The sequence below is a fragment of the Pelodiscus sinensis genome, chromosome 19 (assembly GCF_049634645.1).
Source record: "Pelodiscus sinensis isolate JC-2024 chromosome 19, ASM4963464v1, whole genome shotgun sequence".
Taxonomy (NCBI): Eukaryota; Metazoa; Chordata; order Testudines; family Trionychidae; genus Pelodiscus; species Pelodiscus sinensis.
The window spans coordinates 10,572,018-10,711,188 of NC_134729.1; the positions used below are offsets into that span (position 1 = coordinate 10,572,018).

Below are 139,171 nucleotides of genomic sequence, written 5' to 3' on the forward strand. Positions count from 1 at the left end.
GTCCATCAATGGCTATTAGCCAGGATAGGTAGGAGTGGTGTCCCTAGCCTCTGTCTGTCAGAAGCTGGGAATGGGTGACAGGAGAGGGATCACTTGATGATGCCCTGTTCTGTTCATTCTCTCTGGCACTGGTCACTATCGGGAGACAGGACACTGGGCTAGACGGACACTGGTCTGACCCAATCTGATGTTCTTATGTAATAGCAGAGACCTACTGTTCTGCGAGAAGGGAAACAAAAAAGCCCCTTTGCCCCCCTCCATTTTCACAAATAGCAAGAGGCTCATCCCATTGGAGCCCTCCTCTGCTTAACCCCGGGTCCTTCCCTGTCCCTGATGGAGCCCTCAGCATCTCTCCTGCCCCTGACTCCATCGTGACTTGAGGTAGCCCTCGGAAAGTGCACTGCCCATTTCCATCCCTGCCCGAACTGTAATGGATAAATGTCCCCTCCTCCTGCAGGCAGCAGTTGCCTATACCGGCCTCCAGCTGTTTGATCCCCATGCACAGACTCTGCCCTGCACTTTAGCCCCGGAGAACTGCAGGCAGCAGGTTATAATCCCAAGTGAGGGCAGAGCAAGGGCAGTGGCTTCAACAGATGTTACTGAGCATGCTCAGTGCCAGTCTGGCAAAGCCTGCCAGGCAGCGGTTTTGGACTGTGCACCTGAAGGAGAGGGCCAGGGCAGAGTCACATCAAAGAGAAGCTGGAAGAGCAATGCATGCTGGGAAAGCAGGCCAGAGGAGGGGGGCTGGGGAGTCCCGCATAGCCCCCGGCCCATGACTGCCCTATAGCGAGCTACAGGGCAAAAGTGGGCAGCAGTACTGACCTGGGCACCAGTGCCAAGGCACATCTGGACTTCGGTGCCTCCCAGCTGGGTCAATCTGCACCCCCCAACAGGGCACATCTGGGCACCGGGGCCCCCCGTGGAGTCCTCGGGTTACTCTGTGAGCCCTGGGGCGGGATTGTGGCACCACTGTGCCGATGATGGGGAGCCGTTCCCGTGCTCCCCTCCCCCCACTCCCAGCCAACTTGAAGAACAAAACCAGACACAAGGCTGCTGTGGTTCCATGTAAACAGGAGGGGACAGGATATGCGGGAGGGGGAAGACGCTGGTGCTTAAAACTCTCCTGAGGCAGGGAGCGGAGTGCTGCCTAGCAACAGCCACGCCCAGCCCGCACACGCGTGCCTTATACAACACACTTACACAACTGCACTGCGGGCCAGCGCACACCCATTACAACCCCTCAACCCCCCACCACACGCACCCCTGCTGCGCTGCTAACCCACACACGCGTGTGCTGCTGTGCGACACCCCCGGTGCACGGCTCCACGCGTGTGTAGTGTGTTACTGCCTGACATTCCCCCACAGCACGGCTCCACACCCACACACGCAATAAGGGTCTGGGTTGTGTGTCTGAATCTGATGGTGAGGCAGCACACGTGTGCGTGTGGTAGAGTGGGCTGGTGACGGTGAAAGGTGACAGTGCATGGGGGTGCACACGCCTTTCAGGGTGACAGTGAAAAGAGTGTGCATGGGGGTGCACGTGCCTGTGGGTATAGCTCTGTGTGCGTGGGCAAGCACGAGCGCCTGTGGATGCGGTGACACCCGCTTGTTACATCCCCGGTGCTGCGGTTGCACTTGCCTGTGAATGTTGCAGATTTCCTGGCTCCCTGTTACTCAACACCCCCAGCTCAGTTTGCAGTGTCAGACAGGCGGGGTGGGCACAGCCTCATGGCTCCTGTCGGGCGGTGCCGCCCTCGGTTGCAAACGCCTGCCCTGGCTTGTTTCCTTCCCCACAAGCGAGCAGCCTGCTTGGGGGTCCATGGGTCTCTGGAAGGAGCTCAGATGGGGTTGTGGCCGAGGTGTGGGTGGGCTGGAAGGAGGCACGGGGTGCCGGGCAGACCCAGGCGGAGGGGGCCATGAATTAAGGCCGTAGTGTCATGTGGGGATCGGAACGGGGCTAAAACGCCTCCTGTGCTAGGGACAGGCGATCCAGGCCCCACTCTCCAGGCCCAGCCCCCCCGCCCGCAGCGACTGACCCCCAAACCTCCCAGTGGGCACAGGGCACGGCTGCCACCCTCACCTCGGGAGCAGGGACGCCAACTCTGACAAGCTGTTCCAGGAGACTGTCCCCCCTTGGCGGGGGCGTTTGAGGGGCCCAGGGGAGTGGGTGGATCAGGGGCTGCGGTGCCCGTCCTCACTAGCCTGGAGACAGTGCGACTGGCCCGGAGTGGGGGCAGGTGGGGGCCGGTGTGCCATGGGAGGGGGTGTGGAAAGGGGAGGTTGTGCACATGGGGGGGGGCTGGGGGCGGCTGTACTGGATCCTCTCTGTCCACAGGGCCCCCAACAACCTCCTCACTGTGCAATCCCCAAATACACACCCACCAAAAATCTGGTCTCACACACATGCCCCCTCTTGGCCACCAAACAAACTCCACACAGAGCTCCCAGGCTGGCTTGGGGTCGGGAGTCCAAGCCACAGGACAGGCCCCCAGACTTCAGCTGCTCACTCCAGAAACTTCCCCAGGCACCGAGGCTGCAAGAACCCATGAGCTTCGAGGGCCTTGTTCCCGTCACAGGCCTGGCCCCTGTAAGGAGAGAGCTCCCCACATGGGTGTGGAGATGCAGCCACCTCTGGGGTGAAGCACAGGGGGGTGTTAAGCCAAGGAGCCCTCACCCGGTGTGGAGATGCAGCTGCCTCTGGGGTGGAGCTGGGGGCAGTTTACCAGCCTTGCAGCAGAGAGGGCAGGAGAATCCTGGGATGCCCTGGTTATGGCTGGGGCTACAGGCTCTGCTATGGGCACCTGGGAGAGGGCAGCCAATCAGAGACGCTGCCTGTGAGCAAGTAGACACCTGGTCCAGGCAATGACATCGCCTCCCGCTGGGGACTGATCAGGCCAGTCCCCTCCACAGGCACTTGCTGCTTCCCTCAGCCCTGCCCTTAAGTCAGACGCTGCCCCTCAGCCGGGGGGAAGGAGGCCTGGAGCCTCCTCGCGGCCCCTCACATGGCCCAGGCATTGCCCCATGAGCCTGGTGGGTGAGACCCTTGTTCAGTGCTGAGACTGGGGCCGGCCAAGCAGGGCACAGAGGCTCCTCGCTCCAGCCAGGGCTCCCGAGTTGCCTCTGCTTCCCGGCGCTTGTCCCGTTTCCTGGCCCCAGCTGCCCTTGGCAGGCTGGGATGTTTGTTCCTGCTGCCACAGACCTTGTCGTCCTTGTCCATCCCACCCCCCACCCTCTGGGTGGCTGCCTCTCTCACAGGGATATTGCTGGGGAGGGAGTGGGGTGAAGTGGTTAGAGCCAGGGCTGGGAGCCGGGACCCCTGAATTCGTGACTGGCTCTGGGAGCGGAGGGGGATCCGGGCCGGACTCCTGGGTCCTATTCTGTCCCCTCTGGGACCTAGGGGTGAGGACGAAGCCTGAGGCAACACAAGTGGATTTGCTGATGCTGCCCAAGGCTTGTGGGATCCAAGGTGCTCGGGTAAAGCCTCCCCCCAGCCGCTCTGGAGCAGCCAGCACCCGGGGCTGGGCCTAGAGTCCCCATTCAAAGCCCAACACTCGGCCTCTGGTTCCATTTCACACTCGCTGCGGCAGCAGGGCCCCTCGGAGCCTGATACTTGGGCCCGGGGTCCTGCCCGGATCCCTTTGGAGCACTAACCCCCGCTCTGTCCGTGCGCACCAGGGCTAGCCATGGAGGGCAGGCGGTGGCCACCCTCTGACCTCACTTGGTGGATGTTTCCGCTGAGGTAAGTGGCCAAAGCGCCCATGGCCTGGCCGAGTGACCCTTCGCGGGGTGTGGCTCGCACCTCCCTCGGACGGACGGCACCCTCGGAGAGCAGCCCCGGCCGCTGCCAGGGCGTGAGCACGGAGAGGAGCTAGCTCAGATCTGGCTACGCAGACGCAGCTGGCTGCTGGCGCCGGCTTGCTCTCGTTGCCTCTGCACACAGGGAGGGGCCTGCAGCAGCTCGGGGGTCAGCCCCACGTGCCAGACACCGTGTCGCAGGGAGCCAACTTTCTCGTCCTTCTTACAGAGCTGGCAGCTCACAGGCTCTATGCTGAGGCCTTCTAGCTGAGCCACCTGGCCAACCAGTCCCCCCAAACTGTGCTGACAGGGGTCCAGTCCCAGTCCAGGGGTAGACAATTTTTGATGGGGGGGGGGAAACGCCAATTTAGTAAGTGGGCACGAGCCGTATGTTTTTATGGACGGGGTGCAGGGTCTGGGACAGGTTGGGAGCAGAAGAGAAGTCGAGGCAGGGGGAGGGGGTTCAGGAGAGGGCGTGGGGTCTGAGAGGGAGTTTGGGGGGGGTTACAGTGCATGGAGCTTCCCCCTACTCCCAGCGCAGAGAGGCAGATGGAGCAGCCAGCTGCTCGGAGCCTGGGGCTGCTCCCTGCCTGTGGATCCAGTGGGGTGGGCCGCAGGCCAGACTGAAAGGCTTGGTGGGCCGGCTCTGGCCCCCAGCCGTATCTTGCCCACCAGAGCCAGGGTCACTCAGAGTTCTCACGTATCAGCCCATCCCACCGCCTCCCACATCACCTTGATCCAGAATCCAGCGGGCGCCTCCTTGTGAGCATGGGCTGATGTGTTATGAATTTCTGTCCCGGCTCCCCCCGGCCAACATGGGGACAGAAGTGGAGGCTTCAGAGTGGAACTGAGGCACCTGTGCTGTGAGGGCTTGTCCCAGCTGCTTGTTAGCATGGATTGACGTGTTGGCTCACACGCCGCCCCCCACCTCTACGTGCTGCCGTCACCTGCAGCGCATGGAGGGCCACGACAGAGGCAGCCTGCCAGGCAAGGCTGACAAAGGGTCCCCCAGGACACTTAAGTGACGCACGCTTCCCATCTGAGCTGCCGCCTCCAGAAGAAAACGTGGCTGCCTGCAGGTCCGGCTGACGTGCCAGGGCTGTCCTGGTGACATCCTTTTCCTGGCCCTGCGCTCACCTCCAACGCGGCCGGCGCAGCACCAGTCTCCGAGGAATCTCGGCACAGGGGGGTCGCCAGCCCCAGCAGTCGGTGATGGAAACAAACGGAGCAAGTGAAGTGCCCCCCCCGGCCTGCGCGCCATGACGCAGCGTAACAACCACCAGCCGCTTGTGACGCGCAGCAGCGACTCCACGGCTGCCCCCCAATCCTGCCCCAGCGATCCCAGCCCTGGGCTCCCCCCCCCCGCCAGCTCTGCTGGTGCCCCCAATCCTGCCCCACTGCCCCAGTGATCCCAGCCCTGGGCTCCTCTGCCCGTCAGCTCTGCTGGTGCCCCCAATCCTGCCCCACTGCCCCAGTGATCCCAGCCCTGGGCTCCTCTGCCCGTCAGCTCTGCTGGTGCCCCCAATCCTGCCCCACTGCCCCAGTGATCCCAGCCCAATGAGGGGAGCCCTTTGTGCCAGTGAAAAGCACAGAATGGAACCCCCCCCTCAGCCCCAAGCAGAAGCAGCCATAGCTGCCTGTCCAGCAGGAGCCTGGCTGAGCCCCATATCCAGCCCCTGCCATCCTGGGGAGAGCGCCCCCTGCTGAGCCCCCCCCCCCCCCCGCCTGCAACCCAGCACCCTCTCCCAGCCTGAGCTCAGCACTGTGGGGACAGCGCCCCCTGCTGCCACCATCGGGGGCCCTGGCCTGGCCTGCTGTCCTGAGCCGGGAAGGCCAGTGCCCCAGAGCGCAGCAGGGAGGCCACGTGTCCAACCTCCCGTACCAGAAAGCCAGGGCCAGGCAGCTCGGGGCTCGGCTCCATTGCACGCAGCAGGCCCCAGCATGGCGGCAGGGCAGGGAGGCAGGCGCCTGGAGCAGGAAGAGCCCCCGCCAGCGGGGAAGGACACGCAGCCTTGGAGCCTGAGGCAGGGGCGTGTGTGATGGCTGCATGGCCCCTGGGCAGGATGCTCTGACGTGACCCGTTCAGAGGGAGCCGCCCGCAGGGGGATGGGCCCTTTGGCACTGCCCCCTGCCCAGCCTCACAGCACGGACCCGGCTCCTAGGCACCCACCCCCGGCCTGCAGCTCTAGGCGAGTTCCCCAGCGCCCTGGCAGCCCAGGCCTGCGACCCTCCCTCCCGCACAGACACGCGGCTGGCTGGAGTCAATAGAGTTTTATGGTAAAGATGCTTTACAGGTAAAATACAAAAATAGGCCCTGGGAGGAGGGGACAACGGGGGGGGGGTTGCCCCTTGCCAGCAGCTCCCCCAGGAGTGGGGATGGGCACAGCTCACTTCCAACACAGCCTCCAGCCCCAAGCCCTGCTCAGGGGCGGGTCACTCCCCCCCCCCCCAGGGGCCTGGAGCCCCTTGCTACAGACACGCCCTCTCTGAGCTCCCTGCATTTCCCACTCCCCAGGGCGGGCTTAGTGTGATGGACACACGAGGTGCCCGAGGGCTGGAGAACGGCTGAAGGGGGTGGGGGCAGGGAGCAATCCGGGGCTCCCCGCCAGGCGGGGATATAAATATTGCAGCACGTGGAGCTTTACGCCCTGCGAGGTAGGTCAGTCTGATCCAGGGTGAACGGCTAAGACAAGCCAAGCGAGGGAAGGGGACATGCTCGAGTGTAAACAGGGAGGGAGCGGCCGGGCTGAGCACGGAGCCAGCAGTCATGTGCGGTCACATCCCTGCTTTAATCCACAGACCCCCCCACTCCTCCTCAGAGCTGGGAATAGACCCCAGGAGTCCTGATCCAGCCACCAGACCAGAGGCCAAGCCAGCCCAAGGGGACTCAAGCCATTCAGCAGCGTGTCATTGCCCCCGCGCTCCAGGGGCAGTGGGGGAAGGGCTGAGAGGGAGGGGGAGGTGCACCCCCCATGGGGCAGTGCAGGGGAACAGTGTTACGACAGGCTCAGACTGGCGAGGGAAACCCTCCTAAAGGCACCCGGGGCAATCGATCCTCCCGGAGTGTAAATGCAGCAGATCCTCAGCCCAGCCCAGGAGAGAGGCAGAGCTTGGGCCTCCAGCACTCTGGGGGGGAGGGGGAGGGCACACCCCACAACAGAAGGGGGCACCATCTCCTGGCACAGGAACTCAGCAGCGGGAAGTGGGCAGGGGAGCCTGGCTGAGGTGGGAAAGCCCCGGGGTGGGGCAGGGGCGAGTGTCAGTTCCGAGCCTGGCCCAGAGCGGGGTCAGGCAGTCACAGCGAGGCCGGGGCTGCGCTGGGAGGGGAAGGGAAGGGAAGGGCAGGGGGTCTGCGAGCAGGACAGGCCCGGGGCTGGCACAGGCCTGCTGTGCTGAGGGGCTTTGGCAGGAAGCAGGTAAGTTTAACCCCCGAGCGCTGTGGTGCCCCAGGAGCCACCTGCAAATTCAGGGGTGCTCCCCTCCCCCCCACCTCTGAACCGGGAGCAGAGCCAGCTGCTGCCAATGTGAGGTGAGACGGGGACAGTGACGGGGACAGTGCGGGGCTCCAGCTCGGGTCTGAGCTGCGCCGGGGGAGGCTGCCACCCTACGTGGGCCCATAGCCAGAGCGGGGTCCTACTCCCTGCATCCTGTGTGGGGGAGCAGGGCCCAGCCCCGGCCATGGGGCTGTTCCACTGCATAGGTGGGGCCTGGCCCCCTAGGGAGCATTTCTGGCAGCAGGCAAACGGAGGAGGGGCCCAGGGCCCTGCCTGGCTGTGAGCGGCTCAGAGCTCAGCTCCAGCTTCTACCACCAGGAGACACAGTTCGGGGCAGAAGCTTTGGCCATGGGGGGCTCCCAGCTGCCCCAGGGCAGACCTCTGCCAGTAGGGGGCACTGCAGGCTGCTGACTCCTTTGGGGCGGGTGGGGCCAGGAGGGTAACCCCGGGGGAGCTGGCTGCCAAGCGGCGTTACCAGCCTCACGCTGCCTTGGAGGGGAACCAGGGATGGCAGCATGGCTGGGGCTGTAGACCCGGGCAAGGGACCAGACTGGGCTCTGTGTAGTGAGCCCATCCACAGCCCGTCCCATGGCAGGGAGCCATCGCATGGACACAGCTGCTGCCAGCCCCGCACGGCCCAGGATTAAAGCACATGAAAGGAGAGAGCAGCACGGCACCGGGGCCCTCTTGTACCGACAGGGCAAGGGGCTGGAGTGGGCGGAGGGGCGGGAACTCTGCCACCCCCGGCCTGCGCGGAGCCTCGCGCCAGGCAGCGGGGTGGGTACACACGGGCATGGGGGGCAAACACCCCCGTGGAACAGAGGCACGTTTCAAGGCGGGCAGGAGGCCTGGCCAGGCAGCGGTACAGCTGAGCAGGGTACCCCGGTGACTGAAGAAGGGTTGGTGACGGGTGCCAGCCCCTGTCCTGCCCTCCCCAGGGAGCACTGCAGGAGCTGGGGATCTGCGCAAGGGCTGGGCCAGTCTCCCCCAACCCTGAAGCCTTCCTCGGGGAAGTCCCATGGCTCAGCTTAGTATTGTTGCTCCATAATGCCCAGCAGCCGTGACCTCCGCCGACGCTAGCCCTAGAGGCGGGGAGGGGGAGAGGGAGGCCTTGGGGCCAGAGCCCAGCCACGGAGAGGGGCGCACACGCCTGGTGGAGTGGAGGGGCGAGGAGCCGGAGTGCTGCCGGAACTGGGCCCGTGGCGTATCCCCTACTCCCTGGTCCACACAAGGGCAATGGCCCAGCCCCCCGCGGCCCAAGGACGCAGCAGCTCCAGTGTGGGCAGGGCAGAGCAGGCACGCAGAGTCCTAGTAGCGCCCAACCTTGGCGTCCCCGATGGCGCCCCACACGTCGAAGACGAACTCGTCGGGGAAGGCAAAGTCACCCAGCCGCTCATCCAGCGCTTCAGCAAACTCGTCCGGGTTCCGCTTGTCCTTGCCCAGCTCCACCATGGTGGCAGCTACAGAGAGGAGAGACGGGGGAGGGGGACAGGAGGAGCATTCACTGCCACAGCGTGGCCCTAGCGCTATCCCACCGCTGACACCAACAGTGCCAATGCTTTGTGCGTCGCCACAGCCCTGCCAGGCCACCGCCACAAGCAACAGCCCCATGAGCCCAGCACTGCCAGCACCAACACGCGGCTCTTGCCTCAGCCCTGGCTGACAGAAGTGGCCGAGAAGGCCCGGCGCCTGAGACAGCCTGCGCCCACCGCTGCTTCCCAGAGCCCACTGATGAGTCTGTTCCCGTTGCCACTTCCACAGCAGCCCTGAGAGGCTGCTCCATGCCCCCGGGCACCAAAGGGCCCCTGGAGAGCCCTGCTCACCTCTCGGGGGAGACGTCTCTCACGCTGAATGCTGAGCCAGGGACAGCAGGACGTGCACTCGACTGCTGGGGACCGGCCAGCAACTCTAGTCCCAGCTCCGCCCAGCAGGGGGTACTGTGGGGGGCAGGGCAGGAGCTCCAGCTATGGGGGAGCTCCCAGTTACTCCAGTCTGGGCCCCTCCCAGAAGGGGGCGCTGTCGGGTTGGGGGAGGCTCCAGGTGACTCCAGCCCAGGGAGCGCCCAGTCGGCCCAGCAAGGGTCCCTGTGCCAGCTCTCCCCGACGCAGCCCTTCCCCCGACACCCGGCTGCTCTGGGCGCCCAGATCTGGGGTGACTTGGCGGCTGCCCAGCAGGAGACTCACCCAGCTCGGTGTCGCGGATGCCCATGTAGCTCTCCAGCAGGTCGTCCACCTTCTCAATGGCCCTCTCCTCAAACACAGACAGCTGGGGGGGAGGGGCGGGAGAGCTGCTCAGTAAGAGACCGAGGCAAAGCCAGAGCCCCCCGCCCCCGGCTAAGAACCCAGAGAAAAGAGGGGTCCTCTAAAGCCCCCCAACCCTCCCCATTCCTTGGTGGGTGGGTGTGTGACACAGCAGGGGTGGGCCTGAGGAGCAGCACAGAGCTGGCGGGGGTGGGGGGGAAGCCCAGGGCAGGGAGAGCCGGGGCTGGGGGGCTGGACCGAGGGGGGCACCACAGAGCTGGGGGGGGGGGGGGAAGAGGAGGGAAGACTGGATGCAGGTGCAGGGCAAGGACTGCAGTGGAGGGTGTGGCCCTATGTGGCAGCTGGGACCTCAGCTCCTTTCCCCTGCTCTCTGGCTCCCCGCCCCCAGCTCTCCAGGCAGAGGTCAGGGCCCAGGGGAATATTCAAAGGCTCCTGAGGGCCTGGCACCCACCTGCTCTTCCACGGTGGCCGGCCCCTTGGCCCGCAGCCGCAGGGTCCCTCTGCCAGTGCCCAGCTGGGAGCTGCTGCTGTGCTTGCCCCCTGCGGCCCGCTGGCTGATCATATCTGGAACACAGCAAGGGGACGGCCCACTGAGCCCATGGGGGGGCAGTCAGCACGCCGGCCTCGCAGCCCAGAATCCCAGCAGCCAGCCGGCCAACTGGGGCTGCGGGGTGGAGTATCACACACCGCCCCATGGCGCAATGGCAGCACGTGGGCGGGGGAGTGGGTGTGGTGCTGTGTGGGGTGCCCAGGGCTGGACTGGCCAGGGCTGGGGGGCAGCAGCGAGGCCAAGGGAGCCCTGGGCTGGGATGCAAGGCAAAGATGCTGCATGTTGGGATTCAGGGCTCCTTGCAGCCACATCTGCTCCCCCCTCCCCTCACTTGCTCTACCACTGCCCGCCCGGTGGGGCTCGCACTGCGTCAGTTTGACCCGCTGGGCCAACTGAGGCACATTGGGATCAGCAGGTGGGGCCAGAGATGGCCGGTGCCGGGGCACAAGGTAGCGGGCGCAGTAAGAGACCCTCCATTCGACGAGGCCGAGCAGCCCCTGGTGGGTCAGGGCTCCATATGCCACAGCACAGGGATGGGCCCGGCTCTAGTAGGACTGAGCAGCTGGGGTCCTGCCAGCCTGCTCCTCTGCAAGGCTCTTCCCTACTTCCCCCTGCACATGCCGGCTGCGCTCAGAGAGCCCTCCGGCCAAGGGACGGGCAGAGATCCGGGACTGCTCGGCCTCAGAGCTCCCTCTGGAGCGCGTGGCCCGGCTCTGACAGCCCCAGCTGGTTCCCCCCCGTGGTTGGGATTTAGCAGGCAGGCAGGTTTCATAGCATGTTAGCCCAGTTGGGGGGGGGGGAGAAGAGTGTTGCACCTGTGCCTTAGAAAAGCCAGGTGCCCCCAACACGGAGGCATGTGAATTCCTGCAGAGGGCAGCTTCCAAACCCAGCTGCTATGGCCCTGCCAGGGGAGGAAACGGCAAGCGTTTGGGAGCAGCAGGCAGGACTCCGGGGCTGTCTACACTGGCGGCTTCTTGCGCAAGACCACGTCCCCACTGCCCCGCGCGCTGTGCTTTTGCGCAAGAGCATCCATGGCAGGGTGGACGCTCTCTTGCGCAAGCGAGCTCTGACGGCCATGTTAGCCAGCGGGCTCTCTCGCGCAGGAAACCCCTGCCGAGCATCCACACTGCCCTCCCGCGCAAGGGGGCTTACACCCGGTAAAAAGAGCACGGTGCAGACGCTCTCTTCCCACCCCGTCCTGGAAATGTCCTTGCGCAAGCGCTGGCGGGCCGTGTGGGCGCTCTGCGGATTCTGCTGTACTTGTGCAAGAAGCTGCAAGTGTAGACACAGGCGGGGGGTTCGCCCTTGCTCTGGGAAGGGAGTGGAGTTTAATGGGGAGAGCAGGGGCTGAGACTCTGCCAGTTCTCCAAGAAAATCATCCCCCCCCCTCCGCCAGTGACGGAGCAGGCGGCTAGCAGGCTGGCCAGACACTGGCCCTCGCCCCTCTTACACATCAGCCCTGCGCTTTGCACCCTCCCCTGGCTCCAGCCCCCTGCACAGCCCGGCCAGCTGGAGAGACCTCGCTTCTCCGGGAAAGCGGCAGGGGTTTGCTAGGGCAAGAGAAGGAAGCTCACAGAGCAGGGTCCAGGCAGGGACAGGAGCTGAGCGCCCGGGCTCCTTGGCCAGAGGGAGCAACTCGGCCTGGGAAAAGCTCCTGGACTCGGAGGAGCGGAGGCCCCGACGCCCTTCCTGGGTCGGGTCCTCGGATGCTCCAGCAGTGGGCTCCCTGGAGATACCAGCAAAGCGACCCCGTGGTGCTGACCCCTTCTGGACACCCAGGCTGAAGAGAGGCAGCGCTCCCAGCTGTTCAGCAGCTGCTGTGCTGTGGCCCGGGGCGGCTGCACGTGGGGATCCCTTCGGCACAGAAGGGGCTGGCCAAGGGTGAACCCTGCACCCAAGGCAAAGAGCCTTTCCCCAGGACGCCCAACACTTGCTACACTGGGGGCTGGGATCCTCACGTCACAGGTAGGAAACGGAGGCACAGGGCTAAGCAGCCACAGCACCAGCGTGGGGGGAGTCCCAGGCCTCCCTAACTCTTCAAGCCCCGTGCTCAACCCAGGCCTCTCTGTCCCACGGGGGAGGCCAGTTCTTGCCCGTGGCGACGGGGCTCTCCCCAGCACCTCTTTCCTCCAGCCCACGATGGGTTTCCTCCCGCGCTTGGGCCGGCTGGAATTCCCCCGGGCTGCAGCCTGCAGCAGCTCCCACGCCGGCCGGAACCTCTGTTCCCAGCGCCCTGCCAGCTATTTCCTGGACAGCCCCGTCCCCTTGCGCAGATACAGGGCACCGGTCACGCCGTTTCCTCTCCCCACGGGCCCGGGCAGCTTCGGCAGCAGCCCTTTAAGACCCTCCTGCGGTCACTGGCCCTGCGGAGGCGTTTCTGGGAGACGCTCCCTGCTCAGGCCAGATAGAAGAGCAGCTGCTGGGCCCAGGGGACCTTCCGCCTGCCAAGGGGGTAAGAGCCGGAGGCGCATCTCCAACCTCAGCAACTCCCGTGTGGCGGGGACACGCGGCCCTGGAGACCCAGCCTCACTGACATTCCCACAGTCCAACCGAGTCAAAATACTCTGGGAAGATGCCATCTGATGCCCTGGCGTAGGGGCAGGGTCCACTCCGTAACACCCCCGCTGGACAGCAGGGCTGTGGGACAAAGGCCGAGGCACAGAGCTGGGCATGCTCAGACCCTGGCGCAGGGGGCAATGGAGAGCAGCCCACCAGGAGCCTACGAGCCCCCTGCTAGCCAGGGTCTCCTCTCCACCCCTCTGTGACACCCCCCGGCCCTGTGCCCAGACACAAGGGGAAAGCCAGAGGGCCCCTTTCTTGTGAGAGCTGGGCAGAGGGGGAAGGCCGGGCACCTGGGACACTGGCCACGGGAGCAGAGATCCTGCCCGTGGACCACGGCTGCTGGGGCCGGCCCAGGGCATGAGATATGCAAGAGGCTCCACGCACGGGCCAGAGGCAGCTCCTCATTCTAGGCTCCTCGGGCTGCTTCACATGCCCAGGAGGAAATGCCTGGGACGTGTTGAGCGGGGGGGGACGGAGGATGGGGACCCAGTGCCTGGGGTAGCGCTGGGCCCAGGCCTGCCGGGCTGCACGGCCCTTGCAGTCACGCAGGTCTCCCCCACACGGACGGCTCCATCCCAATCCAGCAGGCGCTGCAGGAGGCCCTATTTATTTCTGCATTAAACGACAGGCCGCTGCGCCTGCCAAAGCGAGCAGAGGGAGCCTGGAAGCAATTAGCGGCCTTGCTAAATGGCGGCAGCGCACGAGCCCCTGCCTGAGGCGGCCTGCAGGCTCAGGCAGACGGCCCTGCGGGGGGGCAGGCTCGACAGTTGGAGCGGTGAAGAAACACTTCAACTCCCCCCCCCCCATCTTTTTTTAAAGACAAGATTCGACAGCAGATCTGAGCCCAGACGACTCTGCGGGTGCCCTGCTGCCAGGACGAGGGGGCGGGGGAGGAGGGGAGAGGCTTGTGCTTCCCCCCCCCACACCCGAGGGAGGGGGGCAAAAAGAGACCGACATGCCCCTGCTCCAGGGGCTGACGGCTCCCCCGCTCAGCACGGAAGGCAGAAGGCCACGCTTGGTGCCGGTCCAGGGCTCTTGTTCTGGAGTCACGGCTTCCCTCGAGCTCCAGCCCTCGCTCTGGCGCCACTGGCAGAGGCAGGAACTTTGGCCTCTGTGGCAGCTGCGCTGCCGGGCACCGTGCAAACAGGAGGCTCTCTCCATGGTCAGTGAGAAACTCTCTGCACTCCCACGCCAGCCAGCCCCTTGCGTCTCTCCTGTCCCCGGCCGCGGCTTCTCCTCCTCTGCTGCCCCTGCATCAGCTCCCCATTCCCACCCCAGCCTCCTCCCGCCTCCTACGCTGCAACCGCTGAAGGTTGGCGCTGAGACAGGAATGCCAGCCCTGGTGGGTGTGACCCGAGAAGTCAGCCAGCAGCCACTGCCTGGACCTCATGAGACCTGGAAGTGCCCCCTGGGGGGTTTGGGGTGATTTTAGGCCAAGGGAAGCAGAGACTGGACAGTCTGTGTCCAAGGGCCACAAGTCCCTCAAGGTGGCCCGATAAAGCCTGTGGGCCGCATGCAGCCACCCCTAAGAGGACAGTACCTCCAAGAGCAGGTCCCGTGGCCCTGCATGGGCCCCCTAATGCCAGGCACACTGGAGGGGAGGGACGGTCCTGCCAGCCCACAAGGTTGGGGCACGCCCGTCTCGTGCTGGCACTCCAGTGGGGACACGCTTGGTCATACAGTCCACGTGCGCCTGCTCCCAGCCCCCCGCCCCTCCAAGCATGCACCAGCCTCCGTCGCCCATGGAAAACGCTGCTTCCCTCGCCAGGTTCCCAGCAGGCCTTTGGAGCAGCAGTAGCCGCCGCCCGCTGGCAAGGGCTGGGCAGAGGAGCCTGCCCGCGCCCCCACCCGCTCCCCGTGTGGTTAGCACCGAACGGGCTGCAGGGCAGGGAGAGGCCCTGAACTCAGACTCAAATATCCGCCAGACGGCAACATGTTTAGGCTGCAGCTGCGCTCAGAGGCTGGCGTGCCAGGCAGGCACCCTGCCCTGCGGCGTGTGCGTGTCTGGCACAGACGCCAGGCCAAAGCTCAGGGAGCCAGCCCGCGCCTGCGCAGAAAAGGTGGCTCCAGACACTGCCGTGCCGGGGGCTCCGCGGCCCAGAGGAGCGTGCGCCACGCAGGCAGGCTCCGAACAGACCACAAACCAAGAGGCCTCCAGCCCCCGTCTCCACTAGGACCAGAGACGAGGCAAAAGGCCCTTGGGTCCCTGCCCAGCCCCTGTCCCAACACCCCCAGCCCTGGTTCTGCTGGGTGGATGCTGAGTCCATTAACCGCCGAGGGAGGCCGGGCGACAGGGAGGGGCCATTCCGAACCCTCCCCCCATTCCATCCCCGGCAGAGGAGTCACTGGTCCAAGAGCCAAAGGAGGAGGCTCGCTGGCCATGGTGCTGCTGTAGCCCTCCCGGGCCAGGCAAGTCGAACCAGACTGGCCTGACACCAGCACAGAAGCCCAGTTGTTCTGCCTCTGCTGCCGGGAATGGGGGGCTTGGCTGGAAGCGGGGACAGAGCTCTAGGTGTTCCTGGCATCCCCCCGCTGCCCCCAAAGCGGGGGGGCGGCCGTGTGGAACTGCAATGCAGAGGCACGCCCCTGCCTTTCCCAGCAAGGCGGCTCCTTGGAGCCAGGCAGGAGCCGGGCTCTGGCCTCTGCGGCCAAGGGAGAGAACAGCCGCTCCATTCACGCGGCCGCAGGGCCTGCCGGGGGGGGAGGGCGCGTCTGCACCCAGGCTCCTGCGCTGGCAAAGCACGGAGACCACAGGAGCGGCAGGTGGTCACATGACCAACATCGTCCAATACGTGCGCAGGCCCAGCCACAGCTGTGCGGTGGGGGAGCCCGGGGGTGGAGGTCGAGAAGCCCCAGAAGGGCTGGGGTGGAAGTTTCCAGTGCTGGGAAAGCAGGGGGTCCGTGGGTGGGCAGCAGCCACACTAGGGGAGGTGTTCAGGGTTTGTAGGGGGGCGTGGGGCTGGAGAAACAGGGGGCCCGCAGCTGGGGACTGAGGGCAGCAGCAGGAGAGCCGTGGGGATGGGCATAGGCACAGCTGTGCCACCAGTACATCAGGAGCCCTGAGCCAATGCTGTGATTCGTGTGTCTGCCACTGGGCGGGGGCCCCTCCCAGATCACGGGGAAGGGCCGAGGGCGGGCTGCGGGCGAAGGGGCAGCCACACCCACTTAGCCTGGGGAGCTAGAAACAGCCAGCGCCAGGGTAACAGGAGAGCTACCCCAGGCTGCCCACAGAGAAGAACAAATGTGGGGAGCTGGCCCCGGGCTAGAGGCCAGGGCTTTGCTTAACGGCCCCTCTCCCTGCGGGGCCAGCGGGTGGATGCTTCTCCACGGTTCCTCCCTTCCTGCTTCGAACAGAGGGCAAGAGGCAGCTTGTGTGTGAGCGGCGGGGGAGCTGGATCCACAAGCTGAGCCCGGGGCCCTGCAGCAGAAGAGGTGCCAAAAGCAGCAATGGGGACAGGGCGGGGCCGAAGGGTGCACCAGGCACAGGAAGATCTGCAATGGACACGGCTCTCCCCCTCGGGCCGGGGGGACGGAGCACAGAGGATCCCTGCTCCCTCCCGGAACCAAGCAGGCTACAGCCTGCCCTTCCAGACCCGCCTGCCCTTCCAGACCCGCCTGCCCTTCCAGGCGAGTCTCAGACGGCTCCAGGGAGGGAGAGCCCTTCTGCTTCTGGCAGCAAGCAGAGCTCTCCAGCCCCCCTGCTGCTGGCATCCTGGGAGAGCGGCAGGGAGATTTTCCTCCAGTCCCTGGGCTGCAGAGTCCCGTTCCCACCAGAAGGCAGGGCAGGTTATGAGGCTGGATCAGATGCCCTGTGAGTGGTGGGTCTGGGCAGCTGAGCGCCGGGCTGGCGGGAGGGAGTTTAGCTTCGCAGTCTAGGTTGCCTGCCACCCACCCGGGGCATCGGCCCCTGGTCTCCCTCCGGAGTGGCCGACACCTGACGCCTGCACACTCGGCCAGCACCACACCGTTGTCACTCATCAGCATGGAAGCAACCGGCTGAGGCTCCCAAAGTGCCCGAGAGGAACCGACGCCGCTGGTGCCCGGACGAGGGAAGGGAAGGGAAGGGAAGAGCCGGATCGCCACTGCGCTGCTGCCAGATTCCAGGAACCCGGCATTCGCGTGCAGGTTACGCAGCGGGAGCCAAGGAGGAAATCGCTTCAAGTGGAAAATGACCAGATCAAAGGCCAGTGAGTCACTCAGGGAGGAAGGATTCGTGGTGGCAGGCTGGCCTTGAGCTGAGACATCAACAGGGAACATGTGACTGGGGGTCTGGACGAGGGACGTTAAGTTTAGTTTAATCAACTAGGGATTTCCATCAACTAGTCGGTAAGCGGGGGAGCTGCATCAGGGTTAGTCCTGGCCCCAGGAGCTAGCCCCGCTGTGGCTCTGCCTTTTAGAAAACAGAAGCGCAGCCGGGGGACCCAGGGTGAGCTGGGACAGCTGATTCCTGGCTCGTACCTGGTCCCCGCTACCCCCTGCAGAGACGGTGCTGGGGGGAACCGGCTTTTAAGCTGGTTCCCCCAGCACTGGCTCCTGCTCCCCCCCCCTTGCTGCCTCTGATAGAGGCAGCAAGAGGTGGGGAGCAACTATAAAATAAATAAATGAATGGAGATTGCCTATCTCCTAGAGCTGGAAGGGACCTTGGGTCATCGAGTGCAGTCCCCTGCCTTCACAGCAGGACCAGGTACCATCCCTGACGAATGTTTTGCCCCAAAAACTAGGCTGACGCTTATTAGATAGTCAGCCAGGTGCTTACATCCCTAGCCTAGACTCCTGGGTACTACCCCTGCCCCAGCAAGGCAGCGCCACCTAGTGGTTAAGGCTGGCAAACGGGGACTCCTGGGCTCTACTTCCACAATGCCAGTGCTTCACTGATCTGCGGGGACAGGAGGGTGGCAGCGTTCACCCCGCCCGGGGCTCGGTGCCGAGTTCGAAGAGCGCCTGGAGGGCCTCAGGTGGAAGGTGCCACCAACAGCCAAAGAAGCTGGGTCCGAGGCCCCGAGAAGGGCGCCGAGGCGGCGGAGGGCACGTCGCACTGATCAGGGGACTGCCCAGAACAAGGACAGCGATTCCAGTACTGGGGTCTGTCTGGGGGCCCAATAAGGCCAGCGCTGGGTAACGAGCAGAGGGGTTAGGCCGGTGCAACCCAAAACCAAGGGGCTGCCCCTGCCCCCCTGGAACCCTGGCCTCCCCCCAGGTGTCACTCCAAGCCCTGCCGAGAGTCCTACGCTTTCAGGGAGCGGCAGGGAGCTAAGCAGGGCTCCCTGCTCGTTAGGGAGAGCTCCTCCCCCTCGCCCACTGCTGGGCTTGAACAGCCGGTCTGCACAGGGCAGCAAACACCGACCCCTCCCCTCAAGCGACCCCAGACACACTGGGGGTGGGGTGGGGACCTGCAAGGCAGAGCCAGCCCCTCCCGCTTGGCCGGTGAGCTGCTCCTGGCTACACAGCCTCCTCTCGTCTGAGCCCCGGGAGCCATGCGCAGATCCCCCCGCAGCCAAGCGGAGAGGGGCAGCTTCACGGGCTGGCTGCCTGGAGGCCCACGGGCGGGTTCGGCAGCTACAGGAATCTCCAGATCCCACCTGCCTTGCACCACAGTAACTTCCTCTTCCCTCCCGCAGTAGGAGGAAGACTTCTCGGCAGTCACCTGGCCCAACCCCCAGCTGGCAAGAAGCGGATGAAGCCCTACCCTGAAACTAAGCGACAGACCGGCCCCACCTCTCTGCCAAACCTGTGCTTACACCCCACCGGCCATGTGGCTAGAAGCTGCGGTGAGGTGACACTGCCACCTGCCGGCTACTATGCAGAAGGACACGTTATTCAAACCCCAAGCTCAGCACCGCCAGCCGTGGGTCTCATGCTCTTTGGGTTCAGGAGCAGAATTCCCTCTGATCTTTTCCATCCATGTGCGGAATAATTATGTGCACCGAGGCAGGTGCACGTGCACCACCAAGAGAAACAAACCTCGCTGTGAGCTCTCTGCTAATCAGCAGGGCAGCATTTGGACTATTCCCGAGCAGCCGCACAAGCGCTCAGCTGACAGGGAACAGCTCAGGACCCATTTGTAACCGTCGATGGCCTCTCGCGACTCAGATCGGGCAGGGTGGCCCGGGTGAACGTGGCAGAGTCCCCCTTGCAGCGGCAACTCCCAGGAGACAAGCCCAGATGCACCCGTGGGACCAGAGGCACTTCGCAGCTCTGGGAAACATTCCGGCGACATGGGCTGGGCAGTTCTGACACCAAGCCCCGTCCGGCCCGGCTCCCATTTAACGGTGGAGGGGAGAAGGTCCATGCGGTGCTGGACTGATAGCCTTGGTGGCTGAAGGTCTCCACATAGAGCGGCCGACCAACGGCAAACAAGCCGTCCCCTGCTGCCATGCCTCCCCCCGCATGGGAACAAGCTCCTCTAGGGCAGCGAGGTGGGTGGGCTAGTGGGTGGCCCCCCTCCATCGCAGTGGGCCACAAGACTGGCATAACCAAGATGGCCTCCCGGGACAGGGGAGTTTTGCTAACTGCGCTTGCCTACTTAGAACGTGTGGGGGGCTGACTGAACCGGGGCAGCGCTGTGATTGGCTGCAGAGGGAGCGCCCGGCTCGCAGTCAGTGCTGCGTGCCATCGCCCCCACCTCACTTCACGAGCCCTGGCTTTACCAGCGTGTCACTAGCAACAGCAGGAAAAACAAGGACGTGGCTGGAAGCCAGTGGAACCTGGCAACTCTGCATGGGCAACAAAACGTCTTGTGCAGGCCACTGAGCTGCACGTAGATGCCCACCACTGCTCTAGAGGGGTGCAGCTTCGTGGCATGTTTGATCCGCTCGGGTGTGGCTGCCCACAAGGGGAGCCCGTTCCCTCGCCCGGCCAGGGACGCTGCCCCCCTAGGGCCTGGACTGACGCCCACCGTGCTCGGTACACACACCAGGTGGAACCAACTTGACGACTGGTGACAGTCCTCAGGCTCCAACCATCCTAAGCCTGCCGGTGGCCAGCCCTGCCTCCTCCCTGCCCCTTTGCAGCTACCCAGGCCCTCACTCACCGAATGCCTTGCGGGGCTCTGTGAGCTTCAGCGTGAAAGTGCGGCCTTTGGGCAGGTCCTTGAGCATCTTGGCAACCTCGTAGTGCCGGCAGCCAACGAGGCTCTGCCCGTTGATGGACTCGATCATGTCGCCCACGTTGATGACCTGGATCCGGTCTATGACGCTCCCTTCCTTGATCCTCTGCAAGCGAGAGAGAGGAGGGTTGGCTCACAGCACAGAGAGCAGAGCCTGGGGCCGTTTCCTCCCCCCAGCTTCCAGGAGGGGAAGAGACGCTCAAACAAGAGAGCCTGAGCAGCAGCACTCGCTGCTCTCTCGCCATTCAGCTGGGGGGTGGGGAGCGGCCCTTTGTATTCAGCCCAATTGAGCCTAAAGCGCTGAGACTTCTCCCAGGTCACAGAGCGAGTCAGCAGCGCAGCAGGGAACAGAAGCCATGAATCCGGGCTCTCACTAGGCCCCCAAGACCTTCCCTGCGTAGGGAGTCTCATGCCCAAGAGAAGTGTGGTCCCTTCCTTGGGACGTTCATGGGATCTTAGGAACAAGGCATCAGGACTTGCCGTATTTGTAAGATACAAACCAAATGAAACCCAGACTAATCGTCCTATACAGGTTAGAAACGTGTCTGTCTCTCTGTTCGTTCAAGAACTCCAACCCAATGGTAAGAACTAGGAACACCACACTTTCCATATGCAGCTTCCTCTTACAGCTTAAAAGAAGGTCAGGGTTTGATTGTGCCAGGATATTGGGACTTGCCTGGATTTCCATTGTTTCTCATAACACGGAAAGGGAAGGGGTCTGGCAGGAGGGACAGTTATACTGCAGAATGATCATAGGAGGCAGTAATGAGACAGACATAGGGACCAGGACAGTTCTAATCCCATTGGGGCCAGCAGGGAGTGGGGTGGAGAAAGGGACAGCGATTTCAGACAGTGTGCCTGTTTGTCTTCATGAGCCAGGGGACATGCATCCCTGGTACAGCAGCCATGCACGGGCGCTTCTCACCTGGCCCCAAGCTACTGCAGTGAGAGAGGGCTGGGGTCGTCCTCTCTCTCCTGAGCAGCCTACATACCGAACCCCTCATCCCAGGAAAAACAAAACCTATTTGAGGTAAGGACCCAAGCAATGCTGAGTAAATCTTCTAGTGATATATACATACACCATGCTTTAGAAGGCCCAGTTTCACAAAGCTGAAGACATATTAGCTGAGAAGAAGACTGGGAATGTTTAAGAGCATTACTAAGCATCCAAAAAACCACAAATCAAGGAAGACGACTGTATTGGTTAGAAAATGACCAATATTTGAAAAGGAAGGCAGCTACAAAAAAACGTAATAAAGGGAAGAAAGGGGATACAAGTCAGACAATAGGAACTTGTAGAAAATTGAAAAAGGAAGCAAAAAGACTCAAGGAGATTCTATCAGCAGCAGAGTTAAGGACAATAAGTATATTAGGAACACAAATAATTCTAACCATTATATTTGTCTACTGGTAGATGGAAATGATAGAATTATCAACAACAACAGAAAAGGTATAAGAACATAAATATTTATTTTCTATATTTGAAAGAACAGAGGATATATTCATATCATATCCTATCCTCTTTCCATTCCACTAGTCTCTCAGGAGAAAAACAGAAGCCACTAATGTCAGACATTTTTAAATCAGCAGGTCAGATAACTGGTATTCAAGCGTTTTAAAAGAGCTGCTAAGATGCTCACTGCACTGTTAATGTTGATTTTCAATACATTTTGGAATCCCAGCAAAATTTCAGAAAACAGGGTAAAGATGGCTATCATGTGCCCATCTGTCTGACATTGATCACAGGCAAGATAATGGAGCAGCTTATATGGGATTTGCTTAAGAAAGACAGACAGACGATATAATTAATGCCAATCAACATAGTTTGACAGGATCTATTTTCCATAAACCTATTTTGATTTTTCTTTCTTAATGAGATTACAAATTTGGTTGATTAAGGCAACAGTGTTAACACGATATAATGAAACATCCAAGGTATCTGACCTGGACAACTAGAATGACAAAATTAATACAGCACAGACTAAATGGACTAAAAGCTGGCTAATTGATAGGTCTCAAAACGTAAGTGTAAATGGGAATCCATCTAGTAGGAGGCGTTTGTAGTATGGTCCCACAGATACACTCTTTATATTCTTATAGGTTAAATTTGTAACTGAAGGTATTTAACCTTTGGAACAATTTGCTAAGGATCCTGGTGGAACATTTTAAATCAATCCTGGTTGTATCTCTAAGAGATCTGCTCTGGGGATTATTTCAGGGCAGTTCTCTGGCCCATGTTATGCAGGAGGACAGACTGGATCACATCAATCTCTTCTGGTGCTGGAATCTAGGAATCCCAAATCTTTTCACGAGGGCCTAGAAATCCGAGGCCTCCCACTAACATAATGGTACCAAGAGACAAGATCATGCATTAGGAGCATGATGACTGACAGCCCCTCTGGATTTACCCACTGAAGTTGCTGTAGAGCCTACGCATCTCATGTCTTGATTCAGTCATCACTGGTGATCCCTCTTGGGGAATTAATGAGGCTCCCTTGTATCTGTCACTCTGAAGGATCTTTGCGCACTTGACTCATGTATAAACACTCTCAATTCATCCCCATCCACGGATAGGGTGGAACATTGCAGCTGCACAGTGATTTAGACTCCAGAATCGGTGCTTCTTATGGAACGGCATTAGCTGAGAATTAGCAACAGCACCACGGCAACAGTGGCTCTTTTGTAAGATTGCAAAGAAGGATTTGTGCTCTAATAGCACAACCCTACTCTGTTGGCATGGCTTTGTTCTTCACTCAGATCCATTAGTTCGGGCCTCTCATCTATTTGGGGGTTTAGGGTCTGATCAGGGGTGTCCCTATCACTTTGCTGGGGGAGCACAAAGGGCTTTCTTCACCCTACACCTCTGAGGGAACCACTGCAGCTCCTAGCACCTGGAAAAACCATGTGGCACACAGAGCATGTGAGAAAGCGGCAAGGCAGGAGAAAGGCCCAGGGCAACCTCAAGTAGGAACTGGAATTTTTAAAAAATTAAACATTTTAAAAAATTTAAAAAAATTAAAAAACTGGAAATTAAATGTTACCAAAAAAAACAAAAGCAAAACTTTACTAGGTCAAGTGTAAAAGTAGAATTAGGCAGGCCAAAAATGAATTTGAAGAGCAACTAGCAAAATGACAAAAAAGCAACAGCAACCATTGTTTTAAGTACAGGCAGTCCCCGGGTTACGTACAAGATAGGGACTGTAGGTTTGTTCTTAAGTTGAACTTGTATGTAAGTCGGAACTGGTACATATTGTAGGGGAAACTCTAGCCAAACATTTCTCCAGAGCTCAGTTTTATTCTCCCACACCTCACTTCCCTCAGTCCTTTATTCTCAAGCTGAGGTGTCTGCTGAGAAAAGCTGCTCCGCGTCTCCCTGGTCTGCTGGGCGGGGGGGGGGGGGGGGGGGGGGGGGGCGCTAGCTTCGCGTCTCCCTGGTCTGCTGGGGGGAAGCAGCTAGTGCGGGGTTGCCTCACCCCGTTTGTAAGTAGGGATCCGATGTAAGTCGGATCCATGTAACCCGGGGACTGCCTGTACATCAGAAGCAGGAAGGCTGCCAAACAACCAACTGGAAACTTGAGGAATTCTAATGGAACTCAAATATGAAGTGGTAGAACTAACTGTAATATGTAATCAGACACTTAAATCAGCCTTTGGACCAGATACAATGACTATTTTTTTAAAAAGCTCCAGTGACGATCCTGGCAATTACAGACCAGTAAGCCTGACTTTACTGCCAGGCAAACCAGTTGAAAACAGAGTAATTAAAAAAATGACCAGACATGTAGATGAACAAGATACCGGGGGGGGGGGGGGGGGGAGAGAGAAGAGTCAACACAACTTCTGTAAAGGAAATTCATGACTCACCAATCTATTAGCATGTCTTGAGGGGGTCAATAAACATATGGACCACAGTGAACTAGTTGATATAGTACAGGAGGCCTTTTCTTTGACAAAGTCTGTACCAAAGGCTCTTAAGGACAGTAAGTAGTCATAAGGTAAGAGGGAAAATGCTCTCATGGATCAGTAACTGGTTAAAAGACAGGAAACAAAGGATAGGAATAAATGGTAATTGTTGACAATGGAGAGAGATACACAGAGTTCCCCAAGGATCTGAACTGTACAACATAGCCAAATGATCTAGAAAAAGGACTGAACAGTGAGGTGGCAAAATTTGCAGATGATCACTATCGTAAGTGTTTTTGTAAGTACAAAGTTCACTGCAAAGAGATCTCACAAAACTCGGGCAAAAAAAAGGCAGACGAAATTTAACATTGACAAATGCAAAGTAATGCACATTTCAAAACATAATTCCAACTATACAGACAAAATGATGGGGTCTAAATTAGCTGTTACTGCACACGAAAGAGGTCTTGGCATCATTGTGGCAAGAGGTCTTGGCATAGTTCTCTGAAAACCATCTGCTCAATGTACAGCAGCAGTTAAAAAAGCTAAAAAGAATGTTAGGAGCTATTGGAAAAGGGACAGGAAATAAGACAGGAAATGTCATAATGCAACTATATAAATCTACAGAACGCCCACACTTTGAATACTGGGTACAGCTCTGGTCAACCGTCTCAAAGAAGATATATTAAAATTGGAAAAGGCACAGAAAAACAGCAGCAAAAATTATTACAGGGATAGAACAGCTTCCATATGACAAGAGATTAAAAAGACTAGGACTGTTCAGAAGAGAGACAATTAAGGGAGGATATTAGAGGTCTATGAAATCATGAATGATGTGGAGAAAGTGAATAGGGAAATGTCATTTACCCCTTCTCATAATACAAGAGCTGGATGTCACCTAATGAAATTAATAGGCAGCAGGTTTAACACACAGACAACCTGTGGAACTCATTGTCGAGAGATGCTGTGAAGGCCAAAACTATAGAAGATTTAAAAAAAAGAGAGAACTAGGTAAGTTCATGGAGAATAGGCCCATCTACGGCTATTAGCCAAGATGTCAGGGATGCAACTGCATTCTCTGCGTGTCCCTAAACCTCTGACGGCCAGCCGTGGGGGCTGGACAACAGGATGGATCACTTGAAATTGCCCTGTTCTATTTGTTCCCTCTGAAGCATCTGGCACTGGCCACAGCTGGAAGCCAGCACTAGATGGACCAGTGGTTTGATCCAGTATGACTGTTTGCATGGCTCAGAGACACCCAGGGTCTGGGAGCTCCATGGGATCAAGGTCACTGCTGGGGTTTCTCTACTCTCCCCTAGGGAGACCGATAGCATGGTGGGTGCCAGGGGGCTCACGCTGCAGTTCTCTGGGAATGGACAGATGGGAAGGAACAAGGCAAGTTAGTACAGTGTGTATCTGGAAAGAGTCTCTCTGGTCTCAGACTGTGCTCCCCACCCACAGCCCAACCAGCCAGTGGCAGGGCCTCCTGGGCACTGGGATGCTGTTAGCGGAGCTCAGTCATCTACCTTAATAAACGCGTAGCCGGCTCCATTGTCCGTGATGGTCAGGCCCAGGGCCTCCTCGGACTTGAAGACCTCCACCTCCTTCCTCTGGCCCTTCGTGTGGGCAAAGATGAAGTCCTCCAGACCGATCTGGCCACCCAGCAGCTTGTCCATGTCCACTTTGTGGGTGTTTAAAGTGCAGAACATCACCTAGGAGGTGGGAAGAGATACAGCGTGAGGGACCCTGGGACCACCAGCGGAGACGCTGAGTGGGAAAAGCTGGAGGGCCTCAGACCCCCAAGGTTACGTCTGCATTCAAGCACCAGCCCCTTCCGGGTTCAGCCCACTTGGGTGCAGCCCTCAGGGGCACACAGCCCAGACTCATTGACCTGCAAAAAGCCAAGGGTGCGGCACAACCCCACACAGGGCGATGGTCCACAAGGCCAGAGAAGTCAATCCACAGAGTCCCCTCCACCCCCCTCCTGGCAGTTCCTAGCCAAAAAGCAGGGGATTCCCCACCCGGCAGCCCAGACAGCACCTACCTCAGCGGGCGGGATCTTGAAAGCCTCTGCGATTTTGCTGTACAGCTCCTTGACATTGGTGAAGCCCTCGATCCTGCCAGTGGGGCTGCCGTGGGCCAGCTGAGTGTGGAACACCAGTCGAGGGCGGAGGCTGGCAGGCGGCGGCGGCAGGCCAGGCTGCAGGGAAGCCACGCTGCCACCACTGCCCACCTCCATCCCACCCAAGCTCCCACGAATAGGCTCCGCCTCCTCATTCTCCACCAGCGGAGGGGCCTTCTTCCGGCGGCCTAGCCCGAGTGGCATGAGGGAGGAGTGGCCAGACAGCAGAGTATCGGTCACCACCAGGAGGGACCTGCAGGAGACCAAGGGGAATCAGCTACAAACCCCGAGTGGTACTGGGGTGTCAGAATGGGACATGGGCTCTCCCCCTCTAGGGTACCAGCTCCAACCCAGCCTCAGGGCAGTGGGAGCGGGGCTGGGGAACAGGGATGTCAAATATCGGTCAACCGAATAGTCCGTTAACCTCAGGAATTCTTATCGGGTGGTCGACTGTTCTATAGTCCCTGCGGCTGGGGCCGGCAGCCTGTGCACTCCAGTCCGACTCCTGAGAAGCCCCCAGACACCCGCCCGCTGCCTCTGTATCTGAGATAGCAGCATGGGGTGCCAGGTGGGAGCTGGTCCACGAGGGGAGCCAGTTTAAAAAGCAGCTCCCCTCATGAACTGGCTGCCTGTCGCCCTGCGCTCTTGCCTCTGATACAGAGGCAGCAGTGCAGGGGGACAAACCGGCACGAGCCGGAACTGAGCCCGGTTGCCTGTCCACCAGGCTCTCAATACACTTTCAATGCAGAGCTGCAGCGGGGGTAGATCCTGCACCCGGCACAAGCCAGAACTGACCCGGGCTGCTGGCCAGCCTGCTAATAAATGTACTGGCGGGGGGAGGGGATGCGTGTCATCTACAGCATTAACCTATAAGCTTTTGTGTATTAGTTAATCGACTCCACTACTACATCCCCACTGGGGAAGGGGACCTGCAGCATCCCTCTTCTAGGGAATCAGCCCCAGACCAGGGAGCCGGAACAACCAGGCTTAATTCAGATTCACCTGCTCAGCTTTAGTCACCTTGAAAACTGACCAGAATAATATAAAAAAAGATGAGTGACAGCTTTGGAAGCTCCCTGCCCTTGTCTGCCTTCCCTAAGTCCTATACTCTGCTGCTGGGAGCCAGCAGTCAAGTGGCAGCGCCTGCCAGACCCCCATGCCCAGCTCTAAACGATGGAGAGAGAAACAGCCATGGGCATTTCTAGCCTGCTTGGAAAATACATTCAGTACAAAACTCTCTAATGAGGAAACACCCAGTGATTTCAGGGCTCAACAGTGGCCCTGCACCTCCCCTCCACTAGTCAATGCAGGGGAAGTAGCATTTTGGATACCAATGCCCTCCAGTGGCACTGGGCGCTTCACAGGACTGCTACTGCGGGTGAAGCCGGAGGGGGAGGGGAGCGAATAAGAAGTACAACCCCTGAGTCCTCCCCCAAGGGGAAGGGGGTACTTCTCTGTTTATTCCATAGGAAAAAATACATTAAGGAAACACAGCCAGGACTTCAGAAAGCCCAAGACCAAAGTTAAGGTTGTCTGTGTCACCATAACCCTGTCCATTTGTAACTGTGCATTGCAATACAACCTGCAATTACAAGATCATACACTTGTTCTTTAAATATATAAAGCCACGCTGCACTGTAATAACACAGCATCCGTATGTTAAACCCCTTTGCAAAGACAGATCAGTAATATGCCCATCTCCATATTACAGTTCGGAAGAGATCTGCCTAAAGTCAGAGGACAAGCTGGAAATATAGAATCCAGCAGTCCTAGTTCAAGACAAAATACCAGACGTTTCTTGCCCTAAAACTTTAGCTACACCCAGGAACATTTCTCCACGTGTAAATGGAGCTATGAATTCGGCCCTGTTCTAGAGGACAGGTTATTGCTTCATAGACAGTATTGAGACTCCCAAAAAGCAGACTCCCTCATATCCTATGATGCAGCATCATCTGCGTGTGCTGGTATTTCATTGTGGTATGCTTGAGAGGAACAGCTAAGCCTGCGAAGCTGCTGGGGAGGCAGGAAACCCCCACCGGGCTTGCCACCTGGAAACAAAGTAAACCCACAGGCCTTGCTGGGGAGCCGAGACTCCGACACAGGACTGCGGAGCGCGCCAGCCACAGGGAAATGCCAGCCCTAGTGTGGCTCAGACAAAGGAAAATCCCAGCCAGGCCCATAGAACTCTCCTTGCTACCACAGCAGAACACGCATACTGACCCTCACGCTCCAAACGCACTCCCAGGGGAGCGGACTCCAGAGGGGCTCGGCAGGACCGAGGATCCCGGCGCTGCCGCCTAGGAATGCCTTGACCCTTGAAGCAAGGATACGGAGGAGGAAGGGGCAGCCTCGGCGGGAGTCCTTCCAGCCCGGGAGCCTCAGACGTCTCTGTTCTGGAATGAGGGTGGAGCGCACCCTGGCAGGCTGATTCAGAGCAGAGAAACCGGCTACAGGGCGTTTCTCAGAGGGTGTAATGGCAGAGGAACTCAGCCAAGCCTCGTCAGTAACTACTCCACAGTGGGAACCGGCTCAGTCAATGGAGCCCCAGCACCACCCAGGGCAGAAAGGCACCTCCAGAACCACCCCCCCGCATCCAGCACAGACCCACATGCTCCTCGCAGCGCTCCCCAAGAGCGGCTTCAGCTCAGGCTGCAGAATTTCTCCACATCTGTGTTCTCACCCTAGCTGCCCAGCTCACTCTGGATTCTCCTTACACCCTGTTCTGTGCCCATATCTGTCTTTCCCCCACCCTCTTCTTCCCTATGCTGACTAGTGTCACCTCTAGCTCCCTGCTTCCTGTCTCACTGCATCTACCATTCACAGGAGGCCAGAACTCACCCTGTCCCTCTGCCCATTTTAAGTGGCAGTTTCATGGGACACGGCTCTTCACTTCCTGGTGCTAAACAGTCATTTGGAGCCACACACATTTCGGTATCTCGGCTACAGGGGAGCGGTCCGGCGCAGCAAGATGGTATTGGCCGGCAGGAGCCTGATGTGACCAAAAAGCCTAACCTGTGGTTTTTAAAGGGGAAGCATTTTTTTTTGGCTCAACAATTCTGGTGAGTCTCTTCGCATTTTTTCTGCCACTGTTTCGGGTCTCTTTGTTTAATGGGTTGGCCACCCCTGAGTTAATCGATTAAAAAGAGGGCGGGGCAAGAGGCACTCCAGCCCTTACCATTCAGGGTCAGGCTTACTAGAAAAGGTTAGACATTAATATCCTTAGTATCTGGAGATCTAGCGGAGACCTGCTTCCAGAGATTCATACTCAGCACTGAACACGTCTTACTATGGCTAGGCCTATCATAACTCATTCATACTGTTCTAGAGAGCAGCAAACAGAACAACTAGGGCTGTCAATTGACCTGCGTTAACGCCTGTGATTAACGCAGGACAGGACTAACGCATGAATTTTTTTAACGTGTTAATTGCCAGCGTTAATGCTGCGCTGCCCCTTTGAAGTGCCGCTCTGGTGTTTCCAAGGGGCAGCACATTAGGAGCTTGGGATCAGCCGGGGACTCCAGCTGATCCCTGGCTCCGCTGTTGCAAAGCCCCTTTGAAGCACCAGAGCAGCACTGCAAAGGGGCTTGGCAACGCTGAGCTGGGGAGCTGATCCCAAGCTCCGAATGCACTGCTCCTTTAAAGTGCCAAAACAGCACTTCAAAGGGGCAGTGCTGCATGGAGCCAGGGGGATCAGCCGGAGTCCCCAGCTGTTCCCAGGCTCCTAACGTGCTGCCCCTTGGAAATGCCACCTTTTGGAAATACCACTGTGGCGCTTCCAAGGGGCAGCGCTGCATGGAGCCTGGGGTCAGCTGGGGACTCCAGCTGATTCCGGGCTCCATGCAGCACTGCCCCGTTGAAACGCCACCACAGCATTTCAAAGGGGAGGCACACACGATTAATTGCGATTAAATTTTTAAATTTCTTGACAGCCCTAATAAACCACGGGAGGCCAAGTTCTTACAGGACCCAAGTGGCCAGACAGACTCCCTAATTTAAAGTTTTAACTTCAGAGTATTGCACACATCAATCAGTTTGGGGCTGCTACTTCTTTACACTTAACTTCTGCACCTGCCAGAACTGGCAGATCACTTATTTGTCTAAGACCTACCCATAGTTGCAGTGCAGCTCCATATGTACTCCACAACTTCCTGGTACAGCAATTCATAGTCCTGCCTTTGCTTTTAGGGAGGAACTAGAGCTCTGTTTGCAGATCTCCTGAACCGTATTTGAAATGCTAATACCATAAAGACGGGATATAGACATTTGTTGGGTGGTGTGCAGATAGAGTGAGCAGCTTCAGTTATTGTGCTCCACAGCAGAGGGGGCTGCATGTTCAGCAGAGGGTGAAGCTACCCCCTTCTAGAGTGCACAACTATTTGCCAAGTCAACACAGAATTACTAGGGAGTATTTGGAACTTTAGGGCCAAGTGGTTACAAAAATCATTCACAATTCAAATGAATCAAGATGGCTGGAAATGCTTGGGGGTGAGGGGAGGGGCTTTCCTCAGCAGCTGGGTCTGGGGCCAGAGGCTGTCAAGTGGAAAGAGATAACAAATGGCAGTGCCCATTAAAGTGGCATATCTCTCCTGCCCCAGGAACTTGTGACCCTCACTGTGGAGACAGAGCTGGGGGGCCAGCCTGATGGGAATAGAAAAAAAAACCAACAAAAAAAAACAAGGTTTCTCAAATTGCCCAGTAAAAGTAGACATTTTTTTCCATGTGGGCATGCGTCAATATCATGACTGATCTAGTGGCTAAAGCATAAACATGGGACTGAGGAGCTCTCAGTTCAGATTTTCATTTCCACCCTAGCAGGCTAAGATGCTGGGCAAGTCACTTTCCTTTAACGTACATCCCCCAAGAGGTGCCTCAGTTTCCCCCTTTGAAATGTGGAGAGTGATGCTTCTCAAGTGAGGTTCATTTAGCACAACCTGAAAATTCTGGGATTTGAAGGGCAGAGTGAAATACAAGTTTGTTTATGGCCAGAGAAGAAATCAGCAACTGGGCAGTTCAGTCATGCATCTCAAACTTTTACTAGCCTCTTTTCCCCAAGGCTAAACTGAAAGTGCTGCAAACACCAGCAGTCCCTAATGCCTTCTTGTTGAAGTGAAAGAAAGCTAATCCCCATCGGGGCTGACAAGGGATTAGAACATGAGCAGGCAGAGAGAGGGAAGGAGCAGCACCTGCTGCTCTCAGGGAGCAAACCTGCCCCAAGCATTCCCCACCATTCCCTGGGAGCCTGAAGGCCAATGGAGCAGGATTGAATTTGGGGGATAATTTGAGCCATTTACCACACACAGCTGAGAAGCTCCTCTGCGTCTCCCCAACTCCCTGGCAGCAGAGTGTGTTGACCTCATTTGAGGCATGATCAACATGGGGACTGATTATCTCATTTGCTTTGTAGCACATGTGTGTGTTCACTGTGTTGCCCTCATGCCCCATGTCACACTTAGAGGGGAAACAAACATCTAAAAGGGAAACAATAATTCCTGTTAATGTGCCAGAGACAACTCCTGCAAAACCCTTACCATCTGCCTTTATTAGATGGGAAAAGGGAAAGGAGAGGAATAGGCTAAAAGATACTAAATAGACAAGCAACAAAGGAGAATTTCTAGTTGATTTTGCACAGCAAACTTTGAATTGTAGAATCCTAGGGTTGGAAGATACCTCAGTAGTCATCGAGTCCACCCCCCTGCTTAAAGGACAACTAATCCCAACCAAATCATCCCAGCCAGGGCTTTGTCAGGACTTAAAAATCTCTAGGGATGGAGATTCCACCACCTCCTTAGGTAACCCATCCCAGGGCTTCACCACTCTCCTAATGAAATACAGGCAGTCCCCGGGTTACATGGATCTGACTTACATCGGATCCCTACTTACAAACGGGGTGAGGCAACCCCGCACTAGCTGCTTCCCCCCAGCAGACCAGGGAGATGCGAAGCTAGCGCCCCCCCGCAGCAGACCAGGGAGACACGGAGCAGCTTTTCTCAGCAGACACCTCAGCTTGAGAATAAAGGTCTGAGGGAAGTGAGGTGTGGGAGAATAGAACTGAGCTCTGGAGAAATGTTTGGCTAGAGTTTCCCCTACAATATGTACCAGTTCCGACTTACATACAAGTTCAACTTAAGAACAAACCTACAGTCCCTATCTTGTACGTAACCCGGGGACTGCCTGTAGTTTTTTCTAATATCCAACCTAGACCTCCCCCGCTGCAGTTTGAGACCATTGCTCCTTGTTCTGTCATGTCACCACTGAGAACAGCCTCTCTCCATCCAGTTGAAGATTGCTATCAAATCCCTCCTCGCTCTTCTCTTCTGTAAACTAAATAAGCCCAAATCCCTCAGCCTCTCCTCAAGTGTCATGTGATTTAGCTCCCCAATAATTTTCACTGCTCTCCACTGGACTTTCTCCAATGCATCCGCACCCTTTCTGTATTCGGTGCCGAATAAAGGGGAATAATCACTTCTCTAGATCTGCTAGCAATGCTCCTCCTAACGCACCCCAATATGCTGTTATCCTTCTTGGCTACAAGGGCGCACTGTTGACTCATATCCAGTTTCTCATCCACTGTAATCCCCTGATCCTTTTCTGCAGAACTGCTGCTTAGCTAGTAAAGATAGGATAGTGTAAACCAGGGTTTCCCAATCTATGGGTCCCCATTACATTTCAAAAGGGTCACCAAGTGTCTCCCCAGGTGACTCTGCCCTCCCTCCTCCCCCCATTTTTGAATTGCCTTGGGTCACCAAGTCTTCCTGAATTGTCAAAATGGGTCCCCATCTGGAAACGTTTGGGAACCGCTGTTGTAAACAGCGGCAGCAACACTGAAAGCGGGGACAGGCAGAAGCTGGTGCTCACAGGGAGTCAGCTTTTAAGCTGGCTCCCCATGAACACCAACTCCCACAGAGCTGCCTGTCCCTTCCTGAGCCCTGCTGGCTCCTCGCAAGCACTGACTCCTAGCTGTTCCCCATGCCCCACACTGCTGCCTCTGAGGGGGGCAGCTCTGAGGGAGCCACCTCCCCCCTCATATGTAAACATGAAAAATTCAGTGGTAACAAATGTTTACAAAGATAAATGCATTTTAACATCCCTATTAGCCAGTTGGTCCCCAGCCTGTAACAGTGCTTGGGATTCTTCCTTCCGAAGTACAGAACTCTGCACTTGTCCTTGATGAACCTCATTAGATTTTTTGGCCCAATCCTCCAATTTGTCTAGATCACTCTGGACCCCATTCCTACCCTCCAATGTATCTACCTCTCCCCCTAGCTTACGGCAATCCATCCCCTTATCCAGGTCATTAATAAAAAAGTTGAACAAAATCAACCCAAGGACTTTGGGCACTTTGCTTCATACCAACCACCAAACAGATATTGGGCTCAACGGGTAGTAATCAACAGCTCGACAATCTAGCCAGCTTTCTATCCACCTTACAGTCCATTTATCCAAGCCATACTTCTTTAACTTGCGGGCAAGAATACCGTGGAAGACTGGATCAAAAGTTTTGCTAAAGTTAAGGCATATCACGTCCACCACCTTCTCCATACCTACAGAGCCAGTTACTTGGACACAGAAGGCAGTCAAGTTTGTCAAGTATGACTTGCCCTTGGTGAATTCATGTTAAACTTAAGTTAAAACCTTTTTGATCTTTCATATAGGCAGAAAAACCCCAAACCAAACCCAAGCCAACTTACAGGATGCTGCCCCTTCTTCTGCATATGCATTTGGAGATTCCATGCTGCCCATTTCTATTTTAGGACTTTTGAGTGGCAAAACTTAAAGTGCTTCCAATATACATCAACTAATCTTTGTTTACCCCCATGAGGCAGGTGGGTCTTACTTTCCAGATAGCTAAGTGGAGTACAAAGTAGGGATGCTAATTTTGATTAATCAGCTAATCAAGTAGCTGATAAGGGGAGAGTGTAGTGCTTGCTATCCCCGTTGCACCTCTGCCTTTTAATGGTAGACAGAGCTGCTCCAAGGCTCTTACTACATTTAAAAGGCAGAGGCACAGCAGTCGGGACCTGGTGCGAGTGGAGACTGCTTCAGTACCCCACTCGTGCTGTTTGCCCTGCTGCACCTCTGCCTCCCCTGCCCCCTGCGGAGCTAGTGCTCGGGGGAGGGGGGAAAATCGGCTTTTAAACTAGCTCCCCCCAGCACTGTCTCATGCTCCCCCTCCCTTTGCTGCTTCTGATACAGAGGCAGCAAGAGGAGGGGGAAGTGACTAGTGAGTCAACTATCCAGTAAGCCTAGGCTAATTGGGTAGTCGACTAGTCGCTTATGTCCCTAGTATAAACAAGACTTCTTGGTCACAGAGGGAATTAATAATGGCACTGGGAATGTAACCTGCTTTAACTGTAAGGCGGTACTTGGACACAGGGGCAGCACCTCAATCATGCCGTTTATCCTACACAAGCTTGCAGATGCATTTGCATAAAGGAGGGAGCTTTCTAGGGTGATTACAGGAGGGACCTGAGATCCAGGATTTCGTGGGTACAATTCCCAGTTCCCCCACTTTATAGCCTTCAGTTAATCCCTCAGGTACCATGAGCCTCCACTCCTCAAGGCCCTCTGAGGCACAACCCGCACAGGCCATCCTTCTGTGCCAATGCACCATACACACCCCGTCAAGGGCACATCAATCACATCCTGCGCAGAGCCTGACCCCCCCTCCACACACTCCAGCTGGAATCCCATCCCTGCCACAGCATCCTCTTCTGGGGGGCTCCTGCCCAACTTAGGGGTGAACAACCCCTCCCCCCCAGCCAGCTGTCCCCCCCCGGAACTGATCCCCCCTTCTGACCCTCTGCTCCCCTCCCCGCAGCCGAGGGCACCTCCCCCCACGCCCATCCCCCCTCTGCTCCTATCCCCCCCCAGAACAGTCCCCCTCCCCCCCACTGCCAGGCTCCCACGAGCTGCTCCCACCCCCCCTCGGATCCGCCCTTGGGCACCTCCCGCCGACTCACCCCGTCCGCCTCCCCGCAGGGCTAGTTCCGCCAAACTCCGGCCGGGCACAGCTGGGGCCTGTCGCTCGGGGACGGGAGGGAGGGCTCCGGGCGGGAGAGGCTCCGCGCCCGCCATCCAATCACAGCACACCTCGCGCACCCTTTGGCCAATCCAAGCTGGGCAGGGCGGTGAACTGGGCGGTCACATTCTGGATCCATCCCCTCCATTTCCTCTCCCCCTTCGGGGCGCAATGGAAGCGTCCAATCTAAGAGAGTGTACGAATATGGGGGAGGAGCAGGCAGATACCATCCCAGGAGAGCGCGGAGCCCGAAAAGGAGCGAGAGTGGGAGCTACCATTCAGAGGTGGAGTTGCAAGATACTATTGAAGAAGGAGGGGGGACCCCCAGGAATTGTCATTGTTGACGTTGGCTACAGGAAACACCTACCAACCAATTCTGCCTCGGCAGCTTTTCCTGGCCAATCACAAGCAAGAACATAGAAAATAGCCAATCAGAAACTGGTAGGTGGAAGAGTTGGTAGAGTACCTAGACCAGGTGCATTACCCATCCTCCCCCTCCCCCTGCCTAAAACAGGGCTGTAGAGGAAAGGCTACAAATGATGCAGACCCAGCGGCCTGGTACGCGGATCAATACCTTCTCGTTGGTTCCTTATTGAGAGACGAGGTGAATGAACGAATATTGTTATTGGCTCAACTTCCGTTTTTAAAAGCAATGAAGGGAGGCATGCATTTGACATTCTCTCAAATCGGTATCCAGTACCAATTCCAGCTGACGTGAGAAACAGATGGGACAGTTATTCAAGGTTGAGACGTTTAGTATTGCATTTCTGAGCTTCCCGTGAGTACTTGTAACTAACAGGTGCTTTTTAAGGTGAACCTTTAATGATGTTTAGCTTTTAGCAGATTCTCTGCTTGAGTGGGTAATGGTTAATTGGTACCCGGGAGCAGCCTCCTCAAGCGGAGGGCTGCTTCAGACCTGCCGGCTCCGCCTACAGCCGCTGAAAGCTAGCAGCCCCATGCAGGACCAGGAGCTGTAGCTTTGCTTAGGCTGGGAGCCAGCAACTCCTGCCTGTGGCACTCCAGCCCAACCATGGTGGGGAGGGGCCCCCTTTAACTGATTAAACAGGATAATACATCCCTAGTTCCAACATTACTTTCCATCCCCGTTTCTTCATCTTAGCTTTACTTCACACCTACACCTCTTCTCTGCTGCCCCCACTCTTGCTTCCTTTCCCATTCAGCTGACCTGCTCCTGGCTAAACCCATCCAAAAGAAAAACTGTTAATGGAACTGGTATTTGCTGGTCTCACATAGTTCACTTTGCTTATTGTATTTCTTCCTCCATCCACTCTGATTTTGTTTTATTTAGAGCAGAAACTCTGCAGGATATCTACTGTTTGCACAGAGCCTAACCTAGTGGGACCCTATCTCAATTGGCCTTTATGCAGCAAGCAAATTGTATCATCCGCTGGCTGAGCTAGGAAGTTGCTGGGGGCCTGAAGACCACATCACAGCCACTAATTATAATACAGGTGCAATCCACTGCAATACCCTTTATGATACTGAGTGCATCGTGTGCTGGTTCAGGTAGTTTCATGGGTATGCAGGCCTGGTAGCTGCATGTGCGCCTTAACAGAATTTTCAAGGGTCAGAATGATCATGAAATGCTTTGGGTGAGCTAGACAGCAGCAAATTACATCTGCTTTCTGATCCTTCATCCAACAACCCTATACCAGAATCCCCCTTGAATATACAGCACGAAACATTTACCTGTATAAGAAAAGTGGAGTCTGACAGGAGTTGGATTTGTACAATTTCATTGTGTAAAGTTTCCACTCATGAAGACAGAAGGAGGTAGGCGCAAGAAACCTGGCTCAATACAGGGTTTTGATTGACTAAGCTTGAGGAACATCCTTAACAGTTATATAGAAGCGTGGAACATGGGATAAGGACATCAGATTTCATGTAGCAGTCTCACACAGAAACTGTGCCCTGGTGTGGTGTGAACTAGATCTAAAAACTGCTGCCCCTAACTTCCCAGTCTCTCCCCGATTTGTTACCCTGACGGGAGTAAGCTTTCATTTCCCAGCTATACACATAAATATGAGGTAATAATTGCTGTGCTACAGCAAATTCTCAAACTTATTAATGGATGTCACACAGTAGATATCTATCCTGCAGAGCTTCTGCTCTGTGAGACATCCATTAATGTAATGTCAGTCACTTCTATATAAGGAACTTGCTGACACAAGAGGTCAGTCTAGTCTACATCCGGTAGATGTAACCACATGGTAGAAGGAAACATGAGCAACTACTCTGCTCACAACCAAACAGGAGGACCAGAACTAGCATGAGGTAGTATCATTGAGTACCCAGTGAAGAAGACATGATTACAGAGCAAGGAAGCAAAGTGGAAGTAAAACCCACAGAGAAATTAATACAAGCAGCTGCTCTTGACAAAAACAAGGAAGAAACTGCTAGCTGAGATACAGCACTGGAAAAGAAAGAATAGAGAACTTTTTAGGTAAGAGACACAGCATATTGTCTATTGCAAACAGGAATCGGAGAGAAATTTATACATAAGACTAGCTCTAGTAAAATGTCAGAAGTACAACCAATTCCCCTTCCACACTTTATTTTATATCTTGAGGCTATGATGTAGATTTAACTGTTCTCCTACATCATACAGGCAAGGTCAGTAACAGTTAGGACTGTACATTCCAGTTAATCAGCTAAATGTTAGGTTGATGTAATATTTAGTCACTTAACTGAGCAGGAGCTGGGCTAGGGCCTGCTCCAGCCTGTGCCTAGGCTCCCCAACCCCCTGAACAGAGGCTATTGCGGATGCTGGAGCAGCCTGTCTGCAGGGTGCCAAGGCTGCCACTGACTGCTCTGCACAAGTGCAGCCCCTGCCTGCAGTGGCCAGGGAGCTGCTCCAGCCCCCACCAATCAACCAGAACTCATAAGCATTACCTATTTAAGCTTTCACATGAGGTAAGTAGTTTTAGAAGGGCAGTATCTTTGTTATGGAGCAAAGCCACCGCAGCTATGCATGCACTTTGAAATGGCATCTGCTGGGGGGAGAAAGAGATGGGAGCTAGCTTGGCTCAACTCAGACAAATGAAAGCAGTATAGTGCGAGTGGCCTGGAAGCTCTCCTATAAGAAAGAGGTATAGAACATCACCTTAAAGATGTTTTGTGACGCAAAACAAAGGAGGGCTAGAATAGCCTGAGTAGAGAAGCCCTAGCTTCCTGGTCCCTGCTTGCTCTAAGCTTTATTGTAAAAGTTGTGCACCACAGTTTTACAGCAGTGTTTCAGGACTAGTGCAGCTGTTCCAGCAAGGATCATGCTGAAAGCAGGGTAAAGAAAACATTCAGCACTTGAGGGTAAAGACCTATGTTCCAACCCTCTGAACTGTGACTGTCTGTGCCACTAATTCCGTTAGACACCACAGTCCATCAATGAAAAGTGCTAATACATTTTTAAAAAAGTGTTAATCACTCAGCCAGTATTCAACAAGAATAAATTCTAGCAGTGTTTTCCCATCTCTCTGAATTTTTAATGACATGTGTAGGTAAGTCCTTTATTCCAGACATCTAATCCTACCTGACATGCTTAGACTTTGAGTAGATTTTAATTGTGACAGATTAATGTCAAAGAGCTATCAGCTTGGCCATCCCATTACAAGATCACGGCCCAGGCAGTGTAGGATCATGCTCTGCCATTGGTTTGAGTAAGCATGTCATCACACCCTCTTTATCAGTGTAATCAATCCTGTAAAACAGCAGCTACCATAGTTTGTATTACACACAAAGTATACACATGAAGTGCCATAGTGCTCCTGTATCAGGAGAAAACCCTTTTTATCAAAAAAGGATAACTTGGGGGTAGTGCTACCAGTTCACAGTCCTGGTTTGGGGGGGGGGGGGGGGGGGGAAGAATCCAGAGTCCATTAGCGTACTGAATAAGTCTTTAACATGAAATTTGATATTCATCCTGCATGCAGGGTTAGTAAGACTCAGCATCTTCCTTAGGTACTATGTACCTGAAATGAAAAAAGGCAGCCCTGTATTTGTTCACCACATGACCAGGATCCAGACTAAGAGACCTTAAAATGTCTGGGGGACGGGGGAGAGAAGACTTTCATAGAGGGAAAACTTCAAAACGCATTACACTTGAAATGTAAAAAAAATATGTTTTCCCCCTAGACTAGACCTTGTTAACTTTGGTAGTTAGCCAATGTGTGAGGAATTTAAATTTAAAGGCTTACATTCTGAAAGACATTTAGGACTTCTCTAAGCTGTGACTCTCTGGAAACATTAAGGTGAAACACAAATTGTCTTCCAACACAATTGACAAAGAAAAAACTGATACAAAAAGCTTTTAAGCATGACAATGACAACTTACAGAACTAAAAATACCAGTTAACATTTAGTGTGTCCCTGTATGAAAAGCCTTCAGTATAGGAAGCGACAAGGGACACAGCATAGTACAACACCAAGGCAAGATGGAGAGTCTTTTACTTGCAAGTCCAGTTTTAGATTTGTTTCACCCTTTCCAATGGGGAAACTACAGCTCTGCACGAGAGATGAGGTGAAACAGATGCTCAGTCTATGGTTAGTCAGTTAAGTGAAGGCAGCACATGGAGCAGTTGGGTGGAAACTAGTCACCAGAAGAAAGGTTTGACCAGGAGATACAGATTCCTCCCACAAGCAGCTGCTCATTGATGTAAATACTTCAAGTGATGATCTGGGACTAAAGTCACTGAAAAGCGAATACACAATTTTCAAGATGGTACTCTTGGGGAAGAGTTTCAAAGTCCACACCCTCCACTGAAGAGAAACCCTGAAGTCCTGGTTATGGTCCAGTAACCTTTTGCTTTGGAAGTGTCCTTGTTTCAGTTCTCCATAAGCAGCCTTGCTATATTGGCAGGATCTGCTCTAGGACACTTTTGGAGGCCTGTGGAATTCTGTCTGGAAATTTTACTTCAAATTCTATAAAAAGGTCCCCTCGCTGGTCTGGATTCTTGGGATATGGGAGACCCTCTCCAGGGATTCGCCGCTTTATCCCAGGTTTAATGACATCCTTAAATACCATTGGGATGGTCCTGCCATCCAGCGTTGGCACATTCACTGTGCAACCACACAGGGCCTAAATATAAAAACAGGGAAATTAGAACAGTGTCAACATATACAATCTCTAGCAGATTTCCCAAACAACCAAATAGAAAAATGTTTCATTGCAATGGCCTGTTTATTCCAATTTGTTTCTTCTGAGTTACTGATGCAGGCACAGAGTAACAGTACCAGAAATTGTACAACTATGTTATATATTTGTACAACTGCTTGACCCACATTGAACTTTCAGTATCCAAACTGACCCACATCATTTTCAAAGTAGTTGCCAGTGATCTGCCATCTCTAATGGTGGTTTATACCCTTTGATTGTTCCACAAGGAAGTATCCTGAAGCTACCATCTTATTTTAGGCAGACCACAGAAGAGTTAGGCAGGTATCCTATTATGGATTAAAGCCAGATACGAAACAGGGTGCAGATAGATCTCAACACTTGTCACTTCCACTAGCCAAAACCCAACCCAATCCACCCACTAATCCCATACTGAATCTGGAACCTTTGCTTACCTCACGGAGGCTGATCTTAGCTGGGAAAATAATGTCAGATCCATCTCTCTTAAAGACATTGTGTGGCTTGTCTTTTAAAACAAAGACAATGTCAGCTGGAATGTTGTTTGCTGTTTGGTCCCCCTCTTTTGGAAAAGTAATCTTTGTTCCTTCTTTCCACCCTCGTTTGACTTCAATGGTCAGAATCTTGTCCTCATTCCGTGTGGTCTTCCCATCTGTATTAAGTCGTTTGTGAGATATTTTCATTTTCTTGGTGCAACCAGTATATATTTCCTCCAAGGAAACCCTCAGTTCATGAATGACAGGAGGGTCTTGTTTTTTGCGCATACTTTCATGGCCCGAGCGGGAACGAGGGAAACCCATATTACTAAAGCCCCCCATTTGAAATGTGGAGAAAGGGTCATCAACATCCATGTCTTCATCTCCATTCCTTTGTACAAAAAAGGTATCAAATGGGTTCCTGCCACCAAAGAACTCTGCAAACATAGCATGAGGATCTCCATGAAACGTGTAGCTGAATGAGGTACCATTGGAACTTCCGCCACTGCTGGGACCACCTCCCTTTAGTCCTGAAAAAACAGAATGAATATAATCCAGTGATTACTCATAAGAATTTATTAAACTCAAGATTTACCAAATGTCTCCTATATCTTTCTTAATTTCAAGACTCTCCTCATTCTTAGATCCTGGGAATGTCATTATTTAGAACTTTAGGTTTGATGTGCATCACCAAAGAGGCCTGCTGTCATCTTAAAATGGTGTCAAGATTCAGACCTCCCTAGTCAAAAAAGAAATTAGAGCCAAGTTGAAGAGCTCTTCTCTCTCAATTACTGAGTTTCCTAACATAATAATTTATAATCAACTGTATTCCTTTAATTGGCATTAAACCTAGCTCATCTATATAGAGCCATTGTAGCAAAAATAATTTAATCTGAGTGCCTGGAGACTACAACTATATTCTTCCTGCTTCAATAAAACACTGTTACGGAGCAAGTTTCATAATTTAACATACACAGGCAAACAAATACAGTATATTAGAATCTTCTAGTGACAAGCAAAACCATTCTGTAGTCAGCTCCGCCTCTTCTGGAAAAGTGGCCTATCAGCTCATATGGGGAAATCATTAAGTATTTACAGGAAAGGCAATGTAGAGAAACAAACATGGGAAGTCAGCAACTGAAAAGCAATTCAAAACACAAATTTTGGAAAATAATTTAAGGGAAATTATCTACAATTCTATTAGCTGGAAAAAGCAACTATTTTTAAAAAATATTAAAAATCATACTCTTTCAGCATCAGATGTTAACAGTTGAGTTGGCCAACCTAGCTGTTTAAATACAGAGAAATCTAGCTCCCTTGTTTGAGTAATCTAAATGGATGAGACTACACCCTAAAAAAAAAAAAAATCTGTACTAATGTTAAATTAGAGATTTGATGCAGACTTTTAATGCCTTAATTTGGAGGAAGTCAGGCAGGCTTTGCACATGGACTTCACAATAAGTCTCCCAAAGAGACTATTTTCCTTCCACTATTTGATCTGAGGAAGTGGGTCTGGGCCACGAAAACTCATTATCTAATAAACCATCTTGTTAGTCTTTAAAGTGCTACATAGTCCTGTATTTTGTTCAAAAGAGTCTGACACTTGTGTTTTATTAATAGTTTTAACAGGCTATGTTATTAATGCAACAGGACGCTCTGAGATAAAAGAAACTGGCTAATTCCTAAATTCACTAATAGGACTAGTTCTACTTCCTTTCACAATTAGCTCTGTACACATCTCCCTGTTACTATGAGTCTTATTTTTCTGACAGCCACTTCGCTATCCCATGCTACTGACAGTATCTACAGGCTACACGGGAAAGCTGAATCCCTTTACTGTACATGCCCATTCAGGGTTCAGTACTGTTCCCTGAAAACCAACTAGATGCACTCCTTTCCAGACAAAAATGAATGAATTTCAGAAGCAAAGGATTAAAGAGAGACTAGCCACTAGTAAATACTTTGCTTCTCTGTCACTCCCTGGATTGCATCAAGAAAGAAAACCACTCCATCTTGTGTGTAAGAGATACACAGTTCCCTCTCCACAAAGTTTGGGAGTGCCCCATTAGGACATATGTTCCTCTTCCCCAATCTTAGTGCTACCCCTCACTTCATGGAAAGTACTTCCAGAATACCCAGCAGCATGACATTCAGCTATTTCTAACCACCTCCTTCCTACCTATCACCAGGTACTAAGCTGCATCAGAATGTCCTTCCCACGGGTATGCGGTCTTCCCCGGAACAGGGCCTCCTCGCACAGAGGCTCTGCACCCCAAACCTTAGCGCACCATCCCCCTGCTTACCAGCCCCCCCCAGCGCTGCACCGCTGAAAGACAGCCCCCCCCCCCGCCTTCTTCCCCAGAGCCCCAGTGTATAGGGCGTCCCCCTCCCCCCATCACGTCAGCGCCCTTCGCCACACCACGGGGGCAGCCCCCCAATTCCTGCTGCGCAGCCCCCCCATCCACAGCGAGCGACACACGCCCCCTGCCCCATCTCCCCCACCAAGCTCTGCCGGACCCCCCCGCGGCCCGCGCCCACACGCCGCCCCTCACCTTCCTCGCCGAACTTGTCGAAGATCTCCCGCTTCTTGGGGTCGCTGAGCACGTCGTAGGCCTCGGCGATCTCCTTGAAGCGCTCCTCGGCGCTCGGGTCCTTGTTCTTGTCGGGGTGGTAGCGCAGCGCCTGCTTGCGGTAGGCCCGCTTAATGTCGTCGTCCGAGGCGCCCCGGGACAAGCCCAGCGTCCGGTAATAGTCCTTGCCCATGGCTCCCAGCTGCGCGTCTCACACCCCGTCAGCGGTTCCCGTCACTCCAGCGCGGCGCCCGCCGCCACCCCCCATTTATATGACGGGTGGCGGAACCTTCCAGAGCTCGCCACAGCTCTCCAGAACCTTCCCCGCCCGGACCCCGCCTCCCGCCCGCCTCCCCCAATCACAGCGCGGGGCCTGCCGCTCTCCGCCAGTGGGGACAGAGCCTGCGTCACGTGACCGCACACTTACCCCCCCCCCAGAGCTTAACCGTCGCTGAGACCACGCCCCTCACTCGTCATCAAGTGAGGGGTGGGAAGGGGACAGAAGCGCGCGCTGTGAGACCAACGGTCGTTGCCGGTCACTGTCCCGACTCCCCCCACTCTCTCAGGCCGCGAGCCTGGTGGGACCAGTTGCCGACTCTCCGAGCGTTCTCGCCCCGCCCCCAGGGGGGGCGGGGCCGAGCTGAAACCCTAAACATCAATTCTGCCTCGGCTTTCTTTTGCATCCTAGGCACTGACCACGCCCACCGGCAAAAGCCACGCCCCGGGGTGGGCCTTTAGCAAGGAAAGGAGCAGTCTGGAGCCACGCCCCCGCCCAGTGCATCCCTCATCCCATGTCCCACAGCCCCCACCAGCATCCCTCACCTAAGGTCAACCCCCCCCCCCCCCCCCCCCCCGGCTAGTGGCACCCACCCCATCAGGTCTCACAGGCTCGCCTTCCCCTCCAAAGGCGCCGGTCATTAGGGATGTTAAAATACGTGTCATTTGGTAAACGTTCGGTTACACGCCGGGCACAGCCAGCTCCCAGGTGCAGGTGTGTGCTGGGAACTGAGTACAGGCTCCTGTCTGTTGCCCCCCTCTGCTGCCTTCACCAGAGTGCAGGGCAGCAGGAGGGTCCCTGAGACCTGTGTGTAACTGTTTGGGTAACCAATAACTTACGCTTACGCTTGCAACCCTACTCATCCGGATTCCAAACCTGTCACCTCCTCACCAGGGACATCCAGCCCTGGATTCTGTTTGTTCAAGTTTATTAAAGGACTCCCAGAGGGGAGATAGCACAGGATGTTTGGGAAGGGGAAGGCAAAGGTCAGAGTACCCGAGCTTGCAGAAAGCTGGAGCTTATATTATGCAAGTCAGAATGGCCATAGAGTACCGCACACAGGACTCTGAACCCAGCCCAAAGGGTGCTGCAGAGCGATGAGGAAAGAGAGGCAGGGAAATGCATGTAGGCAGGGCCGGATTAAGGTAATGAGGGGCTTAAGGCTAGTGGGAGGGAAGGGCCTAAGTATGAATTATATATTGCAAAAAAATTATGAAGTCATCAAACATTTATCTTTATACATATTTACATAAAACTAAACATTTATTCTACTCCCTACACTCAAACCATTTCTTCCCACTTTAGCTGTGGAAAAATCTGAATTATGTCATCATAGTTCTCAATGCTCCAGAAGCACAAAGCACTGAGATGCTCTTGAGTCACAGTGGATCAGAGGACATTTTTCACCCTTGTTAGAAAAGAAAAGGAACATTCTCCACTATAAAAGCTTAAAAAACCTCAACAATGGTCCTGTAACACCTTAGAGACTAACCAAAACAACTCACTTCTTCAGATGACAAAAAAATGGAGAAAGGCACAGAGCTTCAAATACAGTAAAAACTGTGTTATCCAGCATGCTCGGGGATTAACGCGTTCCGGTTATCTAAAAATTCCAGTTGTCTGAGGGTCCCATCAACCTAGGAAAAACCAATGGACAATAATAGTAAAACTCAAGTTTTTAATATTGGTAGTTTTGTAGTGTGAGGCAGTTGGTCTCACATTTCTATTTTGAGTTAAAGATTAGTACTTAAATAAAAAATTGTTAAGGCAATCAGTAAACTAAACCAGGCCTGTGTGCCTGAATGTGTGACAGTATTGTGGCTGGGGGCAATGCCAGTTAAAGTTTTCTAGTTATCCATCACTCTGTTAACAAAGGTTTCACTGTAAAAAGCAGAAAAAGAAAGAAAAAGACGGAAAAAAAAAGTCAAAGCATCTCTCCTAAATGAGGCTGAGTGGGTGGGATTATGATGGGCCAATGGTTAGAACAGAAGAGTGGGAACAAGGACATATAGGTTTTATCTGATTTGGGGAGTATGCTTTGTGATTAGACCAGCGCACTGGGAACCAAGACTATGACTCATTGTATGACCTAGGGCAGACCACGCCATCTCTGCCTCAGTTTGCATATCTGGAAAATGGGTACAATTGTGGTAAGGGTGAGGTTTCTGTAGTGTGACAAGCACTCGGTGAACTTCTGATACAGACCATCTGTCATTGCCTAGTTGCATGCTGTCTGACTGGCTGGACGTGTGGGGTAAAATAGGTGTTAGCCCACTTCACTAATGGTAACACTGGAAATTCTTTGCTCTTACTGAGCTTCTCATCAGCAGAAATCAAAGCATTTGCCAAAGGAAGTCAGTATTACAAAGGGGCAGTGCAAGATGCTGCCCCTCTGGTTCGGGCAGATTTTGACAAGCTTTTGAGAATGCAAGCTCTTTGGATCAGAGAGCATGGCCAAGAATCTGAGCTGAGTTACACCAGTGCAAACTAGGGACACAGATCTTGCTGGGTGGAAGGGCAGACATGGGGGGGGGGTGTTTCTGAGCAAAGCACCTCCCGGTTGCTGTTTGTTCCATGGTATCCAGGCACACAAGACACTTAACTAACCAAGGTCACATGGTTAAAAGCTGCTTCCTCCCAGATCCATGGTAGGGAGCAGGGCTGCCTATTTTGAAATGTACAAGAGTCCCCAGTGGGGACTCCTATGCATTTCAAAGGGAAAGTGCTGCATGGAGCCTGGGATCAGCCCCACTGGGTACTCTTGTACATTTCAAAGGTGGAAATCCCATTGACTATTCTATTAGTTAATCAAAATTTAACACCCCAAGTGTAGAGCAATTCATTTGAGCCCCTTATTTTCCTATTTAAGTGGCTACCATATCATTGGTCCTGTGATGTAGAACATGATTTGCCTAACAGCGGGGAAGGTGAATTGTCACAGGAAAATGGAAAAGGAGAGGCTGCTGGTTGGAAGAAAACATGTAGAAATACAGGTTCTGCTGCTGAAGATAATGCTCAGGGATTGCATCCCCAGCTTTCCAGGATGGAGAAAGCCTGCCAGGAAAGAGATGGGTTGGTCTCAGCAGCTAAGGCAGGAAGAGTTGGAGGAGTGGCAGACAGGGAAACAGACCATCGGGGCTAAATAGAAGATGTCAGGTTTACGAAGCATACACAGAGTCCAGATGGAGGCTAAGAAGCAAATCTGTAGGGACAATGTGTGGTCACAGAGTTATGCTCTCCTGTAAGAGGAGGTGGGGCAGGCCACATCTGTACCATAATTAGCTGCTTTTCAGCCCAAGAGGGTAGGAATAAAAGGATCCAAAGACGGTTAATGGACACCTGCCTCTTAGTAAAGGGCTGAAACACATCAGTCACATCCAAGTAGCATCTTATCATGGGGGGATAGCTACCCCATAGTTCCTCCTGGAGGCCTCCAACACAACCTTCCTCATTGTCCTTTCCCCAGGTGGGGCTCCTCAGCTTTGCAGACACCAATCTATGCTGGAGATGTGGCTCAACTCTCCACTCCCATAGGAACAACCCGGCAGGACCCCAGAGGGTGGTTGACAGCTCTGGCCAAAGAGGGGCAACTCATGCATGAGCAGTCTGGTTATTGTGCGCTGTGAATCATTCACATGTGCCCTGGCCTAGGGAAGCACTGACTGATCACCAGGACAGCAGGTGAGGGAAAGGGGCAGTACAGATGCTTGCTGTAAGAGATTAACCCATTCCAAGCCCATAAAGGACCATTGTAGTCATTTAGGCTGACCTCCAGTATTATACAGGCCAGAGAACGTCTCTGGGCTTATTCCTCTTTGAACTAGAGCAGACATTGGAGAAAAACATTGTGTCTGGTTTTAAAAGTTGCCAGTGATAAAAATCCATGGCAACCAGTGGTTAATTACCCACGAGCTAAAAATGTGAGTAACTTCCAGCTGAATGGCTGTGTCTAGACTGGCCCGTTTTTCCAGAAAATCAGCCGCTTTTCCGGAAAAACTTGCCAGCTGTCTACACTGGCCGCTTGAATTTCCGCAAAAGCACTGACTTCCTACTGTAAGAAATCAGTGCTTCTTGCGGAAATACTATTCTGCTCCCATTCAGGCAAAAGTCCCTTTTGCGCAAAGCCTTTGCGCAAAAAGGCCAGTGTAGACAGCTCAGATTTGTTTTCCGCAAAAAAGCCCCGATCGCAAAAATGGCAATTGGGGCTTTTTTGCGGAAAAGTGTGTCTAGATTGGCATGGACGCTTTTCCGTAAAAAGTGCTTTTGCAGAAAAGCGTCCGTGCCAGTCTAGACGCTCTGTTCCGAAAATGCTTTTAACGGAAAACTTTTCCGCTAAAAGCATTTCCGGAAAATCAGGCCAATCTAGATGCAGCCCTCATGTCTAGCTTCAACTTATAGGATAATGTTAGACCTGTTTCTACTGGATGGAAGAGCCTGTTATTGAATACTTGTTTCCGATATCAGTATTTACTGCCCATAATCATGTTACCGTTTAACCTTCTCTTAGTTAAGCTAAATAAATTGAGCTCCCTGAGTCTATCCTTTAAGGCAGGTTTTCTAATCCTTTGATCATTCCTATCCCTCTTCTCTGAACCCCTCCAATTTATCCTTTTGAATTGTGGGCACTAGAACTGGACACAATATTTCAGTAGTGGTCAAACCAGTGCCGGGGTCAGAGATGCAATGAACTAGAGGATGGAAGCCAGAAATCAGCATTCCTCAGTTGGGTTCTATACCTGATTCTGGTTAGAGCAGGAAGGGCTGGAAATCAGGACTTACATAGGAACAGCTACATTGGATCAGATTAATACAGGCAGTCCCCGGGTTACGTACAAGATAGGGACTGTAGGTTTGTTCTTAAGTTGAATCTGTATGTAAGTCGGAACTGGCGTCCAGATTCAGCTGCTGCTGAAACTGACCGCCAGTTCTGACTTACATACAGATTCAACTTAAGAACCCCAAGTCAGCTGCTGCTGAAACTGATCAGCAGCTGATTCCAGGAAGCCCGGGGCTTCCTGTAGTCAGCGCTGGTCAGTTTCAGCAACGGCTGACTTGGGGACGTCTGGGGCAGAGCAGCTGGGGTGCTGCTGGGTTGCTCCAGTAGCACCGCTCCTCGGCGCTACTGGACCAACCCAGCAGCACCCCAGCTGCTCTGCCCCAGGAGTCCTGATTCAGCAGCTGCTGAAACTGACCAGCAGCGGCTGAATCAGGACGCCTGGGGCAGAGCAGTTGGAGTGCTGCCGGGTTGGTCCAGTAGTGCCCAGAGCGGCGCTGCGGGACCAACCGGCAGTGCCCCAGCTGCTCTGCCCCATGGTCCACAACAAAAGCCTGGTCTGCTGGGGGGGCACACTAGCTGCGCCCACCCCCCAGCAGACCAGGGACACAGGGAGCAAAGCGGCGGGGGGGGGGGGGCTGCCTCGCCTCTGAGGCTTTGTTCTGGCGCCGGACCGCTTTGCTCCCGGTGCCCCTGGTTTGCTGGAGATGGTCCCCAGCAGACCAGGGGCACCGGGAGCAGCTTTTCTCGCCCCGGAGCTCCAGATGGCTGACCGCTGCCTGTGAGCTCCGGGGCGAGAAAGCCCCGTTCGTAAGTGCGGATCCAACATAAGTCGGATCCGCGTAAATCGGGGACTGCCTGTAGTTTAATTAGTCCAGTCTCCTATCTGAGGGCATGTCTACACTGGGGAGTTATTTTGAAATAAGGCAAGCGTCCATACTACCAAGCCAGTTATTTCAAAATAACTCCTGCTTGTGAAGAGGAATAAGCTTATTTTAAAATAGTTGTTTTAGGAGTTATTAGTTCAAAACTTATTTTGAAATAACCTGGTAATGTAGACATAGCCTAACAGTGGCCAGTTCTAGAAGCTTCTGAGATTTAGGGACAGATCTAGCATGGAGTTGCATACCTGACTACCTGGGCTAGTAGCCATTTATGGACCTAGCAGCAGGAAATTCTCTTTCTTTTTTGAACCCAGTTATACTCTGACATCCCCTGGCAGTGAGTTTCCCAGGCTAACTGCTTGAGTAGTGCAATATTTCCTTATGTTTGTTTAAATCAGCTCTCTGGTAAGACTGTTCTGAGTTCTCTACCTGGCTCTAGGAGAGAGGTGGGTCTACTGAACAGAGCATGGAGGGCCCACGTGTCAGGATGACTGGGTTCTACCCTTAGCACTAGAAGGGAGGACAAAAAGTGCTGCTCTCTGCAGCTTAACTTAAAGAGATCATGGACCATAATGATGGGCATGGTATAAAAACTAAAGAGACCTGCAAGGGTTCAGGGAGGTAACAAATAGGTGAGTGACGTGATGAGCTGGGTAATTTTGACCTCGTTTCTCAGATAGCTAGAAGACACAAAGGGGATCTTTGGGTTGCACGAATTCTGTCAGCAGACCCAGACACCCTGCCTTTCCAGGGTGACCCTTGCAGAAGGCTATAGGTTTCCCCCTTCTCTCTGCAATGCACAAGTAAAGCTGAAGTTTTCACCATCTCGAATGTAAATGCAGAGCTACTGGCTGCATCTCCCAGCTGGGGCTTGGAATCTTTCACTTGTTTCAAGTCACTTTGAGCAGAACATGACCAAGGGAGCAAAATGCAGCTGGAGAGGGAAGGTGAAGCAGCAGTAGCTTGATTAAACATAGGATGCAGAGCAGATTCTGTCCACAGGGAGCTTGGACCCCACAGACAGGGGCTACTGTCACAGACAGAGGCTGCTTCATGGCAGCCTCCCTGGCCCCCACCCCTGCACTGCTTTAGAGACAACAGCATCGGGGGGAGGGGGGAACAGGCAGCACAGCAGAGCTAGTGCTGAGGGGGAACTGTCTTTTAAGCTGCCTTCCCCCACCCCCACTGCCTCTATAGGAGGCAGCAAGGGGGGAAAGGTAGATCTGCAAAGCCAACGCATGCAGGGAACCTGCTTGAAAGCTGTCTTCCCATGAGTATTGGCTCCAGCCTGCCCTCCTCACCCTCCATGCTACTGCCTCTCTATCAAAGGCAGCAGCACAGGGGTGGGGAGGCAGATGAATCCAGCGCTTGTGGGGAGCCTGCTTAAAGCCTCACAGGCACTGGCTGCCCCCCACCACTTGCTGCCTCTGATACAGTTAATAGGGATGTCAGCAGTTAGTTGATTACACTAACAGAGATACTGTTGTCCCCCCACATCCTCTCCCCTGCAGAAGAGAGGCTGCCTCAGGCTATTTCTCCCGTTGTGGAATCCTTTCATTGGAAGATCTGCAATAACAAGCAGGGCAGATTACTTAGGTAACACACAAAGGTCTCTGCACTTCCCTTTCAGGTTTGCTAGGCTCTGACTGCTCCTATGGTCAGAGTTCCCTGTAAGCGGAGCACTTGGCCCTCCACCCAGGAGAGATTCAAATGCTGCCCAGCTGATCAGCAGAGCGCCCACAGCCGGCAACATGTTTCAACTGGTGGGCTGCGTCTAGACTGGAAAGATTTTGTGCAAAAACTTGCTAGCTGTCTATACTGGCTGCTTGAATTTGCACAAGAGCACTGACGTTCTAATATAAGAATTCAGTGCTTCTTGCGCAAATAGTTTGACGCTCCCGCTCAGGGATAAGCCCTCTTGCGCAATAATACTTGCACAAGAAGGCCAGTGTAGACAGGCACCTTCATTTTTTGTGCAAGAAAGCCATTTTAGCCATCGGGCTATCGGAGCTTTCTTGCGCAAAGGCACGTCTATACTGGGCACGGATGCTTTTGGGTAAAAGCACTTTTTGCGCAAAAGCATCTGTGCCAATCTAGATGCTCTTTTGCGGAAATACTTTTAATGGAAAAACTTTTCCGTTAAAAGTATTTCCGCAAAATCATGCCAGTCTAGATGCAGCCAAGTTATTTTTAAAAGTGAAAGTGAAACTGAAACAGAGACTAGAGGTCATGGAGGGAAACCATAATACTGTCAGCAAACCATAATACTATCAGGCTACGTCTACATTGGCCCCTTTTCCGGAAGGGGCATGTTAATTTCACGAGTCGCAATAGGGAAATGCGCGGGGGATTTAAATATCCCCCGCGGCATTTAAATAAAAATGTCCGCCGCTTTTTTCCGGCTTTTAGAAAAGCCGGAAAAGAGCGTCTACACTGGCCCCGATCCTCTGGAAAAAGCGCCCTTTTCCGGAGGATCATATTCCTACTTTGAAGTAGGAATAAGATCCTCCGGAAAAGGGCTTTTTTTCCAGAGGATCGGGGCCAGTGTAGACGCTCTTTTCCGGCTTTTCTAAAAGCCGGAAAAAAGCGGCGGACATTTTTATTTAAATGCCGCGGGGGATATTTAAATCCCCCGCGCATTTCCCTATTGCGACTCGTGAAATTAACATGCCCCTTCCGGAAAAGGGGCCAATGTAGACGTAGCCTCAGCGTGTCATTCCAAGCAGTCTCTCCTCCTTGGTCACTGTATGTGACTGACTCTGCTTGTCTAGGCCGTAGACATCACTCCTCTCCCAGCTGGAAATGAAATCCAGAAGTCCTGACTTCCAGCCATCTGCTCTAACTGGAGCCCCTGCTTTACTATTAAGATGAAGATTCCAGCTGGATTATCTGTTTGCTGTAACATTTGTATCAAACCATGCTGAAATTCTGCTCTTAAAAGTAACTGTAAATTTGGCCCATAGATCTACTCCTCTAGCATTCACCAGTCAGAGCTTCTGATGCTAGGGTCTTGCTGGATTTTTCCTGTTAGGGGGAGGAATTGCTGCTCTGAGGCATAGCTATTTTCGAAGTGGTGTGTGTGCCTGGACACCATGGAACAAACAGCAAAAGGGAGGTGCCTTGCTCAGAAACCTCCTCCCCCCATGTCTGCCCTTCCATCCAGCAAGATCTGTGCCCAGGAAGCACCACCTTTCTGCTTCCTCCCATGATCACACCCAAAACTCTTTGCCTCCTTTCCCCCCAACACTGCTGGCCCCCCATCTCCTAGCACCTGCATTGTAGTCAGGAGTTCCTTTAATTCACATGATTCAACTCTGACCTGCCACATGGTCTGCGGCGTCTTGGGCAGTCACCTCTATTGTCTCTAGCAGTTTCACACGTAAAGGGGCTTGATCGCTCCTTCTGTTGAGCATTACTAAACTTGACTACCCATTGACTTCAAGGAGATGAGACAGTCTTTGGATCCCAGGCCCATCCTAATGGTTAGTATTAGCACTATGCACTGTAATAAAGCCACTCGGTTCTTGCTCCTGTTAGCCTTGTGAAGTCAGCACAGCTGGGTGTGTGAGAGACGAATTCTACACCCACGGAACAGGTTTGTTTGCCAAGGCCTAGACCTTCAATAGGATTTGGGCCCATAAATCCCTCTGGGAATCTGGGCCTCAGGACTTGTCTGCATGGAGGATTTATTTCGGAGTAAGTTAGGACGTCTATAGAAATCAGTATCCCACAAAAGCTGGCCACGTGGACACTCGGATTCTGCGATAGCTTTTCCTGTCCATTTCCCTACGCAGACAAGCCCTTAGCTGCAATCTTTGCGTAGAAAACACTGGACAACAGGCTGCCAGAGAAGTCACTAACAGTGTGATCCGAAGACAACAGCACTGCAGATTTTTAAATAATGATGGGATCTTCTCTAGTTCACTCAGGAATTACTCTGGGGCAGGCCTCTGACCTGTGTTATGCAGATGATCACAACAGCCCCCACTGCCTTTGAAATGGATGAACCCTCAAGGATCTGCATTCCTGGTGAAGAGATGCAGACTAACCCAGCTTGACTCTCATGGTTCGGTTATTATGTCAGAAAAAGCTAGCTGGCACTGCCAACTGTGGCAATAAATGCAGAACCCCTCAAGGGCAGCTTTAGTCTTGCAGATCTGAATCTAAGGGAGAAAACACACTAAGCAGGAGATTCACTGGCAGTTAGCTTGACTGCATTTCCCGGTCTGGATCACTCTCCCTCCCTCCACTACACTAAACACTGGAGTTCCCTTGCCTCATTGATTTTCTACTAGGAGTCAGGAGTCCTGAGTCTTATTCCTGCCTTTGAAAGGGTAGTGTGATCTAGCGGTTAATGCAACACATGTCCTGAGAGTCAGGACTCTTGGGTTCTACCCCTAGTCCTGGGAGCGAGTATAGTGGTTTGCAGGACAAAAGCAGCCAAGGCTTGTGGCTCTGTCAGTCAATCCCCACGAGTGTAAGGATTACATGCCACCATTCCATGCCTCAGTTTCCCCATGAAGGCAATTGGGGTGTTTTGTGAAGCTAAATAAATGATTGAAAGGCATTTCAGAGCCTTGCAAGTAAGGGGTTATTAAAGAGCCAACTATCATTACATTAATCTCATTGCGTGGTGTGAGTCACTGAGGTGCAGTCTCAGGAGTGCCACAGCAGCTGAACTAGACAGACATTTTACAGCTCACTAGATCCATAGTTCATTTAATTAACAAAAACTGTATTGCAGGAAGAAAAAAAAAGTTACATTCGTTGCGGAGCACAGCATGTTAACATCGCCTCTGAATTGCAGAGGAACAGTATTCTAAATTCCTATGCTGGGCAGAATTGGATTTCTATACAATTTAGTTGGAAAATATTGATGCTTATTTTAAAGCATTATTTTCAAATTTTTATCAAATGTAAGTTTTTACCATGAGAAATTATAGGGAGGTCAGACAGTTACTTAATATCAGTAGACACAGATTGAGAAAGTAAAAAAAAAAAAAAAAACTGGATGAAAACACTGTCACCATTACATGTCAACATAAACAAAGGCAATACCCTTAAGTCCTTGGTCACCAACACATTGACACAACCAGTCGATTGCGAGGTGTTCCCAGTCCCCTCATTCCCTCCCACCCCCAAGAGGGAGCTCACGCTGGAACTACAACCTCCTGAGAAAATGGAGGTAGAGCTGGCTTCCTGCAGCATGCGGAGGTGGGAGGGGTCCCACGGCTGCACGCCAGATCCAGCGTCTCAGGAAGCACATGCGCTGCTCCTCCCCTCCCCACAACAGTGGGCGCACTTCCTGAGACACTGGCTCTGGTGTGCAGCCGCGGGACTTCCTCTCCTGTGTTGCCTGCCTATCTTCCTTCCTTCCTGCGGCGGGGGGGAAGAAGCCCCACAGTCATATCCGACTTCTCAGGAACTGTTCCCCGCTGCAGGAAGGCAGCATGGGGAAGGAAGTCCTGTGGCTGCGCACCAGATCCAACTTCTCAGGGAGTGCACCAGCTGTTTTGGGGAGGGGAGGAGCAGCATGCATGCTTCTTGAGATGCTGGATCTGGTGCGCAGCTCGGGACCCCCAGGTACTGGCTGCGGTATCCCTGTTCCCTCCCTTTGGCCAGGCCCCCACTGGCACCCGGCCCCCTAGCCAGGCCCCCACCAGCACCCTGTCTCTACTACCACCCTAGTCTTGCCCCAGCCCCCACAGCACCCTGGTCCCTGGCCAGACCCGCCCCCCTCCCACCAGCACCCTACCCAGACACCATACAGCACCCTGCCCAGACACCTACTCCCAACTTGCTCCTGTACCCTATTTTCCACCCAGATTCTGCACCCCCATCCCTATCCCACTGGGGTTGGGAAGGAATTTTCCTCCAGGGTAGATTGGCAGAGGCCCTGGAGGTTTTTCGCCTTCCTCTGTAGCATGGGGCGCAGATCACAGCTGGAGGATTCTCTGCATCTTGGGACCTTCAAAGTATTTGAAGGCTTCAATATTGGAGATATAGGTGAGAGGATTATTCTAAGAGGGGTGGGTGAGATTCTGTGGCCTGCACTGTGCAGGGGGTCACACTAGATGATCATAATGGTCCCTTCTGACCTTAAAGTCTATGAGTCACTGGCAGCCCTGTCCTGCACTGGATCCCTCATTTTTTGACCCACCTCAGGGTATAGAGGGGCCCACAAATTCCACTAACCCTGGAACTCAGAAGAGTTAATCTAGCCTGAGGCCCTGAACCTCAGTTCTACCTACCCTCCCTCCTGCCCCATGGGGCTGGAGTGCCAAGGGAGAGAGATATCTTAACTGGGCCCACATCAGTGAGGCTTGGGGGGTTTTGGAGGTTTTTTTTATTGGCATCTCACTTCTGTGGTCCCAGACTGATTGTTTTGGGTCAGGGGTCACTGACCCATAGAAAAGGTTCCCTGCCCCTCCCATAAGTCAAGGCAATGCTGAAACATTTTGTGTTGGACATAATATTTTATTTAGAAATGAAGCCTGGCTAACAAGCCCCCAGTTTGGGCCAAGCCCTCATCTGGCTGCAGCATCATAACACTCCTGCATCCCCTCCCCACAAACTCCAACCTCAAGCCCATCATACACCTAAGCCCCCTGCCCTGAACCCCTCACATCCCCAAACTCCTGCACCCCCACATCCCCAGTTTTCTGCCACAACACTCCTGCACCATCCACGCACTGCAAGTCTGTGTCCTGAGCCCTTCATACACTCCACCCAAAGTCTTGCACCCTCACATCCACAAGCCTGCGGCTTGCTCAGCACACCAACCCTCCACCTGACCCCAACACTCTCCAGCCTGGAGCCCCCTCCCTGAGCTAGCATTTCCTTCTCCACATCCTCCTGCTCCCAAATTGCCTCCCAAAGCTTGCACCTCTCACCCCTTCCCACATTCTGGCCCCAGAGCCCGCACCCAGGGAGAGTGAGAAAGGGCTGGGGACAGCAAATGATGGAGAGGAGGGAATGGAGAGGGCAGGGCCTCAAGGAAGGGATGGGGTAGATCTTGGCTGCCCTGACACTTAAAAACCGATCTTGGCTGTAAAAAGGTTGCAGACCACTGCCTTAAGTCAACAAATAATTCCTGCTTTTACACTTAGTCATTTACTAGTTATTTGTAACAAGCCTTTCATCCAAAACATGTCACATGATCCATCGTCTATAGCCAAGCCCTAAGATACAACCACATTTGCTCCAATCCCTCAGACAGAGACAAACGCCTTTTAACATCCTTAGTCAAACGTGCCTGCATGACAACAGAAGATGGGATTGCAGATCTTTCAGAAATAGATCAGGAAAAGCCCACGCAACAAAATATTTAAGAGAAGCATCAGTGAAAGCTGTAATAAACTGCGAACAATAATTCAACTGTCATGTGCACAATTTTATCACAGACAATGCTGTAAACATGGCAAAGATGGAGAGATACTTAGAAGAAGAAACAGAAGGATGCTTCTTAACATATGGCTGCAGTGCCCATCACGGCATCTTTTAGCCAAAGACTTACGTACATCTTCTCCAGGAATAAAAGAAAACGCTGAAGTCACAAAATACCTCCATAACAACCATTTTGCTTCAGCTTTGCTGAAGAGAGCAGGAGGATCCACCCTCAAAGTGTTCAATGAAATTCTGTGGTTGACTTATGAATTTATTAAAAGTCAACCTAGTCTCAAACTATTGTGAAGAAAACCATGATAATTCATCTGTTGTATCTAAAATCTCTCCTCTTTAATCCAATGTTAATGCAGAGGATTTGCTCAGTATACCGACACCTATGTTCATAGCCTTAAACTTCAGAGAAATCGGTGCTGCGTTGCTGATGCTGTCGAAATCTGGAAGGCACTTCAAGAGACAGTGGCAACAGAAATACCTTATTAGAAGGTTAAACTGCAGGCAATGAAGAAGGACTAACTCCACCTCATTTTCTTGTGAACATTCTCAATCCTAGCTATCATGGTTGATGCCTAACTTCTGAAAAATGTGATGCTGCCATGGTATAAGCATCTTAAAAATCATTCCTCATGTAGGCCAGTCATAATAATTTTCAGTGCTGAAGCTAAACCATTTAATCAGCATATGTTTGCGGTACGAAGTCACTCCCCTGAACTGTTGGGGGATCATTAGCCAGGCATCTTGGAACAGAGTCATTCAGTTGCTAAGCCAACTTTTCACAGCAGTAGCTTCGCTGAAGGCAGAGAGAATATTTTCATTATTTGTTATTATTTACTCAAAACTAAGAAATCAACTGGGAAAAATGAAAGAAAGAATATTGTATTGAAACAGAAATACAAGTTATGAATCTAAATGACACGGGGAGTGGGGAAGATGAGAGCTTGTTGTCAAAGTTTTACAGACACCATATATTCAGAGTTGTGATAAGTTATCTGTTAAAGTTAATACATTTTGGGAAAAAAAACGTTTAAGGACAGCCACCAGTCAGCAACTAAGGAGACTGCTGCAATTGCAAGTGTGAAACATTTATATAACTTTTTAGTTTAATGAGATAAAAGTGCTACTGTGTTTGTGTGTGAGATTTAGTTCTTACCATTCAGAATATATGTAGGCCTCACAACTTGTGTTCTTGCTGTGCACTTTTAAACAGCTGCTGTAGCACTAACTCAGAGGTGGCTACTGCAAAGCATCCTGGGAGCTGTCGATGCCAGGTGCTGGGAAGGGATAAAAGCATATACCTTGTTTTCTCTAAATGTCACAGGATGGAGTTTTGAAGTTTAGCAAAGAAGAGCAAGCACCCAAACCACAGACCATAGACTTGAAGTCCAGGTATTTCTTTAGACAGACAGTAAATGTAAGACCCACACATGTGTCATTGAATTCTCCTGCCTCTCCTTTCCTCAGAAACATCTGGGTTGATTATAGGCTCTCAGCTAGAAAGTGAGCAAGTGAAATTCCTGAAGGATTAGTGTAGAACTAGGTTGGGTAATCCTTCTGGCTCATAACCTTCCAGATGATACTGCAATGAGCTGAGCTGGCTCAGCAGCCACCACCCTGTCCCTGACAACCCCCAACAAACAGGAGTTAGCTGAAGCTCGAGGAGCTGGACAGTTTATGGCAGGCACATATATAACCAGTCAGTATGGTTTTGCACATGGGATGACAGGCAGGTCTGGGATGATCCAAACATAGGGTAGGCCTTCACAGCACACCAGGGCAGGAGAAGGAAGCAGAGCTTGGCCAAGCACACTTGGCACAACTGCAGCAGGGACATAGCACTGGTTACATAAGTGGGTCCAGTGCTACGGAGGAGTTAGATATAGGCCAAGTTTAATCAGGTGTTGCTTCTACTGGATCTCTGAACCATCCCTTACACTGCTGTAGTTCCCACTGGCAGGAGGACATCTGGGATCCCTGCCCATTTCCCCTAAGCTTCCCAAAAGCTCTGGATGTGCTTGTGTGACTCGCATGGTGATTTCCTGCAGACACTCCCAGCCCTGCACCCAGGTGAGTCATGGGCAGCCTTGTTCTATTTCTTTCCCTGGTTCTGCTTCTTCCCCACCCGTTGTGCCCGTCAGGCAGCTGAGTCTCAGCCTGGGCATCCCCACAACTGGCTGCAGAGTCAGCCTAGAGCACAGCTCAGCAGGTGACTTAGCGCTTGATCAGACAAGCACACGATGGGCTGAGTTCTTGGCTCCCAAACCCCTGTGCAGCCCCCCTCCCCCCCATTGCCCTGTGCGGCCTCCCCCACCTCTCGCCCCCCCCCGCCCGTGCCCTGTACGCCCCCCCAGCTCTTGCCCCCCACCAGTGCCCTATGCAGCGCTCCCCACCTCTCACCCCCCCACCCGTGCCCTGTGCGCCCCCCCAGCTCTTGCCCCCCACCAGTGCCCTATGCAGCGCTCCCCACCTCTCACCCCCCCGCCCGTGCCCTGTGCGCCCCCCCCAGTGCCCTGTGCGGCCCCCCCCGCCAGCTCTCACCCCCCCAGTGCCCTGTGCGGCCCCCCCTGCCAGCTCTCGCCCCCCCCAGTGCCCTGTGCGGCCCCCCCTGCCAGCTCTCGCCCCCCCCAGTGCCCTGTGCGGCCCCCCCGCCAGCTCTTGCCCCCCACCAGTGCCCTATGCAGCGCTCCCCACCTCTCACCCCCCCGCCCGTGCCCTGTGCGCCCCCCCCAGTGCCCTGTGCGGCCCCCCCGCCAGCTCTCACCCCCCCAGTGCCCTGTGCGGCCCCCCCTGCCAGCTCTCGCCCCCCCCAGTGCCCTGTGCGGCCCCCCCTGCCAGCTCTCGCCCCCCCCAGTGCCCTGTGCGGCCCCCCCGCCAGCTCTCGCTCCCCCAGTGCCCTGTGCGGCCCCCCCCCGCCAGCTCTCGCCCCCCCAGTGCCCTGTGCTGCCCCCCCCGCCAGCTCTCGCCCCCCCAGTGCCCTGTGCGGCCCCCCCTGCCAGCTCTCGCCCCCCAGTGCCCTGTGCGGCCCCCCCTGCCAGCTCTCGCCCCCCCCCAGTGCCCTGTGCGGCCCCCCCTGCCAGCTCTCGCCCCCCCAGTGCCCTGTGCGGCCCCCCCTGCCAGCTCTCGCCCCCCCAGTGCCCTGTGCGGCCCCCCCTGCCAGCTCTCACCCCCCCAGTGCCCTGTGCGGCCCCCCCTGCCAGCTCTCACCCCAGCGATACCGTCCTTCCTACACCCCGTGGCCCCAGGCGCTCGCGGCCGGACCGTTCCAAGCCCACGTGGAGGGAGTAGCTGATACCTCGCTGTAAGTGACGCTTCGCCGTGTCCCTATAGGCGCGAGGCGGGCAAAACTCTGAGAGGATTGGCCCGCCGGCCTGCCATTCCCTCCCATCTCTCTAGTTTCCGATTGGCCGGAGCCGGGTCACGCGCTTCAGTTTCCATGGGGATGCTGGGGGCGGGCCCTCAAGGCGAGGGGCGGGAAATAGCGCCCCCCCCAAGCTGTTATTGTCCGGATCTGGGAGGCCTGGCTCCTGTGATTGGTCGTTCCGGCTGGTGGGACCCCGCCCCTCAGGTGAGACGGGGTCGTATCACGTGAGAGGAGCGTGTGCCAGGCGGCAGCGGCGGCGGGAGCTTGAGGCACTATGAAGCACTATGAGGTGAGGAGACGGCGGTGGCGGTGGCTCCGGAACGCCTGACCATAGGCGCCCCTTCCTCTGCGGGCCCTCAGCCCGACGGAGAGAAAACCCGCCGGCCCCCCGCAGCGCTCCGTAGGTGTTTACTGCGCGTGCGCGAGAGTTGCCAGTAGGCGCTATTGCGCACGCGTGGGACGAGTGGGCGCGGGAACGCATGCGCAACGTACGAGAGCGGGGCGGGAGAGGAGAATGCGCATGCGCATGTCATCTAGCGATGGAGCGGTATATGCCCCTGAGTTTACCGAGTGGTGGGGGCAGGGAGAGCGCGCATGCGCACGGGTGGAGCAGGGGTTGCCTGTATTTATATCTTCGTAGGCAAGGCAGGGGGCACTTGTTAGGGGGCGCAGCCCCACCCCCGCCCTTCTCTGGTTGCAGGCCCTTGATTATTGCAGTTGCCAGCTCCAGCAGCTTGCATGCCCCTGACCTCCCTTCCCCTCAGCAGTGGGCAACCCCCAGGGTCCCAGGTTCCTGCTGCTGTTTTTGGTCACTTCCCTGCTAGCTCACTAGCAAGGCCTTGTACTGCCCAAAACCGCCTTGTGCCTGTGGTCAGACTCTGGCAGCTTCAGCCCTTCCCCAGCATCCTCCCTGACCAGCCTGTGTAGAGGGGGATTTGGGTTCTGAGGCTGCTTTGGGCTGTGGGGATGCATCCTATGATAATTTCCCATCTCTGTTGGGCTGGATTTCTGTTTATGTTCCCTTGAGCCATCCAGTGTCTCAACCCCGCACCTTACCTCCCTCCTTCAATGAAAAGTGCCTTTCCTGGGGAAGAGGAGTGGATTCCTGTAATGTTTCCAAGTACAGGCATTGCTGATGTCTCTAGAAGGAAATTTCTGCTCATGGAGTGATTTCTAATGAAATGTGGATAGGCTTTTACTGTAACTAGCATGAATGCCACGTATCCTAGGGCATTCTTCATAAGAGGTGGCATGGCCCATTGGCTTTAATCAGATACTTCCCCTCCCACCACTGGAGGTGGCTGCATCTCAGTGACTCTGGGTGAATATAGTAGGAGTGCTTTGGGGTTTTCCTCAGAATAAAAACTGCTCATATGAATATAAAGTTATTTATATTTTTCTCTAAAATGTTTTGAAAATGCTAAAGTTCTCTGCCTTTGGAGTGATGTGTCTGGAATGAGTGTGTGGACTACATGCTAGTCTAGAAAACTGTTTGAGCCTGTAAAGAGAGGTTGCTGAAATCAGCTTAGAGGGCCTTGGGAGAGGAGGTCACAGCAACCCATGCACCTGTCCTGTAAATGGATATATGCCCAGATATGCAGGGCTATTAATATTGGCCATAAGTACAGCTCTCACAGCAAGCTCAGCACTTTGTCAAGCACTTTACATGGCAAAGTGTCCCACCAGAATATTGAATACAGGGCATGAAGTAGGAGGTTTAATAACCCCCATATGTGCTCTTTTGATCTGGGAGAAGAATCTGGAGTGTGGCAGGCCATCCTGCAAACTGAACATTGTACTTCTGACTCTCCCCACCATGAAGGACAGATGCATGTGAATGGACACACTTTTCCGGATTCGCTGACAAGGGCAAAGCTGGTTACTTCAGGCTGGTCAGCTAATGTCAGTAATGGTTTTAACATCCTCTCTTTATCCCTATTGACAATGGCAGCTGAAACTTTTAAGCCCATCCAGTGATTGTGACAGCACAGCCAGGGTTCCCCCGCCTCCTGCACCCCTGTAATGGCAGGAACAGACTCCGCCAGCCAGTAGAATAGAGGGAGTTTATTGCTTCTCCAGGATACAGCATAGGTGTAATCTGGTTACAGGGCAGGCCTAGGATGCCTCAGCCCCCCTTGAGATGGGGGAGACAGGGCCCCTAAATCCCAGCCCGTTGCTTAGGCTGCCTCCTCCATGATTCCAGACAAACTAAAAACTCTCTTCCAGCCCTGCCCCCCAGCCAGGTTTTGGTCTCCACCTTCCTTCTTTTGTCTCCCTCCCTGGGAGGCTGAGCCTTGGTGTCTGGGTTAATACACATTTGGAAGAGTCAGTGAGACTCTCCCATCACAGCGCAGGAGGACCCCAGATCACAAAGCAGACAGCCCCCCACTACGCCACAATGATCCCTTGACAGTTGAATGAGTAAGGATACAGGTAGCTGAAATCTGCAGGCACATTTAGGTTTAAATAAAGAGGTGTAAAGTTTGTGCTGCTCCTAGCAGTTTGGGCTGCTATCTGCCGGTATATCTGAGAGGACAAAGATCTACTACATCAAACCAGTGTGGACATTTCTTGCTTTGCTTGTCTTGCTGCCTTATCAGACCTTTGGGTCTCTTCTCTGAGCATAGATCTTTTCATTTCTATCTGTTTCCCAAAGCCTGGGGTTCTGGGATCTCCCAGGCAGGCAAGACTACCTCAAGATAGCTGTATTTGGAGTTCAAGAAACAGGTACCTGTGTATCACTTTCTATCACCCCCTGCAACTAGTTCAGGAACCCTGGCTTGTCCTCCATGTTGATTGCCTTAGTGGGACCGTCACTAAACATCTTGTTATGTGGCTCCCAAGCTATGTTAACAAGCACCACGGATGATGTTCCCTCTAAGGCCTTCCATCCATGAGTGGAATACATTTTGTTATGTGCACCAACACATGTGCAGCTATGCACCACTGCTACGTCTAGACTGGCATGATTTTCCGCAAATGCTTTTAACGGAAAAGCGTCTGTGCCAATCTAGACACGGTTTTGCGCAATAAAGCCCCGATCGCCTTTTTTGCGCAAAACAATACCGCGTTGTCTACACTGGCCCTCTTGTGCAAAAGCATTTGTGCAAGAGGGCTTTTGCCCGAATGGGAGCAGCATAGCATTTCCGCAAGAAGCACTGATTTCAGACAGTAGGAAGTCAGTGTTCTTGTGGAAATTCAAGCAGCCAGTGTAGACAGCTGGCAAGTTTTTCCGCAAAAGCAGCTGTTTTTGTGGAAAAACTTGCCAGTCTAGATGCAACCCACAAGTAGAAACATGTTGCCGGCTGTGGGCGCTCTGCTGATCAGCTGGGCAGCATTTGAATCTCTCCTGGGTGGACGTCCAAGTGCTTTGCAGATCCGCCTTTCCCCCCTTGCTGCCTCCTATAGAGGCAATGTGTGTGTGGGTGGGGGGAGGCAGCAGCTGGTGTTGGGGGGGAGGAGCTGGCTTAAAAGCCAGTTCTCCCTCAGCACCAGCTCCACTGTGCTGCCTGTCCCCTTCTCCCCCAATGCTCCTGTGTCTAAAGCAGTGCGGGGGTGGGGGCCAGGGAGGCTGCCATGAAGGCTGTCTGTGACCTCAGCCCCTGTCTGTGTGGGGTCCAAGCTCCCCATTGACAGAATCTGCTCTGCATTCTATGGAGCAGCCTCTGTCCATGGGGAGCCTGGGCCAACCGTGGATAGAGGCTGATCTGTGGCGGCAGCCCTCATCCACAGGGAGGTCCGAGCTCTGCATGGACAGAGACTGCTCTGTACCCTATGGAGCAGCCTCTGTCTGCAGTGAGCCTGAGCCCGTCGTGGACAGAGGCTGGTCCGTGGCAGCAGCCTCTGTCTGTGCGGGGTGGGGTGGGGCAGTCCTGAGCTCCTCACAGCCTTTGTCCATGGGAAGCTCGGAGCCCTGCGGATGAGGGCTACTGCGTCTGTATCAGAGGCAGCAATGCAAGGTGGCAGAGGACACCCCAGGGGTGAGGCTGGGAGTGCACTGACTGCCAGTCTCACCGCGGGGAATATTGAATAGTTGTATAACTGCTAGGCTACGTCTAGACTACATGGCTCTGTCGACGGAGCCATGTAAAATAGTTTATTCGGCATGGTGAAAGAAGCGGGGATTATTTAAATCGTTTCATGAGGCATACCGGAGTGGTTGACAAAGGCTTCCTTTGTCGACTGCGCCGTGTCTGGACTGCTGCGCTGTGCCGGATTAGCTGATCGTCGGCACAGTGTGGCGGCCATTTTTATTTCAATTAAGTGGGGATTATTTAAATACCCCCTTTTTTGACTGTGCTGAATAAACTTTTACATGGCTTCGTCGACGGAGCCATGTAGTCTAGACGTAGCCTTAAAATTTCAGGTGGTTACATGACTATTCAGTTACATGATATCGAAAGTCCCTAACCTCTGTTGCTGTATCTCACGTAATTATAGTGTCACTCTGTTAATTTCTGGGCCCTGATTTCACTCCTACTACACAGTCCCCAGGGGAATTCTGCAATTGTTGCATTTGCCGCATTCCCCAGGCCTATCACAGAGGAGTTGAGAGGCTGGTTGGATAGGGTGTGTGGCATGTGATCTGACTAATTGAACCAAGGCCTGCCTGTAAAGATGCCAACAGGAGTCTACAACCCTGAAAATGCTTCTGTCACTCTTTGACTGTAGTGAATTTTGTTCTCCCTGTCAACTGGAGTAAGCTCCTCTCACACCTACATGTTACATAGTGATAGAAATGTAGCCGTGTTAGTCTGGTGTAGCTGAAACAAAAAACAGGACTATGTAGCACTTTACAGACTAACAAGATGGTTTATTAGGTGATGAGCTTTCGTGGGCCAGACCCACTTCCTCAGATCAAATAGTGGAAGAAAATTGTCACAACCACATATACCAAAGGATAGCATTTAAAAAATGAACACATATGAAAAGGACAAATCAAATTTCTGAACAGAAAATTTGATTTGTCCTTTTCATATGTGTTCATTTTTGTAATTGTATCCTTTAGAGAGTGAGAGTGTGTGTGAGACAGTTTTCTTCCACTATTTGATCTGAGGAAGTGGGTCTGGCCCACGAAAGCTCATCACCTAATAAACCATCTTGTTAGTCTGTAAAGTGCTACATAGTCCTGTTTTTTTTGTTTTTTTTGTTTCTTCTACATGTTACAGGATGCAGAACATTCAGTGGGGGAGTGATAATGGGATATGAAGTCTTGTGCTCTTAGGTGACTGGTTTGAATCCAGCCCTGAGCTGTAGTGACTGGAAAAGAATCTTATTTACCATCTTATTGGCTTTAAATGACTCGTGTGTGAAACAAATTTGTTGGGTTAAAGTCCAGTCCTTAGGAGTTGGAGATCCATGTCACAGTCTCTCCCCCCCTCTCCCTCCATATGGGCACTAACTGTTGTCTTAGCTGAGAATCTCAGCAGTGATTAATGGATTCCTGAAGGGGTCACTGAGATCATGTAGTCTGCTCTCTTGCAGAACACAGGCTAGAGAAAGTCCCCAGAATAACTCTCAGGAGAGGGAAGCTTGCATTGCCACTGCCAGTCCTGTTTAGGGCACATTTACAGTAGCACTGTGTGTGCTTCATTAACCACTGTGTATTTGAAAACCTCCGGGGCTTTCGTTCTTAGCTAGTGCGTGGCTGTGTGGGGAGAATCAGGGAAACCCACACAAATTAGGTAATGAAACCTCTGAAATGCCAGCTCAAGCTAAGCCTTTTATAAGTGAGGCAAACCAGTTCCTGAGAATGTAGGACTTGTAGCGTTGTGAATTCTTTGTGTCTTTTAGTTCTGTGTTTGTGCAGCACCTAGCACAATGGGGTTGGGGTCTAGGAAGCCTAAGGCTCTGATGTCCTATCACAGGACAAATAATGTGTGGTTGCTCTGAGCAGAGGGGATATATGGAGAGGGAGGAGCTCCCAGAAACTATATGTTTGTGAGGACTTGCACTGCATAAGAAGTATGGTGACCATATTTTCTGAACTAAAATTAGGGGCACATTAGCCACACCCCCGACTCCCGATAGCCACGCCCTCTTGACACAAGAAGTTCCACCACTGGAGGTAGTACTCCTGGGGTCAAAATGGACACATGACCAGAAATAAAGGGTGTTGTGTGACCCCTGTAAGAACTCCTCCCACTGTCCTTTACAAGAAGGGATAAATTTGGGCCCCATAGGACCCCCCCATGCAACTTTGCTGCAATTGAATTAACCCAACTTGCATAGCATTAACTTGGGTGGAGAGGCTGGGGTGCATCTGTTTCAGTGATTGTCAAACTTTTGGGCCTGTGAGCCACCTGGCTCAATGTAAACCTTTCCGCAGACCACCAGTTGCTAATGGAAATGCACCGTTAATTACATAATTACGCCTGAGCCATTTTGCTAGCGCTGCAACTAGGGAGAATGGTTTAATTTAAATTATTAAACAGATTAAGCATTTTAACTCTCTCATGTTAGTTTATCAAACTTCATTTTAGATAACATAAAATATTAATTAATGTCCAACACAAAAGGTTTCCATGTTTTCTTTGACAAGGGTAGAGAGCCTTTTTTGGGTTGGGAGCCACTGACCCACAGAAAAATCAGTTGGGGACCCACAAGTAAGAAGCAAAAAACTCCTCCCAAACCCCCCAACTCTCACTGATGTGGCCCCCAACTGAGACACCTCACTCCTCTGGCACTCCAGCTCCACAGAGCAAGGGGAAGAGACAAGGAGGGCGGAGGTTTAGGACTTCCCATAGGCCAGATCTACTTTTCTGGGGTTCCAGAGTTAGTGGATTTTATGGACCCCATAGGCTCTGGGGTGGGGACAATAATGAGGCATTCAGTGTGTGGGATAGGGATGGGGTGCGGAAGTGGGAGAAGTTGCAAGGTCTGGTTGGGAAGTAGGGTGCAAAAGCAGGTTGGGAGTAGGTTTTCTGGCCAGGAGGGAGGGTGCAGGAGCAAGGGAGGGTGTTGGAGCAAGCTAGGGGTGTGGGGTCTTGGCAAGAAGAGGGAAGTGAGTGACGGGGATTGGAGTGTGGGGGTCTGGACATGAGGGAGGATGCTTACCTGGCTTCATGCCCCCTTACTGTCTCTGAACAGTGCACTGCCACTTCCCCACAGCGTGGGAAGGGAGTTTAGCCCCTCCCCCTATGCAGTGGGGATTCTGTCACAGCCGTGAGGCTGTGTACCAGCTCCCCACTCAGAGGGCGTGGAGGGGTGAAGAAACCCCGACTTTCCCTGCCAGACCAGGCTCGCTGCCGCTCCGCCAGTGGAGTAGGAAGGGGGAGGGAGCTCATCCCTCTTCCCCCATCCATGCAGCACGGATCAGCACCAGCTTCCTCCTCCGAGGGCGGGGGTAGTGATGAAGAAACCCCGACATTCCCCACCAGACCAGGCTTGTTGCTAGCGAGGTGCAGGGGGCGGGGGGAGAGTGAGTGGCAGCGCACAGAGAGCACCTGCTGAGCCCCAGGACGTCCCACCCCACAGCACCCTGGCTGGGCTCCACGTGGCCCATATTGGGGCTGAGGTGGCAGCTCCAAGGTGCGGAGACCTGGGAGTGGCTCCACTGGGTGCACCATGCAAGGAGCAATGGCACGGAGCCATTTCTTGGTCACTTCCTCCCTGCAAGCCAGTATCTCCATCATGTAGTGAAATGTCTTGCACTTGGGAGGAAGAATCTCAAGCATTGTTATAGGTGGGGGACCGACTGGCTAAGTAACAGTTCAGCAGAAAAGGATCTGGAGGTTACAGTGGATGAGAAGCTGGATATGAGTCAACAATGTGCCCTTGTAGCCAAGAAGACTTATGGCATATTAGGGTGCATTAGGGGGAGCATTGCCAGCAGATCTAAAGAAGTTATTCCCCTTTATTTGGCTCTGGTGAGGCCACTTCTGGAGTACTGTGTCCAATTCTGGGGTCCCCACTACAGAAGGATATGGATACATTGGAAAGGGTCCAGCTGAGGGCAACCAAAATGATTAGGGGGCTGAAGCACATGGCTTACGAGGAGAGGCTGAGGGATTTGGGCTTATTTAGTCTGCAGAAGACAAGAGTGAGGGAGGATTTGATAGCAACCTTCAGTTTCCTGAAGGAAGTTCCAAAGAGGATGAAGAGAGGCTGTTCACAGTAGTGACGGATGGCAGAACAAGGAGCAGCGGTCTCAAGTTGCAGTGGGAGAGGTATAGGTTGGATATTAGGAAAAACTATTTCCCTAGGAGGGTGGTGAAGCACTGGGATGGGTTACCTAGGGAGGTTGTGGAATCTCCAACCCTAGAAGTTTTTAAGTCTCGGCTTGACAGAACCCTGGCTGGGATGATTTAGTTGGGATTGGTCCTGCTTTGGGTAGGGGGCTGGACTCGATAACCTCCTGAGGTCTCTTCCAGCCCTGGGATTCTATGATTTTATGATGGGGACACCATGACAGAGTATTTAAATTTGGGACTGTTGGGCCCAGAAAAAAAAAAACAAGGCCTGGTCGACATTATGCTAAGGAAAGTTAACAAGGGCTAATTTCATAGGCCTCTGAGTATTCTTGACCAGAACCAGGAGTGTGGCTCAAACAGAGGCGCGCCTCCATGTTGGCTTAGGTTATAAAAGTAAGAAGTGATAAATGACATTTGTACCTACTGTAAGTAGAACAGCTTGTTTTGGGAACTGGTAAGTAACTCCCTGTTTCTGTTCCCCTTCGCTAATCTTACCTCCCTATTTTTGCCCCTTTTGTTTGTGCTCAAATCCCTTGTCTCCTTGATCCTGGTACCTGCCTTTTGTGATTGATAAGAAAGTAGTAGATGCATTATGAAGTGCTTCTGGCCACAATGAATGGTTGGCCAAGATATGCATAGATATTAAAAGTTTTAGAAAGGGGTGTGTGTGGCTTGGGTGAAGAGCTTATGACGCGACGGAACTGTCTTTATAAGCCTACCTGTTACTAAAATCGGGGCTGGTTCTCTTTGGAGACAGGCCGCTCTCTATTGTTGTGTGCACTCTTCAATAAAGAGCTTGTGATTGGACTTTGCTGGTGTTGCCTGTCTCTTTGCGGTCAGACAACGAACCGAGCCGTCTGGGCTAGAGTCCCTGACAGGACTGTCCCGGAAAATTCTTACTTATTACTATGCTGAGCATGCGTCCCAAATTTAAATATTCTGTCTCTGTGTCCCCCTCATAAAATATTAGAATCCTAGGGCTGGAAGAGAGTTTCATCAGTAACCAGTGATACCTACTGGAAATCGTTTGACAAGGCCCTTCACCAAAGGCTCTTAAGTAAAGTGAGTTGTCATGGGAAAGGAGGGAAAGTCCTCTCCATTGTTCCTTCTAAGCTGCCTGGCAGCACAGCTTAACAGGTGATTAATCAGCCCCACCCAGTCAGAGGCTGAGGCTCCCTGCACAGAGGTCACTGACGGGCGGGGCTAATTAATCACCTGTGAAGCTGTCCTGCTGGGCAGCTTAAAGATCACTGGTCCTCTCATGGATTGTTAACTGGTTAAAAGCCGAAACAAAGATAGGAATAAATGGTCAGTTTTCAGAATGGAGAGAAGTAACTAGTGGTGTCCTCAAGGGTCCAATCCTATTCAACCTAATTATAAATGATGTAGAGAAAGGAGTAAACGGCGAGGTTGCAAAATTTGCAGATGATACTGAACTGCTCAAGATAGTTAAGACCAAAGCAGACTGTGAAGAGCTTCAAAAAGATCTCACAAAACTAAGTGATTGGGTAACAAAATGGCAAATTAAATGTAATGTAGATAAATGTGAAGTAATGCACACTGCAAAATAAAATCCCAACAATACATACACAATGATGGGGGCTACTTTGTCTATAACTACTCGAGAGAGAGCTTGGAGTCATTGTGGATGTTTCTCTGAAAACATCCACTCAACGTGCAACAGCAGTCAAAAAAGCAAACCGAATGTTAAGAATAATTAAAAAAGGTATAAAGAATGAAACAGAATATCTTGTTGCCTGCATAGAAGACCATGGTATGCCCACATCTTGAATGCTGCGTTCAGATGTGGTCGCCTCATCTCAAAAAAGATGTATTGGCATTGGAAAAGGTTCAGAAAAGAGCAAGATAAAAGATGAGGGGTTTGGAATGGGTCTCATATGAAGAGAGATTATAAAGACTGGACTTTTCAGCTTAGAAAAGAGAAGACTATGACTATAGACGATAGAGGTCTATAAAATCCCTGGTGTGGAAAAAATGAATAAGGAAAAGTTATTTACCTGTTCCCAAAACCTAAGAACCAGGGGTCACCAAATGAAATTAATATGTAGCAGGTTTAAAACAAACAAAAGGAAGTATTTCTTCACGCAGTGCACATCAATCTGTGGAACTTCTTGCCAGAAGATGTGAAGACCAGGACTTTTACAAGGTTCAAAAAAGAACTAGATAAATTCATGGAGGTTAGGTCCATCAATGACTATTAGCCAGGATGGGTAGGAATGGTGTTCCTAGCTTCAGTTTGTCAGAGACTAGAAATGGATGACTGGAGAGGGATCATGTGATGACTACCTGTTCTGTTCACTCCCTCTAGGACACCTGGCATTGGCCACTGTCGGAAGACAGGATACTGTGCTAGATGGATCTCTGGTCTGACCCACTATGGCCATTCTTATTAAATATTCCTTCCTTCTTCATGGTGACACTCTGAACACCTCACCCTGTCTGGGTTTAAATGATGTAGAGAGATCCCCTAGGCTATCTTAGATTTTGCAATAAGTGTTCCTCTTACTGCTGAGGGTGGAACAATGCAATACAGGAGTGGTAATTGCTCCATAATTAAAGTTGCAGCTGATTTTGCATTTTTGGTGTTGCCATTAAAATTTACCAAGTAACTTATTGTATGAGGCCAATGTGACCTTAAGTGTAATTTTTCTACCAGACTGGTAGCGAATTGGGTGGTGTTGCTGTCACTAGGAGGTGCTCACAGTTCAAGAAATCTTAATGGTTTTGTGCCACTTTGCAGCAAAAAGCAGCAGAGAAACAACCTGACTTTCTGGTCTCCCCCTCGTGAGATCTAGTGATCAATCAGTTGAGTCTATTTTGAAATCTACTTTCAGGACATTAGAAAGTGTGCAGCTTTCTATAGATCGCAGGCTTCCAGCCTTAGTTCAGAGCATCTGATGCCTGCTGAAAAAGACTTAAGCTTTTCATGTTCTTAGAATGTCTCTAGCCCTATTTCATGCCAAGGGAACTCCAAATGTAACCTAATCATTAGGAGGACTTGTTGGTGGAAATGAGAATTTCCCACCCAAAGATGCTCATGACGGGGAGACTTCCTATCCCGGCCTTTGGCCAGCTGTGTGTATGTGAATGACTAGTGAATCTCCTGAGTTTCCTGTTTCATGTATCTGTAGAGCCGTGGTCACCAACCAGTAGATCGTGAGCTACCGGTAGATCTCAGGGGCTCTAAGAGTAGCTCTTGAGCCCTCTCTGAACTGCGCATCTGCGCAGTACATTTACATTAGATTTCCTCATGTAATGTAGGCGGGGCTTCAAGGAAGGGGCGGGGCAGTAGATCTTCGCCTGTTCTGAGACTTAAAAAGTGATCTTGGGTGTAAAAAGGTTGGAGACCACTGCTGTAGAGTCTTGTTTCTGCTGAGAGCCACGGGGAGGGGGTGAAAGCTGGACAGTTGGGGTGGCTTCTTGGGCCAACATGAAGGGAGATGCACCATGGGACGGTTGTAATGCATGCACACGTAAGCTTTAGTTGGCTTCCTATCCCCCTCGTAAGCCTTCTGATGGAGACTCCTCTTCATACTGCATATCCTGGGTTTCTAGTGTCTCTGAATTCCCTAACGACCTTGAAAGATAACAAGGCTTCATGTCCCTTGGAGGTGTCCACAGCTTCAATCTTTCTGTGTCCTGGGGACTGAGCTGTCTCTTCTGATCCCAGGCTCATGCATTGGCACAATTTACTGGTCCTAAAAGCTTTTGTTCCGCTCTTGCTGTTGACTGAGCGCCTTCACCCTCATCTCTGCCTTCTCCCCTATCATCTTTTGGCATCAGGACTGGGCAACGGAGGCAACCTGCTTTTAATCCCACCTCTTTGGCTTGGACTCGAGGAACCTAGTCAGTTCTATGCCTGCATCACACTGCTGGATCACCTGCTAGGATCCTCTGAGCCTAATCAATGTACTGTAATCACAGGCCCGTCGGGCTCTCCTGATCTCCTAAGAACTGAAGTGCTTTGGTTTAACTAAAGTAACTGGGCTCAGTATTGAGGTATCTGGGTGGAATTGAACAGAAGTTCTTTCCAGGTCAGAGTTGATGATTTGGCCTGAAGCTCGGTGAAACTCTGTTCAGAATTTTAACCTCTGGGGCCTTTAGAAGACAAGCTCCTAAGGACAAGGAGGCTGTAAGTTGGGCACATCATACCCACCACACAATTCCATCTACATCCAGAGAATTGTGGGGGTGAAGGCGAACAGGAGGGCCTCCACAGGCCAGATCAACTCACTTAGCGGGCTGAATCCAGCCCCCAGAGGCCCTTTTTCCCACCCCTGCTTTATGTTGTTTGCAAGCTGAGCTCCTCAGACTATCAGTTTTCAAATGAAATTTGATACTACACTTCCTTCTGCCTCTACCTAGTCATTAACCTTCGAAATCACATCATTCTGATTGCCCTCTTGCACCCCCCAATATCAGGCTTGCATATTCTATGCTAGACCTTTCCAAGGCAGCTATTACGTTACACACACTCAAAGAGGTGAACCCAGCAGTGCATGAGTTTGCATTGACCGTTAGACTTGATTGGTTTGGGGGTGGGGAAGCATGCAAAGTCTCCTCCCGCTGCCAGGGGCACTGGTACCTAGAGGGAACTGCCAGCTGTTCAGAACAGCTGGCGGTTCTGGGGTGGGTGGGTTAAAGACTTTGCAGCTCAGCTCCCCCATCCCCAAACCAATCAGGGTCCGTGGGTGGGGAACCATGGAAGTGTCCTGGCCCGGCCTCTTCTGCTTGAGGCACCGCCCCTTCAAAAATTTCTGAACTGTCTTCCAGTCAAAAATTATTGCCTACCCTTGACATAAAGCATTTACTAGGGCTGAATGTAGCAGTGTATATAGAAGACAAGGGGTTCAGTATACTGGCTGCCCTGAGGAAGAGAGGACAACCACAGCCCTCTCCACGGCCGATGAACTGTGATACTGACCTACACCCAGTATTTGGAGTTATCCATTGGGTAGCTAAGGGTGTCTACACTACACAGCTTTGAGGGACTGGGCTGTACTGACACAGCCTTGTTGCAAAAAGTCAGGCAATGTAAATACTGTGGGTACTTTTGCCTACAAAAGCTGCTGACAGAGCACTGTTTACATGACACTACTACTTGAGAAGCAAAGCTTTTATCATTTATTTATGTGCGTGCGCGTGTATGTGTGTTGTGCACCTGTGAATGACAAAAGTTTTTTTTTCTAAATTGCTAGTGTAGACAAAGCCTGATACTACCTTGCATGCCACGGTCCAATCCTGGAGCTTCCCCAGGGACTTTCTTCGCCTGGGAATCAAAGTGCTTGAATCAGTGTACAAACAATTGGGTGTCAAAGCAGTGTCACCTTAACAAACACCTGAGGGACCCTCTGCCTTTGTATTTCTCAAACAACCCCCCCACTAATGCAACATTCAGGGTGCATGGCAAGGGTTTTAACAGTATTTTAAAGAAAGAAAAAATGTGTAAGATGCTACATTAAGTGTGGCATTAGGTGTCTAACTCTACTGTAAATGAAAGAAGCAAAGTATCTTCCAAACATTGAATCTATTCTCTCTTTTACTGCTTTGCAATGTGTAAAGGCCTGGACGGTCCGGAAGGTTTTTTTTCTGCTGGGGTTGGTGGGGTTTTTTTGGTTTTGTTTTGTTTTTGTAGTACAGGCAGTCCCCGGGTTACATGGATCCGACTTACATCGGATCCCTACTTACAAACGGGGTGAGGCAACCCCGCACTAGCTGCTTCCCCCCAGCAGACCAGGGAGACGTGGAGCGGCTTTTCTCAGCAGACACTTCAGCTTGAGAATAAAGGACTGAGGGAAGTGAGGTGTGGGAGAATAAAACTGAGCTCTGGAGAAATGTTTGGCTAGAGTTTCCCCTACAATATGTACCAGTTCCGACTTACATACAAGTTCAGCTTAAGAACAAACCTACAGTCCCTATCTTGTACGTAACCCGGGGACTGCCTGTACTGTGCTCTGTTGAACATAAGAACGGCCATACTGGGTCAGACCAATGGTCCATCCAGCCCAGGATCCTGTCTGCTGACAGTGGCAAATACCAGATGCCCCAGAGGGAGGGAACACAACCTGTAATCCTCATTTGATCCCTCTCTTGTCAACCACGTCCAAAATATTCTGTCTGATTTTTCCTTGGTTTTGCTGGAGGACTCACGGGTGACCCCAGAAATGAGGAGCTTTGTGTTAAAGTAACAGTCGGAATAAATATCACTGTCTCTTAGTCAATCAGGATTCTTTCTTCCTATGCGTGGTGTTCTCATCTGCCCATTTCCCCACTCTTAGTAGACATGACCTGAACTTGTAATATTAAAACCCGACACAGCTCTCTCCAGTGTAGGGATGTTAAATTGCAGTTTTATCAGCTAATCAAGTGGTCAATGGAATTTCCATCGACTCGTCGATGGGGGGCACTCACGATCCCCACTGTGGTTCTGCAGTTTAAATGTAGTAGGAGCTGGGCACGCAGCAGCTACTCCCGCTGCAGCTCTGCATTTTGCATGTAGCAAGAGCCCTGAAGAAGTGGGCTGTGCTCATGATACTGTCTACATGTTTTGTTAGTCTTTAAGGTGCTGCTAGAGGACTATTCGTTGCTTTTTAAGTTTTTCTAGTTACAGACTAACTCGGCTCCCGCTCTGAAGCTTTTGTACATTTAAAATGAAGAGCTACAGTGGGGTTAACTTGCGCCGATTCCAGGATGCTGCAGCTCTGCTCCCTCCCCCACACTGTGGAGACGGTGCTGGGGGGAATTGGTAGTCAACTCAACTACCCAGTAAGCATCCCTACTTCAGTCTCTCGCCACATCACAGAGGAACAAAGGGAGCACACTCATTTTCCCCTCTTGAAGAATGGGCAGAGAGAGGCAAAGAATGGGCAGAGAGAGGCAACTTTAATGTTTTCTGTGGCTAGAACATAACCCCTCTGGGATTTCTTGATGGAAGTGCTGCTTGGTAGCTACTCCCCAGCTGCTTCACATCTGGCAGCTTCTGCTAAAGCTGCCAAAGCATTAACTTGATTTGTGATCCCTGCCTTGCTGGTTACTTGTGGATTGCTGGAGCTTGATGCTGGGTTTGCCATAGCAATGCAACTTCAAAAGCCAGTGCAATGCCACAGGTTATGGAGAGCCATTGAGGAGGCTAGAAGTAATGTGGTAACTGGCCCTAGGAATGCAGTAGAGTGATGAGACATTTCAAGTGAGACGAAACTCCTCCCAAAAACTTCAACTAGCATCGCTGGCCTATTGTTAGTCACCTGTCAGAAACCCTACAAACCCGCTTGGAATTTGAGATCAGGCATCCAGCTGGGAGTCAGGAGACCTGCTATGCCACTGGCTGCTCATGCGCCAGTCACCTCTTGTCTCCTTGCCTCCATTTGCCCATGTGCTAAATATGGATGACAATACCGACCGTTGTAAAGTGTGCTGACATCTTAAGATGTAAAGCCCCTCTAAATACCTACAGTTAATAGAATTTGGTTGGCGTTTTTGGGGGTGCAATTTAGAACTGGAGTTTTTGACAAAGTTAACTCTTAGATGCCCTCTCCCTTCTTACTCAAAATGATTGATCAGCTCCTCAGGGAGAGGAGGGATGCATGATGAATAGAATCCCACCCGGGCAAACACAGGGTTCTGGGTTGATTTGTGATCCCCATGTGCTTCTCAGAAATCTACAGGAAGCAGTGGATCAGCACCCTGTTAATGGGTATCAGTCCGATGGAGCAGGTGCCCACATGTGGTCTGACTTGCATCTCTTTGGCTGATGCTGTCCTTTTAATGCTATTGCCCCACAGCAAATAAAGATCAAGAGACTTGGTTGCCTTAATGCTCTGCTCCTGACAATGCTTCATACCCAATCCTCTTGCAGCTGTTGATATTGCAAGCAGAGGAGGGGGGTGAATTGTGAATCAACCTGCTGACAGGGGCTTGGAAAACTTCCGGTGTTTGCTCCTAGAAGAGAGGCCTTGATTTTGGCAAATCAAAGGGACACTCTCTCAGTTTTTTTAAAGGTGCAGCAAACAGAGATCTTTTCCTCCTTGTTTCTTCCCCTTGCAATAGTTTAAAGCAAACTCCACTTTTCACTATTCTGCTTCCTTGCCACTCAGACAAAAAACGTGATTTAAGTCATTTTTTTCTGTTCATATAATCCCTTTCACTTTCAGGTGTTTAGTACAGGTCGTACCTCCAAAATCCAGGACTCTCTGGTCCTGCTGCTGGACCACAGATGCTCCTGGAGCAGAGAGCCAGAGAGCCTAAGGGCAGGCAGGCCAGCCGGGCAGGACATCAGAGCCAGCAGCCCAGCTTGGGGTAGTGTTGGATCGGGGCTGGAGCCCTGTTGCTTCCCCTGGCTGTGCGAGGTTGGAACCACAGCCCTGCAGCTTTCCTCAACTACATGGGGCAAGGGGCCGGAGCCGCAGCCTGTGCTGCCCAGGGAGCCAGCAGTAGCTGGGCAAGAAGCACAGCCAGGTTGGGGGGGGGTGAGGCAGGGTTGCCTGTTGGGGCAGCCCTGCCAGCAGCAGACAGGCTTGGGGGCCAGTGGCAGTAGACCTCCTCTAGTCTGGCAAACTGTCCCGATGATGCTGGACCCGAGAGTTCCAACCTGTAGCAATGGCTGGTGTCCAAACACCACTGGTGATGCACAGTCTTAAGCCAGCTGTGTGCACTTTAAAAGAAAATATTTCCATGTTTCTGTAGGTCACATAAAAGCTTGTCGTTATCACGTATAAAATGTTGGGCCCTGTGTCAATGTCTGCTTCATACCTTCTTCGGGTCAGGGATTGTCTCTTGCTTGTGTCTGCAGCTTGCCTGCCACAGTGGGGTCTGATTCTTGACTGGTGCTGTAATACATATCTCTACCTCGCCTGTAGTGGTGCTGCTGCTCTGTTGATGTGATGGGAAGGTTAGCATGTAATTACTCCTCAGATCCAGATGGGGGTGTTTGGAGTCATTCGTGTGTACGCAAAGAGGGGGCTGTTGGCTGTTTGATGCCAAACAGATGGTTTTTGAGGTATTCTATTTTCAGTGAGGCCCGATCTTGGCCATGGTATTTAGCAGGGAAAGCAACTCCCGAAGCAGGAGCCCAGCTCGATAAGCATTTATGTAAACTGTAGAGACAGGCCTGGTGGTGGGTTTTTTGTTTTGTTTTGTTTTGTTTTGTTCTAACATTGCAGCTCAATCTTGCTTTTGACTGTCTGCATTGCTGGAAATCATTTGCTCCACAGAAAGCAGGATGCAGGGGAGGCTGAAGCTGGGGAATGGACACAGCTGCCTAATACCAAAATACAGTCACACTAGAATTCTGACATCTTACAGTGCCTTTGAGGACAGTGTCTCCACAGGCACGAGGACTGCCCCTATTTCAGGGCCCATCTCTGTTGGCTCTGTCTTGTTCTGGTTTTCATGCCCCCTGAAGGAGCTTGCTACCTGGTGAAACTGACAACTGATTGGCTGAGCGCATGTGCATCTTGGGAGGCATCTTAATTAGGGATGTTAAAGACTAGTTGTCTATCTGATAAGCACTTGCTTGTCAGTTTTTTGACTAGTTGATTCCCCCCTCCCCTCTTGCTGCCTCAGAGAGAGGCAGCCAAATGTTGGGGGGGAAGGGAACTTCAAAGTGGCTGCCACCTCTGCGCGTTTCAGAGGGGCAGTGGAGGCTGGAGTCAGTGGGGGACTCTGGACCCCCCCCCCCCACCCTGGGCTCCATGGCTTTGAAATGCACAAGAGCCCCTGCTGGGGACTCTTGTGCATTTCAAAGCAGGCATCTGCCTGCAGCCTAGTCAGCAGGGGTTCTCGTACATTTCAAAGGAGGAATGTGGAAGTGCCTATCCACTAGTCAATGGAAATTCCATCGACTAGTCAATTAACCGCATTTTAACATCCATAATCTTAACCCGCTGCTCTGCCTCAGGAGAGACCTCCCTCCTCTGCATGTGTCCTTGAGCCAGTCCTCTCCTGTCAGCAGTTGAGGTAGTGAGGCAGGCAACCTTTTCTCTTGCTTTGCCATGCCCATCTATCTGGTGCCTGCTGAAATCACCCTCAGTATAGGTGTGCTTATTTTTCAGGTTGTAAATCTGGTCAGCCTAGGGAGGAAGGATAGTTCAGTGGTGGCTGGTGCAACTGGGAATTTTGAAAACCCAGATTTGATTTCCTGCTCTGCTGCTCACTTCCTGCATGACCTTGGTTAAGTCACTTAGACTATCTGTACAGACAGGGAACTGAGGGTATGTCTATACTTGCACCCTCTTTTGAGAGAGGGATGCAAATGAAGACATTCAAAATTGCAAATGAAGCTGGGATTTAAATATCATAGAATACTAGGACCGGAAGGGACCTCGAGAGATCGAGTCCAGTCCCCTGCCCCCGTGGCAGAACCAAGTACTATCTAGACCATCCCTGATAGACATTTATCCAACCTCCTCTTAAATATCTCCAGAGATTGGGATTCTACAACCTCCCTGGGCAATTTATTCCAGTGTTTGACCCCCCTGACAGTTAGGAACTTTTTCCTGATGTCCAACCTAACCCTCCCTTGCTGCAGTTTAAGCCCATTGCTTCTTGTTCTATCCTCAGAGGCCAAGATGAACAGGTTTTCTCCTTCCTCCTTATGACACCCTTTTAGATATCTGAAAACGACTATCATGTCCCCTCTAGTCTTCTCTTTTCTAAACTAAACAAACCCAATTCTTTCAGCCTTCCGTCATAGCTCAGACCTTTAATCATTCTTGTTGCTCTTCTCTGGACCCTCTCCAATTTTTCCACATCTTTCTTGAAATGCGGTGCCCAGAACTGGATACAATATTCCAACTGAGGTGCAACCTAACCAGCGCAGAATAGAGCGGAAGAATGACTTCTTGTGTCTTGCTCACAACATACCTGTTAATGCATCCCAGAATCATGTTTGCTTTTTTTGCAACAGCATCACACTGCTGACTCATATTCAGCTTGTGGTCCACTATAATCCCTAAGCGCATTATATCCTGCGCTTCATTTGCACATTCGCGTTATTTCAAAATAACAGATGTGGTTAAGACGCGGTTATTTCGAGAGAAAACCCTTCTCTCAAAATAACCCTTATTCCTCTGTATGAGGAATAAGGGTTATTTTGAGAGAAGGGTTTTCTCTCGAAATAACCACATCTTAACAACTGTCTGTTATTTCGACATAGTGCTATTTTGAAATAGCACCATAATGCAAATATGCAAATGAACCATGGGATATTTAAATCCTGGCTTTATTTGCAATTTCGATTGTCTTCATTTGCATCCCTCTCTCGAAAGAGGATGCAAGTGTAGACATACCCTGAGACACACTGGGGATAATGGCTGTGCCCGGGACTGTGAGGATGAATAAACATTGTGAAATGCACAGGTACCATAGTAATGGGGCCAGCAAAGTACCATAGATGTCTCCCTATCCCCTGTATACCATAGAGTTCAGGACTTTCTCTACAATCAATTAAGCAACATTTTCCTCTTGTTGGAAAATGTCTCACTAAGACTTGTGCTAGGGATTCCATGATGGCTGCCCTCTACAGCAGGAATGGGGAACCTCAGGCCCAGAGGCTGGATGCATCCTCTGGCTTGCCTGGATCTGGCTCCTGAGGCTCCTAGCATTGGGGAGCTCGCACCTACTGAGGGACTGGAGCACAGAAAATCTACTAGCTTGGGCCCCACTAGGCTCTGTTGTGTGAGGGGAAAGTGGGGGGTGTCTTTCTCCTTCAGTCACGGGCCATGTCAGTGAGGGTTTGGGGTATGTTTTGTTTGTTTGTTTGTTTTGGCTTCTCACTTGTGTGTGACCCTGACTTGAGTTTTTCCGTGGATCATCAGCCCCCGACCCAAAAAAGATTCCCCACCCCTGCTCTATCGAGTCACATAGCCGTGCTTTGCTCCCAGACTCGGCCAAGATAAACACCTGTTGCTCGCTATAAACTGAAAGCCTGCACTGCTATTAAATAAACATCATAAAGCACAGTTTAAAAGCTGCCACTGCCACTTGGTTTCCTGCTAATTTGAGGCAAAATCAAGCTCTGCTGTCCTTTGCAATAACTGCAGGGCAGTTTAAGGAACTGAATTAATGACGTACTTGGGAGTCAGATATGAAATAAAAAATCAAAAAAAGAAGCTTAAATTGAGGCACCAAAATAAGTGGACTGGCTTTTGAAAGCATTCAGCACATTGGGTTGTGAGCCTGCTGGGTGAAGAATTCTGGCCTCTGCTCCTGTAAACTTTGCACATGATATTTTGTGCTGCTAGAAAGATGGGTTGCAAATCTAAGGGCAAAATTTTGCTTGCTTAATCTGGGGTAATTACTAGAGATAATGGAATTGCTTCAAATTTAGCAAGGTGTAAATGAGAGGAGAACGTGGATGTAAAAATAAAGACTCACGATAGCACAGGACAATTTCACGGGAAAGGAGTCGGGTCTTAAGGAGCAGATGGCATGACCGTGATTGTGAAATGCTCAGAGAAATCAGAGAAGCTACAAAAGCAGAATGTGTAGTGATAATAATAATGAGTGACTCCAACTAGCCTCAGATTGACTGGGTAACTGTCCCCTTAAAGAATGATGCAGAGAGAAATTTCTACACACCATAAATGACAGCCTCTTGGAGCAGCTAATCCTGGGAACCCTCAAGGGGAGAGGCAGTTCTTGATTTAGTCCTAAATGGATCACAGGATCTGGTTCAAGAGGTGACTATATCTGAGCTACTTTGTAGTAATGATCATAGTCTAGGTAAATCTAACATTCTTGTAGGGGAGGAAATACCAAACAATCCCACTGCTGTAATGTTTAACTTAAAAAAGGGGAACTACGCAAGAATGAGAACGCTGGTTTGACATTAAAAGAAGTGGCCACAAGGGTTACACACCTGCAAGCAACTGGGGACTGCTTAAAACATTGTAAGAGGCTCAGGCTAACTGTACATCCCAAATCACATAAGGCTATCAGAGGATCAGAAAAATGCCATCATGGCTAAATGGCAGGGTTTTGAAGGTTGTTAGAGGCTATAGGTATGTCTGACTGCCATTAAAAAGCTACAACTGGCCTTTGTAACTGAGTTGGGCTAAGGGGCTGTTTAACTGCAGTATAGATATTCAGGCTTGGGGTAGAGTCTGGGATCTGGAACCTTGCAAGGTGGGAGAGTCCCAGAGCTCTGGAAAGCCTGAGCCGGGAAGTCTAAACCACAGCTAAACAGCTCCACAAGCCTGAATTGTGTGAGCCTGTCAGCTGGCACAGGCTGGCTGCAGTACAGACATACCCAGAAAGGTGTCCTTTAAAATTTGAAGTCAAATCCTAGTGAGGATAATAGGAAGGAGCACAAACTCTGGCAGGGTAAGTGTGGAAGTACAATAAGACAGGGCAAGAAAGAATTTGAGAAGCAACTTGCTAAAGATGCAAAAACTAATACGATTTTTTTTTAACTACAGCAGAAGTAGGAAGCATCTCAAAAAGGCAGTTTGGGGGCAGGGTCACTAGACAGCCAAGAGTCTAAGGAAACTTAAAAAACAACAAATAGTCGAGCAGCACCTTAGAGACTAACAAAACATAGATGGTATCATGAGCTTTCATGAGCACAGCCCACTTCTTCAGATGAGTAGAGTTATTAAAGATCCAGTTCCTAAATAAATAGGAGATGGCGGGGGCAGAGAAAAAATAAAGGAAATAAATAGTCAGTTAGTTTCCATGCTACATGAAGCTGATAGAGAAGGTACTAATTGTTCTTAAAAACTGCCCAAACAATGGGTACTTATATCATTAGAATATGGAATGTAGCAGGTCATCCAGCCAATGTCACGCTACATTCCACCTACTAGGTTACATCTAGACTGCAAGCTTCTTTCGGAATAAGCTTTTCCGGAAGAAATCTTATTTTGAAAGAATAGTAATAGAAATGTAGCCGTGTTAGTCTGGTGTAGCTGAAGCAAAATGCAGGACTATGTAGCACTTTAAAGACTAACAAGATGGTTTATTAGATGATGAGCTTTCGTGGGCCAGACCCACTTCCTCAGATCAAACCGCTTTGATCTGAGGAAGTGGGTCTGGCCCACGAAAGCTCATCATCTAATAAACCATCTTGTTAGTCTTTAAAGTGCTACATTGTCCTGCATTTTGAAAGGATTTTCCTCTCTGGGCTTCCCCAACTGCGGGGAGCGGGAGGTGTGGGTGAAAGATAGATGGAACCCACATCCCCATCCATGCCCCAGAACACCATGCCACCCAGTATATCAACCGCAAGAGATATTTTTCTATGGTCCTGCAGGCCTTGGTCGGCCACCACAGACAGTTCAGTGACATTTTCGTTGGCAGGTTGGGGAGGGAGCACGACATCTGTGTCTTCCACAACTCCAACCTCTACCAGAAGCTGGGGGCTGGCACTTTCTTCCCTGAGTGCGTCAGGGTCGGGGATGTGGAGATGCCATTGTGCATCATGGGGAATGTGGCCCTCTTGCCGTGGCTTATCATAGAACCATAGAATTGGAAGAGACCTCAGAAGGTCATTAAGTCCAGCCCCCTGCTCTAGGCAGGACCAATCCCAACTAAATCAACCTGGCCAGGGCTTTGTCAAGCCGAGACTTAAATACCTCTAGGGATGGATACTCCACTACTTGCCTAGGTAGCCCATTCCAATGCTTCACTACCCTCCTAGTGAAATAGTTTTTCCTAATATCCAACCTGGATCTATATACATATAGGCTACGTCTACACTGGCCCCTCTTCCGGAAGGGGCATGTAAATTTCAGCAGTCATCGTAGGGAAATCCGCGGGGGATTTAAATATCCCCCGCGGCATTTAAATAAAAATGTCCGCCGCTTTTTTCCGGCTTTTAAAAAAGCCGGAAAAGAGCGTCTAGACTGGCCCCGATCCTCCGGAAAAAGTGCCCTTTTCCGGAGGCTCTTATTCTTACTTCAAAGAATAAGAGCCTCCGGAAAAGGGCACTTTTTCCGGAGGATCGGGGCCAGTCTAGACGCTCTTTTCCGGCTTTTTTAAAAGCCGGAAAAAAGCGGCGGACATTTTTATTTAAATGCCGCGGGGGATATTTAAATCCCCCGCGGATTTCCCTACGACGACTCGTGAAATTTACATGCCCCTTCCGGAAGAGGGGCCAGTGTAGACGTAGCCATACTGGCCACCTGGACCCAAGCAGGGACTGTTTCAATGCCCATCTGGGCAGGGCCCACATCCAGGTGGAGTGTGCTTTTGGGCGCTTGAAGGCATGGTTCAGGTGCCTCCTGACCTGCCTCTGTCGGGGAGCACAGCATCCCCCAAGCAGTCTCAGCCTGTTGTGTTCTCTACAACATCTTTCTGGGATGGGGGGCAGAGGCCGGCTGGGAGGGATGGGCCTTTGAGCAGCCACGCACAGCTGCCATCCACCAAGCCCATCAACTGAGGGTACACATCTAGGAGGCCCTGAGGGAGAGTTTCTCTGAAGGACCCCAGTAACACTCCCCAGGGCCTCCCATCTAGAGGCCTGTGCCTTGCCCCTCTGGCTTTCCCACAACAACCCCTCCCTTCCCTGTACAGTCAATAAAAACACGTTTTGTGTTCAAAAAAATTACTTTGTTTTTTTGTGATTAAAAGCTGGGGAGAAGGGGGGGGGCAGAGAACCTGGATATGGGGAGGGAGGATGTGGGGGCCTGAGAACCTTGGAAGGGGGAGGAGAGGCGTGCACCATCCTGGCCTGGGGCAGAGATCTTGGCCCCCCTGGAGGTATGGGGTGAGGAGGAGACCCGCCAGGATCTCCGCTCCAGATTGCGCAATGCCGACATATATGGCCGAAAGCCTCCCACACTGGGAGGGTATGTCTACACTACCACCCTAGTTCGAAGGAGGGTGGTTAATGTAGGCAACCATAGTTGCAAATGAAGCCCGGGATTTGAATTTCCCGGGCTTCACTTGCATGTTGCCGGGCGCCGCCATTTTTAAATGTCCGCTAGTTCGGACTCCGTGCCCGCGGCTACACGCGGCACGGACTAGGTAGTTCGGATTAGGCTTCCTATTCCGAACTACCTGTACTCCTTCCACGAGGAGTACAGGTAGTTCGGAATAGGAAGCCTAATCCGAACTACCTAGTCCGTGCCGCGTGTAGCCGCGGGCACGGAGTCCGAACTAGCGGACATTTAAAAATGGCGGCGCCCGGCATCATGCAAGTGAAGCCCGGGAAATTCAAATCCCAGGCTTCATTTGCAACTCTGGTTGCCTACATTAACCACCCTCCTTCGAACTAGGGTGGTAGTGTAGACATACCCGGAGTGACCAGACAGCCAACCCAGGATAAGGGACCCTTTGAAGGTAGGGAGGTGGGGTTGGTTCTGCAGTGAATTAGGGGATATGGCATTTGCCTGGGGAGTAGGTTTAAAACAAACAAAAGGAAGTTTTTCTTCACACAGTGCACAGTCAACCTGTGGAACTCCTTGCCAGAAGATATTGTAAGGACCAGGACTTTAACAGGGTTCAAAAAAAACCTAGATACATTCCTGGAGGTTAGGTCCATCAAAGGCTGTTAGTGAGGATGGGTAGGAATGGTGTCCTTAGCGTCCTTTTGTCACAGTCTGGAAATGAATGACCAGAGAGGGATCACTTGATGATTCCCTGTTCTGTTTGCTCCCTCTGGAGCATCTGGCATTGGCCACTGTTGTAAGACAGGATGCTGGGCTAGATGGATCTTTGGTCTGACCCAGTATGGCCTTTCTTCTGCTCTTGTATGAGAGAAATGGTGTGGAAAAAAGTGAATAGAGAAGTGTTGTTTATCTTTACTACAATACAAAAAACGGGTCATCCAATTAAATCAGTAGGCAGCAGGTTTAATACAAATAAGAGTAATTTCTTTTTCAATCAATGCACAATTAACCTGAGGACCTCATTGCCAGGGAATGTTGTCATGCCCAAGAGTATAAATTGTTTTAAAAAAAGAACTGGATAAGGATATGGAGGAAAGGCCCATCAATAGTTATTGGCCAAGATGGTCAGGGAGGGGACCAATGTTCTCTCTAATCTTTTCCATCCATGTGTGGATTTTTCCCATCCATGTGCAGAATAAATTTGTATGTGCACTAATGTATGTGTGAATGTGCACCACTAGCAGAACCAAAAAAACTAACTCTGGCCATTTTGCTAATCAGCTGGGTGCCATTTAAATCTCTCTTGAGTGGCTGCACAAGCGCAGCACTTACAGGGAACACTGCATCTAGCCTTGTATCCTGTCTCTGACGGTGGCCAGGACCAGAGCTTCAGAAGCAGTGAACAGAACATGGCTCTTGGGAAGATCCAGGCCTGTCTTCCACCCCCAACTTCAGCTGTCAGAAGTGTAGAGTTAGCGTGAGCATGGGATTCCATCTAGTGTTCCCTGTAATCTGTGCACTTGTGCGGCCACTCAGGAGAGATTCAAAGGCCACCCACAGCCGGCAGCATGTGTTTCTATGGTGGTGCACATCTGCACATGCTTTGGGTTCCAGCCAGGGTTCCAGTGATGCTCAGCACGCCCTGTTGGAGCCAGATCTTCCAAAGAACTCTGCTCCCCCTCTCCCTCCATTTGGGAACCTAGATTAAGTGGCTAAAGGGAAAGGCAGAGTGATAAGTGCTTTGAAAGCATGATTGCAGGACCAGATTTTCAAGAGCTCTTTGTAACAGTTAGTGAATTAAACTTCAACCCTTTGAGCTAGGTCAGTGTCACCAGCTCCATTTTACGGAGGGAAAAATTGAGGCACAGAGAGGGAAAGGGACTTGATCAAGTCAAAACCAGAAGCCCTGACCTCCAGTCCTGCACTTTAGCCCTATGCTCATCCTTTCCTTGCACCACAGGAACTGTCTGCCTAGGGTCAGAGGGCAGGATTCTGGGCTAGATGCAGCATTAGTTCAACCCAGCATGGCTGTTCTTACATAAAGATCCCAGCACAAGTCTTCTCTGTATTGTCTCTTCTCAAACACCCTCCTCACCTGCACTGGCTGATGATTCTACTGCTCTTGGTTGCTTTTGCTAACTAACAGTAACTTTCTTTTCTCCTGTTTTAATGGATGGACTTTCAGAACTAACCTGGGTGTCTAAAGCTCTTCCTCCTTCTACCCTGCTGCTATTTCAAATGCGCACACAGGGGATGGGAAAATAACTCTCCCTGCCAGTATATGTCTGGGACAAGTGCCATCCACCTGCCAAGATATAGATCACTGCAAGTTCCCAAACACCTCCAGCATGCTGTAAATCTAGCCCCTTCGTCCGATCTCACATACCATGTTTGTAGAGACTGTGCGTGTATGACATGGGCCAGATTCTGCTGTCACTTTTACTGGTGTAAATCTAGCGCAGTCCCAGTGGCTCCAGTGGATTTGCAGTGGAGTATCCGAGATCATAATGTGGTCTTTGCTTTTCCATGTGTGGGCTGAGCCCAGAGGTAGGAGAAACAAATCTGAGTCAGAGTAAGGCATGCTATTGTGAACCCCGAGTGAATGGGGTCCAAAATTGTGCTGTATAAGGTGGAGCAGATTAGAGAGCTGTCTGCTTTGGACACAATACCTGGGCTTTTGCTGTGAGCTCCCCCTTATGCAGCAGAGGGGCCGTTTCAGGTGGACATACTCAAGGAGTACCTGATGGCCATGCACATACTTGGACCAGATCTATACTACACCTGGAAGGTCTGCTTAAGGTATGCAATTTCAGCTATGTAAGTAACTTAGCTGGAGTCAAAGTACCTTAAGTCAACCAGTGGGAGGTTGATGGGAGAAATACTCCCGTTGACTTTCTTTACTTCTCGTGACAGCGAGGAGTACTGTCGCTGACGGGGGTGCCCTCAGCACTTGATTTAGTGGGTCTTTACTAGACTCAATAAATTGAACCCTGGAAGATCAATTGCCAGAGCATCTGGTAAGTGGAGACGCAACCTTAAGCCTTGTCTTGACAATTTGTGTTGACACTCATGGATTCTGGGTTCTGCTTCCAGCATACACTGAGCTACAGCTGCCTGAATCTTCACCACATGCTATGCCCTCCTCTGCTGGCCAGCTGTTCCCCAAATAAACACAAGCTTCAGGGGGTAGCTGAGTTAGTCTATAAAGTGCTACCAGACCATTTGTTGTTTAAATTTATCCAAATAAACACAGTTGGGGCAGCCCATGGCTTCCTGGGGGTGTTGGCTCTCTGCCCCCTGGTGCGCACTGCTCCAGACACTGTGTGATCCAGTCTCCAAGTTAAAGCCATAGCTCCATGTTAAAGCCCTAGAATCCCAGCCATCCCTGGATTCTGTCCTTGTCTAGGATTCATATTCTGCTTACTGAGCATGCTGGCTGGGCCCAGCAGCCAATTTCTGTTGGAAGCCCATGTACCCTTCTAAAGCATGTGTTCTGCTTTCTCCATCTTGGGGAGCAGCCATGTGTCCTAGTGATTAGAGTGGGGGAGCCATGGAAGTTGGGAGATCCAGGTTCTGTTTTTGACCCAACTACTAACAGTCTGTGAGACCATGGGGGGGGATGTTTTGTGCCTCCATTTTCCCCTCTGAGAAATGAGAGTAATGAGACTGACTCACCATTTGTGAAATGCTTTGAGATTTTCTAAGGAAAAATGCTCCCTAGGTGAAATTCCATTTTGGGGGCAGCTGGCTCCTTCCCAGCCACCTGTTTGTCCTTCGTAGTCACCAGCCCGAACTTTGGAGTCTGAGTCATAGTGACAGCTATGGCTGGAAAACCACAGTCCATCTGTGCGGGAATGGGATGTGCCATTTGCACCAGAACAGCTTCTACCCTACCTCGCTGGCAGTCTCTTGAATAATTACTGTAGTAGTTCAGGGCAGCGATACAGTAAATTCAGGGTTTAGTGGTGTGGCTCCTGTTCCATCAGTGATGATAAACGTTTGGCTGCATGTGTTTTCGTGTGCTCCCTCAGTATATCGTGCCCGCTCTGCACAGGTAGCTAGCATAAAAGATTTCATGAGAGCCCCCAAAGACCATAGACTCAGATCAGATACAAAGGCACCCGAGTCAGGTTTATTGTTGAATGAAGTATGTTACTAGTTGTCAGTAGCTAAATGGCCTTTGAGTCCCTATGTATTTGTACCCGGGACAATGGAGGCAGCTCAGTTGATAGTATGGATTTCACTATCGCCCCCCAGGCCAGCAAAAGAATTAAGTAGAGGTACCCCAATGTTTATAGACAGAAATGAACGATCTATGATGCACACTGTGGCTACACAGGTAGGAATAAGAGATCCTCCGGAATAGGGCTTTATTCCGGAGGATCGCGCCAGTCTGGATGCTCTTTTCCGGCTTTTCCCCAAGCCGGAAAAAAAGCAGCGGCCATGTTTATTTAAGTCCCGCGGGGGATATTTAAATCCCCCGCGCATTTCCCTATTCCAAAGTTAGAAATTAGCATGCCTCTTCCGAAGAAGGGGCCAGTGTAGACATAGCCAGCCTGTATGTATTAACTTACACGTTAATGGCATGTTTGGTACCATCCCTTGTACTTTCCTCCAAAGCATTCACTACCCACTGTTAATGCTTTTACTTTTGTTGTTTCAAACTAGTTTGTCCTGTACTCAGCTGGGTGTCCCTGTACCATCCGGGTGGAACATATTTACATACTTCATGTGCTTTTAGCAGTGCTAGCAGTTCTAGTGCCGAGAAACACTGACTTGCAGACAAACGTTTGCTTTTGACAGGGCCTGTCTCTTTCTCATATTATAACTCTTGCTTACTTTGGTTTAAGCACCTTTGGTTTTGGGCTCTTTCTCCTACAATTACAGCAAGCAAAGTTTTAGGCCCTGGGCTTATGATAGGTTTGATTATTGGCAAGTTAATAATTGCTCATGTCCCTCCTGTGCTGAGGCCAAAGCAGGTGGTTTGATTTCAGATGGTGCAGGCTGCTTGCTAATTAGCTCCAAGAGGGCTCTGTGATTGGGGATCTCTAGGGAAAAGTTGTGCAAGAGGAGAAGTAACTACATGTGCCTGATTGATCCTGCTAACAACCTTTTATCCCCTCTCAAGGCTGGGGTTCTGGAACCTGCACACACCTGAGGCTTTCCACCACATGCTGTTGTCTCTGTCTTCCAGGGGGAACATATTAGTCCTGTTTTGAGGTTCTTGCAAGAATGCTGAGGCAGTTAGTCTAGCCCCGGGATGAACTTGCTCTGTATCCAGACTGGTGAGCCCTCTGCGTGCAGCGTAACCCAGCCCGGCTGGTTACAGCTTGCCGCCATTCCTCTGAAGCACACCGTTATTTAGCAGGGGTGTCCCTTACCTTTCTGTGACCAGCAGGCTGCTCCGCTGTCCCTCTGCTTTGCTCCTGAGCATGCTGTCTGTCCTTTCTCTGCCCCATCCGGGCCTGCAGGGTCCTGGTGGTTTGAGAGCGATTTCTTCCAATCACTGGCTGATATCCAAGCTCTCCCGGCCCCCTTCTGATGTGTACTAAGCCCTCCCACTCTGTCTCTTGCATCTGGAGCCCCGTTTGTATTTTCAGATGTTGACTGGCTCAGCAGTATCCTGTTTGGAGGGCATTGGAGTCTTTGTGCCCTCTCGTTTCCAGAGTTTAGAGCTATATGATAAACCGTCCTAGCCTCTAGAGTGCAGCTTCTATTAATACACCTGCTTGGACCCAGGCCTTGCGATCAGCTGAGAGAGCAGAACACAGGCTGCCTGCTCCCTGCAAGTAGGCGTGGAGCGATGGTTTCACTGAGAGGCTTTCTCCCCTTCTGTTGGTGGATGTTCCTGGGTGGGGGGTTCACAGGGTGAGTGGGGAGGTTAGGGTAGAAAGGATGAGTTACAAACACACTTGGATCGTGTGCACCTCAGTGCCATTGTGAGACAATATGTTTGTATTGTTCTTCTTGAGGTTAAACCCCTTCAGTCCGTGCCTCCGACCCCTGAAGCACAGATTTCTGTGTGTTGAGACAAGTTGTTCACATGTTGCATCTGACACAGGCCCTGGCCCATTTCTTTCCCAGCTTCTCCTGGAGGCAGTTTTCAGGAATCAACAAGTTCAGGAATTTGTCACCTTCTCCATCTCTTAAATGCAAAGTGAAAATAATCCCAAGAGTCTCTCACCAGGGAGAGCAGCAGGCAATATCACACTCTGAATTCTGCAGATACCCAGAACTCTGCGGACAGCTGGGGGAGCCTTAACTGGACCCCTCCCCATGCAGCTGTGAACTTTGAACTATTTAATAATAATTAATGATACAATGGGCAATGAGCAGAAGCAGCAGCAGGAGGAGAGAGACTGTGGCTAGTTTTTTATCCTGTAATGTTTGCAAGTGCATTTAAGGCCTGATTTTTTTTTTTTTTTTGGAGGCACGGAGCACCTGAAAGTCTGGTTGGAGTCAGTGGGAGCTGAGGGCAGATTCAAAGCCAGGTTCTAAAACCTTTCCGCCTAATAAATTGGCTTCTTCTTAGTTGTGTGCAACCAGAGCAGTGATAGGCAAGCAAGACGAGTGAGTGGGCTGCATGGGTGGCCCTTTTCATCTCAGTGGGTCACATGACTATTGGTGGGCAACCTGCAGCCCTCAGCCCACGGGGGTTCCACTTCCCCCCCATTCCCCTTCCGCATGCCATGCCCCTTTTGTGCACTGGGGCACCGGAGCCCTGCACTTCCTGAGTGCCATGAATCTACTGGTTAGTGCTACGTCCTTGATTTTTTTCCCCTCTTCCCTCCAGCTGATTCACAGGGCTCCGAAAGTGCTGGGAGGAGGGGATGAGTAGGACGCGTGGAGCTCCAATGCCCCATTGCGTGAGAGGCATGTGGGGAAGGGGCAGATGGGGTGCGTGGGCTGCAGATGGAATCCCAGTGGGTTGCATGAGGTGCATGGGCCATAGGTTGCCCACCACTGAACTAGCGGCTCCAACTGAGATCAGGGCCTCATTGTGCTAAACCATGTACAGCCCGAGGCCAGGTTTGCACTTCTGTCAGCGTAACTGTGTCACTCAAGAGGATGAGTCCACACCCTGAGCAGTGCAGTTACACTGGCCTCTAGCCCCTGGTGTCGACAGCATTGTGTCAACAGGAGGGTTTCTCCCGTTGCCATAGCTACCGCCTCACGGTTAACGGTGGCAGGAGAAGCACTCTCATTGGCGCAGCAGTGTCTCCACTGGAGTTAGGTTTGCCAACTTTCTAATTGCACAAAACTGAGCACCCTTGCCCCAATCTATGCCCTGTGCTTTCCCAAGGTGCACCTCCCACTCACTTCATTTCCCCTGCCCTGCATTGCTTGCCCTCCTCCACCCTCCTTGCTTTCCCTGGGCTGGTGCAGGCGGTTGGGTGTGGGAGGGTGTGCGGCTCTGGGGTGGAGCAAGGGATGAGAGGCTCCAGGAGAGAGTGAGTATGGAAGAGGGCTCAGGTTTGGGTGTGGGAGGGGTTTTAGGGTGTGGGCTTGGCTGGGCAACACTCACTTCAGGCAGCTCCTAGAAGCACCTGGCATGTACAGCTCCTAAGCTTAGAGGACCGAGGACTCTATGCTCTGCCTACCCCTGCAGCTCCAGTTGGCTACTATTCCTGCCAATGGGAGCTGCAGAGCCAGCGTTGGGGATGGGCGTAGCACACAGAGTTTGAGAGGGGGCAGCGCCTATGAGCCAGATGTGCCAGTTGTTTCCTGGAGCCAGGGAACCTGCCTTTGATCCGTGGTGTCGCTGACCAGACTTTTAGTGGCCCAATCAGCACTGCTGAGCAGAGCTGCCAGTGTCCCTTTTCAAAAACTAGATACCTGGCAATCCTAACCAAAGTGCTACAACAGCACAGCTGTGCCAGTGTAGATCAGCCTGGAATAAAGACCCCTCCTCTTCCCAGGTAGTCTATAGACCAGGCACATGGAGGGAGGGAAGACAGAGGTTTGCAGATCGGAAGTGACTTGCCCAGGATTATGGAGTAGGCTGGTGTCAGAGCAAGGAATAGATCCCAAGTCTCCTGAGGCCAGTTCTTGATTGCTGATGTCAAAGCATCCAGGGGAGAGTGAACAGGCCTGACCTCTGGACTTCCTGCTCTGCTCGCTGCTGGCGAGGCCTTTTTTGGTTCAAGGCTATTGGGAATCCTTTCTTCAGCTACCAAATACGGAAGCTCCTGCAGTAACCCCTTGCTGTGTTCCAAGGAGACCTGCCGAGATTTTCCCTGTGCTCTCTCCACCATGCGCACTGCCTTTGTCATGGGTAGGAACACACCTAGTTCCAAGGGTCAGGCTTCTTTTCGTTGACTTTACTTGGAGTTGCACCTCTGAAATCTCAGGAATAAACTTCATTCTGCTGTAATTTTGTATCCTCTCCCCTCCACCTTGGGGACCCCCAAGCACACCCGGAGGAAGAGATAGATCTTTGTTATCTAAAACAGGGCCAGGGAATCTTTTTTGGGTGGGGGGGGGGGCACTGGCCCATGGAGAAATCAGTCAGGGGCCGCACACAAAACCCTCCTATTGATATGGCACCTGACTGAGGAGAAAGACACTCCCCACATTTCCCTCACACAACAAAACCTATGGGGGCCCATCCAGGTGGGCTGGAGTGCCAGCGCAGGCTCCCCAATACAGGGGAGACCCTGAGCCTTTTGGGGACCGGATCCAGACAGGTTGGGGGCCGCATCTGGCCCCTGGGCCTGAGGTTCCCCACCGTTGATCTAAAACATGTAACTACAGGTTAAACCTCTCTAGCCCGCCACTCTGGTCCAGCATGTTAGTGAGCCGGATACCCACTTCTCATGGGTGTGGCCAAATTTCCCACAGTCCCATAAAGTTTGTTTTCAGCCACCAGTCCTTGCTCTCAGTGCCCAATTACAAGGGGCAGGCAGGGTGCCTGGGCCTGGGGCAGGCAAGGAGCCGCTCCAGCTCCCATTAGTTAACCCTAACTGGCAAGCCTGATTCACGAAGGGTGAGGCTCACTGGTTAACCAGCTAGACCTCCCATCCCTAATCACTGCCCAAGTGTCATGTCCCACACCCTTAAGAGTAAGAGGCAAATACTTCCTCTTTGGGGAGAAATCCCTGCTCAGGCTTAGCTTTATGAAAATGCTTTTCTGCTTAATCCAGGAGTCAACATCGTGTGTGTTAGCAGCACCAGAACCCTAGTGGAAATGTTTTGTCTGCTGGCTTGGGCGTTTTTAAGCGCCATCTCGTCTAACCCTGCTCAGAGGAGGTCTAAGCAGCCCAGTGATAAAATGCCAGGGACAGCCCACCTCTGCCCCAGTGTTCCCACTGTTGGCACTGGTGGAGTTGTCAAGGTGTTAGCAGTGGTATTTCTGTATGATTTCCTTGCCAAAAGCGAGGCTCTAATCCGGAATGGGGTGGGGGGAGGTAAGAGGTGGCTAGTGGGCCGGATCCAGCCTGCCAAGCCACCAGATCTGACCCACGGCCATTTCCCTGCACCCTTAGGCAGAGAGCAGTTCATGCTTTAAACAGCTGGCTGTTCTGGAGGCTTCGCACACTGCAAAATCTCTCTGCTCTCATATTGGCTAGTTTCCTGCCAATAGGAGCCAAGAAATTTTGCTGGGGGCAGGGGAGCGTGTGAAGCCACCCTCTCTCCCCCTTCCCCAATGCCCGAGGCAGAGCCACGGGGTGCAGTCAGCCCACGAGCCTGGGACTGCAGCAGACAGCCTGCCTCAGGCTCCTGCAGGGCTGCTGGCTGGGAGCCACCTAGGTAAGTGCCTCCCAGCCAGAGCCCATCTCTGGCACCCCATCCCCTCTCTCCCCTCCAACTACCTACCCCAGGCCACCACCCAAGTTCTCTGTACCCCATTCCCTCCTCCCAGACCCTGTACCCCCTCCTAACCCCCCTCCTACAGACCAGAATCCTCTCCTGCATCCATACCCCCTCCTGGACCCTGAACCCCAAGCCGCTGCCCCAGATCACAACCCCTGCCTTCATCCAAACGCCCTCGCAGACCCCACACCACGTCCTGCACCCCAGTCCCCTACCTCAAGCTCTTGCTGCACCCAACCTCCATCCCAGACCCCACACCCTCTCCACAGAGAAGTGTGGCCCTTGACCACTTGCCAAAATCTTTGAGTGGCCCTCCATTAAAAATTATTGCCCACCCCTGCCCTAACTTGTCAGTACAAAGCTTCTTAGGCTTTGATTTGCTGGGGATGGGGGGTGTTAAGGACAGGTGAGGTGAGAATAGGGGTCCATCCAGTACTGGGTTATGTCTCTGATAGTGGCCAGTGCTAGCTGCTTCACATGGTATAATGTGTCTATCCCAGGGTCTCTCTCACTTCATTGCACTGCAGCCTCCGTCTGACAATAGAGATTATTACATCACCCCTGGAAAGGGGACCAAATCTGAGCCCGGAAGCCAGGGGTGGGAGGTGTCTTCAGCCCTGATCAGTGAGGCTTGGACTACCCCAGGCTCCAGCAAGCTAATGCCAGCCCTGGCAACCCCATTAAAACAGGGTTGTAACCCACTTTGGGGATTCTGAACCACAGGTTGAGGACTGCTGGTCTATGCCACATCCACCATTTCCTGTAATGCCATTTCCTTTTAGCGAGGCTGGAGATATTTGTGAACACAATGAGCAGCTTTTGCCTTTGAGTGGGAGGATTTATAGTAGCCAGTGTAATTTCAGAGGCAACTTTTATAAATGCCTAGTTATGTATTTTAAAACTCTTGGCCCTCTTGTCTCAATTATATCCTGCAGCAGAGAGTTTCACAGGTGAATTATGCATGCCATTCTTTTAAGTAGCAGAAGAAGTCCATCAGTCTCTTGGGTTGATTCAAACAAAACCATTACAGAGTACTGCAGGGGAGAGATGGCTGTTTAGTTCATATCATGCTCGTTGTTATACAGATAGAGCCTCTTTCCTGACTGTGCCCTCTGCACGTGGTGATAATACTGACAAATAGATGTCACAGGAACACAAACTCTTGCTGATGTGAGATTAGCACCTGATCCGCTCCTGGATGCTTCCGGACACAGAGGCTTGTGCCAGGCGGGGTACATTGTAGCCTGCAGTAGCTCATTTATCAGGGGTGGTGTGAAGTCTTGATGTGACTGACAAATCCCAGCATTCTGTGTTTATCTCCCAGAGCAATGGCAGTGCCTTAAAAAGCCCCTGGTAGGAGCTGCTTGTGAGGAGCTGGGTGCAGTTTTATATTTAGCTGGGTAGGGTAGCAGTTCACCTCCCTGTGCTATCGGATTACGCCTCGGAATCAGCCTGCAGAGCAGACCTCGGCCGGCCGAGCTGGGTCCCGTTGGAGGGGCGGCCTCTGGAATCCTCCCAGAGCAAGGGGAGATCTTGCTGAGCCTTGGAGAAGTATCTCCCTTAGGAATCCACTGACTGGGACAGCCAGGGCAGAGCTGCAGGGTTGAGTCCCTGGCCCCTGGCTCCGCACGCTCCCAGCGTTTGCTTGGAAGACTTGTGGAAAGGCATGGACATGAATGCGGTGCCCCTGGAGGGGGGCCAACCCCACCAGATGGGTCTCAACGGCATCGGGCTGAAGCGTCACCCCAAGGCCAAGAAATCTAAAAAGGCTGTTCTTTTCTTTGAGGTGGAGATCCTGGACGCCAAGACCAGGGACAAGCTGTGCTTCCTGGATAAGGTAGGCTTGTGCCCGGGGGGCTGGGAGTGGGGGTGGCTGCTGCAGTTGCTGTAAAGATGCCTCTTGAATCATTTGTCCATGGGGACTGGGGGGCGAGGGCCCTTCCAGAGTGAAGCATGCTCTCCTCTCCCTTAAAGCTCCCAGGTTCAGAGACCTCCTCTATCCCCCAGCGGCAGCCCCAAGGTGTGGTCGGAAGTGAGGAGTGCCCAGGCCTGGCACCGTACAGCCAGGGGATTTGGCCACCTTGTCCCAGCAGCTGGAAGATCCTCTGGTGCACAAAAGCCTTTGTCTTTGTCCCCATTCTGTGCCTTCAGAGGTGCGTGTGGCCTCTATTTGGGGCCTGGGTTGGGCCCGCCACCTTGCTGCCCAGGGACTGGGGTCTTGGTGTGTTCAGAGCGAGTCAGCAGGAATAGGGACAGACTTTCCAACAGCCATTGCTGTGCTGGAGCTGAGGCCTCGGGGGATGCCGCCTGAGAGCCCTTTGCAGGCTGGCAGTCGTTAGTGCGCTGTGACTGACTTGGCTGGGTCTGGGCCCAGTGCCTAGCAGACAGCCAAAGGGCTGCCAGTGGGAGTGGCCCTTAGTGGCAGAGAGGGGTCGGGGCTGTTGGCGTGGGAACAAGCTCCACCCCACATGCTACCCTGGCACTGCCCAGGATGTGGGTACGCCCAGGTCTTCAGGGCTGTAAATCCAGCATCTTTCCCAGCCCTAATGTAGCACCAGATATTCCCATCGGTGCAGGCTCAGAGGGAGGGGCCCCAGTTGTGTGTGTCTGGCACCTTGCTCACTGCTGTGGCTGAACACTCATTCTGAAAAAGAGTGAATATGTTCCTGGCCTGCCTGACGTTGCATGCATTTCAGGCCTTGTAAAACCCTGGAGTTCATGGGTCTTGTTCTCTCAGCACCCCCCTCCCACACAGCCAGCTCAGCGCAAATTAACCCGCGGGTATATAAACAGGCCAGGCCTTTGGTTGGGACATCTGTCAGGAGGGCAAATGGAGCCTCTTCCTCCAGTTCAGCTACCAGAAAGAGGTGACTGGCCACGCGCTCCGTACAGAGGGCTGGGTCCGTGAGAAACTCTTCTATCCAAGAACGGCCATGTCCCGTGGCATCCCTAGGAAGGAGACCTGAAGGTGGAATCTGTGGCACTGGTGCTGCTGTTGCCTTCCCAGCCTATCTCCTACCTCATCACCAGATGCAGGTGTCACAAACCAAACACACCAGTTCTGTCCAAACAACCTTGCTGCTCTTTCTGGATATCCTTCCCAGCAGCTGGTGCCCAGCATCAGGAAACAGCTCAGCCCACTCCTGTTCCTCCCATACTCCTCTGCCTCTTCTGAGCTGTCCCTCTTCCCTCTGGAGACCAGTCTCTGTCTTGTCAGATCCTCTCTTTCCCCGCCAACCTAGCTGTCTCCCAGTTCAAGCCCCACTTCTCAGCCAGCACCCATCAGTCGCTGGCAATTGCCTGTACCAACGTGAATCCCAAAGCAGGGAGCAGCCTTGTTCGTGTCCCCAAGTCTTAGCTGAATTGACTGACTGCCAGAGCATCAGCTAAGACATGGAGTTCCCTATGGGACTGCCCTGTGACACCTGGCCAGTCGCGCTGACAGCTACTGCTGAGAGACAGATTTTCCCCTGCCTCTGGGTGGGAAGGGCCTCGTTCAGAGCCAGAGCCTCTCCTGGGCATGCTGACTGAATCTGTCACCTTGATGGAGTGTCTCTGGGTTGCTGGCTGCCATGTGGGGATCACCAAACACAGCGAGCGCCTTGAGCCTGGGACTGGGTTAGCATTGCTGCTTCGAAACAAGCTTCCGCTCGTGGTTTGCAGCATCCTCAGTGAGCACCCAAAGGAGAGACGTTCACGAACTCGAGCGCTCTCGTGCCAAAGGGGGGAGGGCCTATTACAGTAACGCCTTGCTCTTATCTAGCTCTTGTTTCCATCTGTAAGTCTCCAAGTGCTTTTCAAAGGAAGGTCAGGAGCATTGTCCCCATTTTACACCTAGGGAAACTGAGGCATAGAGCAGGGACGTGACTCACTCAAGTTCACGCAGTATCAGGGCTCTCTAAGCTGAGCGCTTGGACAGCCACCCAGGAGAGATTCAGATGCCGCCCAGCTGACTGGCCACCAGCAGCATGTGTTTCTACTGGTGGTGTACATCTGCACATGCCACAGTGTGCATAACAAAATTCATTCCATACATGGCTGGAAGAAATTAGAGGGAACATTGCCCCATGTGTTAATGGCAGAGCCAGGAGTAGAATTCAGAGCTGAGCGCTAGCCTTGTGCTCTATCCACTAGGCATCACTGCCACCCCTGATGTCAGGCACCTTGGCTAACTATTTGGGGAGGGCTACTGAGGGAATATTCCCCATAAAGTCGGCAGGCTTCGAAATGCAGCAGGACCCCCATGCAACTCTCTCCAGGCCCGGTCCTGGGGGCAAACTCCCATGGGCACTAGCAGTTGAACTTTGTGCCTCAGCGAGTATCTGCCCCTCTCTGAATAAACCTGGTGGCAGTTGTAAATCCATTGACTGGCAAGAAGGAAATGGGACAACTAAATATAGAAATGTGATGAAAATATTCCTTGCAGGTGCCCTGCGGCAGCAGAACTCCCTCGCATGCTGTGTGTCCAGGGGGCAGAGAGGCCTCCCTCTCCTCCCCCTGCTGAGCGCTGGGCTGCGGCGGGTGGCCGCTGGGATTTCTCACCACTGAAGCCAGGAAGCACTGAGTTTCAGGCCTCACTCTGTCATGCCCGGGCAACACAGCCAGGATCAGCTGTCCCTGATCTCCCGTATCACTAAGGCCACCAGAGGCACTGGGCCTGGGATTTCATGGGCCCCCTGCGGTGCAGCCTTACAAGGCCGAAGGAGACGGGCAGGGCCTCACTGCGCTGCTGTGTAATGAAAGGGTCTGTCTGTATTGTGGGTTACAAGATTTTGATCTCATCCACCCTGGAGACTCTGGCCTACTGGGCAGGTCTGTGGGAGTGTGGCGACCCAAGTACCAAGGAAGTGAAATCTGCCTTAACTTGATTCCTAGACTATTTAAAGCTCCTGGGCTTTGTGGACACCTCTTCGACTGAGTCCTAGGGGAGAAAAGAAACCTCTTCATCAAAGCTCAGCAGCCGTGGCTCTTGAGATGCCTGGATAGTAAGGCCAACAGGGACGTTAGATCATCTCGTGTGGCCCCCTGTGTAACACAGGCCAGGGGGTGTCATCCAGTTCCCTTCAGACTGAGCTCAGTACATTTCTGGAAGATGCTTTAGTCAGACACAAAGTCCTTCAGTTCTGACCTGAAGCCATCAAGAGGTGGGACATCCGCCATGGCCCTTGGGAGTTTGTCCAGTGGCTCACCCTGCTCAGATCCCCAAATGGAGATGATGAACCCACAGCTCATGGGCCAGATCTGGCCCCCAGCTTGCCTTGATCCAGCCTGCGAGGTTCAGGGCCGGGGCCATTCCGAGGGAGGCATGGGGCCTGGGGCAATCCTCCCTTCCCTCCCCCACTGTGCCTTAGGCCCAGGGCAAACCCTCCCTGAGCAATGTGGTCTGGGGGTAGGGTTACCAGGTGTCCGGTTTTGAACTGGACAGTCCAGTATTTAGCTTTCTGTTTGGGAAACCAGTTGAGAAAATAGAACTGTCCGGTATGTTCTAACTAAGATGGCATGTCGATTGTGATGTCATGGCAAGTGTGTTCGGTATTTTTGTTGAAACTATCTGGCAACCCTACCTGGGGGATTACTGGGGCCTGGCGTGAGGCAGCAGCAGGGGTGGCCCCATCTCCCCTTGCACTCACTGCGCAGGTGCCAGGAGCCTGTTCCACTGCACCCTGCTTCTCCACGGTTGCTTTGCTTCTCATTTGTGTGTGGCCCCACACTGAGTCTTCTGTGGGTCTGTGGCCCCCAACCCCAACAAGCTTCTCCACCCCCATTTTAAAATAAAATGGCACCTCCTTTCTCACTTAAGTGTGTCTGGCTTCAGCTTCCAGCTGCAGGCTCATGTCCTGTCTTACTCCACTTGCTGGTCAGTTAGCTGGGGCCTCCCGCAGAAGCAGCCTCGCCTCACATTGAAATACACGTCCTGCCCTTTTAAAAACAGTACTTAAGACAAACAAATAAAACTGCCCCTTTCAGACCATTTCTGTCCATCTCAGAGAAGCCAAAAGGGGCACAACCCGAGTGCTTTCCCTTTCGCCCGTAGGATACTGTTACCTTCCGAACTACCAGGCGGTGGCGTAAGGTGCGGGAGGGTCTCACATGGATTATTGTTTCCACCTGGCATGTCAGTGCCCTGGACATGACCAGGACTGTACAGCTCTGGGGGGGGGGGATTGACAGCCGCTCTTGCCCTCTTTTGCAAAGTGGTTTCTCTGCCTCCCAGCATCTCTGCAAGCAGCACAGACTTGAAGCAGCCAGGCACTGGAAACTTAAGAAAGGGGAGGGTGCCTGACAGTTTCTCCACCCCGCCCTGGACTTTCCACAGGGCATCCAGCAATAAATAGTGAACATTCTGATCCTGTGGAGGGACCAGACATTAGCAGCCTCCAGAGAGACAACTCCACGCAGGTCCCTGCCAGCAATAATCTGCCTTCCTGTGAGGAGCCGATCTCGGTTGGAGTGGAAGAACCACGGCTCAAGGGGAAGTTGCACAATGAGTCTGTGGTAGAGCTAGAGAAAGAACCCAGGAGTCCTGAGGTCCGTCCACCCACCCTCCCCCCCAGTCCACTGCTCTCTCGCCACTGGATAACCTTGCCCTCAAAGGAAATGAGAAGTAAATCTTAGTGTAATTTAAAAGGGAGGTTTTGCTCTGAAATTGGCTGTAAAAATGGCCTTTCTCCAATGGAGTCAGCACTCCTGCCAAGAGTTACTTCTAGTTTCTCTTCCTATCCTTGAAGAGTCAACAGAGCTGCGGGAGAGGCAGTCAAAGTCCATTCCTTGAGCGTTGTCACCAGAACGGAGACACCCAGACAAACCGCTGATGCACCGGCATAGGCGTTGCTGCGGGCAGTCGTAATGACCACTAGGGATGCATGAGAAGGAAAGAACCTAGGAGCCATTGTATGCCGCGAGCCTGTTTGATCTGGAGCTGCTGAGAGATGGAGCAACCTTAGAGTCCCTTTTCAAAGAACTGCCCTTTCCCGGCCTTCAGCTGTGGGCGTCAGTCTCTGCGGACCTCCGCGGTCGTCTTGCCTGCAGCCATGGGGCTGGGGGAGCTTTGTAGGAGAGCAGCCTGCACAGGGTTGGTATATTGGTTGGCTCAGCCCTTAGCCAGTGCCCTGTTTCCTTTGTGCGCTGTGCCATGTGTTTGAAAAGGCTTTACACACCCCTGAGCTCCTGTCGCACACGCTACCTTGCACTGACTGTGGGTTCAATTGACTTGTCCTGACTGCTGCGTGTGCCCCTTGTGTGGATGCACCCAAATCCGTCTCAGGTAGGCATGTGGCCTAGGTACAATTTGGGTCCTCACCTTTCTGCCAACATTTCACTCTATAGCTATTGCCCTCAGTGTCCCACTCAGTGAAATGGGCGAGCCAGTGTCGGCAGCGACATCTCCCAGGGTGTGGCGAGGACTGAATGATTAATCCCTGGTCCCAGACATGGCTCGCGGTAGAAGTGCCCAGCATCCTTGTTATTTGAGGAGGCGTCTCTGACACTTAGTCATTTTGCTGACTTGTAAATTTCATTAACTCAGCTGTGTCTAATCCCACAGAAACCTTCAGCCAGGCAGGGCTCTCCTCACTGTCTCAGGCCCTGGAGTGCTCACGGCAGGCAGTCTCGCAAAGGCAGAAATAACTCTGCCTGGCCCTGCTCTGAGTAGCTTCTGTTTGTTTGGGTTCTGCACCCCAGTTGGCTGGAGAGCTCTCTCAGATGGGTGCCAGGTCTCCCCACTGTGGGAGTAGCCGTCAGCTGTTGTAGACACCCTACACCAGCATCTGCTTGGATTAGCTGGGCACGCCCTCCCTAAATGTTAGTGTTTGCGCCTGTGGTGAGTCACAGAATGCCTGGGTCTGTCAGCATTTTGGGATTTGCACAGGGAGGATGCTGGGGCTGACGATGGGAAGGAGGATCCCCAGGTTTCTAGGAGCTGTGTGTAGGCTAGCTCTTGCTCTCAGGGAGAGAAACTGGGCGAAGAAGGCGCAAAGCATGAGGAGAAGCAGAGTGCTGATCTGTGACCAGTTTCACCCCGCTGCATACGCCTATTGGGGCATGTGGTGCGGACTCCATGCCTGCCAGCCCTGGGCCCAGACCCCTCCCCTTGAACTCATTTTCCTAATGCGGAGTCTAGGAAACCTAGAGCCCTGATAGCTGCTGAACTTCAACCTGTATCTGCGGCCGATGAGAGCGATGTGAGCCAGTATCCTGGCTGCTTCAGGAAATGGGGCAAGAAACACCCCAGTGAACAGCTATGGAACTACCTGCCCGTTCAGAAGGGGAGCCCTGTTAGTCTGTAACAGGAAAAACTGAAAAAACAATGAATAGTCTTGCAGCACTTAAAAGACTTAACAAGACATGTAGATGGTAGGGTTGCCAGGTGTCCGGTATTGAACTGGGCAGTCTGGTATTTTTGCCTCCTGTCTGATTTAAAAAAAAAAAAAATGTCTGTTATTTTCTGATTCCCCTCCCCCCCCCCGGTCAGAGGTGAAAATCCCGGGTGCTTATCGGGCTTGCTTACCGGGCTCCGCAGGGGAACTGTCCAGCCCGGAGCAGGGAGGCAAGATGGTGGGCGGCCCCCTGCATCCTATTGGGCCCAAAGCCTCAAAAGCGTTCCTAAAAGGGGCCATGCTGGTTTGGTTTATTTTATGTTATTTTATTTTATTTTATTTTATTAGCTTAACTCTCGGGGTCCTCTTTTTTTTTTTTTCCCCCTCGATAACTTTGGTCTCCCCCCTTTTATTCCCCCTTAACAGAATTTTTTACGTGGTGGGTTTTGTTTGGGGGGGGGTAAAGGGGGCGTGTTTAGTATTTTTGGTTAAACCATTTGGCAACCCTAGTAGATGGTGGTATGAGCTTTTGTGGGTACAACCCACTTCTTCAGATGACTGGAGTATTAAAAGTCCAGTCCCAAAATAAATAGGGAATGGGGGGAGGGGAAAGAAGGGGAAATAGTGAATTAGTGTGTCCATGTTACAAGAAGCTGTAAATGAAGTTAAGTTCCAAGGCTTCCCGGTGTATTCTTCCTGGACTCTGTGCGCTGGTGCTGCGAGCCATTAGATGTGCTGTGGTACCAGCCAGAGGCCTGTTGTATTAATTTAGATGGAATAAAGGGGCCCAAAGAGGTAAAGATGTTAACATGACCCCTCCACCTGTCACTGTCCAGTGTTAAAGGAGAGGTGGGTTTGGGCAAACAGAGACCCCCAGCCTGCATAGTACCAAGGCAAATGCCCCTTCAACAGCCCTTGTAACTTGTAAAACGATGTATTAGAGAGCAAAATGAAGGGAACTGTTAGTAAGGCAGTAAGCCAGGTTGTTATTTCAGCAGCATCCCTTGTTCCCTTTGTTTGCCGGACAGTTATTGGGAGGAAAAGGCCTCGTGTGTGACCGTCTCGTAGATATCGGGGGCGGCGGGGGCGGGGGGAGAACCACTGGGAGGTGGGGGTGGGGAGAAGATGTGAGTTAAGAATGGGCCAGGGCTGTAGGTAAAGCCCAATCTCACTTCCTTGGTGCCAGAACAAGACAAACGCACAAGTGGGGGGAGGAGAGAACAGCAAGGGTAGAAAAGCTTCTGTTTAGGGGGTTGACTATCACTTGCAGGGTCCCGGTTGGAGAAATCCAGGCCCAACGCACGATCTGATCAGCCATGCCAGCCCTGGCAAGCTTGTGCTGACAGCGGGCCGATCAGGGCACTGCTCTGGTCAGACTCCGTGGGGTTGTGGCTGGTTGAGCCCCTCTCTGATTGACAGAGGGAGAGAGAAGGGGAGGAGGGAAGAATAAAGTGGGGAAGGAAAAGGACACCCGAGTGTGTGGGAGGGAAGACAGAGAGTCACCTCCAAGCTGGGATTTGGGATTCAGCCGGAGCTGACCGTTCCCTCTCTCTGTGGTGGTCTCGTCGGGACATCTCCCGGGATCCGGCAGCCCAGAAGTTGTGGGGTTGGCAGCCAGAACAGTGATGCTCACTCGGTATCCAGTTTTCCCCCAAAAAATCTTTCTTTGAGGACCCCAAAAGGAGCGGTGGGTGGAATAGCACAGACCCTTCTTATTTGGTCCACCAGTTAGACCTGATTGGGTCACTGAATTCTCGTCCCACACTCTGTGTTTCCCAGGCATGAATTACATTGGGAGGCCGTTTTGTTCGGACCAACAATGTCTCTCTTCTGCACCTTTTCCCATCCGCCTGTGTGGTTCTAGGTTGTTGACACCTTATGAACTTCCACCCCTTTTAGTGATGAGCTCCCGGTTAGGGTTCACTTGGAAGCCCAATTATCACATCAGGCCCTAGCATTGTGTGGTGCATGAACACAGAGAGACGGTCTCTGCCCCCAAAAGCTTCCAGTCTGTCAACAGGATGGAGGCCGTGTGAGGAGGAAATAAGCTCCGAGAGGGAAGCATCTGTCCAAGGTCATGTGGCAGATCAGCAGCAGAGATAGAAGCCAGGTGGCCTGTGTCTCCCCCTGGTCACCAGCCCGTGCTGCCTGTACCACGCTGCAGCTGGAGGAGAGTTTGTGTCTCTGTTTTCTGTTTGCTGCAGCTCAAGGCATCAGGGCACCTCCCCACCATTACAGAGTGTCCCCTCGGGAGCAACTTGCTGCTAAGCTGCGGCTGGCTGCTGCCGCTGGAATCCCTCTGGGGTTTTACTGCTTGCTTTGGTCCGGCGGCCAAGCCGCACTCTTTCCGGCTTGTGCACCATGGGCCAAGCTGTTAATCCCAGGCCGGCCATGGAATCGCTAATCCTGGGACAGAGAAGGCCCAGGGAGAGCCCGGCTTGACCGTTAAAGCTCTCCGGGCATTTGTAGCACTGGCAGCAAGGGGAGAAAGCTATGAAACTGGAGCTTTCCAAGACAATGAGCTCAGAGACAAATGCAGGGTCCCACCCCGGAGCTGTGCTGTCCCTTTGGCCAGAGCCCCGAGGGTTGAGCAGCACCTTGGCAGAGCGCACAGGGTCTCTGCCCGCACCCTGGTGTAAGGTTATGGGGCTGGGCAGTCTGTAGCCAAGCTCCTGCTGACGTCCATGATAGAGGACACTCTGTGGCCTGGGCCGTGGTAACTTGTGTCTGCTGCTCTGCAGGTGGAGCCCAATGCCACCATCGCCGAGATCAAGAACCTCTTCACCAAGTCCCGTATGTATGCAGTGAGCTTGCTCCCGTTGGCCCTGCAACCCCCTACTTGTTACGCTTCCCCCGCCCACTGGAGTCAGCCCTGCACCCCCGCGTCACCTTCCCACCTTCTGCTCACTGCCCCGCGGGGCCCACCCCATCGGGCACCAAGCGCTGACCTCCTGGCAGTGCCCCATGCACGAGAGCAGAGCCAGGGCTGGGCACAGACCCAGCCAGTGTGGTCTAGTGTCACCCTGTCAAGCCCCAGGCCTGGCCTGTGCGGCGTGGATCAGGCTGAACTGCCCACCCCAGCGCTCAGGAAGGTCTAGAGCCGTGGTGTCCAACCAGGTCTGAAGTGGTAGCAGCTAGAGCGGCTACTGCTTTAGCAAACTAGCCACACTCAACCAGCCAGTAGCCACATGTAGGACACCATGGGCATAGAGTATTCGGAGGGGAAGGGAGAGATAAGAAAACACTTTCCCACAGGAAGCAACTACGGTTCATGAAAAGTATTCCCTCAAAAATCTAATTTTCCATGTATAGCCAGTTTGACGGCAGATGCCTAGTGCATGGCAAACAACCTCTGCAGCCTGTGGCGTCCGTAGCGTGCCCAGCCCCAGAGCAGCTAGGCCGTGAGATCTCTGTGGTGTTCATAGTGCACTCATCACTGCAGCGGCTAGGCCCTGAGATCCCCATGGCGATCGTAGCGCACCCGTCCCCAGAGCAACTAGGCCCTAAGATCCCCGTGAGTGAAATTCCTCCTGTGCAAAGCGCAGGCATTGTTTATGTTCCCCCAGGAGCCCTCAGCATAGGGCTTGCCAGGTGCCTGGTGTCCCTCTGGCATTTCCGTGCTTGGTCCAGGGACTTTGCGACCCATCAAGGCAGGAACCAGCCTGCTGCCTTCAGCGAGGTACCTGAAGGCCACCCAGCCTCGTCAGCCTCTGCTGCGCAGAAGGGGGTGGGCTTGTCTTCGTAAGAGCAGTGCGGCTGGTGCTGATCAGGGACTTGGGAGCCAAGGGGTGACGCCATTGTCTGCTCTTCCCACAGATCCTCAGTGGTACCCAGCCCGACAGTCGCTGCGCCTGGACCCCAGTAAGTTGGCCTTCTGGGGGGAGGGAGGGTTGGACTGTTCCCAGGCACGCCTCTCTGCTGCTTGAAGGCCCCGTGGGTGGGGAAAGTGGCCAGGGGGAACATGAGGGGGCTGCTTGGTAGCTGAGTCTGAGGGCACAGCTGAAGCTGGGCCTGCAGGACAGGTGCTGATTCTGCTCCGAAGGGTGAGAGATCTAATGCGCTGCCAATGGACTAGGGCCCCAGAGGGGAAGGGATCTCGTACGCAGGGGAGAGCCCACCTGCAGGAGCCCAGAGCTGTGCCTCGCCCTGCAGCGGGGGGCGGGTTGCTGTGCTGCAGGAGAGTGGGGCTGGGGTCACTTGGGCACCTTGCCAGGGTCGCCTATTGCATCAGCCTCCCCCCAGCCTGCCCCTCCGGGTTTCTGCTCTCCTTCCAGAGGGGAAGTCCCTGAAGGATGAGGACGTACTACAGAACCTGCCGGTGGGCACCACGGCCACGCTCTACTTCCGGGACCTGGGGGCGCAGATCAGCTGGGTGACGGTGAGCAGTGCCGAGGGTCTGCCAGAGAGGGCCGCCCCCCCCCCCCCCCCCGGGCACCCCTCTGTGCTCACAGCACACTCTGCCTTCCAGGTCTTCCTTACCGAGTATGCTGGGCCACTGCTTATCTACTTACTCTTCTACTTCCGAGTGCCCTTCATCTACGGCCCCAAGCACGACTTCACCTCCAGCAAGCACTCGGTCGTGCAGTGAGTACCAGCCGGGGGCAGATCCCTGCGCCTGCTTAGCGTGCGTTGGGGCTCTGCCTGGGGATATGGGCCCTCTCTGAGCTGTTGGGGGAAGAGACCCCGTAGGAAGCCTGAGCCCTAGGAAAGTAAACAGATGGGATGTGGATCCCACTCCTGGCGGGTCCCTGCCTCCCAGGTCAGGCCTGTAGCTTCCGAGGTGGGCTCCTCTCCAGAGTGGGCTGTGTGGGGATGCAGGGGCGATCGGATTCCCTGCCAGCTTCTTCAGGCCATCTGGGGCCTGGCTGTCTCTGCGGTCACTGGATATTCAGCACCTGGATGGTCCACGGAGCAGAGGTGCTGGAACTAGAGGGGGCGGGGAGGGGACTGCAGCACCCCCGGACTTGAAGTGGTTTCCATTCTATCCAGGGTTTACAGTTTGGTTCAATGGCAAAATGGCTCCCAGCCCTGCCACAGAGAGGGACTAGGGACGGGCGAGCGCTCTGAGCTGCGACTCCAGAAACCCCGTTGATTCCTGGCAGGAGGAAGCAGTTTGCCAGCCCCAGAGCACTTGGGGCTCATCAAGGAAGCTCTGCTGTAGGCTCCAGCATAGCCCCATCCAGACTTGCTGGGGAGGAGCCTGGGGGCAAGTGTTGTCTGGGACACAGGGCCTTTGCTGCTCAGGACAGTTCCCTAGCGGGGGACGTACCCCAGTGGCCTTGGTACCCACTAGCCCCCTGCGCCTTCCCTTCCAGCCTGGCCTGCATCTGCCACTCGTTCCACTACATCAAGCGCCTGCTGGAGACCCTTTTCGTCCATCGGTTCTCCCACGGGACGATGCCCTTGCGCAACATTTTCAAGGTGAGTGGGGCAGGCGGGCAGCGCCGGGCAGCCCTGCGGGGTAGGTGAAGTGAGGGCTCCTGGGACGGGCAGGGCCTGCCAGGCAGGGAGCCAGGGCAGTGGCTGCCAGGGGTTCCTTTGACTTGTCTCCTTAGCAGAGCCTGTATTAAAAGAGCGTTTCCTGATTTGTCTCTAGAATTGCACCTACTACTGGGGCTTTGCGGCCTGGATGGCGTATTACATCAACCACCCGCTGTACACCCCGCCGAGTAAGTCACCCTGGCCACGGCCTTGCTGCCTGCTGGGCCGGAGGGCGCCGTGCGTTTCCAGCCCTGCTGTTTGCCGGACAGATCACCTGAGGGGCTGGCCTACCTTTTCCAGGGCCTGGCTTCAGCCCCCCGTTTCCTGTGCTCTGCTGGTATCCCACAATGCACAGCACCTGCTGCCCATCACTGTTCCCACAGGGCAGTGTTTCTGCGTGCCATGTGGAAAATACAGGGATCTTACCTGCGAGGCACCATGCTCTTGCTGACGTAAGTGCCTGGTCGCAAGGCGCTGGCGCAAGCAGCTGTGTGTGGCCACAAGCTGCAGAACGTTGTGTTGGCAGCATTGTGCCGACAGACCCATCCCTGGTACAGCTTCCTAGCACAGCCAATGTCTTAGACATCAGGCGAGTCCAGGCTTCAGGACTCTGCAGGGCTTAGTGCTGACTCGGATCTGAGGGTTGGGAGCTGTGTCAGCCCTGAATGAAGGGGGCTGCATTGTCATCACCGGGGTTTTCTCCCAGAGGTGTTAATTACGCAGTTGGGAGTTACAGCAAATGCAGCTCAAACCCGGCGGGATACGTGGGGGGAGCTGAACTCCGCCTGGGTGTAGGCATTTAACAGGGAGAGTAACTGTCCCTTGGAGTGACTCCTGGGAGCTGCCTGCACTTTGGAGAGGTCTCGTCTTGGATGTGTTCTCAAAGCTCTGCTCTCGCTTGGCCCCTAGTGCTGGGCCAGGTGCTGCTGCAGGGCGAGGGTCTCTGGGCTGGAGCAGGAATCCGTTTGAATGGGCAGAACGTTTTCTCCTGGCCTGGAAATCAGAGACGTCCGTGACTTCTCTGGCCGGGCTTCCTTCTCAGTCTTACTTCCTTAACGTCTTGGGTTATAAGCTGCCTAGCTCCCCAGCCATCCGCAAAGCCCCCAGGGGACCAGCCCTGACTAGCTAGTGTAAAGACCAAGCTGCAGCCTGTTTTCTGCTGTGATTAAAAGGCCTTTTGTCCCTTCCTGCATCGTTAAGGGTTAAAATCCCAAATGAACAAGCCCAAACTCTTCTGCTTTGCATCCATGTTCCATCCAACCTTCCTCCACGCCTGCAGCTCGAGTCCTTGAGTCCTCCCCTGCGTTTCCATGTCCGGCCACCCTCTCCCTGGCGTCTTGTACTATAACCCCTGCCTAGCAACCTCTCCCCCTTTCAGGCTCATGACTCTGACTGGTCTGACCCTGGGAGGAGCGGGCCCCCCAGACTGCGCTGCCTTTGCCCTTAGCAAGGAGCAGTGAGCAGGACAGTGGCCGTGCTGCCGGGGGTATCATCTGGCCCTTAACAAGGGCGCGGTGGGTCTGCTACAGATTGGTTTCTTTCCAAGCCGTTGTTGCCATAGGGACCATGAACGCCAAAGCTGGGTGCGCCCCATGTGGACTGTGCATTAGTGTGTTCCCCAGGCAGACTGCCAGCTCGCCCGTAGTGCCTAACCCTGCCCTTCCTCTCCCCCCACAGCCTACGGAGACCAGCAGGTGAAGTTGGCACTCGTCATATTCCTGGTAAGAGCTGCTGGTGGTGGAGAGAAGCAGGGAAGGAGGCTGCTTGGCTGGGCCTGGACAGGAGAGCCAAGGAGGGAGGTGTGGGGGGGTGGGGAGCGGAGGCTGGGCACCTAGCGAGAGTCCTGGGGGTGTCTGATTAGGGCTAGGACGGGGTGGGCAAGATAGGGTCCACAGGCCGGATTCGGCCCGCCGAGCTGTTTGATTCGGCCCATAGCTGCCTGGCCACTCTGCCGCCCCCGGGCCAGTCGAGACGTGGGAATGGGTGAGCGCGCGAAGCCTCCTCTCCCTGCCAGGGCGCGTGGCGCCGGAGGGAACAGTCAGCTCTTCCTAGCAGCTGGCAGTTCCCTCTAGGTGCCCCGTGCCCTTGGCAGGGTGGAGGGACAGGAGAGTTTGTGCACCCTCCCACCAGGGGCTGCCCGCGCCTAGAAAGAACAGCCCCTTTCCGCCTGAGGCCCCGCCCCCTCTGCCCGAGGCCCCACCCCTTCAGGGGCAGCCTTGACCACTGCCAAAATGATTCCCCTCCCCTCCCCCCTGGCTAGGAGCATGTGCAAGGGGATGAGGGGGCCAGAGTGTGGGCATAGGCCGAGGAAGGGCTAAGGGGGGTGGATGGCTGGGACCCAGGGCACTGATCACTCCTGCTTCCCCCAGTTCTGCCAGCTGGGGAACTTCTCCATTCACATCGCCCTGCGGAACCTGCGGCCGGCAGGTGAGTGGAGGCGGGGCCCTGCTGGCTCACCTGGGGCCTAGTTACTCAGGGGTGACTGGCAAAGGGGCTGGTTAGTCTGGGGGCTGGGGTGGGGACATGTTTGTGGCCCAGGCTGAGGTATGGGGCTGGGAGCTTGTTCTGGGGCTAGGGCACTGGCTGTCTCCCTAGAGAGTCTGAGTGAGAACCCCCCACCTCCCCTAGCTCTGGTTTATGGAGAGTTCTCCCAGCTCTCCAGAATCTTGCTGGATGTGAGAAATGCAGGAGAAAACTCCTCCCTTCCCCAGGCCCCCTCTAAACATCCCAGGGGCAGAGATGGGCAGGAGCCCCTGGAGGGCTCCGTTAGCGCCAAACCAGGCAAATCCACTGCAGTGTGGCCCTGAGCGAGACCCTGTTGGGCCGGTTGGACTATGAACCGGGGAGCAGGGTCCCTGTCCCCATGGATGTGCGCACCGGAGCCAGCCCGCTCGCCCTCCGCATGCTGGGGCTGGCCAGCGGGCCCCTTAGGGCTGGAGAGGGCGCTGAGCTAGGGGCTCTTGGCTGCTGCTCCCCGGAGCTTTGCATTCCCTTTCCTCGTCCCTGCCCAGCACTGCTGGGCTCCATTGCACCCTGCCACGGACGCAGGCTGCAGCTGTCCCAGTGTGGGAACCTCTGATAGAGTCCTGCGCAGCCTGGTGTCTGCCTCGCCCCTGCCCTTGCCTCTGGCTCCAGTGGCGTGGGAAGCACTGGCTTGTGCGAGTGGAGATCCGACCCCAGGGCGCTGCCCCTCCATGTCCCTGGAGAATGGTGCTGGACGGGGCTGTCTCCTCAGTGTCTGCCTGGCTGCTGCTCAGAGCAGCATCCCCTGCCTGCGTGTTCCTGGGGAAAGCTGATACCACTTGGGGCGGGGGTGGGGGAGAGAGGAGATCATCGGCCAAGTGAAATAAATCACCCTGGATTTCTGCTTCTCTCCAGGCTCCAAGACCAGGAAGATTCCCTTCCCCACCAAGAACCCCTTCACGTGGCTCTTTCTGCTAGTGTCATGCCCTAATTATACCTATGAGGTGAGCTCCCCTCCCGCTAGCCCCCTGCCTGCAGTGTACTGGCGGGGCCCCTGGACCGAAGGCTGGCTGGCCCTGACAGCACCTGCCTACCCTACCCGGGTCCGCAGATCTTGTTCCTCGTCTCATTGGACGCCTCTCCTTGAGCTACAGCTGCCTCCCTGAGACAGACGGCTGGAGCATGGCCCACCTGCCTCCTGCTCGCGGCTGGTAACGTGGGCGCCAGGCTCCGCAAATGGTCTGTGCTCTCCGCTCCATCAGCACGTCGCTGCTCACCGGTGAAATGCAGCTGTCTCTGGGGTGGAGCTCGGCAGCTGCTTAACAGCCACACAGCTGAGCCTGGCAGGGCAGGAAGCCCAGGAGAGGGTCCTTGTCTAACTGAAACCGCAGGGGGATTCAGAAGGAGGCAGGACTTGAAATTGGCTTGGAAATGGGAAGGCAGCAGCCCGCTTTGGGGAACTGAGGCAGTGATCAGAAATAGCCAGGACCTCACAGCACCCTACGTGGGGGTCATGCTCTGACTGCCAGGGGAGAGCGTCCCTGCTGAACTTCCCCACTCCATGGCCTGCAGGCCAGCGCCCCCTGGCACCGCAGTGGGGTACCTCCCTCAGTCAGGCCTGGCACATGCACTAAATCTGCAGCAACTGTGTTCTGCCTGGCCCAGCCCTGCCTCCTTCTGGAGCTAAGGAGGTGACATGGCTGGAACTGCCTGGCCAGGTACCACCAGCAAAGCCTTGGGCAGCAGCCCAGCAGTGACACTCGGGAGGTGGTTGTTTGCCCCCAGCCAGTGCTGGGCCCCCAGGTCCTGGCAGAGCTGGGCTCCGGGGGGCTGACTTGGGCTGTCGTGACTCCTGAGGGTGGGCATGAGTCAGCTGGACAGGCACCACCCTCGGCGCTCTGCTTCCCGAGAGCTCATCTCTTTGCTGGAGGGCCACTCACCGGCTGTGCAGGCCCTGGCCCTGCCCTGGCTGGCAGCCGCCTCGCATGTGCCCAGCTGCCCCTTCCTCTAGCTCAGCTGCTGGGGAGGCTGGTGACTCCCCATTGCTGGGGAAAATGGTTCCCCCTACAGCACTGATCTCAGCTGGGGAGCCCCCTGCTCTGCATGATGCCTGGTGTATGGGGTGGGGGTGAGAAATCTCCCTGCCAGTCCTCTTGCCTCCAGCACCCTTATTCCTGCACTAGCCTCTCCCTGCCCATGGGGAGCACAGTGTGTGGGGGGGAGATTTCCCCTAGGAACTGGCCCCCTTCCAGCCCCTAGGCATCAGGTCTCCCCTCCAGAGTGGCACCCACACTAGGGATGTAATAATGGAGTCGATTAACGGATAAGCAAAAGCTTATAGGTTTAATGCTCTAGATGCATTTCTCCCTCTCCTCCCCCCCCCCCCCCCCTGCCAGTACAATTTTAGCAGACTGGCCAGTAGCCTGGCTCAGTCCTAGCTCGTACCGGGTCCAGGACCTACCCCCGCTGTGACTCTGCATTTAAAGTATTAAGGAACCAGGCGGGCAGGTAGTTCTGGCTCACGCTGGGTCTGGGAGCTCAGTCCCACCCCTAGACAGGGGCTGCTGCCACCCCGCGTTGCTGCTTCTGTATCGGGCAACAGGTCCGCGGGGAGCTGGTTTTCACACTGGCTCCTGCTTGAGACCCCGTGCTGAGTGGCAGGAGGCTCCTCGGGAGTGGGGCTGGAGCGCCCTGGCTGCCAGCCCCGCCCTCAGGGACTAGAGAATAGTCAAGTAACCAGTAAGAATTCATGAGGTTAATCGACTATTCAATTAACCGCTAGTTAGCATCCCTAGCCCAGTGCGGGGCAGCCCTTCCCTGAGGTCTGACATTGCTCAGTCCTGAGCTGGGCTGTGTCTGCCCCTTGCCGTTCGTGTCCACGTTCAGGCAGGTCCGCCCAGCGCAGAGAACACAGTAGATGCGGGCGTGCTGGCCCTGTGCCCATTCAGGGGAGCATTTCACTAGCTGGCCGGGAGTGCCTGCTTCTCGCTGCCACATACGATCTGGGCAGGCAGCGGGGGGACCAGTGGGTTAATGTGGGGTGGTAGCTGTCTGCATGTGGGTCCTGGGGCTATTGCTCTGTGTCAGAGACTGCAGCCCCTGCTCACAGCAGCACTGGGCCAGGCTAGCAGGGGGCTGCAGGTCAGGATTGAGGGCACAGGCAGGGCTGGGCTAGCAGGGGGCTGGGTTGGGGTTGAGGGCACTGGCAGAGCCGGGGAGGGGAGCCCAGGCCTGGGGCAGCAGGGTGGGCACTGGGATAAGTTGCCTGCATTACATGCCTGTCTGGCTGGTGAAGTCCTGCTTGGTCGGGGTGGCAGGCTGAGAATGCCTGGCTGGAGCCCAGGACGTGCTTGTCACAGGCCCCAGCCAGGGTGGTGTTTGCAGCAGCCCAGCCAGCGCCCCGCCTTGAGGGGGTGGGAGCTAGGGCTTGGCAGGGCGGAGGCGCAGGCGGGGAGTCTGGGGAGCGTTGCCGTGCCAGGGCCCGGATTGCTCAGCTAGCACGTGGCCACATCTGCTGCTGAGCCGCACGTGGCTTAGTGAACTCGAACAAGCGCCACAAGCCAGGGCCTGGCCTCCCCAGGGCCCAAGGAGAGAGCCAGGCTACCTGCCCCCCCCCTCCTTGCTTCCCCAGTGCTAAATGCAGCTGCTTCTCTTCCAGGTGGGCTCCTGGATTGGCTTCGCCATCATGACCCAATGTCTCCCAGGTGAGCATGGTGTGGGGGAAAGAGCCAGGGTACAGGGACACCACCTTGTCTCCCCACAAGGTCCAGGAGCATGGGACAGGCAGGTCTTGCCTCCTTGCTGACAGGGCCACTTGTCCCTGTTCTGTGGGAACAGTGGCCTGGAATCGGGCTCCCAGCATGTCACAGAGATCAGCTCCCTCTTGCAGAAGGGGAAACCGAGGCACAGGCAGGCTGAGGACCTACCCGCGGTGTTGCCATAGACAGGGAACGGAACCCAGGAGCCCTGATTCCCAGCCCTGCCCAGCTGGCCATGCGTAAGGGGTTTGGTGGGGGTCAGACCCCTTTCTGGCTGGCAGAGTGAGCTGAGTTCATAGTGCACCTCGCCAGAGACAGACCCCGCGCTCCAGGAGCTGGTCCCTGTCTGCTGGGAGAAGGCAGCCCAGGAGGGGGGAGCCCCCTGCTGCCCCCTTGGAGAAGTGCAGAGGAGAGGAGTCCTCGGGGCAGTGCCCAGCAGCAGGACACGCAGCCATGCCCACCCCTCGGGACCTGGCAGCTTGGCTCTCCTCTGTCCATTTTCCTACCAGTCAGGACAGTGGGGCAGGGTTGATGCTGGGAGAGGAGGGGCTAAGGGAGTGACCCCCTCCCACCTTCCTCACTGCTTTCCCCTCTGTCCACAGTGGCCCTGTTCTCTCTGGTCGGCTTCATCCAAATGACCATTTGGGCGAAGGGGAAGCACCGCAGCTACCTGAAGGAGTTCCGGGACTACCCGCCGCTGCGCTCCCCCATCGTCCCCTTCCTGCTCTGAGCCAGGCGGAGACGCTGCCCTCTCCAGGCGCTGCCAGGGCTCAGTACTTAATAGTGAGCAGCTGTTAGTGCAGTCCAGGGAGCCGCCCACCCCCCCAGGGGGCTCTGGACCCCACGTTGGGCCGGCTGGCACTGGGCTCAGAGGAAGCTGCACAAACTCTCACCTGACTCCTCACTGCTGGGGTTTCTACAGCTGCCCCTGTGCTCCCAGCTGGCCAGCCCTGCCCTCAGGGAAGCCCTCACCCCACCCCTGCTTAGACCAGGATCCTGCTCTCCTCCAGCTGCACCATGCACCCACCAGCTGGAGCCCAGAGAGCACAGGTCTCCTGCAGCCCTGCCTAACTGGAAACTCACCCAGACAGCTGTGGATGGCAGCTGCCACTTAGAGCTGTGGCCTGCAGGAGGGACCCTCTCCTAACCCAAGGCATCTAACTTTGGCCCCAGGCACCTGCTAATGCAGCCCGATTCCAGAGGGGTGGAGGGTTCATGCCCCGGTAGGTGTAGCAAATGCTCAGGCCCATCCATGCGTAAGCCCCTTCTCCAGCTGCCCACTTAGGATTGTAGGTGCCTCATTTCAGGCTCCTGAACAGGACAACAGCTCCTTTCCTGGGTCCATCTCCAAGCAGGGCCCCTGGGGGCCAGTGCTGGGCTCAGCACTCCTGCCCACAGAGCCACAAGTTGACGGGGAGAGGGTGGCAGGGTCTGCTCAGCCCACAGCACTAGGCTGCCTTTCCCCACTGCCCTGCGGGCAGCTGACCAAGAGCAGGCCACACCAGTCAATTTGCCAGTGTCTCTTTAGAGTGAGGCTCGAGCTGGGGCAAGCAGGAGCCTAAGGGGTCTTGTGTGGGGCAGAACTGAGCCAGCAGTAAGGGGAGGGGGGGGGCAAGAAAAGGCAACAGCACTGCGGGGCAGGGGCAGCAGGTCAGGAGGGAGGAGGGCTGGGGTGGCAGGGGCAGGTCAGCCCTGGGGGCACTGGCAGGGTTGTGTGGGGCTACTTGTCTCAAGCCAGCACTGTGAAGTGTAAGTACAGTAAAGTTTTTTTTCTTTTGTACCATTTTTCTGTTCCATCCTTCCCTGGGCTGCTGAGCAGCCACCCTGGCTGCTGTAGCTCAGGCCTGGCTCTGCTGGGATGGCAGTGGGTGGAGCCAGCTACTTAATAAACATGAGGGGCCCAGCCCACCTCCCTCCTGTCCTGGCTTCACAGCAGCTTGTGTCTCCTTTGCTCTTATCCAGGTACCTGCTAGGGGCGAAGGGCAGCCTCACTAGCTGCTCTTTCCCTGCCCTGGGTGCATGTCGTACCCCACGGGGTGGGGCAGGGCGGGGGAGAGGTTGGGCTGAGTCCCTATTGCTGGGAGGAGTCCCAGGGAAGGGCCAGGGGTCTGAAGGAGCAGAGGGCGGGGGACAGATTGCCCATGCACCAGGCTGTCCCTTGCATGGCTACAGCTGAAGCTTTAAGTCTGCTGTGGGCTGCTCCTAGGGCAGGAGCCTCCTTCCATCCCTGCCACTGCCACTCACTTCCTTTGGCTCCTTTCTGTCTCGCCTGCCTTAACTGCAGCTATGGCCCCTGGAGCGGTGACTGGTATCCACAGAGGACTGAGACCAGCCCTGCCCCAGCATGAGCCATGCCCCAAGCACACTGGGGATTGCTCTCCCTGAGCCACACCAATAACCAAGCCAGCCAGCTGCCAGCCTTGTGGCCCATTGGTCCCTCGCCCTGGACAGAGGGGATCAGCTGGGCTGCAGGTGGGTGTGGGGTGCACTTTGCATGGCCACTTCCTGCACCCTGGAGCAGCAGCCTCTGTGCCCCACTTGGGGCAAGCAGGTGCAGCCAGGGCCAGTGCCATCCATGCAGCCCTTGCTGTTGCACTCAGCCAGGAGGGGCAGCTCAGGTGAGTGGCAGCAGACTCATGCCCATTGCCCTGGCCACACTGCTCTTGGCTGAAGCAAGACCAGCTCTGCCTCACTGCTGGCTGACTCCTTGCAAGGGTCAAGGGGAATAGCCATATGAGGCAGGTGCAGCACTCGCCAAGCTCTTCAGATGCAGGAGTCCAATCAGATGACAGCATGCTACCCCCAAATGCCATCGAGGGGCAGGGAAGCTGTGCTGGGCGGGGGGGAGTGATAAACCCACCCCTGTGCCACAGCTGTGCCAACCTACCCTAATGTGGACCCTGCTCGCTCCACTGGCCCTCACTGGAATGGGTTCATAGAGCTGGAAGAGACCTCAGAAGGTCATCAAGTCCAGCCCCCTGCTCTAGGCAGGACCAATCCCAACTAAATCAACCCAGCCAGGGCTTTGTCAAGCGGAGACTTAAACACCTCTAGGGATGGAGACTCCACTACTTCCCTAGGTAACCCATTGCAGTGCTTCACCACTCTCCTAGTGAAATAGATTTCCTAATATCTAACCTGGACCTCTCCCCCCCACAGCTTGAGACCATTGCTCCTTGTTCTGCCATCTGTCACTGCTGAGAACAGCCTTTGAGTTGAAGGCTGCTATCAAATCCTCCCTCACTCTTTTTGCTTCTTCAGACTAAAAAGACCCAACTCCCTCAGCTTCTCCTCATAGGTCATATGCTCCAGCCCCCTAATCATTTTGGTCGCCCTCCACTGGACCCTCTCCAATACATCCACACCCTTTTTGTAGTGGGGGCCCCAGAACTGGACACAATACTCCAGAAGTGGCCTCACAAGAGCCCAATAAAGGGGAATAATCACATCTCTGCTGGCAATGCTCCTCTTCATGCAACCTTATATGCCATTAGCCTTCTTGGCTCCAATGTTGACTCTCATCCAGCTTCTCATCCACTGTAACCCTCAGGTCCTTTTCTGCAGAACTACTACTTAGCTGGTTGATCCTCAGCCTGTACCAGTGCTTGGGATTCTTCCGTCCCAAGTGCAGGACTCTCCACTTGTCCTTGTTGAACATCATCAGATTTCTTGTGGCCCAACACTCCAATTTTGTCTAAGTCACTCTGGCCCCTATCTCTGCTCTCAAGCGTATCTACCTCTCCCCCTAGCTTAGTGTCATCTGAAAACTTGCTGAGGGTGCAATCCATTCCCTTGTCCAGGTCATTAATAAAGATATTGAACAAAACCAGTCCTAGAACTGAATCTTGGGCACTCTGCTAGAAATCGACCGCCATCCTGACATCAAGCCATTGGGTTAGCCCAGTGTCACAACACCCTTTCCTGGCTGGGCAGCAGGCCTATTGAGAATGTTAAATATCGACTAATCAAATAGTCAATGGGGCAACTCCGCCTGTGAAGTGTAGCAACGGCCTTAGCACTGCTCCCACGCTGACCCTGGGCTCCGTGCAGCGCAGCTGCTTTGAGACACTGAGGAGCCCACGCAGTGCTACTGCGTTCAAGTGCCCCTCCTCACTGCCTCTTTCTGCTAGAGGCAGCAAGGAGGGGAGAAGCAACTAGTCGACTATTGGATAAGCATTTGCTTGTCTATGCACAGGGCAGCATGGCCTCAGTGCAAAGGTTCCCCACCAGAAAGAGCAGCACGTCTGTGCCAGAAGGGGCCGTAGGTAGATTTCCTGCATTGACTGCAAAGGCAGGAACTTGGGGTGTGGGGGGGGCAGAACTCACAGCAAACAGCCATGCTAGACCCCCTCATGTTGAGCCCTGCAGAGTCCAGCCAGGGAGGCTCCTCCACAATGAGGGTCAGCATAGGACACGTGCATGTTGCAACCACACATACTCCACCCCATGGAGGGAGCAGAGCATCACCTAGTCACAGAGAGGAGACATGGGCTAGCCCAGGGCCTCCTAGCTCTGGTCACTCGATCCTGTTCTCCTCCCAGAGCAGAAACAGAACTTAGGAGTCCTGATCCCCTCCCCCTTCACCCACCCCTGCTTTAACCATGGGGCGATGCAGATGAAGTTGTGGGAAGCAGCAGTGAAGCTCTAGCACTGGTCAAAGTAAGAGAGCTCATCTCACACACCTTGGCTGAGTCCGGGTCACTGCAGTGCTCTACATGCCCCAGCCCAGCCCAGCCCACCGGGGGGCACAGCAGTCACCATGCCAGCAGTAGACGCAGACAAGCCAGTATTTATTCCTTTACATATGACACAAGCAGAGGATTCCTCCAGCCTCTCCAACAGACTGGGAACAGGGCTGGGCTATGCTTCAGCTGCCGCCTTCTGCTCCAGCCTCCTCTTCCTTGCCAGCAAGCGCCGCTCCCGCTCAAACTCCTTCATACGCATCACATAGCTGGGGGAAAGACATCAGTCACGGGCGGAAGGGGACAGTACACCTGCATCAGGAATAAGCCCCCCCTCCCTAGTATGTTACACCCCCAACCCTGCAGGGGGCAGGCTGGCACACACTGCATTATGTACAGGCAGACCTCAGAACTATTTTCCACTCCAGGCTCACATTGAAATTGAGATCAGTTTTAAAAACAATTCCCATGATTCCTTCTTTCCTCCTCCACCCGCCTGCCCACTCTCCTGCCCCAGTTTCCACCGCCAGATCCCTCCTCCAACCCACAGTCCCTGTGGTGACACAGCCAGGCCAACCCCATAACTACATTCCACCTAGTACCCCTCCCTTCACTCTCCAGGGTCCTGCTTAGCACAGCCTATACACTCCTTGGGGCAGTCCATGGTTTGACTCTGGGGGGGAAGGGCCCCACACATATGTTCCATCACCAGCCCGCAGGGTTAACTGCACTAGTGGGGCCTGGGGATCAGCAATGGCCCAGAATGCTGTCTTCTGAGGGGCCTTCCATAAAGGAAGGGAACAGGTTCCTGTTTCAAGCCCCCGCTATAGCTTGTCGCTGGGGGTGGTCAGCACAAATGCCCACCGTGGGAAGGGCAGGTACAACACCACGGAGCTCAAGGCATTGCACAAAGGAGGTCAGACTCTTCCACGGTTTGCTCAAGGTCACTCCTCAAGACAGTGGCAGAGCTGGGATAATGGCCAGGTCTCCTTTGTGCTCTCCACAAGGCCATGCCGCCTCGCTGCCCCTAGGGCTGCACCCCCAGCTCTGTGGCCTTGAGATCAGAGTAGCCCATGGATGGAGACAGGCCCCAGAACAAGCGGCCACGTACTCAAGGTGCTCGCAATAGTCCCAGTCGTGGCGCTCATGCTTGCAGGCCAGGAAGTTGGGAAAACTGTCACGCTTGCACTTCAACAGCTTGATGAGGTAGTGCGCACAGTAGTCCCGCTGCTCCAGGGGCAACTGAGCTTCATTCATCTGCTGCTGAGTCGCTATCATCACTGCAGGGGACACAGAGGAGTGGCAGAGGTGAGGCTGGGAGCACAATGCGGGCACAACACACCAGGAACTGAATCGGAGATCTGCAGGGCTAAAAGGGAAGTGTCCCTCCAATTCCTGGGTAAAGAGCCAGGCTCCATAACAGCCACATCCTATATGCATCTGGCACAAAGAGGGATACTCAGTGCTCTAACCACAAAGTAACACAAGCCCTTCTGAGGAAGCCCCATGGGGAAACTGAGGCATTGGAGGAGGTGGGGAAAGCAACATGCCCAGCTCACACAGTGAGAGCTAGAGATACAAGTCAGAGTCTGACTCTGAGCTCTCACCGTCTCCATTTCTATTATACACTTGTATCAGGACGTGCGTCTACACAGGACACGGAGGTCTACTGCCGTCTACTTTGTAACGATCCTGGGTTTGCACATTCGGTTTCATCAAAGAGCACTCACGGACCCTTGCACAGACCGTCCAGCCAGGGCTGAAATGTGGCAACTTCTGGGGCTGGACAAGGCGGCTGTTAAAACAGCCACATGGAACCAGAGGTGAAGGGAATCAGCAGAGACCAGGCCCCGCGGCGCTTCGCACGGAACGAGCCCGGCAGGCGGCTCCAGCCTGCAACCCTAAGCGCCCCCCAACTGGTGACGTCAGTGCCCTGGCTCCCCCCCTTCAGGGCCAGCACATGCCCATCCCCCAGGGGCTCCCCAGCGCCACGGGCCGCCCAGCCTGTCTCGGGGGGGGGGGGGGGGGGGCTCGCAAGGACCGGTCTCTGGTCCAGAGCTCCAGCCTGAGAAACCCCCCCCCCCCCGGGAACTACCTGCCTTGTGCAGCCCCGAGCCTCGGCCCCCCCCAAGTTGCCGGACCCCGCGCCTCTGAGATTGATGGCCCCCCCCCGCGTGGGGCGGGGCCTAGGGAACTGGGCGTGGCCACCGGTAAAGGGGCGGGGCCTAGGGAACTGGGCGTGGCCACCGGTAAAGGGGCGGGGCCCCGGCTCACCCCGCTCCTTGCGCTGCTCGAAGCCCAGCCCCGGGTCGAAGCTCGGCATCCGGAGCGGGTCCGGCTCCACGTCCTCGCCGCCCAGGTAGCGCCGGGCCAGGTGCGCCCCCATCTCCGCCTCGGTCACCTCGGGGCCGCCCCGCCCCGGAAGCACTTCCCCCACGCCCGGAACCGGATATGCAGGGCTCTTCCACCCGCCCTCATAACATAGAGATCACGAGACTTCCGGTTTCTTTTCCCGCCCCTTCCCGCGGGAGCCTTCCTCCTGCGCGTGGCTCCTCGTTCCCCGCCCCGAAGAGTGAGGTCACGTTCCGCAACGAGCTCGGCCAATCCCCACCCTTCCGATGGGGAAATTTGCATGTCCCTACCCTATTGGCTGATGCAGCTCCGGGGGTAGACCAGGGTCTCCTGGTGGCAAAATAACTCGCAGGGCTCCGCAAAATAAGACCTTGGGTGCTACCGTAATACACCTAATCAATAGCCTGCAGCACCAAGCACAGCAGGGCCCTAGAGACTACCGTAATACACCTAATAAACTGCAGCACCTAGCACAGCAGGGCCCTAGACACTACCGTAAAACACCTAATCAATAACCTGCAGCACCTAGCATAGCAGGGCCCTAGAGACTACCGTAATACACCTAATAAACTGCAGCACCTAGCACAGCAGGGCACTAGACACTACCGTAAAACACCTAATCAATAACCTGCAGCACCTAGCACAGCAGGGCCCTAGACAGTACCGTAAAACACCTAATCAATAACATGCAGGGCCTAGCACATCAGGGCCCTGGGTGCTACCATAATCCACTTAAGAAATTTCATCTTGTCCCACCCCCCATTGACTGGGTACACATCATCTCAGCACTGGATGCAGAGACAAAAGTTTATCGACACCTTAAATCACTGCTTCCTGGAGTAGCTAGTCGTGGAATCCACACGAAGAGAGGCAATTTTTGATTTAGTCCTAAATTGGGCACAGGATCTGGTTCTGTGAATATAGGTGAATATAGTTGAATTACTGGTAATAGTGACTATAACATAATACAATTTAACAGCCCTGTAGAGAGGAAAATACCACTGCACCCCAACACTGTAGCATTTAATTTCAGAATGGGGAACTACACAAAAATGAGGAAGTTAGTTAAACAGAACTTGAAAGGTACATTTCTAAAAGTAAAATAGAAACAAAAAACAAAACGAAAAAATAGCAAGAGAACAAAAAACAAAACAAAACACAACAAAAAGCCACTGTGACTAAACAACAAAGAAAAAAAACCTGTTGGAGACAAAAAGGCAGCATTTAAAAAGTAGAAGTTAAAGAACTATTGAGGAAAATAGAAAGGAGCATAAATTCTTGCAAGTGATATGCCATTGACATGTTTTGTTAATCTTTAAAGTGCTACCAGACTATCTGTTGTTTTTTAAGTTTTTCCTGTTACAGACTAACTCAGCTACCCCTCTGAAACTTGTAAAAATATAACGAGGAAGGCCAAAAAATAATTTGAAGAACAGCTAGCCAAAAATTAAAAAAATAACCACAAACTTTTTTAAAGTACATCAGAAGCAGAAAGTCTGCTGACAACCAGTGGGGCCCCTGGATGCTTGAGGTGCTTAAGGAGCACTCCGGAATGATATGGTCATTGCAGAGAAACTAAATGAATTCTTTGCATCCATCTTCACAGCTGAGAATGTTAGAGAGATTCCCAAACTTGAGCCATTCTTCTTAGGTGACAAATCTGAGGGACTGTCCCAGAGGGAGGTGTGATTAGAGGAACAAATTGATAAATCAAACAGTTATCACTAGGGCTAAATAGCGTTCACCCAAGAGTTCTGAAGTTCTGTGAAATTGCAGAACTAATAACTGTGGTTTGTGGCGGTGAAAGTAACCTACAATTTCTTACATGTACCGTCCCATTTGTAACCTAAGTCCCCGCCAGCTCTTTAAATAGCTCCCTGCTGGCTTTTGCCGGAGCTGTGCACCAGGGCACATCCACTTATTTGCACTGCTGGTGGTTTGTAACCTATCGTTTTAAGCAGCTTCTGTACCATATGACTGGATTACAGCTGCTGTAACACCAACTTTTTTAAAAAAGGCTCCTGAGGTGATCCCAGAAGCCTAACTTTAGTACTGGGGTAATTGGTAGAAACTGTAGTAAAGAGCAGAATTAATACAAACACACAGATAAACACTATTTGTCAGGGAATAGTCAACATGGTTTCTCTAAAGGGAAATCATGCTTCCTCAATCTATTAGAATTGTTGCGGGAATCTACAAGCATGTGGACAAGGGGGATCCAGTGGACAGACTGTACTTGGATTTCCAGAAAGCCTTTGACAAGGTCCCTCACCAAAGTCTCTTAAGCAAAGTGAGCTGCCATGGGATAAGAGGGAAGATCCTTTCATGAATTGGTAAATGAAATGATGGGTGGGAATAGGTGATCAGTCCTCAGAATGGAGAGAGGTGAACAGTGGGTATTCCCCAAGGGTCTGCACTGGGAGCAGTACTATTCAATATATTCATAAATAATCTGGAAAAAAGGAGTAAATGCTGAGGTAACAAAAATTGTTGATGATACAAAACTACCTAAGATACCCTGTCAAATCCTAGTGAGGAAAACAGAAAGAAATATAAACATTGCCAAATTAAGGGTAAAAATGTAACAAGAAAAGCCAAAAAGGAGTTTGAAGAACAGCTAGTCAAAAACTGAAAAGGTAATAAAATGTTTTTTAAGTACATCAGAAGCAGGAAGCCGGCTAAACAGCCAGTGGGGCCCCTGGCCGATCGAGATACAAAAGGAGCGCTTAAAGACGATAAAGTCATTGTGGAGAAACTAAATGAATTCTTTGCTTCAGTCTTCACAGCTGAGGCTGTTAGGGAGATTCCCAAACCTGAGCCGTCCTTTGTAGGTGACAAATCTAAGGAATTGTCACAGATTGAAAGGTCATTAGAGGAGGTTTTGGAATTAATTGATAAACTTAATAGTAACAAGTCACCAGGACCAGATGGCATCACCCAAGAGTTCTGAAAGAACTCAAATATGAAATTGCAGAACGATTAACTATGGTTTGTAACCTATCCTTTAAATCAGCTTCTGTACCCAGTGATTGGAAGATAGCTAATGTAACACCAATATTTAAAAAGAGCTCTAGAGACAATCCCTGTTGTTACAGACTGGTAAGTCTAACGTCAGTACCGGGCAAATTAGTTGAAACAATAGTAAAGAATAAAATTGTCAGACACGTAGAAGAACATAATTTGATGGGCAAAAGTCAACATGGTTTCTGTAAAGGGAAATCATGTCTTACTAATATATTACAGACATGCATCTGACGAAGTGGGTCTTTGCCCACGAAAGCTTATGCTCCTACACTTCAGTTAGTCTATAAGGTGCCACAGGACTCCTCGTCGCTTTTAATATATTACAGTTCTTTGAAGGGGTCAACAAACATGTGGACAAGGGGGATCCAGTAGATATAGTGTACTTAGATTTCCAGAAAGCTTTTGACAAGGTTCCTCACCAAAGGCTCTTACGTAAATTAAGTTGTCTTATATAATAAGAGTGAAGGTCCTTTCATGGATTAAGAACTGGTTAAAAGACAGGAAACAAAGGGTAGGAATAAATGATACATTTTCAGAATGGAGTGGGGTAACTAGTGGTGTTCCCCAAGGATCAGTCCTAGGACCAATCCTATTCAACTTATTCATAAATGATCTGGAGAAAGGGGTAAACAATGAAGTGGCAAAGTTTGCAGACAAACTAAACTGCTCAAGGTAGTTAAGACGACTGTGAAGAACTTCAAAAAGATCTCCCCAAACGAAGTGATTGGGCAACAAAATGGCAAATGAAATTTAATGTGATTAATGTAAATAAATGCACATTGGAAAACATGACCCCAACTGTACATACAATATGATGGGGACTGATCTAGCTACAACTAATCAGGAAAGAGATTTTGGAGTCATTGTGGATAGTTCTCTGAAGACATCCATTCAGTGTGCAGCGGCAGTCAAAAAAGCAAACAGGATATTAGGAATCATTAAAAAATGTGATAGAGAATAAGACAGAGAATATCTTATTGCCCTTATATAAATCCATGTGACACCCACATCTTGAATATTGCAGATAGATGCAGTCTCCTCATCTAAAAAAAATAGTTTAGCATTAAAAAAGGTTCAAAGAAGGGCAGCTAAAATGATTAGGGGTTTGGAACGGGTCGCATCTGAGGAGAGATTAAAGATACTGGGACTTTTCAGCTTGGAAAAGAGGAGACCGAGGGGGGATATGATAGAAGTCTATAAAATCATGAGTGGTGTGGAAAAGTGATTAAGGAAAAGTTATTTACTTGTTCCCATAATATAAGAACTAGGGGCCACCAAATGAAATTAATGGGCAGCAGGTTTAAAACAAATAAAAGGAAGTTCTTCTTCACATAGTGCACAGTCAACCTGTGGAACTCCTTGCCTGAGTGCTATTAGCCAGGATGGGTAAGGAATGGCGTCCCTGGCCTCTGTTTGTCAGAGGGTGGAGATGGATGGCAGGAGAGAGATCACTTGATCATTTCCTGTTTGATTCACTTCCTCTGGGGCACCTGGCATTGGCCACTGTCGGCAGACAGGATCCTGGGCTGGATAGACCTTTGGTCTGACCCAGTCTGGCCGTTCTTATGACCTTATGTTCAGAAGAACCTGTCTTGTCTCAAGGACTCTCCTTCTGCCTATGATTCAGTTCTGTGGAGATCTGGAATCCTATTTTCACCGCCTCCACCTGAAGGAATACTTCCAGCACACCAATGTATGACACACTGACCTGGCTGCTCCCCCCTGCTGATCCCACAAGAGGAAAGCTTCTATGTGGACACCCACAAACAGTCGTAACGAGAGTCTTGATTTCTACATTGACTGCTTCCGCAAACGTGCTTGAGCTGACATTGTCAGCAAACAACACCATATAACATATGACCTCAGCCATGCAGAACACAAGCCTCAAAAACAATCCTCACATCATAATCAAAGAAGCTGACAAAGGGGGCGCTGTTGTCATCACGAACAGGATAGACTATGAACAGGAGGCAACCAGACAACTCACCAGTACCAGATTCTACAAGCCTCTCTCCTGTGATCTCACTAAAGAATATTAAAAAACCCTGAAACAACGGCTCACGAAGCTCCCTGATGCTGCTCAGGACCAAATTTACACCAATACCCTCCTCCCCCCCCATCCCAACCAGGAACTTCATGTCTGCTACCTAAGATACACAAACCTGGAAATCCCGGATGACCCATCATCTCAAGCACTGGCACACTTACAACAATCGAACCTGGCTATATCGATTCCCTCCTCAGACCCTACGCTACCAGCACTCCTACAACACCACTGACTTCCTGAGGAAACTTCAAAACATCAGTAATCTCCCTGAAAATACCATCGTGGCCACTATGGACATAGAAGCCCTTTACACCAGCATTCCACATGAAGACAAATTACAGGCCTGTTTTTCCTGTTACATTCCAGCTCTGCTTTCCCCTTGATATTTTTATGCCTACTGCCTCTTCTTGTCCCCCTCCCCCGTCTCCTTTTTCCTTCTCCCTTCCCGCCCTCCATTCTCCCCTGTTTATTTTAGTTCTGGACATCTGGTCATCTGAAGAAGTGGGCTATACCCACGAAAGCTCATGATACCATCTACATATTTTGTTAGTCTTTAAAGTGCTACCAGACTATCTGTTGTTTTTTAAGTTTATCCCGTGCAGACTAACTCGGCTACCCCCTGGAGCAAGATAATTAAATTCAAAGCAGACTGTGAAGAGTTACAATGGAGTTCACAAAATTGGTTGACTGAGCAACAAAAAGGCAAAATTCATTGCTGATAAATGCAAAATAATGCACATTGGAAAACATAATCCTAAGAATACATATGAAACGATGGGATTGAAATTAGCTGTTACCGCTCAAGAGAGAGATCTGGGAGTCATCAGTGGAGAGTTCTCTGAAAACAGTCATTCAGTGTTCAGAAAAACTCACAGAAAAGGGAAAAAAGGGATAGACACTAAGTAGGGGCCCTACCAAATTCCTGGTCCATTTTGGTTAATTTCATGGTCATAGGACTTCAAAAATACTAAATGTCTCGATTTCAGCTATTTAAATCTGAAAGTTCATCGTGTTGCAATTGTAGGATGGTCACACCAGCAGCAGCGCAGATATGAGCTTGGCCAGGCATGGTGTTGCTACCCTTAGTTCTGCGCTGGCGCCTGCAGAGCCCAGTTCTAAAGGAAGCAGCGCAGAAAGCAAGGGTGGCATGGAACTGTATTGCTACCCTCACTTCTGCACTGCTGCTAGTGGGGCGCTGCCTTCAGAGCTGGGCACCCGGCCAGCAGCCGCCGCTCTCCAGATGCCCAGTGCTGAAAGCAGTGCCTCCATTAGGAGCAACACAGAAGTGAGGTTAATTGTACCTGAATCCCTCCCCTTCAATAATCTTGTGACTATCCTACATTTACAACACTATGGTCTACCCCCAGGAACTGCAGCAGCCAAGAGCCAAGAACCAGCCAGGCTCTGAAGGCAGCACAGAAGTAAAGGGCAATACTGCAACCGCAGTTCCCCCTCGGGTGTATGCTTGCACGGGTGCACAGAGAGAATGTTAATCCCGCCCACTTCCTCAGCATAGCCGCACAGCAGCGTGAGGGAGTCAGGGCCAGCCCACAACATTTTGGCCCCTGAGGCGGGAGCTCAAATGACGCCCCCGTTGCACCTCACTTAGGCCAAAACTTTCAATTCTGCCTTCTTCCTGTTCTTTGTGCCCTCCTTCCTCCAGCACAGCACCCCCCTTCTCTGTGCATCTAGAGCAGAGAGATACATCTGCACCAGCAGCAGACACGATTCCCGACACTCTGGGTCCTAGTGGCGCCCCCCACAGTCTGGCACCTGATGCAGCCGCCTCAGTTAGCCTCATGATAAGAGCAGGCAAGGAGGGAGTGGGGGCTAAGCTGGGCAGCTCTCTGCCTGGCCTGTTCGGTGGCTGCCCGATTGCTCCTGCGGTGGATTGTGTGGCAGGTGGCTGCTGGGACCACAGTGTGGTTGTCCCCAAGAGCCACATCCTAGGAGCAGCTATACTACAGCCTCAGCTCTAGCTCTGGCAGCCGCCATGCAGCCCGCCCCTGGAGCAGCTGGGCAGCCACCATGTGGCCCTGACCCCAGCTCCAGCCCTTCCCCAGGGCTTGGGCCAGGGCCAGGGCCGTGTGGTGTCTGCGTGGGGCCGGGCTGCGGTGAGGCTGCTCCTGGGTTGGGCACGTGCAGTCAGGCGAGTCGGCTGTGGAGCGGCTGGTGGAGGAGTCGTGTTCCCTCCACCCCCTTGGCGGAAGGCGCCGGTGTAGCCAGACTGGAATCCCCACCTGTAACATCCATCTTGCTTGCCTGGAGCACACAGAGCAGTAAAATCAGCATAGGCTTTGAAGCCTTGACAGGAGGCCTGGATATGCTAGCTCACAGTGACCATGGATGGCTGTAAACAGAGATATGCCAATCGCTGACCTCGAGGCTGCGAGAACTGCCTTGGCTGGCACCTATATTGATACGATCACACACTCGTCCACGGGGGGAGGAATCTCCCACTCGGTAAAAATGTCCAGTACTCACAATTTAGTTCTCTCTCTTGCAAGTGTAAATTAAGTTGAAACTCCCTTGTAAGATCTGGCATCACAAAGACGGACCAACACAATTTGACATTTTAGATAAGAAAGAGGATACGAGCCCCTATGAATATAAAGACGGGTCCATCAGCACACTTACTCTGAGCTTCAATCTACCATCTATCTGCTGGTCAGGTTAGGTGATTGGCCTCCCAAGGTTCCACGGGGACGCCCACCTCGTATTCGTCTTTCCTAGGAATTGAGGGACCGCCCTGGCCTGATACACTGGAGTCGAGAGGCACAGAAGGGGGTAAAAATTGTATCTGGATGTGTCCTTTGTCTTAAGTGTACACATAGACTTAGAGCTCTTTAAAGATTAAGCTGTCACTTGGTGCCATTATTTCTATTTTCTATCTTTATTTAGTTCGAACTAGGGGGGTAATGTATGCATACCGAACTTGCTAATGAAGCCCGGGATTTGAATTTCCCGGGCTTCATTAGCATAAAGCCGGCTCCGCCATTTTTAAAAGCCGGCTTGTTCGAACCCCGTGCCACGCGGCTACACGCGGCACGAGCTAGATAGTTCGAACGAGGTGTACAGATAGATCGGAATGGCTACAAAGTTCGAACTATCTAGCCCGTGCCGCGTGGCTACACGCGGCACGGGCTAGATAGTTCGAACTTTGTAGCCATTCCGATCTATCTGTACACCTCGTTCGAACTATCTAGCTCGTGCCGCGTGTAGCCGCGTGGCACGGGGTTCGAACAAGCCGGCTTTTAAAAATGGCGGAGCCGGCTTTATGCTAATGAAGCCCGGGAAATTCAAATCCCGGGCTTCATTAGCAAGTTCGGTATGCATACATTACCCCCCTAGTTCGAACTAGGGGGGTAGTGTAGACATACCCTCTGGGAGAGACAAAGGAAGGAAGGCAGAGACCAGCAGCTGGCTGGGGGGCAGGGCTGGAAGAGAGTTAGTTTCTGTCTGGTATCATGGAGGAAACAGCATAAGCAAGGGGCTGGGATTTAGGGGCCCTGTCTCCCCCATCTCAAGGGGGGGCTGAGGCATCCTAGGCCTGCCCTGTAACCAGATGACCTCTGTGCTGTGCTGTATCCTGGAGAAGCAATAAACTCCCTCTATTCTACTGGCTGGCGGAGTCTGTTCATGCCATCATGGGGGTGCAGGAGGTGGGGAACCCCAACGTACCGCCACACTTGGACAGCCAGAATGACTAGGGGAGGGAACAGCTTCCATCTGAGGGAGATTCACAAGACTGGGGATTTTGTGCGTGGAAAAGAGACGGCTCTTGCTAAACAGCGGAGGAGAAAACAAACAAGGAAGTGTTCTTTGCTCCTTCGTGTGACGGAGAGCGAGGGGGTCGCCACACAACGTCGGTCAGCAGCGGGTTTAAAACAGACGGAAGGGCGTATTTCTTCGCAGAGCGCAGAGCCAGCCCGTTGGACTTTTTGCTAGAGAGCGTTGGGAAGGCAAAGACTATAACAGGGTTCAAAAAGAACTGGATACGTTAATGGAGGCTCTGAGCCAGGCTGGGCTGGCAGGGCGTCCTTAGACTCTGTTTGTCAGAGGCTGGGAATGGGTGACAGGGAGGAATCGTGAGGATTGCCTATTCTGTTCACTCCCTCTGGGACATCTGGCAACTGTTGGCAGACAGGACACTGGGCTAGATGGACCTTTGGCCTGAATCCGTGCGGCCCTTCTTATGCAATAAACCATGCATAGTGCAGTGCATAACGAGGGCCTGCGTGCTGCCATAATGTTCCTAATAATTAATGTACAGCACCTAGCACCATGGGGCCCTGGGCACTACTGTAATACACCTAATAAATAACATGGGGGTGGGGGGGGTCTAGCACTACAGGGCCCTGGGCACTACCGTAATACATCTAATAAATAACATGGGGGGTGTTTAGCACTACAGGGCCCTGGGCACTACCGTAATACATCTAATAAATAACATATGGGTGGTCTAGCAATATAGGGCCCTGGCACTACCGTAATACATCTAATAAATAACATGGGGGGTGTTTAGCACTACAGGGCCCTGGGCACTACTGTAATACATCTAATAAATAACATGGGGGGTGTTTAGCAATTCAGGGCCCTGGGCACTACCGTAATACACCTAATAAATAACATGGGGGGTGTTTAGCAATACAGGGCCCTGGGCACTACCGTCACACAGGAGATCCTCGTGATGCATGGAATTGCTATGCACAGTTCCATGTATTCATGGGTCTCCTGTTCCAGCATGGGGGAGCAGGGGGAGCCAGGAGCCACGGGGAGCTCACCATGGGGGCAGGAGCCGTGACTCCCAGTATTTGCGAATGGTGAGGGTTTCCTGTACAGCTAGTAAGCAACATGCGGTTTGGGGCTGAGGTGGAGGCTCCGAGGAGCTGTCTCCTCCGGTATGGAAATGCAGCCATCTGGGATCCTGTTACCAAGGCAACCCCACGGTGCCCCCTATTGCCGCATGTGGACATTGGCATGTGGGGTAACGAGAGAAAACCTCCCCCCCGTTAAATCATTTGTGTGGCTGCCTTCCACCACCCGCCTGTGCCTGGGAGACTATCGATCTTCAGACCCAGCCTCGTGGGATCTGGGGGCGCTCCGTCCAAGGAAGGATGCCAGTTTGCAACCCACTCCCCACCCCCAGCCTTCTGACAATAGCCCAGCTCCCACATCTCAGGCGTGGTTCTCATAAGCTGCCCCGCCCTCGCGATGCAAAACAGGCATTTTCGCACGCCAGGGTCTCTCCTCCGCTGAAGCGTGAGGGCTGCAGCTGGAGGGTGTGTATTCCGGTCACACTTGGTGTGTCTGCCATCTGCCAGCGGCGCAGAGTAACCTTTAAAGCTGAAAGCTGATGACGATGTGGAACTAGCTGAAGCGTATCAACTTTGCAATGCAGTTTGGGAGAAAGAATTCTGCCCAGAGTCCTGGAAGAAAGGTGTGGGTTGTAAATTGCCAAAGAAAGGCAACTGGCTGGAAATAACATTATTTTCACTCCCGGGGAAAGTGTTTCTCGTTGACTATCAGACAGAATGAAGTTGGTCGTTGATGAAAACCTGTGCAGTGAGTGTAAACCGTGCAATCTTTGCCCTGAGGTGCTGGGTTGAGAAAGCGCTTGCCTGCCAGAGGAGGTTACTGTTGAGTCCTGTAGAGCAGATGAAAAGGTTTGGCTGCCTTCATACAGGGTAACCATGGGATATCTTGCAAGAATAACGGTTCAAGATCTCAGTTTTGTTCCTTTGGACACAGACACCATTGCATCAAACATCAGGCCACCAGAGTAGGGTTAAGAATTAGCCAAAAGGAAACAAAAGTTGAGCTAGTTGAAAAAGGAAGCAGCAAGGATGGGGCATTGGTGACTGACTGAAGAATATGGCTTGGCTAACAAGTTTGTGTATCTTGTAAGTGTTGATGGCCAAGCAGGGGACTGAGGTCTTGAAGGGAGGTGCAGCTATTCTCAGAGTAACAAATATGTGGGAAAATCAGGAGAGTCATACAAGGCCCAAGATAAAGAGTCCCAGAAGGGAAGCTCTGTTAGCCTGTAACATTAAAAGCAACAGGTAGTCCTGTGGCACCTTAGCGTGGTCTACACTAGTGAGTTATTTCGAAATAACCAACAGAGCATCCACACTACCAAGCCCATTATTTCAAAATAAGGGGCTAGTTATTTCAAAATAATAACTCCTGCTTGTCACGAGGAATAATGCTTCTTTCAAAATTGTTATTTTGGGAGTTATTATTACAAAATAAGTTATTTCAAAATAATTTCCTAGTGTAGACATGCCCATAGAGACTAACTGATATATAGCTATATATCTATATATCGCTCTATATATCTATATCTATCTCGTATCATGACTACAACATAGTTGGTATTACAGAGACTTGGTGGGATAATACACACGATTGGAATATTGGTATAGAAGGGTACAGCTTGCTCAGGAAGGACAGGCAAGGAAAAAAGGGAGGAGGTGTTGCCTTATATATTAAAAATGAATACACTAGGGCCGTGGTCACCAACCAGTAGATTGCAATCTACCGGTAGATCTCAGGGGCTCCAAGAGTAGCTCTTGAGCCCTCTCTGAACTGCGCACCTGCACATTGCATTTACATTAGATTTCCTCATGTAATGTAGGCGGGACTTCAAGGAAGGGGTGGGCCAGTAGATCTTTGCCTGTTCTGAGACTTAAAAAGGGATCTTGGGTGTAAAAAGGTTGGAGACCACTGCACTAGGGGTATGTCTAGACTACACTTCCCTGTCGACAGAGAGATGTAGATTAGTCACATTGAAATTGCTAATGAAGCAGGGATTTAAATATCTCGTGCTTCATTAGCATAAACATGGCTGTTGCTTTTTTCAAAACAGAGCTTTTTTTTTTTTTTTTTTTTTTTTTTTTAAAGGCAGTCTAGACACGGATCTGTGGAAAATAAACCCTTTTTTGACAGATCCTGTAAACATCATTTTTTGCTTCCTTAACAATTTCAACATGCCTAATCTACATCGCTCTGTCGACAGAGAGGTGTAGTCTAGACACAGCCTAGGACTGAGGTGGAGATGGACATAGGAGACAGATGTGTTGAGAATCTCTAGGTTAGTTTAAAAGGGATAAAAAACAAGGGAGATATCATGTTAGGGGTCTAATACAGTCCATCTACCCAGGTAGAAGAGGTGGATGAGGCTTTTTTAAAACAACTAACAAAATCATCCAAAGCTCAGGATTTGGTGGTGATGGGGGATGTCAACTATCCAGACATTTGTTGGGAAACTAACATCGCGGGGCACAGACTATCTAGTAAGTTCTTGGACTGAATTGGAGACAACTTTTTATTTCAGACGGCTGAGAAAGCTACTGGGAGGAAGCTGATCTTGGTTTGATTTTAACAAATAGAAAGGAACTGGTTGAAAATTTGAAAATGGAAGGCAGCTTGGGTGAAAGTGATCATGAAATCATGGAGTTTGTGATTCCAAGGAATGGTAGAAAGGAGAACAGCAAAATAGAGACAATGGATTTCAGGAAGGCAGATTTTAGTAAACTAAGAGAGCTGGTAGGTAAGGTCCCATGGGAAGCAAGACTAAGAGGAAAAACAACTGAAGAGAGTTGGCAGTTTTTCAAAGGGGCATTATTAAGGGCCCAAAAGCAAGCTATTCTGCTGCGTAGGAAAGATAGAAAGTATGGCAAAAGATCACATTGGCTGAACCAGGAGATCTTGCATGATCTAAAAATCAAAAAGGAGTCATATAAAAAGTGGAAACTAGGTCAAATTACAAAGGATGAAGATAAGCAAACAATGCAAGTATATAGGGACAAGATTAGAAAGGCAAAGGCACAAAAGGAGCTCAAACTAGCTACAGACATAAATGGAAAAAGAAGACATTCTACAAATATATTAGAAGCAAGAGGAAGACCAAAGACAGGGTAGGCCCATTGCTCAGTGAAGAGGAAGAAACAATAACAGGAAATTTAGAAATGGCAGAGGTGCTTAATGACTTCTTTGTTTCAGTCTTCACCAAGAAGTCTGATGATAAAGGAATGCCTAACATAGTGAATATTAGTGGAAATAGGGTAGGCTGAGACATTAAAAAAGGGAAAGATCAAGTTAAAACATTCTTAGAAAAGTTAGATGTCTGCAAGTCACCAGGGCCTGATAAAATGCATCCTAGAATACTCAAGGAGCTGATAGAGGAGATATCTGAGCCATTAGCTGTCATCTTTGAAAAGTCATGGACATCGGGAGAGATTCCAGAAGATTGGAAAAGGGCAAATCTAGTGCCCATCTATAAAAAGGGAAATAAGAACAACCCAGGAAACCATAGACCAGTCAGTTTAGCTTCTGTGCCAGGGAAGATAATGGAGCAAATAATCAAGGAATTCTGCCAACATCTGGAAGAAAATAAGGTGATAGGTAACAACCAACATGGAATCGTAAAGAACAAATCATGTCATACTAATCAGATAGCTTTCTTTTATAGGGTAACAAATTTTGTGGATAGGAGAGAAGCAGTTGACGTGGTATACCTAGACTTTATTAAAGAATTTGATAAGGTCTCACATGACCTTCTTATCAATAAACTAGGGAAATGCAATCTAGATGGGGCTACAATAAGGTGGGTGCATAACTGGCTGGATAACCATTCTCAGAGAGTAGTTATTAATGGTTCAGTCATGCTGGTAGGGCATAACAAGTGGGGTTCTGCAGGGATCAGTTCTAGGTCCCGTTCTGTTCAATATCTCCATCAATGATTTAGATATTGGCATAGAGAGTATGATTATTAAGTCTGCAGACGATACCAAGCTGGGAGGGGAGGCAAGTGCTTTGGAGGATAGGAATTCAAAATGATCTGGACCAACTAGAGAAAAGGTCTGAGGTAAATAGGATGAAGTTTAATCAGGACAAATTCAAAGTGCTCCACGTAGGAAGAAACAATCCATTTCACACATACAGAATGGGAAGTGACTGTCTAGGAAGGAGCACTGTTGAAAGGGACTTAGGGGTCATAGTGGACCCCTAGTTCAACACGAGCCAACAGTGCGACGCTGTTGCAAAAAAAGCCAACATGATTCTGGGCTGCATTAACAGCAAGACACGAGAAGTCATTCTTCCGCTCTACACTGATTAGGCCTCAATTGGAGTACTGTGTCCAGTTCTGGGTGCCACATTTCGAGAAATTGGAGAAGGTCCAGAGAAGAGCAACAAAAGTGATTAAAGGTCTAGAAGACATGACTTATGAGGGAAGACTGAAAGAGTTGGAAAAGAGAAGACTGAGACAGGACATGACAATAGTTTTAAGTATCTAAAAGGGTATAAGAAGAAGGAGGGAGAAAAATTGTTCTCCTGGATCTCTGATGATAGGACAAGAAGCACTGGGCTTCAATTGCAGCAAGGGAGGTTTATTTACGTTTGACATTCCTAACTGTCAGGGTGGTTAAGCACTGGAAGAAATTACCTAGGGAAGTTGTGGAATCTCCATCACTGGGGATATTTAGGAGCAGAACAGGTGGGATAGACACCTGTCAGGGATGATCAGATGGTGTTTGGTCCTGTCATGAGAGCAGGGGACCTGACTTGATGACCTCTCAAGGTCCCTTCCAGTTCTATGAGTCTATGTTCTATGATTCTATGAGCTTCCTTGGGCAAAACCCACTTCTTCAGATGAGCTTGAGTGGAGAAAAAAGGGGTCGTCTCAGAATTTATAACAGAAAAAGAGGGGAGAGAAGGGGGGGAAAGTACCTGTCAGTTGTAGGGCTAATGAGGTTAATTGAGTCGGGTGGAAGTGTCCCATACTCAGCTTTTGTTTGCAATGAGGAGTTAAATGTAAGAAAGGCTGGTTTTATAATGAGCCATCCAGTTAATGGCTTTGTTCAGGCCCAGGGAAACAGTGTCAAATTTGCAAATGACTCTCTCTCTGTAATTGGCTTGTGAAATTCCTTTGTATAATGATGGCTACTTTTAAACCCAATAACGAATGCCCAGGCAGGTTGAAATGTTCCCCTACAGCAGAGGTGGGCAGCCTTTTCAAACCAAGGAGCCAAACTACATCACAATTCAGAACAAGTGGTCCACAAAGAGCCAGTATAAGAATGCCCATTTGCATGACTGAGAATATACAACTTAATATTTTTGATAATGGACATGATGATTAATAAAAGCATCAATGAAACATTGTGCTCACAGACTTTATTTAGTGGGACTTCTGCTGCTGCATCCTTTTCCACGTTTCTTTGAAGTTTACATCACAAGTGGTCAAATTCAAGTTTGTGCACGCATTCAGGATTTAGGAGTAATTACATGCTTTAAAAATTTTGAATCAATTTTTCATTTGTATTTAAGAAGTTGCATGTATTTTGGGAATGACAAAAGAGTCATATTTGGTTCCACCCTGAGCCATCGTTGGCTCGAGAGCCATAGGTTGCAGACCCCTGCCCTACAGGTTTATGTGTGTGACTATTTTTGATGTCTGATTTGTGTCCATTTCTCCTTTGGCACAGAGACTGTCCAGTTTGGCCAATATCCATGGCAGAGGGGCATTGCTGGCACTTGATGGCATATATCACATTCGTGGATGTGCAGTTGTATGATCCCCTGAGGTGGGGGCTGATGTGATTGGGTCCTGTGATGGGGTCGCTTGTGTAGATGTGTGGACAGAGTTGGCACCAGGGTTTGTTGCAGGGGTAGGTTCCTGGGGCAGTGTTTGAGGTGGGATGTGTGGCTACTGGAAAGAATTTGCTGCAGGTTGGGGGGCGGTCTGTAGGCGAGGACTGGCCTGTTGTGGTGCTATCCAGCGTGGGACTTGCTGCCGACACTTGGGAACCATGAGATGCCCCCAAGATAAAACAGCAGAGAGAGAATAGTTGGCATCCAGAGGCAGGAAAATGTAACCGATGGTGATGTGCCCCGCAGGCCTGGCCAGCAACCGGAGAGCCAGTATCTGAGAAGGGCGGCTGAGGTGATCTGCGCTGGGTGTGCGAATGACTAAGAACCTTAGACGAGCCCCAGAGTGGTTCCCACCTTGGGGGAAGAGGAGAAGAAGGACAATAGCAGCCATCTAAGAAATCCCTGCTGTCAAGGCAAAGCTCTGAGCTGCGTTTCTCTTCTGCTAACCAAGCCCCCAGCTGGGAGCAGGGTGTGGTGCAGTGGGTGCTGGTCCGTGACAGAGCTGGGGGAGGAAGGAAGTCACATGTATAGAAACAGCACCGAGCTCCTGTCAGAGTTCGGCTGTGGCTGGCCCCCACAGACGTCCTCTGAGTCCATCTGAGGCATGGCCCATCTGAGCGAGTATGGGAACTGGATGGGTCGCTCGCAGGCAAAGGGCAAGAAGGCAGCAGCCGAGCGCAGAGGTAAGCGGCCCATGATTGGAGCAGGGAGCAGGCGGCCAGGCCTGGCGGGGGCTGTCGGCTCGGCAGGTCTCACGTGCTGGCTACTTGGATGGGAGGCTGGCAGGAAAACCCAGACTGCTGCCGGGAGCATCGGTGCCTGGTGCCTACGAGGGGAGAGGTGCAGGAAGGGCCAGGCAGGGAAGGGAGGGGTGGGACATGAGCAATCCAAATGTTGGCAGGAGTCCGGGGAGCAGCTACCACAAGTTGCCTCTGGCCGGGAGCACAGTGGGGAAGTTGGCAGGGGCTCTCTCCTCTGCTGTTCTGTGCGACCCCGCTGCGTTGTAGGGAGCAGCGTGGGGACCGTCCCACCTCGACAGGGCTGGCCCCAGCGTGGCACCTGAGGGTGCTGTGCTGCCTTTCCTGCCAGCTGGGCCCCCGAAGCCTTGTGCATGGTTGTGAAACCTGCCCTGAGTCAGGGTGTTACCCTCTGTGTCCTGGCCACATGCCAGCTCAGGTGACCCCATAAAGTTTCAGCTGAGAACTGGATTCCTCTTTCCCACTGGGAAGGGCTGTTACCCGGCTCTCAGGGTCCCCACCCCAAGGGGGCTGCATCTCTGCGCTGGGTGCAGAGTCCCTGTACAATCAGCTCATGTTAACCCCCAGAGGCAGCTGCATCTCAGGCAGGCTGGGGAGAGGAGACAGATCAATAGAAATACACCCAGAGTCTGGGAAGGGCCTTGGGGTGAGAGTGGAGAGACTCTCCGTGGGCTCACTCCCACCGTGGGTGAAACAGCTTCCTCCCCCTGCGGAGCCAGCTTGTCTGCTGCCACCCTCCCTCTTCCGGGGGGGAGGTGGGGCTCTGACCAGTCAGCCTCTCTTCCCCTGCCTGTCTCCTCCTCCGGAGATCTCCCTCCCCCGAGCCAGCCCAGCCTCAGGGGCTCTGTCATCGCCAGGTGCGCCTCCTGCGTCGGACGAGGACGACTATGAGAACGTGTCCCTGGAGGACGGGGGCTGTTCCAAGCCCCCGCCCCTACCACGCGACAAGAAGGTGAAGGCAGCGGCACCGGGCCGGAAGGACCGAGGAGGAGCAGGTACCAGGGCAGGCAGCCCCAACTGCCCCGTGCTGCAGGGATCGCTCAGGCCCCACTGCTCAGAGCCTGGGGGGCAGGTGTCAGTGCAGAACCCAGCCGCCAGCCCTGGGCCCCTTTGCGTCCGTGGGAGCCGGTGAATCTGGGCCTAGCCCAGTTGCTCCAGCCCAGAGTGGGTGGTGGGAGCATGGACGAGCAGGCTTAGTACACTGCGGGAAGGCGGGGCCTGTGGCTCACCTGTGGGCAGGTGAGTTCGATTCCTGATCCCAGGCACTGCGCTCAGACGCGGACACTCAAGCGCTCGTCCCTGTTATGGGCTATGAGCTACCGGCCAGACTCATCCTTTTCTCTCCTCAGCAGGCCCGGTGCCAGCACTGTCCAGGCCCCCCGAAACCGGTGAGAAATGTTCCCGTTCTTTGCTGGGGGATAAGTAAGGTCTGGGGATAAAGTAGCCCCTCACTTCCAGGGGCAGGTCTATGCATCTGGGCGCCCGTCACTCACAGGGGGACAGAACTCACGACCTTCTGCTCCCATCATGCTTGGGAAAGATCCCAGCCAGCAGGGGGCAGCGCGGCACACCCAAGCTGCTCTGATCCAGCTCTGCTGGGCAGTATCCCCTCCCCCAATGCCAGGGCATTGCAGGCTTTACCTCCCCTGCACCCCGTTTCTCACTAAGCCCTGGAAGAAACCCTGCCCCCCCGCATTGAGGGCCGCTCTGCTCACCTTGCCCCTAGGATCCTAGCTCATGCCTGGTTCAGGTGGGGAGGGGAATCTCCTCCCCCCACCCCACAAGCCCCCATCCCTGCACTGGGAGGCCACCCGCTATAATCCCTCCTGTTTCCTTTCAGGCCCGGCCATTTCAGTGATCTCAGAGGATCCGGCCCTTAGGCTTCCCAAGTTTGGTGAGGACTCGGGGCTCTGTGTGGCCTGTGCAGCGCTCCCCCCGCTCTCCCCAGCCCAGCCCAGGCCAGGGCAGGACCCGTCCCTCCAGTCTGTCCCCAGGCCTATCAATCCCAGCTGCTCCCCAGCTGACGGTTCCAGAGCCTGGCTGCTCCCTGTGTGGCAGGCTGGTTGGTGGGGAGCCGGGGGG

The 139,171-nt window shown here is 52.7% G+C and overlaps 5 protein-coding genes and 1 long non-coding RNA gene across 16 annotated transcripts in view; 2 read left to right on the plus strand and 4 right to left on the minus strand.

The window, feature by feature from the left end:
- Positions 1–6,402: 6,402 nt before the first annotated feature.
- Positions 6,403–34,903, minus strand: GIPC1 (GIPC PDZ domain containing family member 1). Of its 2 annotated transcripts, none has more exons than XM_075902250.1 (7): positions 34,753–34,903; positions 25,715–26,045; positions 25,197–25,382; positions 19,693–19,873; positions 10,002–10,114; positions 9,473–9,554; positions 6,403–8,749 (listed from the first exon to the last, which is right to left on the minus strand). In XM_075902250.1, exons 2-7 carry the CDS (start codon positions 25,994–25,996, stop codon positions 8,598–8,600), a joined length of 996 nt encoding a protein of 331 aa, XP_075758365.1. In that variant the 5' UTR covers positions 25,997–26,045; positions 34,753–34,903; the 3' UTR covers positions 6,403–8,597. The 2 variants fall into 2 exon arrangements, with proteins under 2 accessions (XP_075758365.1, XP_075758366.1); XM_075902251.1 differs by lacking the exon at positions 34,753–34,903 and adding an exon at positions 28,013–28,186.
- Positions 34,904–39,118: 4,215 nt separating this feature from the next.
- On the minus strand, positions 39,119–43,353 carry DNAJB1 (DnaJ heat shock protein family (Hsp40) member B1). Its single transcript, XM_006132015.3, has 3 exons — positions 42,986–43,353; positions 40,395–40,963; positions 39,119–39,903 (listed from the first exon to the last, which is right to left on the minus strand). Exons 1-3 carry the CDS (start codon positions 43,194–43,196, stop codon positions 39,673–39,675), a joined length of 1,011 nt encoding a protein of 336 aa, XP_006132077.1. The 5' UTR covers positions 43,197–43,353; the 3' UTR covers positions 39,119–39,672.
- A 517-nt stretch (positions 43,354–43,870) lies between these two features.
- On the minus strand, positions 43,871–59,793 carry LOC102457731 (uncharacterized). 2 transcript variants are annotated; one of them, XR_001368871.3, is made up of 3 exons: positions 59,632–59,793; positions 57,493–57,613; positions 43,871–44,917 (listed from the first exon to the last, which is right to left on the minus strand). It is a non-coding gene; the product is annotated as an uncharacterized LOC102457731 (long non-coding RNA). The 2 variants fall into 2 exon arrangements; XR_012896645.1 differs by having other exon boundaries at positions 43,872–44,917; positions 59,544–59,793.
- A 56-nt stretch (positions 59,794–59,849) lies between these two features.
- Positions 59,850–115,489, plus strand: TECR (trans-2,3-enoyl-CoA reductase). 4 transcript variants are annotated; one of them, XM_075902247.1, is made up of 13 exons: positions 59,850–59,989; positions 95,340–95,390; positions 104,610–104,661; positions 105,685–105,729; positions 106,124–106,246; positions 106,337–106,452; positions 107,184–107,289; positions 107,465–107,537; positions 109,027–109,070; positions 109,719–109,776; positions 110,728–110,816; positions 113,471–113,516; positions 114,173–115,489. In XM_075902247.1, exons 1-13 carry the CDS (start codon positions 59,985–59,987, stop codon positions 114,298–114,300), a joined length of 936 nt encoding a protein of 311 aa, XP_075758362.1. In that variant the 5' UTR covers positions 59,850–59,984; the 3' UTR covers positions 114,301–115,489. The 4 variants fall into 4 exon arrangements, with proteins under 4 accessions (XP_075758362.1, XP_075758363.1, XP_075758364.1 ...); XM_075902248.1 differs by having other exon boundaries at positions 59,854–59,989; positions 106,143–106,246; XM_075902249.1 differs by lacking the exon at positions 59,850–59,989 and adding an exon at positions 95,004–95,217.
- Positions 115,490–118,339: 2,850 nt separating this feature from the next.
- On the minus strand, positions 118,340–120,696 carry NDUFB7 (NADH:ubiquinone oxidoreductase subunit B7). The gene is made up of 3 exons (XM_006132012.4): positions 120,527–120,696; positions 119,364–119,532; positions 118,340–118,521 (listed from the first exon to the last, which is right to left on the minus strand). Exons 1-3 carry the CDS (start codon positions 120,636–120,638, stop codon positions 118,431–118,433), a joined length of 372 nt encoding a protein of 123 aa, XP_006132074.1. The 5' UTR covers positions 120,639–120,696; the 3' UTR covers positions 118,340–118,430.
- A 16,139-nt stretch (positions 120,697–136,835) lies between these two features.
- LOC102461744 (C-type lectin domain family 17, member A) overlaps positions 136,836–139,171 on the plus strand; it is a 13,712-nt gene continuing 11,376 nt past the window's right edge. Inside the window, exons 1-4 of one of the 6 annotated variants that reach the window (XM_075902256.1) lie at positions 136,836–137,014; positions 137,947–138,084; positions 138,439–138,477; positions 138,930–138,983. In XM_075902256.1, the coding sequence (XP_075758371.1) occupies positions 136,936–137,014; positions 137,947–138,084; positions 138,439–138,477; positions 138,930–138,983 (310 nt within the window). In that variant the 5' untranslated portion in view covers positions 136,836–136,935. The remainder of the gene's footprint in view (positions 137,015–137,946; positions 138,085–138,438; positions 138,478–138,929; positions 138,984–139,171) is intronic. The other 5 variants (XM_075902257.1, XM_075902253.1, XM_075902252.1 and 2 more) reach the window with 5 other exon arrangements.

Bases quoted from the DNA above. Each gene is read 5' to 3' on its own strand.
- GIPC1 (XM_075902250.1), bottom strand. From the start codon at position 25,996: ATGCCACTCGGGCTAGGCCGCCGGAAGAAGGCCCCTCCGCTGGTGGAG. The intron at 9,555-10,001 runs GTGGGTGCCAGG...CCTCCCCCCCAG, and splicing joins CGGCCACCGTGGAAGAGCAG to CTGTCTGTGTTTGAGGAGAG. The intron at 8,750-9,472 runs GTGAGTCTCCTG...TCCTCTCTGTAG, and splicing joins CATCCGCGACACCGAGCTGG to CTGCCACCATGGTGGAGCTG.
- NDUFB7 (XM_006132012.4), bottom strand. From the start codon at position 120,638: ATGGGGGCGCACCTGGCCCGGCGCTACCTGGGCGGCGAGGACGTGGAG. The intron at 119,533-120,526 runs GTGAGCCGGGGC...TGTCCCCTGCAG, and splicing joins CGAGCAGCGCAAGGAGCGGG to TGATGATAGCGACTCAGCAG. The intron at 118,522-119,363 runs GTACGTGGCCGC...TCTTTCCCCCAG, and splicing joins GACTATTGCGAGCACCTTGA to CTATGTGATGCGTATGAAGG.
- TECR (XM_075902246.1), top strand. From the start codon at position 95,226: ATGAATGCGGTGCCCCTGGAGGGGGGCCAACCCCACCAGATGGGTCTC. The intron at 110,817-113,470 runs GTGAGCTCCCCT...CTTCTCTTCCAG, and splicing joins GCCCTAATTATACCTATGAG to GTGGGCTCCTGGATTGGCTT. The intron at 113,517-114,172 runs GTGAGCATGGTG...CTCTGTCCACAG, and splicing joins CATGACCCAATGTCTCCCAG to TGGCCCTGTTCTCTCTGGTC.
- DNAJB1 (XM_006132015.3), bottom strand. From the start codon at position 43,196: ATGGGCAAGGACTATTACCGGACGCTGGGCTTGTCCCGGGGCGCCTCG. The intron at 40,964-42,985 runs GTGAGGGGCGGC...CTGTTTTTTCAG, and splicing joins CGACAAGTTCGGCGAGGAAG to GACTAAAGGGAGGTGGTCCC. The intron at 39,904-40,394 runs GTAAGCAAAGGT...TTTTATATTTAG, and splicing joins CTAAGATCAGCCTCCGTGAG to GCCCTGTGTGGTTGCACAGT.